At 37.9% G+C, this 144,179-nt stretch overlaps 1 protein-coding gene and 3 pseudogenes across 3 annotated transcripts; 2 read left to right on the top strand and 2 right to left on the bottom strand.

Moving 5' to 3' along the window:
* Positions 1 to 11,218: 11,218 nt before the first annotated feature.
* Positions 11,219 to 11,747, bottom strand: LOC144300854 (large ribosomal subunit protein uL15 pseudogene; annotated as a pseudogene).
* A 12,034-nt stretch (positions 11,748 to 23,781) lies between these two features.
* Positions 23,782 to 26,041, top strand: LOC144300831 (elongation factor 1-alpha 1 pseudogene; annotated as a pseudogene).
* A 17,602-nt stretch (positions 26,042 to 43,643) lies between these two features.
* Positions 43,644 to 73,732, bottom strand: LOC144300852 (E3 ubiquitin-protein ligase makorin-1-like; annotated as a pseudogene).
* An 839-nt stretch (positions 73,733 to 74,571) lies between these two features.
* Positions 74,572 to 142,638, top strand: TNKS2 (tankyrase 2). 3 transcript variants are annotated; one of them, XM_077878415.1, is made up of 27 exons: positions 74,572 to 74,785; positions 88,249 to 88,473; positions 90,606 to 90,701; positions 95,269 to 95,305; positions 95,473 to 95,548; positions 95,936 to 96,030; positions 99,200 to 99,266; positions 102,150 to 102,336; positions 103,572 to 103,693; positions 106,245 to 106,336; positions 106,418 to 106,496; positions 109,133 to 109,304; positions 111,796 to 111,875; positions 114,991 to 115,136; positions 115,903 to 116,068; positions 117,025 to 117,244; positions 119,669 to 119,778; positions 120,664 to 120,852; positions 122,847 to 123,099; positions 124,001 to 124,083; positions 125,446 to 125,566; positions 128,845 to 128,942; positions 129,851 to 129,925; positions 132,963 to 133,068; positions 136,198 to 136,384; positions 139,336 to 139,492; positions 140,352 to 142,638. In XM_077878415.1, exons 1-27 carry the CDS (start codon positions 74,587 to 74,589, stop codon positions 140,412 to 140,414), a joined length of 3,501 nt encoding a protein of 1,166 aa, XP_077734541.1. In that variant the 5' UTR covers positions 74,572 to 74,586; the 3' UTR covers positions 140,415 to 142,638. The 3 variants fall into 3 exon arrangements, with proteins under 3 accessions (XP_077734541.1, XP_077734542.1, XP_077734543.1); XM_077878416.1 differs by lacking the exon at positions 139,336 to 139,492; XM_077878417.1 differs by lacking the exon at positions 140,352 to 142,638 and having other exon boundaries at positions 138,359 to 139,400.
* Positions 142,639 to 144,179: the final 1,541 nt, after the last annotated feature.

The raw sequence follows: 144,179 nt of genomic DNA, 5'->3' as shown, positions 1-144,179 counted from the left end.
GCAACAACCCAAATGAGTTTCCTGAGGATGGAGGTTATGCTGTCTTGATCACTGCCGAACTACCATCTCTTATCTCTTTACCTGGAATCTAGCAGGTCTGAGGTAACTTCTTGTTGAATGAATAAATATCAGATACTTATTAGTGCCATTTCACATTCTATCAGCCTCACCTGTCTCTTGTTCCAGCCTCTGTACAGGCCAGCAGTACAGTGACCTCTGAGCAGCTTCACACAGGTACAAAAGACATGACTGACCTGTACTCCATACTTCCTGCTTCTTGCCTTGGGGCTGCCCTTTGACACAGAGGTCTGTGTGCCATGAAACCCCACCATGTATGTGCACTGTGAAAATGTGGGGGAGTTATTATCTAAAGAGACATACCTTTAACCAGTGAGAGGCAAGAGTCAATGAATGAATACACTCTTTCTGTTCTCTCCAATGCACCATTTGGATACAGAATTTCTTTGGCTTTTGGAGGTCCATCATAATGGTCCCTTGGGATAAACAGTAGCAACAACTCAGTAACCTACCCTCCTGTATCTTGTCACATTCCCTCTCCCTGTCTTCCTGCCTTTCTTTGTCTCTCCATCTTGCCCCCTGGGCTCACCATCCCTAGTAAAGAAATAGCACATAAATCCTTTATCTCAGGCCCTTCTTTCTAGAGATCCCAGTGTAAATGAATCTACTTTTGAATACTTTGTCTAAAAACATTACCCAGATGAATTAGTGTACACTGGACCATCTATTTTAATTACTGAATTCCAATCAAAAGGAATGAAGAATGCCTTCTCCCAGAACCACATAGCCCACCACCCTGGATACCAATGGTAGCTATTTATGTAAGCCATAAGAGCATGGCCCCAAGGCAGTAGGACCCCATTCCAACTCCTGTAACTCTTATTTCTCCCCAAGAAGCCTAGCCTCCACAGGACTCTTTGAGGACAGGAGGATGTAATATTGCTGTGTCAGGGTTCATCTCAGAATGCTTAAAACAAATGTTTACAATAAATAGTGGCACAGTGATACCTTCCAGGAAAATTATACAAATTCTAGAAATTTATCAATTCTACTAAAAAGCAGAAAACTTAAAAAGGAGCTGATAGGGGAAACAAGTAGCAGTAATTAATAAAATAATAGATGTGATTTTTTTTTCCTAACATTTATTGACTGCCAGGCCAGGCACATTAGATCTTTACAAAAGCCCTTTTGATAACATTAATCTTAATTTACAGGTATCTGGAGGGTTCAGACATTCTCACTGCTATAAACAGATGCCAGCCAACTTCCAGACTCCTTTTATATGAGAGAGGAATACAACTCTCTGTTTAAGCCAGCGTTGTGTTGATAATTTCTGTTATATGTAGTTAAGGTTAATTATAAATGTTATATTTACCTAATTACAAGGGATTTCTTTTTTTTTTTAATTACAAGGGATTTCTGATACAACTTTTGGTTCAAGCCTCAGTTCAAAAACTAGGGAAATATACTCTAGTAGATATTCTAAAAAAATTGTAGTCATAAGATACTCTTTCAGTGTGCATCAGAGAAAAGAAAATCAGGAATTATCTGATATAGGGAAAGTATATCATAGGAAAAAAGTCCCACAAGACGGCTTCTCAGTGGTCTTTCATAGGCATAAGGACTGTATTTTTTACCCCCTACCACAAAATTGATACACAGAAAGTGGTAAATAGGAACATACCTACAGAGATTTTCAGTAGGACCATAGGAAATAATTAAATTTCCTTCATTTATTTATTTAAAACTATTTATTAAGGGGGTGCCTGAGTGGCTCAAGCAGTTGAAGGTTGGACTCTTGGTTTCAGCTCAGATCATGATCTCGGGGGTCATGAGATCAACCCCCATATCAGGCCCCATGCTCAGCATGGAGCCTGCTTAAGAATCTCTTTCCTCCCCTGTCTCTCCCCACTTGTGTTGGTGCTCTTTCCCTCCCCTTTCTCTCTCGCCTAAAATAAAAAACAAAAACAAACAACCACTTATTAAGCCTCAGGAAGCTACAGAGATGAAATTCTAAGACCTGCTGGGTCTAGGAGGCTGGGTTTGTGAAAGATATGCACAAGGAGACAGCCTCCACACTCTCGTGAGTCACAGAGGAGGTTCTAATCCAATGTTGGGGGAAGAAGGAAGGCTTTCTAGAGGAGGTGATGCCCGAGTGAGTCCTAAGAAGTGGGTGTCCCAGGAAAATAAATCCAGGTAAGGGTTAGCAAGAAAGGCAGGGAGAGAGCCCAGAGTGTGCTGGGAGAACGTGGAACAGCGTGGTATAACAGGAAACATGGGATGGAGTGAGAAAAGATGAGGCCGCTGCTGCATCAAGGGGCCATGTCATGAAGTCCTGGCACCAAGGTGTTTAGATCTCATGGAAAACTATACTGAGCATAGAATGCTTTTAAAAGAGAAGTACCTTTAGAACTCTTGTAGTTTAGAAAAATACTTTGCTCTGGGTGAGCTACTGACCCTTCCTGCTCTAATACTATTAATCAAGGAATTGGTGCAATTTTTAAAAATTAAAATTTGATAGGAACCTGCAAATAACTCTTGTCCTCATTTGGGACTGTAATTTGGCTCCTTGAATGTTCATGTTTGATTCTTTCCTCTTGGGATGTGCCTAGTGGATGTACCAAGGTCAGGCAGGAAAGGAGATACATACCATTTGTTTGATATACCAATTCAAGCAAAAGCCAGGAGCAGGGACTGGAGCTGAGAAAAGGTAAGACTCAGGATTCAGGACTAGGGCTCAGTGACAATGATATCAGCTAGATGGCTGCAGGGATCGAGGACCCAATAGGTACCTGTGCTTACCCCATCTGATGGTTCTGTTAAGGGAATTGTCTTCATATTTGAACATTCTCTGCAGAGTCTAGGGGCTTTCTAGGTAGGATGGGCCCTGGATTGAACCCCTGATGACTCCTGCAGCTTTCCCTACCACCCTCCACCTGCATTGGCCATCAGTGGTGAGTCACTCCTCAACAATTCCATACCTTCTTTTACATGGTAAGGAACAGGAAGCCAGGTGCTGAGCAGGGACTGAGTCTACTTCATTCATAATTGTATCCTCAGTACCTAGTATAGTACTGAGCATATGGTAGGCACCTCAAAAATATTTATGAAATAAACAAGTATCAAATATATTAATTTGCCTTTGTGCATAAAGTAAAAATAACAAACACATACCATATTTACCATGTATTCTAAGCCTTTTACAGATCTTTTACTCTCAAACCAACTTTATAAGGGAAATAATATTATACTATTATTCCCTTTTTACAGATGAGAAAAATTAAAAACAGAGAGGTCAAGTACTTGCCTAAGGTCACATAGCTATAAGTATAAATTCTGCAAAAGGTATAAATTTCCAATTATAAAATAAATAAGTACTAGGGATGTAATGTACATAATGATTCTAGTTAACACTCCGCTGTTAAAAGGAATTTGGACTTATTACATGAGTGCTAGCATTTCTAGTTCCTTCAAGACTCCACTATTTTTCCAATTTGGGATACTTGAAGGCTAAGTTGTTAATTAAGAAGCATTATTAACACATAAAGATAAATTTGTTCATCTTCTGGATATAAATGGCAGTCCAAACACTTGAAGAAGGGAGTGAGGCTTGAGGAGAAAACCCTCCACTGCAGTCCCATTAATCTTCAAACCCAAACACCCAACCTTGGTTTATCTTATTAGGCTCCCAAATCTTATTCCCCCCTGTCACATTGGCTAGCTCTCAGCTCTTCAGACAAGCCAAGCACGCCTCTCCTCAAGGGCTGTGCATATGCTGTTCCCTCTGCTGCAAATACTCTTCCACCAGGTTTTCTCCTGGCAGGAAATGTCTCACTATTCATGTCTCGGCTTAAATGTCATTCCTTTTTGAAGTCTTCCTCAAGTATCCAGTCTACAGAACGACCCTCCAACCCTTACCTCCCATCTCATTGACCTGCTTTCTTTTCTTCAAAGCGGTTACCAGTAACAGAAATAGTCCTTTTTGTTTGCTTGGTATTTCCTTATTTCTTTCATTTTCCCACTTTGGAATATCAAATTCTTGAGGCAGATCGAGGAGGCTGGCGGCAAAAAGGAGTGTAATTCATATTTGCCCAATGACAAATGATTCAGCAAGTTACAAATATTTGCCAGGCACTGGCCAACAGCAAGCCAAATGAAGAGAGGAACCTCTAATCTCCACGTACCTGTCTCAGTGCCTGAATTGTGCGGGAATAAAATGCCCAGGGCCAGGAGATTCTGCATCAGAGGCCCACTAGTGACACTCAGTTGCCTGCAGAGGTCCCCTTGCCAGTCTGAGAAATCAAACTGGCAGCTTTGGGTATGAAGCAGATGCCTGTGAAATCAAACTAAGAGGAGGCTTAGCAGCACCCAGGATGTTGGAAATCTGAGTGACTGCTCCTAGGCCTGCGGCAGGGAGAAAGTTGGTCCTGCCTCTAGATACCAACGGGGAGGATTCCTGTTGTTTTTCCAGTTTTGTGTACTGGAGTGTAGCATGAGATTTCACTTGGAAAAAAAAAAATGTTTCTTTGATTTCAAAACAAATATAGTTTGGAAACTGTTTCCTTAGAGAATTTCTCCTCATTGTATACTAAGTGCTAAAGGAATTTTTTTTTTAACTGAAGTCTTTCTCAATATTCAGAGTAAATATTTTAATGATTGTCCTTCCCAGGTAGAAACTTGAAGACTTCAAGGCCAAGCACCCAGCTTGCAGACCCAAGTAGCTGAACCCATTCACCCCTCTCTGCCCACCCTTGTCTCCTCACCAGGTGATAGGTAGCACACATTGCCTGCTCAAGGCAAAACATGTTAGAAATGTAGAGCACTCAAACATGCCACTGACCTATACCTATACTTCATATGAGAAAGTAGGAAGAGAAGCCAGGGAAGTAATTGAGCTAGAAATAACTCAATTGATGGGCATCCTACACCCAAAGCCCACCAGGTGCCCACGCCTGCTAGGGTAAGGTAATGGAGGCTTGCTGGCAACTAATGATGCATGTCAACATCTCAGAAAGTTTTGGCAGAAGGCTGCTTACAGGCTTTGAAATGATTGGGAATGTTTAGCTGAAAATAAATGACTTTCTCTCACTTGCACTCCATGCCTTTAAGCTCCCAAGGTATGGCTGTGCTGCTGCTCAGAGTAGTGAAGGTTTTGCAGTGCTCCCCAGCCGCCCATGCCTGGAAACACAGAGCAGCCACCCCCACACCTCTGCAAAAGATAATCAGTAGCACTGGAACCTGGCTAAGATTTGACAGAATGAAGATCTGGCATCTAAACACAGGGCATTCATTGGCTCCAGCACCTGAGCTCTGTCTGTGAGGTGGGTTTCAAGGTCACAATAAATTCAGAATGACCTCAGAGATCAGGACACCCTGCCTGTGACCCAACTCCCATTTACTCAGCTTCCATGCCACTTTTATGCTACTCTTCCTACAGACCAGCCTCTTGCTGGGACAGCAACACAAAGGTGTGAGGTGACATTTGAATCCTCTAAGTGCACAGGTGGTGACCGCACACCACCCTCAAGCTAGATAGTAACAGTCGCGACTATATTTAGGGACAGAAATTAGCACAGGCTTCTGTAGGGACTCCAAGTACTGGCACAGGGGCTCTTTGCATTGCACCAGGAGCCTATTAGCAAAATAGAAGTTGCTCCTGGCCAACTGGCAACACAATCACTTGGAACTTCAGCCTGGGAGAGAGCAGCCTCTGATCATGAAAGAGCCACACCCTTGCGGTCAGCCAAAGGATGGACTGAATCCAACTGCCTGTGCGTCTATATCTTTGCTGGGGGTCAGTTACTAAATTGCTATCATGGATAACCAGCCACAGCCCTAGTCTGAGACCGAAAGTGTGCCACTGGGGGCAGGTGGGGAAGTGGAGTATCTATCACTCACAGGAGCTGGGCAGGCATCCTAGTTCACAAGAGGTGCTAAGAGACCATGTGGCCCAGGTCTCAGTTCCCAAACGGCCTCAAGTTTCAAATTTTGAAATTATCTGCAAAAGAATTATATACACAGTCACCAAGATACCCTGATAAGGGCAAAGGAAAGTGACATTCAAGGTGAAACTTGAAAATAGCTGCTTCTTACTGGACGACACTGATGGGAGTAAATTAAAATAATAATGACAGACACTTCTGTAGTGTATACAGTTCTAAGAGTTGAGGGCCCCTTCTAAGACTTGCATTTAACTCTCACAAAAACCCTAAGTCCATTTGATAGATTAAGTAACTTAGGTACAGAAAGCAAAGACCAAATAACATGCCCCAAATCACACAGCTTATAAGATCACACAGCTAATGAAGTGTTGGATTAGGATTTGAACTCAAGTTGTCTGGGTTCCAGAGTCACTATACTTACCTACTATGAGCTACTATGAAGTACTTACCTACTATTTAAAAAATAAATCCTCGGTAACAGCACAATCAAACTGTAATTTTATAGGTTAAAGTAGTCACCTCTTAGCATGGAAACACTTAGCATTTCACCATTTTTTAATATCCCAGGAGTCTCTAAAAATGGAAGAAACTCAGGCTCTCTAAAAGGTCTCAGGCCAGTCTAGCAACAACTGGGCTTCTTCATGAGGATTGCGCCTACTCTAGAGAGTTCTCTAGAATACTCTAGTAATTCAAGTTCTGGTCGAGGCTGCTAGAGACCCCATCAGTGGGCCTCCTCCTGTGCTATGGTCAGCCTTCATTTGGTCATGGCCACTTCTCAACCCAAAGCTCTCAAACTAAGAATCTAGGGAGTTTGTCTCTAAAACTGGTAATGCCAAGGCCCCCAAGGGCTTTCATTTTGTCCCAGCCCCTCCGAGAGAGTAGCAGCATCGGGGGGCAGTGCCAGGCACCCAGCCCAGATACTGGGAGGCTCGGATACCTGAGCTAAGAAAGAAAAAGGTAGTTCTTTAAAGCTGGCAGTTGAGTTGTGATATTTAATAGAGTCCTAGATATGCTAGAGAAGAACAGTGTGTACAATTCGTAATTGATAGATTGACAGTAGGGTTTATTGACTCAAAAACCTATCTACTGACCCTCCCTGAGAAGGCACTGTGCTAGGCACTATGGGAATGGAGATAATTGAGACATGAGAGCCCAGAACAGGGGCACAAACACACTAACACATCACTCTATCACAGTGTGGTTGGCAGAGTAGATCATGGCAGGGCTGAGTGCTATGAGACCCCACTTCGTTCTGGAGAGGGAATGTGTGGAAGCCTCCTTAGGGAGCTGACATTTGCAGGCAGCCTCTAAAGATGAGCAGACATTGACTTAGCCAAGCAGAGAGCTGAGAGAATGACAAAGAGAATCCCCAAATACCATTGGACCCAAGCTTCCTGTTAAGTAGTTAATTTAATTAATATTTACTGAGCACTATTATATGACTAATGCTTGACTAGAATTCCTTTTTCTTGTTGTTTTATTTAAATTCAAGTTAGTTAACATATAGTGTATTATTAGTTTCAGGGGTAGAATTTAGTGATTCATCAGTTGCATTTAATACCCAGTGTTCATCACTTTAAGTGCTCTCCTTAATGCCCATCACCCAGTTAGCCCATCCCCCAACCCACTTCCCCTACACCAACCCTCAGTTTGTTTCCTAGGGTTTAGCCTCTCTTACGGTTTGTCTCCCTTTCTGTTTTCATCTTATTTTATTTTTCCTTCCCTTCCCCTATTTTCATTATATATATATATATATATATATATATATATATATATATATATCATATCTTCTTATCCATTCTTCTATTGATGGTATCTGGGCTCTTATAGTGGCCATTGTGGACATTACTGTTACAAATATTGGGGTGCGGTGCCCCTTCAAATCACTGTGTTTGTATCCTTTGGATGAATACCTAGTAGTGCAATTGCTGAGTCATAGGATAGTTCCATTTTTAATTTTTTGAGGGATTTCCATACGATTTTCCAGAGTGGCTGCACCAGCTTGCATTCCCACCAGCAGTGTAAAAGGGTTCCCCCTTCTCTGCATCCCTGACAACATCTGTTGTTTCCTGACTTAATTTTAGCCATTCTGACCAGCATGAGGTGGTATCTCATAGTGGTTTTGATTTGTATTTCCCTGATGCCGAGTGATTGAGCATTTTTTCATGTGTCTGTTGGCCATTTGTATGTCTTCTATGGAGAAATGTCTGTTCATGTCTTCTGCCTGTTTCTTGACTGGATTTTTGTTTTTTAGGTGTTGTTTGATATGTTCTTTATAAATTTTGGATACTAGTCCTTTATCTGATATGTCATTTGTGAATATCTTCTCCCATTCCATTTAGTCCTTTGCTGTGCAAAAGCTTTTTACCCTGATGAAATCCCAATGGCTCAGTTTTGCTTTTGTTTCCCTTGCCTTTGGAGATGTGTCTAGCAAAAAGTTGCTGCAGCAGAGGTCAAAGAGGTTACTGCTTATGTTCTCCTCTAGGAGTTTGATGAATTCCTATCGTATATGTAGGTCTTTGATCCATTTTGAGTTTATTTTTGTGTAAGGTATAAGAAAGGGGTCCAGTTTCATTCTTCTGCATGTGGCTGTCCAATTTTCCCAATGCCATTTGTTAAAGAGACTGTCTTTTTTCCATTGGGTATTCTTTCCTGCTTTAACAAAGATTAGTTGACCATAGAGTTGAGGGTCCATTTCTGTATTCTCTATTCTCTTCCATTGATCTATGTGTCTGTTTTTGTGCCAGTACCACACTGTCTTGATTACAGCTTTGTAATAGAGCTTGAAGTCTGGAATTGCTTGGATGCTTGGATGCCTCCAGCTTTGGTTTTCTTTTTCAATATTCCTTGGGCTATTCAAGGTCTTTTCTGCTTCCATACAAATTTTGGGATTGTTTGTTCCAGCTCTGTGAAAAATGTTGATGATATTTTGGGCACCTAGGTGGTTCAGTTGGTTAAGCATCTGCCTTCGGCTCAGGGCCTGATCCCAGGCTCCTGGCATCCTGGCATCAAGTCCAGCATTGGGCTCCCTGCTCAGTAGGAAGTTTGTGTCTCCCTCTCCCTCTGCCCCTCCCCTCTGTTTATACTGTCTCTCAAATAAATTAGTGAAATCTTTTTTTAATGTTGATGGTATTTTGAGAGGGATTGCATTAAATGTTTACATGTTTAAATGTTTACATTGCTTTGGATAGTATAGATTTATTTATTTATTTATTTATTTATTTATTTATTTATTTATGAGACAGAGCACAAGGGGGGGAGGGGCAGAGGGAGAAGCAGATTCTCCACTGAACAGGGAGCGTGATGTGAGACTTGATCCCAGGACCCTAAGATCATGAGATCATAACCTGAGCTGAAGGCAAACACTTAACATCCTGAGCCACCCAGATGCCCTTAGTATGGACATTTTTACAATATTTGTTCTTCCAGTCCATGAACATAGAACGTTTTTTAATTTCTTTGTGTCTTCCTCAATTTTTTTTACAAGTACTCTATAGTTTTCAGAGTACAGGTTTTTTACCTCTTTGGTTAGGTTTATTCCTAGGTATCTTAAGGTTTTTGGTACAGTTGTGAGCAAGATTAATTGATTTCTCTTTCTGCTGCTTCATTGTTGGTATACACAAATGCAACAGACTTTTGTGTGCCAATTTTATATCCTGCGACTTTACTGAATTCCTGTTATCAGCTCTAGCAATTTTGGGGGGTTTTCTGCATAGAGTATCGTGTCATCTGCAAAGAGTGAAGGTTTGACTTCTTCTTTGCCAATCTGGACGCCCTTTATTTCTTTTTATTGTCTGATTGCTGAGGCTAGGGCTTCCAGTACTATGTTGAACAACGGTGGTGAGAGTGGACATCCCTATCATGTTCCTGACCTTAGGGGAAAAGCTCTCAGTTTTTCCCCATTGAGGATGATATTAGCTATAGGTCTTTCATATATGGCCTTTAAGGTGTTGAGTGTGTTCCCTCTATACCTACTTTGTTGAGGGTTTTTATCAAGAAAGGATGGTGTATTTTGTCAAGTGCTTTTTCTGCATCTATTGAGAAGACCATGTGATTCTTGTCCATTCTTGTATTAATGTGGTATATCACAGTAATTGATTTGTGGATGTTGAACCACACCTGCAGCCCAGGAATAAATCCTACTTGATCATGCTGAGTAATCCTTTTAATGTACTATTGGGTCCTGTTCAGCTAGTATCTTGTAGAGAATTTTTACACTTATGTTCATCAGGGATATTGGTGTGTATTCTCATTTGTAGTGGGGTCTTTGTCTAGTTTGGGATCAAGGTAATGCTGGCCTCTTAGAATGAGTTTGGAAGTTTTCCTTCCACTTGTATTTTTTTGAACAGTTTCAGAAGAATAGGTATTAATTCTTCTTTAAATGGTTGGTAGAATTCCCCTGGGAGGGGCCATATGGCCCTGGACTCTGGTTTGTTGGGAGATGTTTGATGACTGATTATATTTCTTTGCTGGTTATGGGTCTGTTCAGGTTTTCTATTTCTTCCTGTTTAATTTTGGTCATTTATATTTTTCTAGGAATTAATCCATTTCTTCCAGATTGCCTAATTTATTGGCATATAATTGCTCATAATATTCTCTTATAATTGTTTGTGTTTCTTTGGTGTTGGTTGTGATCTCTCCTCTTTCATTCATGATTTTATTTGTTTGGGTCCTTTTTCTTTTCTTTTTGATAAGTCTGGCTAGGGGGTTTTCAATCTTGTTAATTCTTTCAAAGAACCAGCTCCTAGTTTTGTTGATCTATTCTACGTTTTTTTTTTTTTTTAATTTTTATTTATTTATGATAGTCACACAGAGAGAGAGAGAGAGGCAGAGACATAGGCAGAGGGAGAAGCAGGCTCCATGCACCGGGAGCCCGATGTGGGATTCAATCCCGGGTCTCCAGGATCGCGCCCCGGGCCAAAGGCAGGCGCTAAACCGCTGCGCCACCCAGGGATCCCTATTCTACGTTTTTATTTCTATATCATTGATTTCTGCTCCAATCTTTACAATTTCTCTTCTACTGAATTTAGGCTTTATTTGCTGTTCTTTTTCCAGTTCCTTTAGGTGTAGGGTTATCTGTGTATTTGTGATGTTTCTTGCTTCTTGAGGAAGGCCTATATTGCTATATACTTTCCTCTTAGGACCATCTTTGCTACATCCCAAAGGTTTTTTTTTTTTTTTTCATCCCAAAAGTTTTGAACTGTTGTATTTTCATTTTCATTTGCTTCCATGTATTTTTTTTTTTTTTTTTTTTGAAAAGCACTTGTTAGCTTTTAATGAACCTCCCCCTATGTGGCTTCAAGCTACTAGAACGCAGGCGCCCCCCACACCCTTTATCTTCTCCTCAGCTCTTCTACTGAAGAATTTGGCCTTCACGATGACAGGCTGTTTTGGGAGCTTTCCCTTTCCCAAAACTTTGTAGTAGCCCGATCGCACCACATCGATAATAGGAGCAGCTCCAGTCTTGTTTTTGGCAGCATTTACCCGTGTCTGCTCACTGACTAAGGTCCACAGTTTATCAAGGTTGACAGTTGGGCAGAAGCTCTGGTTCCTCTTTAAGTGGTAATGTCTCATACCGACTTTTCCGAAGTAACCTGGGTGATATTTGTCGAAGTTGATCCTGTGATGATGCATGCCACCAGCATTACCCCGGCCTCCTGGGTGCTTCCGGTGTTTGCCGATGCGGCCGTGGCCATGGCTCACGTGGCCCCGAAGTTTCCGGGTCTTCCTCAGTCTGGATCTGCTTCCATGTATTTTTTTAAGTTCTTTAATTTCCAGTTGACCCATTCATTCTTTAGTAGGATATTCTTTAACCTCTATGTATTGTGGTCCTTCCAAACTTTTTCTTGTGGTCGACTTCATTTCATAACATTTGGTCTGAAAATATACATGATATGATCTCAATCTTTTTGTACCACTTGAGTCCTGATTTATGACCAAGTATGTGATCTATTCTGGAGAATTTTTTATGTGCACTCAAAAATAATATGTATTCTGCTGCTTTAGAATAAGATACTCTGAATATATCTGTTAGGTCTATCTGGCCCAGTGTGTCATTCAAAGCCCTGGTTTCTTTGTTGATTATCTGCTTGGATTATCTGTCCATTGCTATGAGAGGGGTGTTAAAGTCCCCTACTGTTATTGTATTATTATCAATGAGTTTCTTTAAATTTATTGTTAATTGATTTATATATTTGGCTTCTCCCAAGGTAGGGGCACAAATATTTGTAACTGTTAGATTTTCTTTTTTTTTTTTTTTTTTTTTTTACTGTTAGATTTTCTTGTTGCGTAGACCCCTTTATTATGATATAGTGTCCTTTCTCATCTCTTATTACAGTCTTTGGTTTAAAATTTAGTTTGTCTGATATAAAGATGGCTATTCCAACTTTCTTTTGTTTTTGTTTTTGTTTTTGTTTTTGTTTTCCAACTTTCTTTTGACATCCAGTAGCATGATAAATGGTTCTCCACTCCCTCACTTTCAATCTGGAGGTGTCTTTGGGTCTAAAATGAGTCTCTTGTAGGCAATATATCAATGTCTTGTTTTTTTAAACCATTCTGACCCCCTGTGTCTTTTGATTGGAGCATTTAGTCTGTTTACATTCAGAGTAGTTATTGAGTGCTATGAATTTAGTGCCTTTGTATTACTTGTAAAGTCACTCTGCCTGTAGATTGTTCCTTTATAGTCCTTGTTACTTTTGGTCTCTCTTTCCCACTCAAAGGGACCCCTTTTGTATTTATTATGGGGCTGGCTTGGTGTTCATGAACTCTGTTAGGTTTTGTCTTGGAAACTCTTTATCTCTCCTATTCTGAATGACAGCTTTCCTGGATAAAGTATTCTTGGCTGCATATTTTTCCCATTTAGCACATGAATATATCTTGCCAATCCTTTGTGGCCTGCCTGGTCTCTGTGTATATGTCTGCTGCCAGCCTTGTGTCTTCTACCCTTGTAGGTTAAGGACTTTTTATCCCGAGCAGTTCTCAGGATTCTCTCTTTATATTTGTACTTTAGAAGTTTCACTATAATATGTCTGGTGTTGACCTGTTTTTGTTGATTTTGAGGAAGGCCTATATTGCTATATACTTTCCTCTTAGGACCATCTTTGCTACATCCCAAAGGTTTTCAACTCTTGTGTTTTCATTTTCACTTGCTTCCATGTATTTTTTAAGTTCTCTGTGCCTCTTGGACTTGAATAGGGAAAGTTAGGGAAATTCTGAGGTATAATTTGTTCAAATAAACCATCTCCCCTTTTCCCCCACTTTTCCTCTTCTGGGACTCCTGTGATTCAGATATTATTTTGCTTTATGGAATCACTGAGTTCCCTAAGTCTACCTTCATTATCTAAGAGTTTCATTTCCCTCTTCTTTTCATCTTCATTATTTTCCATAATTTTATCTTCTATATCACCTATCCTTTCCTCTGCTTCTTCAGGTCTTGTAGTGATTACATCTAGTCAGTTTTTCACCTCAATTATAGCATTTTTTATTTCAGCCTGACTAGTTTTTAGGCCTTTTATTATCTCTGCAGCAGGGGTTTTTCTGCTGTCTTCTCTGCTTTTTTCAAGTCCAGCTAGTGGTCTTGTAACCATCAATCTAAATTCTTGTTCAGATATTTTGCTTATATCTGCTTTGAGCAAGTCCCCAGCTGTGATATCTTCCTCACCTTTCTTTTGGGGAGAATTTCTCTGTCTTGTCATTTTGGCTAAGTTTCTATATTTTATGTATTAGAAAAGCTTGTTTGTTTCCTGCATTTCAGAGTAATGCTATATTAAAAGAGATCATATACTGTTCAGGGCCTGGCAGTTCAGGAAATGTTTCTGCTGGTATATGCTGTGTACACTCTGCTGTTGCATTTTGGCTATTCTTTCCCACTGGACTGTCCTCTACAGAAGTCCTCCTGCTTGTGGTGGGGGGTGTTTGGACCTTTAAGTAGGTGTGTTTTGATTTATTTAAGATAAGCCTCACATCTGCTACATTCTCTCCCTTAAATTGCGCAGATTGTTTTCTTAATCCTCAGATCATATTCCTAGTTGTTCAAATATTTCGATGTTGATCTACCTGTGTTCAAGGGATGAGGCAAGTTCCCCCTACTACTCTGCCATCTTAACTCCTCCCCTTCTTGACTGTAATTCTTAAAAATGGGAGAGACCTACCTGGAATTCTTCATAAATATTTTAAAATGATAAAGAATTAGGTATTTCTCAACTCTAATGCATGATTATCTTCAGAATCTAAACTCAGCAGAGGCCATAGGGCAAATGCAGAATTGTGCACATGTGCACACACACACAACCTCCTTGAAGATGGGGACAATAGAGATCTTTCAGAGCATTTCCATCTTTGAACTTGATTCTCTTCCTACTCTGACTCCTTGGATTATATCTGTTGGGTTGGCATCCTTTTGAAGGATTGTTAGCAACAGATTCATATTCCCATTGGGGCCTTAGGATATGCCTGATCCCCCTCAGGGTGGCTGTGATCAGAAACAGATGCCTACCAAATGCAATCACGGTGAGGCTACCATGCCATCTTTAGGGATGTTGAATGCCGGTCTCACTCTTGTTTTCTATCCCTTTATTGCCCTCAAATACTATAGAAAAAAATCTGCTTATAAGAGGAGGCCAACCAGGCACTACACTTCACTAAAGCTTCCAAGCCTAGAGCAGGCTGGAGCTGCCAGAAATACCCTTAAATGAAATGTAGAGTTTTAACTAACACCTATAATTGGATACTTTTATTACTGAGTTGACATCATGTTTATGACAATAACTAACTGGAAAATCTTTAATTATCTACACATGACTAGAAAATTCTGGGGACCTGCTCTAAACATACTTGAAGGCAGAAGGGAACTAGCTCTACAAAATAGATTAAAGCAGGTTGTGGGGGAAAGAATTAAGTTGGTTTGTCCTTGTGTTCTCCAAAGTTCTGCCCTTACAATGTAATGTTTACCTAGTTTCCCCAAGAATTCTCAATATTTTACTAGCCCAGCAGGTTGAAAGATGTCATCAGCACAGTGTCTAGCTGGACTCAAATCCTGTTTCTGTACTATAGATTTGTATAAAATTAGGCAGGGTCTTTACCCTCTGTGTGCCTTGATTCACTTATTGGTAAAATATGAGTAATCCTAGAATGGATCTCATGAAGCTGTTATGAAGACTCAATATCTTCAAAGAGTTTAGAACAGGGTCTGGCATATAGTATATGTCAATCATTGATAGCTAATATCATCATCCTAACCAATAGAGACCTTGAAATTAATCAAGGTCATCAACCTCTAAAGAAAAAGAGAAAAAGGTTGGTAAGCATTTGGAATCTTGCTGTAGTTAGAACAAGATCGTTGCCACTATAAGTGAGTCCCTTCCAGGGGCAGCAAAATCTTCTTTTACAGATTTCTGCCTGGAGGACCCAGTTCAATGCCTGATCATAGTCATTGCCAAGAAAGGCTTGTTAATCAAATGAATGAAGGAGTGAATAAATGAATGCCTCCTCTGCCTATGCCCTGGCCACTTTGATCTGGCCCCAAAGCAGGGGCCAGGTAAATGGTAACAGTCTTTCATCTCTCTTTACTCTCAAGCAAGGAGCCTCCTGAATCTCCTGGGCTCTTCAGAAAACTCTTCCCAGCATGAGTTTCTCACTCTAACCTCTGATGACTGAGAGTAGACTGATTGCCCTGAGCAGTGAATCTCAAACTTCAGTGGGGATCAGAATTGCCTAGAGTGCTTTTCAAAACACAGATTATTGGGCCAACCCCAGAGTTTCTTATTTCATGTATCTGGGCCAAGAATTTACATTTCCAATAATTTCCAGATGATGCTGATGTTGCTGGTCCTGGAACCACACCTTAAGAAACATTGTTCTAAAGCATGGATTTGATTCTATTATCACTGCTTAAAAATCTCAGAGTTCCCTTAAGTCCATGAACTAAAACTACTAAATAAAGTCCATACTCGGGATCCCTGGGTGGCGTAGCGGTTTGGTGCCTGCCTTTGGCCCAGGGCGCGATCCTGGAGACCCGGGATCGAGTCCCAAGTCGGGCTCCCGGTGCATGGAGCCTGCTTCTCCCTCTGCCTGTGTCTCTGCCTCTCTCTCTCTCTCTCTCTCTCTCTCTCTCTATCTCTCTGTGACTATCATAAATAAAATAAAAATTAAAAAAATAATAATAAAGTCCATACTCCTTAGTCATGAGCTTTCTAACTGAGCTCCAATCCATTTCCTGCCACTCCCTTCTATTCTCTAACATACTGAGCTACTCTTTATTTTGTGAACACTCCAATGGCCTTGCCTCTGCACTGTTTGTTCCCTCTGCCTGCGGTGCCTTTCTCTCTGCTGACAAAGTCCTACTTGAAGACCTGATCCAAATGACAGCCTCTGTATCATTTTCTCTGAGTCCCTCCAGGCATGTTGTGTGACGACAGCCCACTGTACATGCCCCCACTATTGCCCTTGTGTACCATCTTTTAGGCCTGTTATGTTATCTATTATGTTACTGGACTGTCATTGCCCTATAGTCATGGCAATGTATTATTTCTATTTGATGCTCAAAGCCCAGCACAGTGCTTGCCAAAAGGGCAACTTTAGTATTCATTCACATATGACAAATAAGTAAATTCCAGACTGCAGTTGCCCCAATTGATATCTGTAGCCTGATCCACAGATATTTAATATGTTATTCAGCTATCATAGTAGTAATGTTGCATAACACTCTCTCCCTCTCTTATGCTTGCTCTAACAACAGGTATTCCTTTTTCTTGCTCAGCTAGGGCAGCTGTGCTTCAGGCAGCAGTTTGGCTGGGCGGGGCTGCAAGCTGCAGATTAGGTTCAGATTTTCTCTACACATTTCCTCATTCTGGGACCAGGAGCTACATGAGACATGTTCTTCTCATAATAAATCACAAGACATAAGAGGTCAAGCCAAATCATGCAAGCACATTTATAGACTCTGGTCATATCATGTCTGTTAATATTACTTTGGCCAAACAAGTCACATCATCAAGACCAACATCAATAGTGGGGGAATATACTCTACCTTCACCATGTCAACAAAGCCAATGGCAAGGTATATGGAAGTATAATTTCATAACAGGGAGCCAACTGGGAATTGGGAAAGAAGAACTAGGAATAATAATCCACCCTACCAAATGTACTTTTTCCCATTTTGGGGCCTCAGCCATCCATTTATCTATTCAGATAATACCATTGCATCCCAGATACCAAGTACATCTCTCTTGCTAACCCTGGACATTGGGTAAGTTATTTCTGGAGCTCAACTTCTGCATCCACAAGATAGAGCAAGCCAAGCAATGGTCCAGAAAACCAGTGGTATCTGCCCTCTTGATAAGAAACAGAAAAATTGCATCCCAGATATTTCTATTACATTTCTTAAGAAAATGATTGGCACTGCTTATTCTAAATTGTTTTGGAGATGGGGTTTTGGGTTTATTTTTTTTTTAATTTGTGTTTTTATTGCATTGTGTTTAAGAGGTGTCTAATTATTTTTAAATCTCACTTGAACTTCAGCCATGCCTGCAGTCGTTCAAGTACTTAAAAAGTCATCTGAAATAATAGATTATCCAAAATAACGTGCCATGTTATGGCTTAAGGGTGATTCTAGGTGGTCCGATGATTTACAGACTGTGGTATGGTCAAGCCCAGCGGGAAGTGTCCATTAGGATGGCAGAGAGAATTAAGAAATCAAAGGCCTCAGACAAAGATGTGTTCTTGTATCCAGGGCCATGAGATAGAAACTCTCCTGTTACAGTACTATATATAGTGCTTGTGTCCTCTGAAAGTAAGAATTTTTTTTACAGAGTGTTAGGGATTTCATCTGGGCAGAGGGCATTATGACCTGTTCTCTGATGGTTAGAGCAGACCAACCCACTTCCTAGAGTGGTAACTGGAGCTGATGAATTTATTCTTGCCTCACTGCTTCATCCTTGAACTCTTGTGTGCTATAGACCTGGAAACCCCAGAAGAGCTGGACTCAGCCACTGAATTCTTTTAAATTATCATTTGCAAAGTCATTATATTTATTAGTGGAAGCCCCCATAGTTAGAGAAATACCACTCCAACCTGTTGTGTTAGAAAATACGATTTCCATCTTTCATTAATAAAAATGTTACAGACCATGACATTTCTCTTTATCAGTCTAGTTTTTCCATTCATTATGGTACTTTCCTTGAGATAGAAGCCACATTCACTGTGATTTTACCTACTACCTAATCTAGAGGGCAAAAAGCAGTCCTGCCTAAACCAGCAGAAGGGAGCCCTTAAGAAGACAGTTACCATGGAAATGGGAGAAAAGGCAGGAAGCCCCCATTCCACTCTCTACACACCCATACATATGTTCTATTGCTAAGAATTACATTACATGATAGGTCTTTGACAGGGCAATGACCTCTCAAAGTTTGCCGTGTCCCTTCTCTCTGAGCTTTTCAGAGACATGTAGCAGCACGTAGCACACCCCCAGTCAGTGAACCTTGCCTCTCTCCACTACACAGCCTCCCACCTGCTTTTGAAAGCCAGCCAAGAAATCATCCAGTATCCACATAGATTGCCAAAGAACAGAGGCAGATGCTCTATGAGAGCAGGCAACAGAGTCCAAAGAACCCCAGAGTTAGGAAACAGGGGTTGTGGCCCTACCGCATTCTGCTGCACTCAGCCCCCTTTCTGATCTCCTCCTCAACGTAAGTTTTTCCACATTCTACTCTAGGTGAACCCATTGTTTGATTCTTTCCAAATTTAACACAATTTGTAATTATTTTCGTTTTATGTGCTCTTAGTCTGTGCTGCCCACCAGAATATAAACTTATTTTGGCCATTGTATTCCTAGCACCAGGTATGCAATGATAATGATATATTATCAGCACTCAGTAAATAGCCATTTAGTGAATGAATGATATCCAATCATCTAGTTTCTAGTTTTAACATTCTATGACTTTTCATTTAGCCAAAACAAAAATAAAAAAACAAATAACAATTATATGCAAGAAAAATCAGCATTTTTGCTGTAGTTCTCAGGGAAGAAATGGGGAGATGGATGATTAAGTAGAAAATCCCCTGTTCATCAGCTGCTCCTTCTTATAATGTCTTTTCTAACCTCATAGAGAGCAATTTATTGTTTTATATATTTGTAATTTTTAAATACTCTGGGAAATTATTGTGAGCACAGAAATTGGAGAGTCTTTCTTATCTTTTGGGCACTTTCTTATCTTCTGAGTATCTCTTACCTGATCTGATAAATCATTTTAATTAACTTTTAGGTACATAGTTTAGCTTACTAACCAAGTCTAGATTAGTTTTCCACTTTTATTATGTCAGCAGAGTTTTTGCCTGATTTCTGCCCAGTCTGTCGACCCCAGAGAGGTCTCTGAATGAGAGATCAAATGAAACCTAGAAGCATAAAAATAATTAAAATATCCCTACAGACTGAAGTAGTTTAATTTTTCTTGTGTTAGCAGAAACCATCTGGGCAAAGCCACTATAACTGACTGCCATTAGCCACTTTTTTTCACTATCATATTTAAGTAAGATGGTGCTGATGGTTGGTCAGTGGTCCTAGTGTCCATCCTTATGTCACATCATAGCCCTTCAATTGGCATCATACTGAGCCATCCCAAGCTAATGGACAAACACAGATAACTGCAGGTTATGTTTCCTCACCCCCACACTCTTATCTCTTCTGTTATTTGGTGGCTTTGCCAGAGTTTTTATCTGCTCTTTGCTTATTTGTTTTCCAAATAGATAAGCTTATGTATATGGCACTTGCTCCTTATAGTTGCTCCTGACGCAGAAGTGGAAAGCCCAGTCTCCTGGAAATATCTCCTCCAAAAACATATAGATTTGATCCTCTGTGCTGGCCTCCAGATAACTTCTAGCCGGAGCAAATATATCCACATAGCATCAGATGTTTATGGCCAAATTTAAGGCAAATCCTGGTGGTTTTGTTTAGAGCTTTTTCCTAAACTGCCCTCTTTCCAGGCATATTTTCCATCTTCCTTCATTCTAATCAGATCTAATTTTGCCTTGTTCCCCATGCAAGATTTGTGCTTTTTTGGATCCTTGCCTCCTGAATGTTCATCCCTTGTGGCTTTTTGAAGCCCGGGGCCATGAAGTTTCCCTAGGGCTGTAGGAATCCCGGTGAACAACTTGGGCCCCAGATTTTGGGTGGGGCCTGGTTATAGAGTAAGTATTTGTGTCCCCCCAAAATTCCTATATTGAAATCCTAACCCCTAATGTGAATGGTATTAGGAGATGGGACCTTTGGGAAGTAATTAGTTCATGAAAGTAGAGTCTTCATGAATGGGATTAGTGCCTTCCTAAGAAGACACAGGAGAGTTTTTTGCTCCCCATTTGCAGATACAACAAGAAGATAACCATCTGCAGACCAGGAAGCAGCCCCTTGCCGACACTAAATCTGCCAGCACATTGATCTTGGACCTCCCAGCCTCCAGAACTGTGACCAATAAATGTATATTGTTTAAGCCACCAAATTTGCAGGATTTGTTACAGCAGCCCAAACTGACTACAACAAGGTGGCTTAGAGCACTAGTGGAAGCAGTGTTGTTGTGAGAACAGATGAGTAAATGCAGACAGTAGCCAGCCTCCTTTCCCACCAGAAACCCTGGAATCCATGCCTGCTCATCCCATAGAGCCTCTGCCAGGCCTTCATGGAACCAGGCCAAGTCGTCAGCAATGGGCCAGGCCCAGCTACCTTGAGTCAGTTGGATCACAGCAAGGCCCTGCCCAAATCTGTGCCCCCTCCCACACTCTTTGTCCGGGCAGACTTTTGTGGGGGTATGTTGGCCAGCAGCCTGGTATAGCTTTCACATGTGGGTCTCCCTGTAGGAATCAACAATCACCAACCTCTTGGCTCTGTGGATGGGGACACTAAGAAGCTCTGCTCTCAGCCTCCCCAGGACAATCATGGCCCAAAGACCAATACAATCTCTAGCTCTTGCAGGGATCCAGACAAATTGGGCTGGTGACTGTATGAGAGGGGAAAGCTGTGTTTTCACTGTGGCAATGTGAGGAAGGGCAGAGCTTAACCCAGGACAAGGTAAGTTCTCTGCCCCCTCTGCCTCAGGAAGTAAGTATGATCTGCCCTCAAGGCAACTCCTTCTTCAGACAAAGAGGCAGAACTGACCTGGGTTCTGCTCATTCTCCTCTCCTTGATAACCTGCTGCCCCTGTAGATCCTCAGGATAATGTCCAGCCCCAGCCACTATTCCTCAAAGCCAATGGGAAAGCAGCATCCCCAAACCTGCGCTTGGGACTGAAACCAGTAGGGCTACCCAAGGGACAAATTTGCAAATGGCCAGGCCTAAGGAGTCAGATGACTCAGAAAGGAATCCAGGGAGACAGGCCGTCAACTTAGAGATTTACCTGTGCTCACAAACAGAAAACAGAGGCTGCGTAACCACAAACAGGGCAAAAGAAAGCAAAAACTTGTAGGACAATGAAAGTCAGGCATGGAGCAAACAGAGGCAAGGCTGTCCCAAATGGGTAGTGTGGGTGGCTCATAACAAACCCTAGAGAGACCTAACATCTCTCTCTCTGAAATTCTGGAATGCTTCCATTGGCTTAGGTCAGGGTCCTAAAGGGGTAGCTTCCCTGGACAGAAGGACCCCATCAGCCCACTCTTGAGAAAACAACATTCAATTTCAAATACTGATTGAGCACCACCGTATACTGGGAGCTGTGCCAGGCACTGGGATATAGCTGTGAATATGACTGACCTACTCCTGTCCTCATAGCTTCCACATGGTAGAAAGTATAGACACGGTGCTAGTAGTTATAGGTGCAGTGAGCATTGCAAACAAGTTCAGTTAGCAAAGAAAATAACATTTTTCAACACTTCTTCACTGAATTCCTTAATGAAGAGAATTTAAAAATAGGTATCAGACTTAGGAACTATCCATCCTTAGTCCCATGAGAAGTTTAAAAAAAAAAAAGTTATTTTAAGGGGAGTACTGACTTCATGGTGGTTTGCCCTGAACATTTATCCTAACATTTCCTAGCTGCTCAATAACTCATTTCAGTTTTATCATCTAGAAATACCTAAATCCTTCTTGAACTACTTGATTCTGTTATAGCATTGCTAGGTTCAATATTTCTTATTAATTTATTCCAATCCTGGGATGCCTGGGTAGCTCAGTGGTTGAGCATCTGCCTTAGGCTCAGGGTGTGATCCCTGGTTGGAGGATGGAGTCCCACATTGGGCTCCCTGTGACAAGTCTGCTTCTCCCTCTGCCTATGTCTCTGCCTCTCTCTGTGTGTCTCTCACAAATAAATAATCTTTTAAAAAAATTTACTCCTAGTCTCTCAGTCTTTATCTTTCTGTTTGGGAGACCCCTTATCTCCTTACTGGATCTTCTAGAAACTCCTCTCTTTCCTTCACAACTTACTCTCCTCCCCTGGGTTTTTGCCATCCCCATTAGGTCATGCCTGAGTGGGGTGGTCAGAAATGGTAGAAAACCTAGTTTTGCTGCCAATGCCCTTTGCCAGAATCTGCCCACATCCTCCCCTGGCCAAGAGCAGCCCCTTCCCTGCTTGCTCCTACAGGCCTAAGAAGGACACAGCCAGTGCCTGCCCCTGCAGGCTGAAAGTCCTCATTAATAATATCTTTCTTGGGCCTAGGTTTCCTAGTTTCCAGAGCTCTTTCACAGACATTTTCTCATATAATACAACAGTATTGAGAAGTAGACAAGAGAGATGCTAGCATCCCTATGCCAAGTTTCACAAAGCTTAAATTAATCGCCCAGCATCATAAAACTACCAGTGACAGATGCAGAAATTGAACTCAGGTCTCCTGGTTCAATGCTGGAGGCTAGAATTCCAAGATCAAGGTGTCCACAGATTTGGTTTCCTCTGAAGCCTCTCTCCTTGGTTTGCAGATGGCTATCTTCTTGCTGTGTCCTCACATGGTCATCCCTCTGTGTTTGACCTGTGTCCTAATGTCATCCTCTTATATAGACACCAGTCATAATGAATTACAGCTTACATTAATGTATCTATTTTAACTTAAATACCACTTTTTAAAACGATTTTATTTGTTTGTTTGTTTGTTTGTTTGTTTATGAGAGACGCAGAGAGAGAGGCAGGGACACAGGCAGAGGGAGAAGCAGGCTCCCCACGGGGAGCTTGATGTGCGACTCAATCCCAGGACCCTGGAATCAAGACCTGAACCAAGGGCAGATGCTCAACCACTGAGCCACCCAGGTATCCCTAAATACAACTTTAAAGGCCCTATTTTCAAATACAGTAACATAAGGTACTAGGGGTTAGGGCTTCAACATATAAACTGAGAGGATAAGGATACAACTCAGCCATAACAATGAGTGACAGAAGAATGTATTCATAGATGCATAGGGAAAGGAATGTTATGACAATTATCTGGATGTTAAAGGATGAATTCACAACACAAATAGGGAGAAAAGGCAAACCAAAAGGAAGGAATAAATGAGCATCATTCCTTCCAGAATGTCAATCATGACAAAGTTCCGTGGGTCACAGACCCTACATCATGAGCAGAGTCTCATGTCCATTCTTTTTTTTTTAACTGAAGTTCGATTTGCCAACATATGGTATAGTACCCATTGCTCATCCCATCAAGTATCCTCCTCAGTGCCCATCACCCAGTCACCCCATCCCCCTGCCCGCCTCCCCTTCCACTATCCTTTTTCGTTTCCCAGAGTCATGTCCATTCTGATGCTCACTCACCATGCTCCTGCCCAGGCACACAGTTTGCTAGATACCTCTTCAATGGGTCACCTCTAGCTTGTTATTCCTACATCCTGTACAGTCAGTGAAAACAGAAGTGAGAGTCTCTTCCAGATCACTGAGGAATGTGTTTAGTTGTCTCATCATTTTAGCACTGGTCCATAAAAGAATCCCAACACTAAATTGATACTCTGCAGCTATCCTCATGGTGGAATACTATGCAGTTGTTATATTGTGATATTCCCAATGACAGTGGGGAAATGCTTGCAATATAGTATTAAGTGAAGAGACACAACACAAAGTTGCATTATAACTTTCATGCTGTTAAAAAAAATAATAAGCCTAGAAGATATTTCAAGAAGATGACAATACCTTTTTTGCAATGGGTTTGCCACCATAACACAGGTGTGGTGAAAAACATCGCTAAACCTAAACCAAAATGGGAAAGGAAAAGACTCACATCAACATCATCGTCATTGGACATGTAGAATCGGGCAAGTCTACCACTACTGGCCATCTGATCTACAAATGTGGTGGGATCAACCAAAGAACTATTGAAAAATTTGAGGAGGAATCTGCTGAGATGTGAAAAGGCTCCTTCAAGTATGCCTGGGTCTTGGATAAATTGAAGGCTGAACATGAACGTGGTATCACCACTGATATCTCCCTGTGGAAATTTGAGACCGGCAAGTATTATGTGACCATCATTGATGCCCCAGGACACAGAGACTTTATCAAAAACATGATTACAGGCACATCTCAGGCTGACTGTGCTGTCCTGATTGTTGCTGTTGGTGTTGGTGAATTTGAAGCAGCTATCTCCAAGAATGGGAGACCCATGAGCATGTCCTTCTGGCTTATACACTGGTGTAAAGCAACTAATTGTTAGCGTTAACAAGATGGATTCCACTGAACCACCCTACAGCCAGAAGAGAAACGAAGAAATTGTTAAGGAAGTCAGCACCTACATTAAGAAAATTGTCTACAACCCTGACACAGTAGCATTTGTGCCAATTTCTGGTTGGAATGGTGACAACATGCTGGAGCCAAGTGCTAACATGCCTTGGTTCAAGGGATGGAAAGTCACCCGTAAAGATGGGAATGCCAGTGGAACCACACTGCTTGAAGCTCTAGACTGCATTCTACCACCAACTTGTCCAACTGATAAGCCCTTGCGTTTGCCTCTCCAGGATGCCTACAAAAATGGTGGTATTGGTACTGTCCCAGTGGGCCGAGTGGAGACCTGGTGTTCTTCAGCCAAGCATGGTGGTCACCTTGGCTCCGGTCAATGTTACAACTAAAGTAAAGTCTGTTGAAATGCACCATGAAGCTCTGAGTGAGGCTCTTCCTGGGGACAATGTGGGCTTCAATGTCGAGAACGTATCTGTCAAAGATGTTCGTCGTGGCAATGTGACTGGTGACAGCAAAAATGACCCACCAATGGAAGCAGCTGGCTTCACGGCTCAAGTGATCATCCTGAACCATCCAGGCCAAATCAGTGCTGGGTATGCACCTGTCCTGGATTGCCACACAGTTCACATTGCTTGCAAGTTCGCTGAGCTGAAGGAAAAGATAGATCATCGTTCTGGAAAAAAGCTGGAAGATGGTCCCAAGTTCTTGATATCTGGGGATGCTGCCATTGTTGATATGGTTCCTGGCAAACCTATGTGTGTTGAGAGCTTCTCTGACTATCCTCCTCTGGGCTGTTTTGCTGTTCGTGACATGAGACAGACAGTTGCTGTGGGTGTCATCAAAGCACTGGACAAGAAGGCAGCTGGAGTTGGCAAAGTCACCAAGTCTGCCCAGAAGGCTAAATGAATACTATCCCCAATACCTGCCACCCCAGTCCCCATCTCTGGTGGAAGAATGGTCTCAGAACTGTTTGTGTCAATTGGCCATTTAAGTCTAATAGTAAAAGGTTGGTTAATGATAACAATGCATCGTAAAACCTTCAGAAGGAAAGGAGAATGTTTTGTGGACCATTTGTGGGGGGTTTTTGTGCGTGTGTGGCAGTTTTAGGTTATTAGTTTTTAAAATCAGTACTTTTTAATGGAAACAACTTGACCAAAAATCTGTCATAGAATTTGAGACCCATTAAAACAAAAGTTGAATGAGGAAAAAAAAGATGACAATAACAATGATCTATGACAGTAATGGGACTGACATATCTAGTTTTCCAAATTTTCTATAAAATTATGTGAAAAAATACATTTAATGAAGTTTAAACTTCATTCCACAATAGTCACTTTTTTACATACCCTTTGTTTCCTAGTACAGTATAATGAAATACTCTAGGTGCTTTAAGTCTCCAATGAAGTTCACTACCAGACAAAACATGTCCACTTCCATAATTATCAGTTTCCAAAAATCAATTGCTGAGTTTTTTTTTAAGATTTATTTATTTATTTATTTATTTATTTATTTATTTATTTATTTATGATAGAGAGAGAGGCAGAGACACAGGAGGAAGGAGAAGCAGGCTCCATGCCAGGATCGCGCCCTGGACCAAAGGCAGGTGCTAAACCGCTGAGCCACCCAGGGATCCCCAATTGCTGTGTTTTTAAAAATAAAACTTTAGGGATCCCTGGGTGGCTCAGCGGTTTAGCGCCTGCCTTTGGCCTAGGGCATGGTCCTGGGGTCTCAGGATCGAGTCCCACATCAGGCTCCCTGAGTAGAGCCTGCTTCTCCCTCTGCCTGTGTCTCTTCCTCTCTCTCTCTCTCTGTGTCTCTCATGAATAAATAAATAAAATCTTTTTTAAAAACTTATCAAATGTTATAATATTTATTTATATTCACCCATTTATAAAGTTATTCTAGAACACTTGCAAAACAGACAAGTACTTAGGGGAAAAAAACATGGCCTAATCTGACTTTGTGAACATATTGGTGACTAACTTTTTTATGTACATATGTATGTGTTTAATGGAACCAAACTATTTTATAACCTGCTTTTATTAATAAATCATAGACATTTTCCGCATATATCTGTTATTCTTACACATCATTTTTATGACTGCCTACTTTACTATTATGTGGATATGTCTTACCTTACTTAACCAAGTCCCCTTTGATAGAGAGGTAGGTGGGGGGTTTTTTCCTTCAGTCATAAATAAGACTATAATGAACTCTAATGATAAATCAAAGTGTATGTCCATTCAGATTTAACTCCTCAAAAAACACATTTCTCCAACATTCCATATGTGTTGGCTTAGTGTCTATTACATCTTAAGCTCTGTACTAAGCACCTTTTCATAATGGATTGTATTTATTTTATGTTTACTGACCCCTATACTTTATCTTTGATTTTTCCATGTTGCCAAGAATTATAGTGAAAATAACTTAACAGCTCATAATTTTCTCATGAGCACCCCTGGAACTTCCTAATAGCTTAATGTTTCTCATCCACCAGTTATGTGATAACTCTTAGTAATCTTAAGGTTTATATTTTAGCCAATGGTTCCAGTTTTACCTCTAGAAACAGCTGGGTGGATGACATATGCTCAAATGGTTTATTTACATCTAAATTGTCATTCTGTTCTAGAACATTTTGTGCATGATTCATCATTTGGCATATACCGTCTGGCGTGGCAACTATCAAAAATAATAGCCAGGTATGAATATGAATGTGCCAGTAAAGGAAGGAAAATCAAATTTAAGGTTAAAAAAAAAAAAGGTAGGGACGTCTGGATAGCTAGCTCAGCAGTTGAGCTCTGATTTTGGCTTAGGGCATGATCCTGGAGTTCAGGGATCAAGTCCCACATCCGGCTCCCTGAGGGACTGTGTGTGTGTGTGTGTGTGTGTGTGTGTGTGTAACTGCCTGTGTCTTTGCCTTTCTCTGTGTGTCTCTCATGAATAAATAAAATTAAAAAAAAAAAAAAAGTAGTAACAGGGCAGCCCTGGTGGCGCAGCGATTTAGCGCCGCCTGCAGCCGGAGGTGTGATTCTGGGGACCCGGATCGAGTCCCAGGTCGGGTTAGGGAAGCATGGAGCCTGCTTCGCCCTCTGCCTGTGTCTCTGCCTCTCTCTCTCTCTCTGTGTCTCTATGAATAAATAAATAAATAAAATCTTAAAAAAAAAAAAGTAGTAACAATAATATAAAATCTTCTTAAAATGCAGTGCTGTCTTCACTTACTAGCCAGGAGTCAATGGATTTAATTCAGTAATAGGAGGGTGTTTTCAGTATTTAGAGCATATATTACTCAGAGTTCTCTCAGGAAAATAGAGCTCTTGCCAGTTGGTTCAATGAAGATAAGTTAATACAGGGAACCCATTATAAAGGTGTTAGAACAATTGAGAGGCTGAATAAAGAACAATGGGATAACCCAGAGATTCAAAACAGTGGAAAGTTGCTACATCATATTATCAAAACCCAAAAGCCAGAACAACAGGGCAGAAACTAGAAGTTCAAGACTCCCCCTGAAACAGAGAAAGGGGAAATGAAGGACCCTGGATTCTCCCTTTCTTTTCTCTCCAATCTCTCTTCTGAGTTCCCCACAGGTGAAATGTAGACAGAAGCGAGTTGGCAAAGAAACTTGGGAAAAGGCAGTCTACTGGGAGGGAGACGGCCCTGCTGGGATTTAGAAAAAAGTGGAGGAAGTAGATGTGGGATCTCAGATCAGATAAGCAAATGAGCAGTACAGCACACTAGCAACGAGCTAGAATTTTGCCATAAAGAGGGTACTTCTCTCTCATTGAAGAGAGAGCCCAATTTCTCAGTTTCCCAGAAGTCCAAATTTCTTGCCTTTAAACTCCAGTCTCCCATGTATAGGTCCCTCCCTACTTCCCACTTTTAATCTATTTGCACTTTGACCAGTGCTACTCACATTTCATCATCTTTGTCCATGGAGGCTGACCTAGACTTTGACCAGCTTTGCACTCTGTGTCTCTTTAACAGTTCTGGACTTGGGACCATATCCACACTTCTGACCTTTGCCCAACCCCATGGATCTGTCTGCACTTCCCAATTCCAGTTGTTCTTTCTCCAAATCACAATGAAGCCATAAATAGAGGCTTGTTTGTATTAAAATTACAATGGGAATTCATGTCATGACTAAAAAATCATGTATATCTATCAGACTGGCACTATTGACTGTATGAATAAATTGTGTGTGTGTGTGTGTGTGTGTGTGTGTTACTAGGTAGAAAAAAAAATTTTAACGACCAGTAAGTATTTTAGAGAAATCCTCCCCTTTCTTTTTCTTGTCTGATTTTTTGTTGTTTCTCACATTGAGATAGTTCTTGGAGGGTTAACTATACCTGAAGTTTTCCAAGTGGATTACTCCTTTGTACACTTGTCCTTCAAAGATGCCTTTAGATTCAGTTGAACAAAGCTTGAGGCTGGTCCAAGTGCAGGGAACTGGCATCACTGGGAAAAAGGAAGAGAGATTCCTTGGCAGAACACTTCCTTCCGCGTGAGAATACAGGTTCCCCAGGGTGTCACCCAAGAAAAGAACCTTTAAAATGAGGGCAAGCTCTATTGAGAAATGACATAGCCAAAAGAACACATGTCTTAATGAGTAGTTTGTTTTGTTTGTTTGTTTTCTTAAAATCAAATTTTCAATTATTTAAATCTTATGAGCTAAAGAAACAGAAGTTAGCATTATTAATGTATAAGTTTTTAGATACCAGGAGCCTAAAAACTGTCCCTATGGAGGACTTTGAATTTATTGTAGTCATTGTACTCTTATCCAATTCCTTCTGAAAGACAAGAAATTTCTCCCAAAGGAATCCACCAATATTAACATCAGAAACACTCAACCTCTTCAGGCCCCTCAAAGGACTCCACTTTGAACTTTGCTGATGAGTCTTCCCACTAATGTGACTGAATCACTGATACAGCCAAGCAGAGAAGACCCAGAATGCAGAGTAAGACATCTCAGTGTGGTTCAAGACCCAAGCCTATCACTTGCAATGGTGTAACTGTGGAAGAACATCCCTGTTCTGAGGATTGGCCCCTTCAGGCCTCCATTTCCTCATCTCTGGCGGGAGTAATGGAACCCACTTCACAGGGCTATAAGTACTAGATGGAATAAGGCACATAAAATGCTTCCCACAATGCCTACAGCATAGTAAGTATTCAATAAGAAATGGGTATTTTTATGATTGTTATCATTATTGGGTAGCTATGATATTTTGTAAAGTTAGGAGATGTCTCTCAAAAACAAATAAATATTAGACTTTAAATGTGATGTTATTCCCATCACCTCACCAATACATTCCTTGCACATTGCCAGTCCTTAGGTCCTATTGAGTAAATGTATTTAAACTTTAATCACATGTCTCTTCTGGAATAGATTATACCTTTACCTTTGACTCAAAACAATTTTACCCAGTGTTAGTAGACATGCTTTGTGGGAAAAGCAAATGTTACAGTCCCATATGTTCTGCTGCTAGTTCCCATAAAATGTTATACTTTAGGATAATTGACAGATCTCCGTCTGTTGACTATTAATTTTTGGGCAGTGGCTAGATTTTTTTTTAAGATTTTATTTATTTATTCATGAGAGAGAGAGAGAGACAGGCAGAGGGAGAAGCAGGCTCCATGCAGGGAGCCTGACGCAGGACTTGATCCCGGGACTCCAGGACCGTGCCCCAGGCCAAAGGCAGGCACTAAACCGCTGAGCCACCCAGGGATCCCCAGCAGTGGCTAGATTTTAAGATGACCAACATCTATGTTGATTTCATCAGGCAGAGCATACATAATTCAGGAGCTTGATTTGATCAGAATTTTCTTTTTTTTTTAAGATTTTATTTATTTATTTATTCATAGAGACACAGAGAGAGAATGAGAGGCAGAGACACAGGCAGAGGGAGAAGCAGGCCCCATCCAGAGAGCCCGATGTGGGACTCGATCCAGGGTCTCCAGGATCACACCCTGGGCTACAGGCGGCACTAAACCACTGCACCACCGGGGCTGCCCTGATCAGAAATTTCTAAGAGGAAAAGGCTACTACCTTTTTCCTTTCTGGGGGGAAATATGAATAGATTACCAGTCAAGTCCCTGACTCAGCAGAAGCCGGGGTTCTCTAGAATTAGAGTTGCCAGATAAAATAAGAATGCCCAATAAAGTCTGAATTTCAGATAAACAATAAATCATTTTTAATACTATAATTATGTCCCAACTATTACATCATTATCTGAAAGGCAAATATAACAGTCATCCTGTATTTTTCTTTGCTGGATCTGGCAATCCTATCCAGAGTATAGAGATAACCACTAACTTCCCCCATTGCCTATTCTCCATGATATTATCTTTCTTACTAAATTTTTAGTTTCTTGAAGTGGGCCGTTCATCTTTTGGTTCCCATGCTGGAACAGCTTAGTTATTCAGTGAATGTATCTCAAATTAATGAATGAATGAAACATCTTTGAGGACACAGTGAGGGTCAGACTGTCAAATTGCAGCACAAGGGCTGCTTCCCTGAGCCCAACAGGAGCTTGACCTCAGCTCCTAATCATGTAACTTATCCTGACCACAAGTATCCCTTGGACAAGACAAAGAAAGGCAAGTGATCTGAACTGCACATCTAACTCATACACTTCAAGGGCATTAATAAATAGTACTGACACTGATCCACAGTGCTGGAGACTCAATAAGGAATAGAAGGGTCTGGATAGAACTGGAGAAGGAGTCAACACTTTATAGTTCAGTCCATTGTTGCCAACCAGAAGTACCCATTCTTGGCATAGCCAAATAATCCAGCTTTTCAAGTGAAGCCAGAAACCCATGCATTTATGTGAAATCCCCAGTTTCTAATTATATACACTAATTCAAAAATTATTTTATTAACTCTCTGGCCAAATAATAAACATCTGCAGGCTGAATTTGGCCCCAGCCCACAGTTTACATCTCTGGACTTGGTAACTCAAATTTTCTCTCTGCAAAGTTGCTGATCAGTTCATGAACTATTTTGATTGAAATTACTGCTGTACTAAATAAATAACTTGAAGGCATCACACCACTTTTATGACTGTTTAGTTCAACTGGTTTTAAAGTTAGTACTGAGGAGATCAAGGGCAAAGTAGCAACTATCCTATTTTTACAACATCACATTTCATTCTCAATCTTGATCGGTCCTCCCACCTACTTGGTTACATAAAGACAAGAAAAGAAAAGAAGAGAGAATATGGATGGTGCAACATAAATCTAACCCAACCAGAATGCAGACTTTGGACATCAGGAATTCATCTATGTCATTACCTTTAAAGATCGTAAAGTTTTTAAATATTTAAACTCCCACAAACTATTCACAGGTCCAAACAGAAGTAATAAAAACTTCTGTTACCTATTTTATAATTTTAAACATACTTATTTATGGTATCTTTCAGCTGGTTGATCTCAAATATGTGGGTTACCAATTCTCTTATTTATTAGGTCTGTTGACTCTCCCTCCTTATAAATTTGGACTGTGAACACATTTTCAACATGGATACCTATGGAAATTCCATGTGTCCTGTTACAGAAATGTTGCTACAGAGAGGTGTGGTATTTGCTTCTACAAATTTCACAGAGTTGTTACCTTTTTTGTGTTCCCTCTTGGATTGAAGATTCTGGGACTACTGGAGTAAATGTAAATCTGAATTCCACCAACACAAGTCACAAGCCTGAGTCTCTGATTTCTCAAGGACAGGGTAATGTTTCAAATCACTTCCCTAGGTGGGAGACAAACTGTTTCTAATCCCATTTCACTAAGGATACAGCCCTCTAAGTGTTTTAGCTCTATGAATATGTCTCAGATCTAATTTCCTATTGAACAAGAGTCCAAGACCACATCTCTGTGCTCAAATGATTAACATAAATAGTAAATCCCCAGGTCTCTTTGGTCTATTTCCAGACCAATATCTTCCTGAACTATTGTGGCATCAGATCATGAAGTTACACATCTAGTGTCATAGTCCCTCATAGTTTTTGGCTCCCAGGGAATGCTCTCTCTTTATTTTGAGCTCAGCCTTTGTATTCAGACTTTTTGTTGCAAGAGTTTGTCCTGCATTTATAGGTGCTTAGAGTGAAGAAAGAAGATAATATGGGTTATCCAAGCCGAGCCAAGTTACCAGAACCCAGGAAAAAAATAATTTTATAAATTTTCCTATTAAATAGAAAGCATGCATTGTCTTAGCAAAATTATTATCAGAAAATGGTGTTTCTGAGGCACCTGGCTGGCTCAGTCAGAGGAGCATGTGACTCTTGATCTCAAGGTTCTGAGTTCAAGCCCCACGTTGGCTGTAAAGATTACATAAGAAGTAAATAAACTTTAAAGAAAACAGTGTTTCCATTCCCCAAATCACTTTGGCTCATTTCTTCAGCCTAAATTACTTTGCTAAAAGTAAATAGTTGATCCAAAATTGGATACATGTTGTATGTGAGATTTTATGAACTGCCTTTTTTGTATGATTTTAATCTTGAAATATTAGATAATTACCATTTCCTGTATGATTAAAAGTTCATTTTAAAGAACTAATTTTTAGGACCTGGATATTATAAAATGAAATAAAAGTTCATTTTAAAGAACTAATTTTTAGGACCTGGATTTAAAAGTTCATTTTAAAGAACTAATTTTTAGGACCTGGATATTATAATTTTTAGGACCCTGCAGTACTATAATTTATTTAACAATTACTCTATATTGAATATTTAATTATGCTTTATACTGGACATTTCCCCAATGTTTTATATAAATAATACTATGATTATCATCACATTTAAGTATTTGTCCATGTTTTTTTATTATTTTCTTAAGATATATTCATAGAAATGTCTTGACTGGGAAGTTGCATTAATTCATCTAAGCCCATGTATTACGTGGGAAATGATTGTTTAAATTGTATCATCGCCAAAAACCTAGCTGACTAATTTGCTAACAAAAAGAGAATGATTAGCAACTATCCTCTAGTAAACCACAATTTCATAAGATTATTGCTTGTTTTACTAAAAGTTGGCCATTGATTGCAAATCATTAGGAGCCAATGATAATGAAAACCCTGTATGGGTTCACAAGTGTATCTAAATTTCACAAGCTTTGTATATCCCATCAGAAGCTGAATTCAGTTTGGTGCTTTCATACAATCTCTCAACCTTGCCTTTCAGAGAGTGCCCTTCTCTACACATCCAAATGTCATCAGTCGATAAAGGTCCAAATCAAATGCTCTTTCCTTTAGGATTCCACCTTATCAAAAGAAACATCTGCCAAATCTTGCCCTCCTCTGTTCAGTACTCTTATAACATCAAACATTCTCCGTTCCATCTTATAATAGTTGTGCCCATATCCTGTCTCCTATACTCAGCCATATGCTTTGAGGACACAATATTTTATTTCCAGCTTTATTGAGAAATGATTGTCATACATTGGCATACTGTGTAAGTTTCAGATGTGCCACATAGTGGTTTGACACACATATGTTGTGAAATGATTACCACAATAGGCTTAGTTAACATCCATTTTCTCATATAAATACAATAAAGAGAAAAGAAAAATATTTCTCCTTGTGACAAGAACTCTTAGGATCTACTCTCTTAACTTCTTTCCTATATATCATCCAGTACAGTTGACTGTAGTCATCATGTTGTTCATGATATCCCTAGTACTATTTATCTTGTGGCTGGAAGTTGGTACCTTTTGATCACCTTCCTCCAATTGTCCCATCACTCACCCCCCTGCCTCTAGTAACCACAAATCTGATCTCTTTTTCTATATGATTTTGGTCTTTTTTGGTTTGGAGGCAGGGAGGTTTAGATTCCACGTATAAGTGAGAATCATACAGTATTTGTCTTTCTTTGTCTAACCTATTTCACTTAACATAATATCCTCCATCCATCTTGCCACAAATAGTAGGATTTCCTTGTTTTTTATGGCTGAATAATATTACATTATATAAATATATACACTACATTTTTAAATTTTTTAAAAGATTTTATTTATTTATTTGAGAGAGAGAGAGCACGCATGGAGAAGAGCAGGGGAGAAGGGCAGAGGCAAAGGAGGAAGAAGCAGACTCCTTATCGAGCAGGGAGCCAGATGTAGGACTCCATCCCAGGACCCTGGGATCATGACCTGAGCTGAAGGCAGATGCTTAACCGACTGAGCCACCCAGGTACCCTACACCACAATTTCTTTCTTCATTTATCCATCAGTGGACATTTAGGTTATTTCTATGTCTTGGCTGTTGTAAATAAGACTACTATGAACATGGGGATGCAGATGTCTTTTTGAGTTATTGAGGACAGAATCTTTGATACATCTTCACATCCCACAAAGTACCTAGAACTCTAAGGTACAGAAAAGACTCAATAAGTAATTCTTATAGACTTTAATGAACAAATGGTAACAACCCTAACCACGCACAATTTCGTTAACAACTAACTACAAATATATATTTCTACTATTAAAGAGTGAAAAATTAGCTTTTACTCAATTGTATTGAAGAAGTTTGTCTCTAAGAATATAAAGACTACCTTGATAAAAGCTGCCTACTACTAGATTTGGACACATCAAAACCTAGGTAAGTCAATATGATTAAGCAGAAATAAAGTATAATTCATAAGTTCACTTAATCTTATTTTTGTATCTAACATTGTAACAAACTTTATCTACCTAAGGGCTTATAATAAGCCTAATTATAATTCTAAATAGTGAAGTTAAGTGATTTTTTTCCTTTTTAAATTACTTTTTTTCCCTTTGGAAATTTTAATACTAATCCTTAACTGATTAATAAATGAATCTGACCACCAGTGACTATTTTGGTTTTCTTTTTCCTCCTGTGAACAGTAAGTTTATAATGGATTGATATATGACAATGCAAATACAGCAGCCTATTACATCGATATCATTTAAATCAAAGGTTCACAAACTTTTTCTGTAAAGGGTCATGTAGTAAATACTCTAGGCTTTGTGATCTCCCTTGCAGCTACTCAGCTCTTATAATATAGTGCAAAAACAGTCAGAAACAGTTCATAGACTAATGGGCATCACTGTGTTCCAATGAAACTTTATTTACAAAAACAGGCAAGCAACTGGATTTGGCCCAAGGTCTATAGTTTGCTGACCCTTGATCAAGATGGTGGGTATATGCATGTTCACTATAGAGTTCTTTTGACTTTTCCGTATGTTTTAAAGCTTTCATAATAAACCATGGGGGAAAAGATATGTCTATGAATTATCCAAAGGTGTTTTTGTTTTTTTTTTTTATCCAAAGGTTTAAACTATTTTGCAAAGGCTTTAATATGAAAAGCTTATAACTGTCCACAAGTTTTTGTTTTTATATATGCTCTTTGATAAAGCCTTCAGATGGTAAAAACTCTATACAAAATTTTCTCAAGTGTCTTTAGGTCTGGAGGGTGAAAGCATCCTAAACAGGAATGATTGATCCAAAATGACAAGAGAAAGAAGAAAAATTTCCTCCCTGCTTTTCTCCCTCAGTGCTGCAATCGTGACTTCCCACTCAATGGGGACTTTTCCATTCCTGTTGGGGGGCAGGGAGTGTTTTTGTGGCACTATTATTTTATATGCAGTGTATATGCCTTTTTTGGGCTTTATTTTTTTTAACGTTCCATGATTTAAAGTTGACATTATCTGAGGTTGACAACAGTGACTTTTCAAGTTGTGGCATTTCCCTTTGAATACTTCTGTCTACATAGTGCTTAAATAATTTGAAATATTTTCACTTTCTTCACAATGTGGAATTTTTTTCAACAGTTTATCTGGTAGTTGCGACATTGATGACTTTAAAACATTCAAAAGAACCTCAATTTGTGGGTGTTTATAATGTCAGCCTGCTGGATAGAGCAAGATGACAAGCAAGCCATAAGACACCATTTAGGATATATGGAGCCTTCTTCGATTCAAGCAGAAAAAATTCTGTTTCAGGGTCATTGGCTTAATTCATAGTCAGAACCAGGCCTTGGGAAAGAATCATAATGCCTTTGTTCCCAACAGAATTTTTCTTCAGGCCTACAAAGTCCTTCTGGCCTTAGGGCCAAAACAGTTCCCTGTAGAAAACAAAAAATAGGAACACAGAAAAAATCATCAGTGTTATCACTCCCAGCATAATCACAGGTGCTTCTCTTGGTCCTCCCAGTCCTCCAGGATGCTAAATGCTGCCTCTCTGCTGAAAGTAAGAGTCCCATCCAGCTTTCCTAACTCTTGGCTCCTTCGTGGAGACCCTTCTCTAAGGTCTTCTCACAGGGCCTGGCCCTCTTCCTGTGCTGCAGTCATCTGTACTAAAACCGTGGTCCCCCACCTTGTTCTGAAAAGGCACCATTTTATTTTATTATTTCATTTATTTATATTTTTGAAGATTTATTTATTTTATTTTTTATTTTTTTAAGATTTATTTATTTTTATCTATTCATGATAGAGAGAGAGAGACTCGATCCCGGGACTCCAGGATCGCGCCCTAGGCCAAAGGCAGGCGCTAAACCTCTGAGCCACCCAGGGATCCCCCTATTTGTTTATTTTAGAAAGAGAGCAAGCATGCATGAGTGGGAGGAGGGCAGAGAGAGAGAGGGAGAATCTCCAGCAGGCTAAGCATGAAGCCCCATGGAGGGCTTAATCCCACCACCCTGAGATCACGACCTGAGCTGAAATCAAGAGCCAGAGGCTCAACCAACTGAGGCATCCAGGTGCTCTGGCACCATTTTAAATAAAGAAACTGGAGCTGAGAGAGGTTAGATTACTATACTGCCTTCCTGCCTGCTAGGGTGAATCCTCACTTCTGGAATCCTTCTATCTGCCAGCTCACTGAAGTTTCCTGACAAGACCACTATCTTTGTGGGATAGTGCAGAGTACAAATTCTGAAGTCAGAGAGATCAGGGTTCAGCTCACACAACTGCCACTTACTAGTTATAGATTTTGGTCAAGTTATTTAACCCTACTGTGATGGGCTGATAATGGCTCCGAAGGCATTAGGCTTCCTAATCCTGGAACCCATGAATGTTAACTTATTATACAGCAAACTTTTTGCAGGTATGATTAATTAAGGATCTTGAAGTGAGATTATCCTGATTATCCAGGTGGGTCCTGAATGCCATCACAAATGTCCTTATAAAAAAGAGTCAGGGAAAAAAAAAAAAAAGAGTCAGGGAATGTAGATACCACACACACTGAGGAGAAAGCTATATGAAGATGGAGGAGGGGATTGGAGTGATAGGACCACAGGACAAAGAATACAATGGCCACCAGAAGCTGAAGAGGCAAGGAATGGATGCTCCCCTGAAGGCTCTGAAGGAACCAGCTCTACTGACATCTAGATTGCAGGCTTCTGGCTTCCAGAACTGTGAGAGAATAAATCTTTGTCGTATTAAGCCACAACTTTATGGTAGTTTGTTACAGCAGCCACAAGAAATTAATATACCTGCTCAGCCTCCATTCCCTTCTCTGTTAAACAGAAATAAAATATGTGCCTTTCTGGGCTGTTTTGATAAGATTAACAAATGTAAAATACTAGCTAAATCTCTTGACATGTAGTAGCATTTGGTCCACAGCAGCTATTGTTCCTATTATAATTATCTTCATTATTTTGAATATGGATATAAGAGTATAGGCAACTTATCCTAAACCCATCACCACCATTTTAAAAATCAGTGAAACTAAATTGCCAGTGGTTTATCTTTGTATAGGAGGAACTGCATATTTACTTACAGTTTTTATCAAAATACCACTTTTCATCAAAAAGCTCTTTTCTCTACTATTGATATATTATTATGAAGTGCCAGATTTATTCATGCCAATAGCTAAATAAGCCATGTTGCATTTCTCCAAGTATTTAATTGTGTGTTTTATCATAAATTACATGTTTAAAACGGAAAATAAACATTTCCAGCTGTTTTGAGGACAGCAAATCTAAATTCAAACTGCTAAATTCCGGGAAAACTACAGATCTTTTAAAGTATACTGCAATTTAAAAAAAAAAAAAAACAATGTCAACTCTTACTTATTCAAGACTTGAACATTCACTGAGGTGTAATTAGGGGAGTTTTATGTGGTAAAAGATTGCTTCCCCACACACAGAACTGTAGTATGTAGGGGAGTACTCATTCATTTAACCAATGATTATTATTATGGCACAGTGCCAGACAGTGGAGGATGCAAAGATAAGACAGAGCCTCTTTACCATGGAGGGACTCATAGGACAATGAAGGACATAAAAATATAAGCAGATAGATTAAAATTCAGAATAAGTGAAGCTAACATTTACTATGTATCTACTATGTGCCAGATAATGTATGACCCTTTACATGTATTCAATTCATTTAATCCTTATTACATGCATTTAATTAATTTAATCCTTATAACCCTATGAAGTGGGGTTTTGACAAGGTTAACTCCCCCAAAGGTCATATTACTGGTTTAAGAAGAATTTAATTCATGAGCCCTCTCTCTTAACCATTACTGCAGAGGCAAAAGCTACATAATATGAGAACACAGAAAAGGAAGAAACTTACTATGCCAGAGGGAAGTGAGGGGGTTTCATCTCACAGATATATTTAAGCTGGACCAAGGATGGATGGGAGTTAAGACTTCATTTTTTAAGCTGGAGAAAAGGTCATAAGGCACTCCAGCAGAGAGGAGGCTGTGCGAATGGTAGGCATCAGGAAAGGATTATGTATTCAAGATGGCTAGAATGTCATTGAGCTTAGTGACCAAGAGTAGTACACTGTATACAAAGAAGGACATTGAATGATTAAACGCTGTAGGGAGAGACTGGATCATATTTGCATTTTAGAAAGATGCCTAAGGATCCGTGTGGAGGATGAGCTGCACAAAAAGAAGTCAATCCTGGAAGCTGGAACTTCTAGTCCAAGATGGGAATCAGAGCACCACCCACTTACCAATTCCTGTTGGATAATCAAGAAAATGCAAAAGGGAACATTTTATATTATTGTTTGAAATCAAGGAAGAGTGCCATGCACAGACCAGAAGACATTGTGGCAGAATAAATGGCACTGGTTAGTCACACTCATCTAAAAATGTCTGAAACAAATTTGAAGCTCAGCTGAGAAACTGCCTCCATACAGAATACATTAATATTAGGCGAAATAGAATTCAATGGAAAAAAATAACTTTTAAAAAACAGAAAGGAGTAACATTAGATGGATAGAAAAGAAAATTCAACCAAGAATACAGTCATGAGTAATCATGTACCATATAACATAGCATCAAAATAGATAAAACCAAAGCTGCTAGAAATAGAGAAAAGCCAAAAATTGCAACCGTAATAGGAGGCTTTGACATACCTCTCTTCTTAGTAGATTTAGTTAACAAAATCAAACATGGTTAATGTATAAAAGCATAATTGAAAACTTGTGTTAATTATATATATATCACACTTTGTATCCCATAAATTTTCAATTGTATCACATCCTAGTCAAGAAACTCTCCACACATTCCAAAAACCAAAAGATTGTGCAGGCTACATTTCCTAACCACAATATAAGTAACAAAGGGAAAAAACCCAAAAAGATAAATCATTTATCTTAAATAGTGTGAGCCACAAAAGAATGTAAAATTGCAGTTATAGACTCTAAGAAATAAATAGAACACTACATATCTAAATGTGGAGAAAAGTACTCAGAGAAAAATATGAAGTTGCGTATTCATATTAAACAAACAAATAAATAAATATACTTTATTTGAGGAGCTATAAAAAGCACCAAGAAATAAATTAAAGGAAAATGTGAGGAAAGACACAATGTAGCAGCTCACAGCATAAATTAATCAATTCAAAGTATTTATTTTAAGAAATGGTTCATTTTTAAAGATCAATAAAACTTAATTCTGGAAAGTTTAATTAAGGGAAGAAGAAAAATACACCATAAAGAATGAGAAATGGGACACAAACAAATCTTTTAAATTTCTGTTAAATAGACCATTTTCTGGAAATATGTATGGATATATTGTATAAAATCTTTGATGAAAAGATGAAAATCAGGAGGGAAAATTAGTGGGAAAAATTAGAGTGACAAAACATGAGAGACTCCTAACTGGGAAACAAACAAGGGGTAGTAGAAGGGGAGGCAGGTGGGGGGATGGAGTGCCAGGGTGACAGGCACTAAGGGGGGCACTTGACAGAATGAGAACTGGGTGTTGTTATACTATATGTTGGCGAATCGAACTTCAATTAAATATATATATAAAATATAAAAACAGAAAAGATGATAAATCTAGCAGGATAGCAATCACAGGGGAAACTTTTTGGTTTTTTTTTTTTTAAGATTTTATGTATTATTTGAGATAGAGAACAGAAAGCAACTGAGCACATAGGTAGGAAGAGGAGCAGAGGAACAGGGAGAAACAGGCTCCCCACTAAGCAGGGAGCCTGAAGTGGGGCTCAATCCCAGAATCCTGGGATCATGACCTGAGCTGAAGACCGACGCTTAACTGACTGAGCCACCCAGGTGCCCCAGGGGGAAACTTTTTAATGTGTCAAAAAATAACCCCTCAAAGATATCAAGAGTCCCATGTTGTTTTACAGATTGTTTCTTGCAATCTTAAAGAGGAATACATAATTTATATGCTCAAGGACATAGAAAAAGAAGGAATGTTGCCCAATTCATTTTACCAGATGATATAACTTTGATATTTAAACCTGAAAAAAATATGCAAAAAATACAATTATCTAACATATAGATTTAAAATCCTAAATAAAATATTGAAATTGTAATCTAGCAGTATACTTTTAGAATAATTTAATTGAGAATTCAATTAATATAATTCACCATGTTAACAAACTAAAAATGTAAAAGCTGTGTGATCATCTCAATAGACATAGAGAAAGCATTTGACATCCATTCTCAGCAAACTAGGAATACAAGGGAACTTTCTCAACACATTAAAAAGTAGCTGTGAAAAAGTACAGCTAATATCAAACTCGGTGGTGAAGGTCAGAATGTTTGCCACCCAAGATCAGAAACAAGACACTCTTAGCACTTCTAGTTACCATTGTACTGGAGATTCTAGCCAGTGTAGTAGCTAATAAAAAAAAAAAAAATTAAAAGCATCCAGATTGTTAAGAAAGAAGTAAAAACTAGCGTTAATCAAAGATGGCATTTTTGTCTATGTAAAAACCTGACAGAATCTACAAAAACGTTACTAGAAACTAGTAAGTGAGTCTAGCAGCATTGCAGGATACAAGATCGATACAAAAAAATCAATTGTATTTCTATACATGTTGCAATGAACAATGAAAATTTAAAATTTTAGGGCACTGGGTGGCTTCCTGTTCAGAGGGTTCCTGCTTCTCCCTCTGCCCTTCCCTCTGTTCGTGATCTCTCAAATAAATAAATTAAATACTTTAAATTTTTTAAAAAAATATTTAGGGATAAGTCTGACAAAAGATGTAGAGTGCCTGTACTCTGAAAATTATAAAACATTGAGAAAAAAATTAAAGAAGAACTAAATACATGGAGAGACATACCATGTTCCTAAGTTTGAAAATTTAATATTGTTAAGATGTTGATTTTAATAAAAATACTGTGGTATTGGCTTAAAGACAGATAAATTGATCAATGGAACAGAACAGAGAATTTAAGAAAAAAATGCATACATTAGTTTTTGGCAAGTGCAGAGGGGTGAAAAAAATTCTTCAAAGACTAGTCTTTCCAACAAAGGATGTTGGAAAACTTAAATAACTATGCAAAAAATGGCAACATCTGATCCATACCTTGCCCCATATACAAAGATTAACTCAAAATGGATCATAGACCTAAATGTGAGATGTGAAAGTATAAAACTTTTAGAAGAAAATATATTTGTGACCTTGAGTTGGGCAAAGATACCTTAAATATGACAACAAAAGCACAATCCATAAAAGAAAAAATGATAAATTGGACTTTATCAGAATTAAAAATGGTTATTCTGCAAAAGACACTGTTAAGAAATTAAAAAGATAAGAACAGACAGGGAGAAAATACTTGCAAAGCATGTACCTGAGAAAAGATTTATATGCTGAATATATAAAGAACTCTCAAAATTCAACAGTAAGAAAACAAAGAACCCACTTTTTAAAAATAGGCAAGGGATCCCTGGGTGGCGCAGCGGTTTGGCGCCTGCCTTTGGCCCAGGGCACGATCCTGGAGACCCGGGATCGAATCCCACGTTGGGCTCCCGGTGCATGGAGCCTGCTTCTCCCTCTGCCTATGTCTCTGCCTCCATCTCTCTCTGTGTGACTATCATAAATAAAATAAACTGAAACTTTAAAAAATAAAATAAAATAAAAATAGGCAAAATATTTAGAGACCTCACCAGCAAAGATGGATGGCACATAAGCACATACATAAATGCTCAACATCACTAGTGATTATGGAAATGCAAATTAACACCACAATGAAATACCACTATATACCTATTAAAATAGCTTAAATTTAAAAGACTGACCATACCAAGTGTTGACAAAGACGTGATGGAACTGGAACTCTCATGCAATGCTGAAGGTTGTGGTAAATGATACAACAATTTTGGCAAATAAGTTGGCTGTTTGTTTTAAAAAATTAAACTCTCTTCTCAGGTTTCCCATCACAGATTCTTTTGCCTGTTCCAGAATTTCAGCTAAACAGAATCACACAGTATTACTTATATCATTTTGTGTAAAGCTTTCTTTCATTCATCACAATGCCTTTTGAGTTTACTTGTATTGTTACATGTATCAGTAGTTCTCTTGACTGCTGAGCAGTATTCAACAGTATGAATAAACTGTAGCGACTTTATTCTCTTATTAATGGACATCTGGGCTGTTTCCAACTTGGGGTTATTCTGATTAGAGCTATGAATGTTCTTGTACAAGTTTTTCTGTGGACCACGTTTTCATTTCTCTTGGGCAAATGCCTAGGAATTAAATACCAGGATCATAAAATTGAGTGCATGTTTCCTCTCATAAGGTACTACCAGAACTTTTTCCAGAGTGGTTGCAGTACTTTATTTTTTATTTTTATTTTTTTTTTACAAAAACAACTAGCTTTAAGGTTTATTTTTGTAACTTTTTTTAAACAGAGAAAAACAACACACTCCTTGGGGGAAGGTGAGGGATTGAGAAGACAGGCCCTGGGTAAAAATAATCACAACAGCACCTGGAGTTGATAGGCCTGCCTAGGAGAGACACGGGCACTGCCACACCAGCACAGGGGACAGCTACTGTCTGAGGCTCAGCAGACCAGTTCACACACCACGCAAAGCTGCTATAGATCCAAGTCATAAAAATCTTCCAGCTCATCATGAAACAAGTCCCACTCGTCTTCAGAGTCTGTCAGGTCGTCGTCCCCACTTGCAGCCAAAAGCATAAGCAACATCTCGCCCAGCTCAAAGGTGACAACCTCCTCTTCTTCGTTGTCAAAGGGGTTGCTGTTCTCTCTTTCCTCAATGAGCTCCCAGAAGTGGTTCCTTCGTTGGGCCCGGTATCTGCTTGATGTTCCCACTTTCTGTCTCTGTGGCTCCTCTCTAGGGCCATCAGGGTACGCATGCTTGTAAAAACAGTTCCCTCCAAATGGGCAGCTCCCACGTCCTTCATCAAAATACCTGCACGCCTTGTTGCTCATTGCCTCCTTGTATTTCTGAATGAGTTTCTGCTTCTCTTCTTTCTCCACCCAGTACTCACTTGGAATGACAAAGTTAGATGTGATCCGGCATTCGGGGCAGGACTTTATGATTTTGCTCTCAAATTGCTTAGCACTCCTCCACTTGTGAATGCACTAAGTAAGTGTGGTTGCAGTAAGTGTGGACAGTAAGTGTGGTTGCAGTTGGAGAGAATCCCAAAGCGACGCTCACTGGAGTTGGCTTTCTCATAGACCACCTCCATGCAGATCCCACACACCATGTCCTTACTGCGCTGGACAGCAAATGAGAGCTCCGTGTCCTTCTCATGGGCCTCAATGCAAGATTGTATATGTTGTGATCTCTGGGCGGCATCCATTGGATGGAGGACCTGCAGCCCACACATGTCACACGAGTCTCCGTGGAGATATACACAGTTCTCCCCATACCGGCACTCTCCCACTGCAGCATAGGGGCAAAGCTGCTTCTTGGTTTCCACTGCTGTCTGTTCTTTCTCGGATTCTTCCTTGGTCACAGAGCCCTGTGGGGGTGCTTCAGAGCAGGAAGGGGCAGTACGGCCACAGTAGGGCTGTCCGGGAACAAACTCAATGGCATTCACCCAGTCTTCTGAACCTGCGCCGACAGTAGCAAAGTTTGAATTTCTGGACTCTATTCGCCAATATTCATTTCAACAACTGGTCCAACTCCCGATGAGAGACTTGAGGAAGCAGCAAGAGATGATTTTGCAGTTAGATCTGCAGCAGTCACTTCTTCCTGTTTCAATGGCTTGCTATGTTCATATCTGCAGGGGTCTCCGTAAATACAGTATCCTCGCTGAAAATACTTGCACACTACACCATAAGGACTGTCAGAGAGGTCATGCGAATAGCGACAGTTATCTCCTTCTTTACAAACCCCGTGTATGAAATACCTTAGCCCCTAGTTTTTCTTCTTGCTTTTGGTATGGGTTGAAGTGGTGGACTCGGAGCTGATGGCCAAGAAAGAATTCTTAAGAGGTCTTCAGTTCAAAAAAGGTGGTTTTACCAAAACAAAGGGACTGGGTTCCTGGGCTGAATGAGCTGCAGCCGGTTGCAGTACTTTAAATCTTCATCGACAATGTACAAAAGTCTCAGTTCTTAGTGGATGCTGACTAATCATTGGTCACAATCGTAAGCAACTTTCTGGGATGCTGGAAATGTTCTCTTCTTTATATGGGTTCTTGGTGGCACATATGCATATATTTGTCAAAACTCAGCAAAGATACATTTCTGTGTACATTTCATTTGACGTAAACTTTGTATCACAAGAAAAAACTGCAAACAAATACTGAATACTGGCTAATGATTTGCTAACTGAAATATTTAGGGTGAATTGTACTGGTGTTTGTGATTTACTTTGTAACACATCCAAAAAAAATTAGAAAGGAGATTGGACAGAGGGAGGTGGACAGAGTGATGATTGCATTTGTCTCATCAAGCAAGTACATAAAATGTTGATGACAAAATTTTATAGTTGGTGTAAATGAGGTCACTGTAAAAATCTTTTCAACTTCACTATAGGTTTAAAAAAAATTTTTTAATGCTAAAACTGAAATACACCTACCACAGGAGCCAACTATTTCACTCCACTCCTGGTATGTACCCAAGAGAAATTAAAGCATATGTCCATACAAAGACTTGTATGTTCAAAGCTAACCTCCCCCCAAAAAAGTTCGTACTGTATGATTTCACTTACATAAAATTCTAGAAAATGAAAACTAATCTATGGTGACAGAAAACAGAACAGTAACTGCCTGGGGATAGGGTGTAGGGTGGAGTGTGGAGATGGGCAGGGATGGAGAGAGGGAAAGATTACAAATGGGAATGAGGAAGTATTTGAGCTGATGTGGTAATGGTTTCACAGTTATGTACATCTGTCAAAACTTATCAGATTTTACACTTTACTTAGGCACACTTTAGGCACACTTTTACACTTTATTTAGGCATACCAATTGTACCTCAATAAAGCTAGGGGTTTTTTTGCTTATTTGTTTTTTAAATCCTAAAGAAAATACTAAAGATTTTAATCCAGCAGTATGTTCTAGAATATTTTAATAATGTAAGATTAGGCAATGAATGCAAAGAATACATAATATTGGAAAATTATTATTTGAGAAATTATAATTGAAATTTGACATTTTAAAGATTTATTTATTTACTTATTTGAGATAGAGAGAGAGAGAGTGAGTGAGTGAGCATGAGCGGAGGGGCAGAGGGAGAGGGAGAAGCAGGCTCCCCACTGAGCTAGGAGCCCAAGTCAGGGCTTGATCCCAGGATCCTGGGATCATGACCTGAGGGGAAGGCAAAGACTAAACTGAGCCACTCAGGTGCCCTGAAATTTTAATTTTTTAAAAAATTTTTATTTACTTATGATAGTCACAGAGAGAGAGAGAGGCAGAGACACAGGCAGAGGGAGAAGCAGGCTCCATGCACCAGGAGCCCAATGTGGGATTCGATCCCGGGTCTCCAGGATCGTGCCCTGGGCCAAAGGCAGGCGCCAAACCGCTGCGCCACCCAGGGATCCCTGAAATTTTAATTTTTAATTAACATTTTAAAATTCTGTATTTTTAATTCTAAAATAATTCATAAATATTTTGTAAAATTATTTTTAAAAGTCTCTCAAGCTGATACCCAAAATAGTATAATGATAAAATCCTATATGGTTTCCCATAAAACCAAGAATGCCCACTGTTGCTTTTATTGTTTTTTTTATTAATCTGGCATTTATAGCTAATAGAATTAAATAAGTAAATTGAATAGGAGATATAAATATTGGAAAAGTGATAGAAATGTCATTATTTGTACATAAACTGGTTTTCTACCAAAATTGTAAAAATAAATCAAACAGAAGACTAGTTGAAGATATTCCATTAGGTAGGTGGTTTGTTACAAAGCATGTAAAAATAATCATTTTCCTGTTTACTAATAACAACAAATACAAACTATGCCAAAATACCTTTAAAATAAATATACAGACCTGGACGCCTAGGTGGCTCATTCCGCCAAGTGTCTGACTCTCAGGTCAGGTCATGATCCCATGGGTCATGAGATTAAGCCTGGTGTCAGGCTCTGTGCTGGGCATGGAGCCTGCTTGGGATTCTCTCTCTCCTTCTCCCTCTGTCCCATCTACCACCATCCACTCAACCTCCCTCTCTCAAATAGATAGATGATAGGTAGGTAGGTAGGTAGGTAGGTAGATAGATAGATAGATAGATAGATAGATAGATATGCAGACTTAATATGGAAAAAATTGCAAGCCATGAATGGAACTTAGCAAACTAAAGAGATATTTTATGATCCTAGAATAGGAAGGTTCAGTGGTAAGAGGTAAATTCTGTAGAATTTAATCCAAAATAACACTATGACAGTAAAAATGTCAACAGAATTTCTTTTCAGTTTGACGTGATTCAAAATTTTACCTGCAAGAGTAAACATACAAGAACAAAAAAAACAACAATATTGAGAAGGAATATCAAAGCCTGGAAACCTGTCAAACAAGTTAATAAAATGTACTAAGAAAGCACAATAACTTAAACATTAGGCTAGAATTTGGAGAATTGTAGACAGATCAGTGGAACAGAGTTTAACATCCAGAAAAAGACCAGGATATGATAACAGTAGCACCTCAGATCAACTCAACAGGTATTCTAAGCACAAACCAAAAGAGGTCAAAATATAAAGTATAAAAACTGACAAAAACTGTAAACTCCTCTCTAACAAAAAATACCACAAAAATGAAAAGGGAAATTGTGAGGAGAAAAATACGAAAAGAAAATCAAGTTAGTTATTCACATATGAAAGGATCTCTAACTAAACAATGCACCTCATTAGAAAAACATGCAAAATGCTAAACTGAATTTTTAAGAAATAGTAATGATGAATCAACAAAGAATGAATATAATCATTACTCTAAATCTGAGAAGTGCAGAATAAAATTATGAGATAAAGATTTTCATCCGTCAAATGGGCAAAGATAAAAAAGCATAATAATGAAAGAATATTTGCAAAAGTGACTTTTGCATTTGGCCAGTGGGAGTCACCAGAAAGATAGGAAGCAGGGGAGAAAAATTGGAATCTTTATTTCCCATATTAGGGCTGTGGTTTGCCATGCTAGTCCTCTGCCTGTATCCAGTACCCATTTGATGGTCCCCCAAAAAGCTACAGTTCGCATCAGCTTCTAATAACAGCTTCTTCCCCATACCTTTCAGACCCACAGGCCTCAGATAGAAAAGATATATTGCAATACTTGTCCCTGGATGTTCCAGCCTGCTGGTTCCCCTAATCCTGTCCCCACCCCTCTGTAAATGCTCCCTTTATTAAATTCCCTTTAACAACCCCCTTGAGTGTGGTTTCCTGGCAGGACTCTAACTGATACATAACACCACAGTATGAATTTATTGTTTAATTTAGTGTGTGTGTGTGTGTGCATGTGTGTGTAGATGCAAATGTGAACTTAAACTTAAGTAGAGGGCAGCCCGGGGGGGCTCAGCGGTTTTAGCGCCGCCTTCAGCCCAGGGAGTGATCCTGGAGACACGGGATCGAGTCCTACCTTGGGCTCCCTGCATGGAGCCTGCTTTTCCCTCTGCCGTCTCTGCCTCTCTCTCTCTCTGTGTCTCTCATGAATAAATAAATAAAATCTTAAAAAAGAAAAAAACTTAAGTAGAGACACTCAGAAAAATATCAGGATGTTAAACTCTAAAATATGTGTGTTAGGACAGATGACTTAGAAACATACACACATACGCATATAAATTCAATAAATGATAAAAGAATGTAGGAAAGAATTAGTCCAAAAAATGCCATTGTACTTTTTGTAGAAAAAAATCCATTTACACCTGAACTCTAAAAAGACTATTGTGGGGGCACCTGGCTGGTTCAGTTGGTAGATCATGCAACTCAGTCTTGGGGTTCTGAATTCAAGCCCCACGTTGGCAGTAATACATCTTAAAGCATTGTCTACAGACTGGATCCACTTCCTTATCTCTCCTTCACTTTCAGTCTCCTCCCCCCGCCCCCATCTATCCCCTTCACTGACAATTCTCATAAAATGTTTCTTAATCAGGTTGCCAAATCCATCGACACTTTTCCATCTTCATCCTATTAGACCTCTCAACTGACCACATCCTCCACATTCCATTCTCTTTTGATTCCATGAAACTTCACTTTGCTTTGTTTCTTCTTTACCTTCCCGCTTGCTCTTTCTCAGTCTCATTTTCCAGCTTCCCTTCTCCTGCTAGTGTCTAAAGAGTACAGCATTCCAGATCTTCTCTTCTCATTTTTATATTGGATGACCTCATCCATTCACTTTCATTCTAACATCAGTTCTGTACTACCAACTTCCAGAGTTTTATTCCAAACCACGTTTCTCTCCTGACCTCAAGACCCATATCACCAGTACATTCTTAACATCTCACTTGGATGTCTTGGAAACTTCTCACAGCTGATGTGTTCAAAGCAGAACTCTTTCCTTTCTATACTCTCTCCCATCTAAGCCTGTTGCTCCACAATGTCAGTAAATGACACCTCCATCAAACCAACTGCTTAACTCAAAAACCTGGAAGTCTTCATTGATATTTCCCTCTTCCTTACTTCTCAGATCTAAATCCATTACCAGGGCAGCCCGGGTGGCTCAGCGGTTTAGTGCCGCCTTTGGCCCAGGGCCTGATCCTGGGGACCTGGGATGGAGACCCGCATCTGGCTCCCTGCATGGAGCCTGCTTCTCCCTCTGCCTGTGTCTCTGCCTCTTTCTCTCTCTCTCTCTCTCTCTGTCTGTCTCTCATAAATAAATAAATAAAATCTTTAAAAATAATAATAATAAATAAATAAATAAATCCATTACCAGTTCTTCTCGTTCTACCTCCAAAATATATCTCAAACCCATTCTCCTGAGTATTTGGCCCCAATCAAATCACCTTCATTGCCCTTCTTTAGACTACTTTCAGAGCCTTTTGACACCTCTCACTTCCACTCTTCTTCTCTGATCCATTCATCACATAATGGCCAGAAAAATACCCTTGAAATGAAAATCTGATCAAAACTCTGCAGTGGTTTTCTATTAAAATTAGGATAAAAATCCAGAATCTCACCATGACTCTACAATACCTGGCTCCTTGTGATTTTTACTTCATTTTGTATCCTTTCTGAATTCTCATTCTACTCCAGCCATACTGCTCTGCTCTCAAGCCCTCAAACATATCAAACTCTTCCCACTTCAGGGAGTTCACATGTGCTTTTCTGTCAAACCATTTCCCAGAACTCTTTGCCTGTCTAACCTTATTCATCCTTCTGGTCTCAGCTTAAATATCATTCCTTCCAAGAGGCTTTTCCCAACCACCATAACCTGCTCAGCCCCCAATCTAAGTAGGGTCTCTCTGTTGTACCATCTTGTACTTTTCCTTCATAGAATTTACTTTAGTTTGTATTATATACTTATTTATGCAATTAATTCTAGTATGTTTTCCCACTAGAGCTAGATCGTATACTGCATGAAAACAGGTGCCAGAAAATATTTGTTTGGCTCATCATTTTTATAACCACCACTCTGCCAGCACCTGGCACATGGTCTTAGGGTTTTTTTTTTTTCCAACAATCGGATTAATGAATACATGAAGATTCAGCTCAAGCCTTACTTCTTCTATAATTTATTTCTCAATCACCCTCCTGTTCCCCCACACTGGTGGATTTCAGCACTTGTTTTCTTGTTCTCCAGTGAGTCTTATACACATAACTCACACTTGACAAATAGTCTCACTGAACTTCTTTTAGGTTCTTAGATGAGCCATTTCTCTATGTTGTTTCCAGTCTTCACATATGCTGTTCCCTCTACCTGCGACACTGCTTTGCTCATATAGCCAGATAATCCTATTCACATGGTCAGGATCAATTAATGTTAAAGAATGAATTGTGAACCTGCTTGAACAGTTCCCTCCCTGGGAAGACAAGAATACCTACCTTCTTACACCAAAATTTCCAATGTGAAAACCACATTAGAAATAAGAAATTCTAGAGGCCACTTGGCTCAGTTGGTTGGCATTTGGTTCTTGATTTCAACTCAGGTCATGATCTCCCGGTAGTGTTTAGCCCCGAGTCAAGCTTTGTGCTGGGTGTGGAGTCTGCTTGAGATTCTCTGTCTCCTTCTCCTTCTATTCCTCCATGCCAACTCTCTCTCTCCCTCAAAAAAGAAAGAAGGAAGGAAGGAAGGAAGGAAGGAAGGAAGGAAGGAAGGAAGAAAGAAAGAAAGAAAGAAAGAAAGAAAGAAAGAAAGAAAGAAGAAAGAAATTCTAAAATGACCCACTACTGTTCCCCAGACTCACAATTTGCTGCTGAAAATATTAGACTTAACTCCATCTCCCACCAATGGAGAGAAAATAAATAAACCAGTTTCTCTGAATTGGCCTCAAGGACAATGTCACTGCTATCTGAGTTAACAAAATTTCAGGCAAAAAAGCAGTGGTTACATAAGAGGAGAGTGCCTAATTTTCTACACAATTGATCGGCTTTTTCAGAAGAACAGCCTTGAAAGTATCCAGAAATCAATTCATTGGGTAATGCACACTCAGCAGCCCCAAAGTTGACATAGGATTAAAACCAGGGAGATCTTAATAGGCACTGTCCAAGTAAAGATGTGCCCTGAGAACAGAGAGGGAGCAAATGACTGGCATGTACTGACACAAAGTCAATCATCAATGATATGGCATGCACTATTTTTTATAATAACTATGTTGCAGGCACCATAGATTGGCTTACTTGGCATTCATTCATCCCTACCTTTTGTTCCTTGGCTTCTTCTACTATAGAAGCTAGGAAAACTAAATAGTCACTTTCCCAGCCTTTCTCAAAACTAAGGATGACTAGAAAAAAGGTTTTGGCTGAATAAGATACCTCTATTCTCCCATCCACTTAAATCAAAAACTTGGAGTTATCCCTGATTTCTCTATCCCACACCCCACATCTGATACATTAGCAAATTGTTTGCTCCACTTTTGTGATAAGCAAATTGTTTGCTCCTCACATGTCCACCACTACTATCTTGCTCTAAGTCAGCATTATCTGTTGCCTGAGCTACGGCAATAATCTCCTATTTGGTCTCTCCACTTCCATCCTGCTCCCTTCAACCTAGTTTCCAAAGAACAACTGAAAATATCTTTTTTTTTTAATGATTTCATTTATTTATTTATTCATGAGAGACACAGAGAGAGAGAGGCAGAGACACAAGCAGAGGGAGAAGCAGGCTCCATTCAGGGAGCCCGATACAGGACTCGATCCCGGGACTCCAGGACCATGCCCTGGGCCGAAGGCAGGTGCTAAACTGCTGAGCCACCCAGGGATCCCCTGAAAATATCTTTTTAAAAATGCAAACTTCATCATATTACTCCTTTTTTTTTTCATCATATTACTCCTTTGCTCAGAACTTTCCAATGTCTTTAAAGACAAGAAAATATAAACTCCTTACCAAAATCTACAAGGCCTTGGGGAGCCTGGGTGTCTCAGTGGTTGAGTGTCTGCCTTCAGCTCAGGTCGTGATCCCCGCAGCCTTCTTCTTCCTCTGTCTCTCTCTCTGTGTCTCTCATGAGTAACTAAATAAAATCTTTAAGAAAAACTACAAGGCCTTGCATGATCTGACTTTCAGCTATCTCACCAATGTCTGTAGCTACCACTCTGCTGCTTGCTCACTTTGTCCAGCATTGGCAGCCTCCTTGCTGTTACTCAAACAATGCAAGCACATTCCTCATCAGAGCCTTTTTTTTTTTTGCTGTTCTGTCTGCCTGGAACACTCTTCCTCCAGACACATTCACCCCTCATTTATTCAGACCTTCACTCAACCATCACCCTATCAGAGGCAACTTCCCCAAACAATATTGTCTAAATAGCATGCTCATCATTCTCTACCTTTTACCTTCCCTAATTTCATTGCACACATTGCTACTTGGCTTTATATTTACTATGTATTGATTTATTTCTTTATTGTTTCTCTAACACATACATGCACACATATACACATATGTACATGCACACTATTTTATTTACCACTGTATCCCCAGCATCTAAAAAAAAGTGCTTCAGTAGTAGGAGTTCAATAGTTATATTTGTTAAGTTAGTAAACTTTCCACAGACTTCTGCCTAAACTTGAGTCATACCATATCACCATTCTTTATCATTTCTTTTACTTTTCTAAATTAATAATTATGGCAGACATTGTTCATTGTCCACTCATCACTGAAGCCCCATCCCCTACCTCTATGACAATAAAACTTTGATCCATTTGGGTAACCATAGAGCCATTGATCTATCCCAATCCTAAATGATGAATCATGATGTTCCTAGACTAGTCATGGTAATCCTATTCCACTGTGCCTCAGATTATTATACAATAAATATGTGATCTAATTTTGTCAAAGGGAAAGTTAACTGAAAGGTTTCCTTTCTCAAAAAAAGAGTCTTAGAAGTAACTAATCTTGTGTGCCTATCTCTTTCTTCCTTCTTGAAATAGGGGTGTGAAGATAAAATGTTCAGAACTGTAGCTGTTATCATGCAGCCATGGTGACACACATGAAGACTAAAAGTCACTCAGTGAGGATAGTAAAATGGAAAAGTAGAAAGACAATAGGTCCTTGATGACATCATTGAGTCAGTGACTAAACCTGAAACTGCCTACTTCCAAAGTTCTTATTAAGCGAACAATAAATGTCCTTACTTAAGCTATTGTTAGTTAGGTTTTCCTTTATTAACTACCAAATAAGTCCTAACTGATTCAATTATTTTATTTATAAACGTGTTTGTGAGAACAAATGTATTTTTCCTTTACATAGAACATTCTGGAAAGAAAAGAGAAGGAAGAAGGGAGAGAGGAAAGGGAGAAATAAATTCAACTAACTTGTGGATGACATAATCCTGAAAGTGGAGTAAATTACATAAAGGATAAGTATCTGTGTGTTTGAGCATGCACCATATACATATATATATGTATGTATATATTCAATATCTCCCTCATTCATCACCTATCATCCTCATTCTCCCTCATTCATCACCTAGTCTCAACCTCCTCCACTCTGTCTTTATCTAATCTTTCCACTGATATTGAAGGATCATAAACTAAGCCACTGTTCTCATACATCTACCATCACACTATAAAACCTTTAATGGCTTCTCATAATTTATCAGAAAATATTCATCTATTTAGTATTCAAAGATTTTGAACTCCAATCACACCTATTTATTGAATTTACCTCCCACTGTCTCCTAATCTAAACCTTCCTGCTCAAATAAACAAATGAAAACAAACTCTCCTTATTGCATTCTTATTCCTTATTACAGCTAACTAATTGATCTTGACATTCCCAGTTGCTGGATGACCCAATAGACAAAAGGAGTAGATATTTAAAACACTAGTAAAGCAGAGAGAGAGAGATGACTATGATGGAGTTACCTAGAATTTTGCAACCAGAAAATATGAAATAAACCACTTTAATTTCATCATATATGTAGGTTTTGTGCTTTACAGTTTTAGAATTGTTTATTTTGAATTATAGCTGGTATATGAACATCATAAATTTTCTTCTAAAGGTTAAATTAAGCACTGACCATTTAGAACACATCTTCTCTCTTCCTATCTAATGCCTGTTTCATCCCTTGAATGCAAGTCAAAATCCAATCTTCTCCAAATAATCTAAGACCACAATAGGATCTTCTTAAATTGAATTTTTTGTTTTTACTAAAAATAAAGTTTATTAAAAATATTAAAAACTGGACTCAATTTTTCACTTAAATACATACATTTGTATTTTAAACTGTTTCATGTGAGTTATACCTCCTTTCATTAGACTCAAAATTTCCTACTCACCAAAAAACCCTCTAGAATGTATCATACTCTTGTTTTAATCTCCCACATTGCAACTAGAACAGTAAGAGTACAAAAAATACCTTTTGAACCCCTGACCTGCCAGTTTACATGACCAGTGTGCAAGTGAATGTTTGAATAAAAATATTTTACTTTTCAAGAATTATCAGCAAACGATTAGGATAAAGATAAATCTTAAAGTAAGTTGTAAAATAGAATACTATAATAGGCCTCAATAAATGAAGAACCAAATCCTCCTTTATGAAGTTCTGCAGTTCACCAATTTTAATCAGTTGTTCCGTGCAAAGTCTCTCCTAACAGGCAAGGGAAGAGCCACCCAGGAACTCATTTGGTCAGACATTGACCATCCCAAGCCAGTCCCACTCCTACCCCTCTCACCCAGCACTAATATTACCCTCATCATCAAAAATGTCTGTTTTAAATCAGAACATGGATTGGCAACCAGTAGCATCTATGCCTTATCAAAATTGATTGCCAACACATGCCCACTTCCCTGTTGCCTATAACTGTCGGCTACCTGCCTCATGACAAAAATTGGCAGCCAGCATGCTTCTTCCTCCACTTCATTGTTAGTGGACTATCCTGCTCCTTCCGTTTGGAAATCATGTCCAAAGACACTCTCCATGAGCTGCCTCCAACATGCCAAAGGGAAGGGAGGAAGAACTTTGGCACCCTAACTTTAAAAGGGTGCCAGTCCGTGATGTAAAAAGAAGACAATATTCTTCTACAAATGTGGACACTGCCTATTTCCGTTATTCCAGTCATTAGCTGATGTCTTTGGCAGAGAACATATCGAGTAAGCTTTTCCAAAATGGGCCTGTAGCCTTGGAAATATATCATCCAAAACAAAAAGCCAAACTTCTGATTGTTTCTCAACTTGCACCCACACATTCGCCAAGACACCTCATTTTAAAACAAATGTTTTAACAAAGCAAGAGCCAAATTCTTATTCCCTCTATCCTCATGCCAATGACAAGTCATTCTGATTTTTACTTTTCTTTTTGGCCTATTTTCTTTACCTTCTCAATTAACAGAAACACTTTTATCATCAGTAACTAATGAATTTCCCATTTGCCCTTTTTTGGTCCCTGGCTTCACGTTTCCTATCCTCTACCTGAACAATAGAAATTTTAAAAACTAAACTGAATTTTGGGTAATCTATAATTAAGATTTTTAAGGTCAATATTTTAAAAACTGGGTATGAATAGGACTTGACTCAATGTATCACTTATTTCCTTATAAATCTGAATACAGATGTATCTAAGAAGCATTATAAAGTAGTTCTAAAGAGAAATGTAAAATTTTTCTCAGAAATTTTATTTTGGAAAGTTGGATACTCACATTATGCCAATATCACACTATGAAAAGATAATAAAATCAATCTATTATAAACTCTTTTCTACTGGATTCAATGACATGAGTTTAATAGGCAATCCAGAGCTCCAACTTCAATTTTAGCCAATTCCAGTGTCAAATATCTGATTATCATATGCTCTACTTAATGAGTAACTAGCTGGCGAGTGAGATCTCTTTGATTGCAGCATGATATGTACATACCAGACCACTGGTTTTTTCTATTTTTAACACAGTTAAAGAATAACAAGTATGTTTTTAAAGGTCATGGAAAAATACCACATAGCTAGGAAAATCGAAAAAATAAAAGCTTCTAATTACAGGTTAAGTTACTCTCATTCTGGGCTTTGTTTTTCTCTAGGGTCTTAGACGGATATAATTTGATATATCAAGCCAAATAAACAGTAAATAACTTCTACCAACATCCTATTATTTAAGGCTTGGTTGTCTAGTGTGAAGACTAGGTCAAACAAATTCAAGCATATCCATAATTTTTATTAACCTTCTCCTAAAAATTTCCTAAACCGTTTTATTAACCTTTCCTTGGATTGAGTCCCAATCCTACCACTCAGTTGCTGTGATATTACCTTTTCTGGGTTTCAGTTTTCTTCATTTGTAAAATAAAGATAATAACCCACTTCACAGAACTATTGTGAGGATTAAATGAGAAAATACATATGAAATACCTAGTTCAGTGCCTAGAATCTAATCAATTTCCTTCAAATCCTTATTCATCTTCAAACTTCTATGCTTACTATTATGAGCCAGTAGGGATGTATGTAAGCATCCCTTCCACTCCTCTATGGTCATAAGTTAAATGAATATCTTTGTTTACAGGTGTTATTGCAAAAGATATTGTTTTGTGTGCACATAATTTTAATTTATATAAACAGTATGATGTAATATATCTCATTCTATTCCTTATCCTGTTTATTTTTGGGGCTTGGAGGAGTTTTTTGTTATTATTATAGTTTGGGAAAAATGTAAAACTTCTGTGAACTAGTCTCTCACAGGTCCTTTTCAAAAGTGAGGCTTTTTAAATCAGGTATGCCCAAACTTGCTTGGAACAATTTTATCTGAAGAGATTAGATATATGTGCAAAGCAAATACATGATGAAAGGGTGCAGTTTTGTTTGTTTGTTTGTTTGTTTTATCTGTGGAGATGGGAGGGTGCGGTGGATGCTCCATGGTTAAATTAATCATATTCTTAAAAAAAAGTTAATCATACTCTTCACAGTCCATTATCATCATTGGTCTCTGCAAGGCCTCACTCTTATTTAATTTATTTATTCCCTTTCATTCCCATTCTTCATGCCTTTCTCTTTCATCTCCGGAGAGGCCTCCATGCCAATGAGTTGAATGGGTATCTTTTTGTTCGTTAAGTGTACTTGCAAAATATATTGTTTTGTAGAAAGATAATTTTATTTAAATAGTGTCACTCTGTATCTTTTCATTTCTTATTTTTGTCACTCTGCACTATGCTTTTAAGTTCATCTCTACTACCATGTGTAAATCTAGAATCTCCTTAGGGGGTACATGGATGGCTCAGTGGTCAAGCATCTGCCTTTGGCTCAGGTGGTTATCCTGGGGTCCTGGGATCAAGTCCTGCATTCGGCTCCTCACAGAGAGCCTGCTTCTCCCTCTGCCTATGTCTCTGCTTTTCTCTGTGTGTCTCTCATGAATAAATGAGTAAAATCCTAAAAAAATAAAATATATAAAATCCCCTTAGCCATTTCTAATTATTGCCTGTTTCCATGGTGTGCAACTGCCATATTTTACCTAACCACTTTCCCAGCAGTGGACACTCAAGACAGCATCCAACTGCCTACCACCACAATAATGCTGAGGTGAACATTTTTATATGAGTTCCCACATTTACCTGTGTGAGATTTCTTTGAGGTATATACCCAAGAGCAGAACTGCTATATACTAGCAATATAACTATATGCTATGTACTAGTATACAAATATATTATACTTGCTATTAACCTCTAATCTTATCAAGTACTGCTGGGTAACACCTGTCTAACAGTACCAGCAGTACCTGGGAATTTCTGTAACATTCAACTGGCATGACATAGCTTTTTAAGAGATGAAAACTGATTATCTCATTGTTTTAATTTGCATTTCTCGGTTACTGATCCATTTCTTCATGTACTTGTTGGAGTTTTCTATACTGTAAATTAGGCAATTTGTGTCCATATCCTTTGCACATTTTCCTATTAGAATTATTATCTTTTGCTTGTTGATTGTAGGAGTTCTTTGGATTTAAATATTAATTCATGGGGCAGCCCGGATGTCTCAGCGGTTTAGCACTGCCTTTGGCCCAGGGCGTGATCCTGGAGACCCAGGATCAAGTCCCACATCAGGCTCCCTTCATGGAGCCTGCTTCTCCCTATGCCTGTGTCTGTGCCTCTCTCTCTCTCTGTGTATGTCTCCCATGAATAAATAAAATCTTTTTTAAAAAATAAATAAATATTAATTCCTTGTCAGTTTTAAAATTTGAAAATATATTCTCATTATGTCATAGATTAATTTTGTCCACAATATCCTTTGTGGTGATTGTTAATTTTGATGTAATATCTTTGTCTTATGATCTCTGCTTTTGGATTTTTGTTAAGTCTTCCCTTGACCCTGGGATATAAATAACACTCTCTTAAGTGTTCTTCTATTAGCTTTGTAACTTACCTTCCTCATTTCAGTCTTTCAGCCATCCAGAATCTAACTTTGTATGTGACCTTAGGTAGGAATCCAGTTTTATTTTTCTTCATGTACTGAGCCAATTTTCCCAACGCCACTGCTAATAAAATCTTTTTTTCACATTGATTTATGGCATCACCTTCATTACATATTTAATTCTCAGTATACATGTGTCTATGATCTCTCAGTTATGTTCTTTTGGTCTGTTTATTCTTGTGCCAATACTACACTGTTGTTATTATTAAAGTTTGTAATGTGTCCTTGTATCTCAAAGGAAGAGTCTGTTTTTTACTCTCCTTTTTTATTCTTGTCTTAGCTACTTTTACAGATCTTTATTCTCCCCTATAATTTAAAACATTTATTAAATTCCTCTGAAAAAATATCCAACTGAAATTTTCATTGAGATTACATTGAATTTATGTATCAAGTTGTAGATTATTGACATCATTATCATATTAAATCATCCAGTCGAGGAAACATACCCAGGGCAAGTTTACCTAAAGAAGATTATAGATGCTCATGGAAGGGAATAGTCAGAAGTAGAAGTAGAGTTGTTTTTTTTTTTAATCCTAGTTTTCGCTAAAGGTTGAAAAACCATTTCCTGATTTTTAAAAGAAAAAAAAAATACTGTAGAAATGTTTTATAGACCCATGAGCTCTTTTTTAGTTTCTGCCTCAAGAGGGAAGCTAAGATCTTGGTCTTTGAGAATGAGACTAATAGAAAAATCCCTTTATAGTTGCAAAAAAGAAGAGCTATTCTGATGTATATTACAAGCAAAGCATTGTGAGGAAAGATAGGTATGCACAGGGCTATGATATGAGACTGCTGACACAGCCATGAGCAAACCTAAAGACCCTAGAGTAGCTAGGTAATTGAACCAGTTAGGGAAACGAACCTAGGAACATAATAAATTCGTTTCTTTATTTATTTTAAGAATAGAAATGTAAAGATTTTAAATGTTACTCTAAAAAGTCATTTGGCTGCATCATAATAAAATGGTGTATAGAAAGATTTCCACCCACCTGTTTTAATAAGGCTATCTCTTGTTTTTTTAAGCAAAAACTACTACTACATTAAAAGTCAGCTTTAGTGAAAAATTAACAAACCAAAATTTAGTGATTTGGAATAAAAGTTTTTAAAAATTAATTCTTGGAAAGTAGAAGTTACCCTGAAAAAGTACTAATGCTTTATATTTTTGCCATTTACAGTTTGCCCAGTGAAAAGAGAATTCATTTTCAAAATAAATATGGAGTAAATGATCTCTTAGACTCATTCCTAAGTAAATATTGGAGGTTCTATCAAAATCCATAATCTTATAAAAGCAACTGAAAGTAATAGAAATCATGTGCTATTAAAAATAACTATTTCTGGGATCCCTGGGTGGCTTAGCAGTTGAGCATCTGCCTTTGTCCAGGGCGTGATCCTGGAGTCCTAAGATCGAGTCCCAAATCAGGCTTCCTGTATGGAGCCTGCTTCTCCCTCTGCCTGTGTCTCTGCCTCTCTCGCTCTGCCATGAATAAATAAATAAAATCTTAAAAAAAAAAAAAAAGCTATTTCTTGGGATGCCTGGGTGGCTCAGCGATTGAGTATCTGCCTTTGGCTCAGGGCGTGATCCCGTTATCTCGGATAGGGATTGAGTCCCTCCCTCTGCCTATGTCTCTGCCTCTCTGTCTCTCATGAATAAACAAATAAATAAAATCTTAAAAAAAAAAAAAAAACTATTTCTTGCAAACTGGTATGGCCATTGTGGAAAACAGTATGGAGTTTCCTCAAAAAGGTAAAAATAGAACTACCCTATGATCCAGTAACTGAACTACCCTATGATCCCTATTCAGCAATTGTACTACTAGGTATTTTCCCAAAGAATACAAAATTAGTAATTCAATTCAAAGGGTTACATGCATCCTGATGTTTGTAGCAGTATTATCTACAATAGCCAAACTGTGGAAATAGCCCAAGTGCCTATCAACTGAATAATGAATAAAGAAGGTGTTTTATATATATATAAAATTCTACCTCTGAAGCTAAATAAGATATGGTGTATATATATATATATCATATATATATGTATATACACATATATATCAATTGAATAATGGATAAAGATGCTAATAATACAGTTTATCTTAATTAAATTGAATTTAAATTAAAAATTTTTTTCAAAGATTTCAAATGGCTTCCTTAACCTGCAGATCTTAGAAACATACCTATATCTTGACTATCCGGAACCTCTTATTTTAAGGTTAAAAATTCCATGATTTTTTTTTTATTTAAATGCAATTAGCCAACATATAGTACATCATTACTTCCAGATGTAGAGGTCAGTGATTCATCAGTCTTATATAACACCCAGTGCTCATCACATCACTTTCCCCCATAATGCCTATCACCCAGTTACCTCAACCCCCCACCCCCTTCTCTCCTCCATCCACCCTCAGTTTGTTTCCCATATTTAAGAGTCTCTCATGGTTTGTCTTCTTCTCTGATTTCTTCCCATTCAGTTTTCCCTCCTGTCCCCTATGAGCCTATGCAGTGTTTCTTATATTCCACATACCATGATGTTTATAATGCTGAGGTTAAAATACTGATATTTCATAAGAAAAGTGAGTTGTAGTGAAATGATTCAATAATCAAGAATTTCACTCTGCCAAGACTTGATTCTCTTCACTCTTCAAAGAAAGAAATCTATGGTATATAAAGGGTATATTTTAAAACTGCAACCAGATGCTGCAACAAGATATCAAGAAATATTTCTTAGAGCCACATACAACCAAGGAGCGGATTATTAGATATTCAAATGTTTGAAACACTTGAAACATTAGCATCTGACTGAGAACCAAATGTGCTGTTCAGAGAAAAATCTCCCCACACTTTTGATTCTGTATTCAATCCAAAAATCCAAAGCTATCTGACGAAGTGTGCAAACATTTGTTTCCATTTCTAATGACTTATTATTGTGAATTAGCATTTTCTAATTTAGAAGAAAATAAAGAGTAAGAAAACATCTACATAAAACCTGAACTACAGTTCAAGTCATCCATGATCAAACCTGTCAGAGTATTATTATTAATTTTAATATGCTTTACCTTTTTTTTTTTTTTTTATGATAGTCATACAGAGAGAGAGAGAGAGAGGCAGAGACACAACAGGCAGAGGGAGAAGCAGGCTCCATGCACCGGGAGCCCGATGTGGGATTCGATCCCGGGTCTCCAGGATCGCGCCCTGGGCCAAAGGCAGGCGCCAAACCGCTGCGCCACCCAGGGATCCCCATGCTTTACCTTTTTTAAGTGCTAATAGATTTTAAACCTAAAACTGATGATTTATATATGCTCTAAAAATCCATCAAGTGGTCCATGGACATCAAAATTAGAGAAATACAGATTGATAAGTTATGATGAGAGAGTGTTTTACTCTGTGCTTCTGCATACCACTGATTCACAGCTAGCATCCAAGGTTTCCAGCAAGAACCAGAAGGAGAGAGTCATTCTCTTCATAGATATGTGTTGTTACAATACCATGCTATTTTTAAAAACAAGAAAACTGTAATTTGAATAAGTAAAATGAACAGGGTCATATAGATTGTACGCACCAGAAGCAGATCTAACTCAGGTCTTCTCACCCCTAAATCAGATCCTGCTTTGCACCATTCCTTCTCAGAGTTGGAGCCTTTGGGTGCATTTGGTTTTGCTTTTTTGGTTTGCTTGGGGTTTTTTTCTTATTTCTTCTTGTCTCCTTATCTTCCTTCTTCTTCTTTAGTATAGGTGACATATTGCTTTAGCTATTTAAACCATCAGTTTAAAGGAATACTTATCCTTGGGGTTCCTGGGTGGCTCAGTTGGTTAAACATCTGCCTTCAGCTCAGGTCATGATCTCAGGGTCCTGGGATTGAACCCCATGTTGGGCTCCCTGCTCAGCAAGGAATCTACTTCTCCCTCTCCCTTTGTGTTCCCTCTCTCTCTCTCAAATAATTTTTTTTAAAAAAGGAATACTTATCCTAGAACTCTAATTAGGTCGATGGTTACCAGCTAACTGAAGTTCCTACATTACAGCTGGCTGTAAAGCACTTATTCTCTCTTTTCCATCTATTAATGCAAAGCACCAGTTTCTTTCCCTATCCACAACCTGCCTCTCACTTCACTTTGAGACCTGCACATAAAATCTGAAAGCAAACAAATACTGTATTTTTAAAAATTTCTTTTTAATGCCTTGAACCAACATTGTGGTTTGCAGTTGGACTAAAGGCTCATCATATTCATCCTCTCTGCCAGTCTTTAAAACTCAGTAGAACTATTTCCACTAGATGGCTGTCTTTACCAAGAACTGGAAGAGCTATGCCAGCTGGTGGCAATTTCAAGTTTTAAAGCCTACATTTCACAGAGGTAGGTATACATGCAGCCATTTAGTAGACTTACTCAAAGCTTCTATCTATGATTCCACTTTTTTTTTAAAGATCTTATTTATTTATTCATGAGAGACACACAGAGAGAGGCAGAGACATAGCAGAGGGAGAAGCAGGCTCCCTGCGGGGAGCCCCATGAGGGACTGGATCCCAGGACCGCAGGATCATGACCTGAGCTAAAGGCAGATGCTCAACCACTGAGCCACCCAGGCACCCTGATTCCACTTTTTAGTCCCCACTTTGGGAAAAGTCAATAAATGTTTAAAAATGTAATGTGCTATTGGGCAGCTGGTTGGTTCAGTCAGTTAAGCACCTGACTTGATTTTGGCTCAGGTTGTGGTCTCAGGGTCGTGAGATGGAGCCCTGCATTGAGCTCTGTGCTCAGCCCAAAGTCTGCTTGAGATTCTCTTTTGCCCCCTCTCCTTCTGCCCCTCCCCTGGCTAGCACACTCTCTAAATGAATAAATAAATAAAATCTTTTAAAAATGTAATGTGCTTTTTGAAAATAGAAGATAAACTGTTTTAAGTTGAAATTTTTTCTTGTTTTTTCCTTTTTTGGTTGAAATATATTTGACCTATAACTGTGTCAATTTAAGGCATCAACAAGTTAATCTGTTACATTCATATATTGTAATATGATTGTAGCAATAATTAGCACCTCTATCATGTTACATATTCATTTCTTTTTAGTAATTGGAATAATTAAGTTCTAGTCTCTAAGCAAATTTGATAATGATTAAACAATATAGTTGTTTATATTCATTGTGTTGTGCATTAGATCTCTAGGACTTATTTACTATTCATTGCAAGTTTGTTGCCTTAAACAATATCTGAAAAATTTTGTAAAGAAATAAGGAGTTTCACTCCAAAGAAAGACTGAAAGACATATATAAAAATTATATCTTGGGTGCCTGGGTGGCTCAATCAATTAAGTGTCTGCCTTTGGCCCAGGTCATTATCCCAGGGTCCTGGGATCGAGACCTCATATTGGGCTCCCTGCTCAGCGGGGAACCTGCTCCTTCCTCTCTCTCTGCCTCTGCTGCTCCCCCTGCTTGTGTGCTTTTTCTCTCTCTCTCATTCTCTGTCAAATAAATAAAATCTTTTTTTTAATTATCTCTTGTAATTGTTCATATTCTCAAATCAAAAGGTACTGTTAATTATAAAAGTTGCATACAGTATTTGGGGAAAGCGACTGACTATTGCTATTAATAGTTGGCATTTGTTTTGCATCTTTTCACCAGGTGATAAAAGTATTTTTAAGTTAAAATATAATCTGTTGAGGGGCTCCTGGGTGGTTCAGTTGGTTAAGCATCTAACTTTTTTTTTTTTTTTTTTTTTTTAGCATCTAACTTTTGATTTTGGCTCAGGTCATGATCTCAAGGGTGATGGGATCAAGCCTCCTCCCTGCCCGGCCCCCCCCCCACACACACACTCAATAGGGAGTCTCCTTGAAGATTCTCTCCTCTGCCCCTTCCCACACACATGCTTTTGAATTGAAAAAAAAATTGAGCACCTTGTTTAAGGGAGGATTGGTTGGTTGATAGTTTCTCAGTAAACTTTTTATTGAAGTATAACATAACCAAAGAAAAGTACACAAATCACAAGCATATAGTTAAATTTTCACAAAGTAAAATGAATGTAAATTTTTTTGTACAGTTGGATATTTTAGCTTTTTAAATTTCATTTGCTATTTGTTTGGTTACACCCAAGTAATCAGCACCTAGATCAAGAATTAGAACACGACCAGCCACTCAGAAGCCTATTTGTGCTCCTTCCTGGTCACTTCCCCACAATGGTGACCATTATCCTGACTTCTAATAGCATACATGATTTTTGCCTCTTTTTTTTTTTAAGATTTTATTTATTTATTCATGAGAGACACAGAGAGAGAAAGGCAGAGACACAGGCAGAGACAACACAGGCAGAGGGAGAAGCAGGCTCCATGCAGGGAGCCAGACATGGGACTCCATCCAGATCCGAGTCTCCACGATCACACCCTGGGCTCAAGGTGGCGCTAAGCCACTGAGCCACCCAGGCTGCCCAACTTTTGCCTCTTTTTGAAGCTCATATGAATCTTCTTGCTTCTGTTGCTTCCCATGGTGTTTGTGAGACTCATTCATGCTGTTTTCACTGATGCATATCACAACTTTTTATTCATTCTATTATTAATGGATGCTTGTGTTATTTCCAGGTTGGAACTATTATGAATACTGCTTCTATGAAATTCATAAATATACCTTGGATCAAAGTGTGTATGCATTTCTTGGGGTGGGTATATACCTAGAATGGGTGAGATTGCTGCTTCATGGGATTCTCATATGTTCAGCTTTGATAAACAAAGCCAGTTTTCTGAAATGGTTGTACTTATCTACACTCCTACCAGCAAGACATGAGTTCTATTGTTCTATTTCCTCCCCAGCATTTGGTATTGTCAGTCTTTTATATTTTAGCCTTTCTGATGGATAAGTAGTGATATATCACAGTGGTTTTAAATTGCATTTCCTTGAAAACTAATGAAATTGTCTATATGCTTATTAAGAATGTTCCAGTCTTTTGGTCATTTCTTATCACCTGTTGTATCTTTTTAAAATTAATTTATAGGACTTCTTTATGTATCTGAGGCTTTTCAAGTCAGTGGTCAGACATTACTATCATTTCCCACTCTGTGGCTTGACTTTTTACTCTCTTAATGGTATTTTTGATGAGCAAAGTCTAATTTACCAATTTTTTCCTTTATGTTAGCACATTCTTTTTTTTTAATTTTTTTTTCGTTCTTTGGGTTCTGTTTTTAAATTTTTGCTTATTCCAGGGGTGCCTGGGTGGCTCAGTTAGTTGAGTATCTGACTCTTGATTTTGGTTCAGGTCATGATCTCAGGGTCATGGGATCGAGCCCCACATTGGGCTCTGCATTCAGTGTGGAATCCACTTGAGATTCTTTCTCTCCCTCTCCCTTTGCCCCTCCTCCACTCACATGTGCTTTCTAAATAAATAAAATATTTTTTTAAAAACGTTTGTTTATTCTAAGTTCATGAATATATTACTCTATGCTTTCTTCTTAGAGTTTTATTATTTAACCATTTGTATTTAAATCCAGTGCACCTGCAGTTGCATTTTGTGTGAGGTGTGAGACAAGGGCAACACCTCCCCCCCCCTTTTCTTTAAGTGACAACAGCATCATTTATTAAAAAGAACATCATGGTGCCCCTGGATGGCTCAGCTGGTAGAGCATGTGACTCTTGATCTCAGGGCTGTAAGTTCTAGTGCTATGTTGGGTGTAGAGATTACTTAAAAATAATTTAAGGGATCCCTGGGTGGCGCAGCGGTTTGGCGCCTGCCTTTGGCCCAGGGCGCGATCCTGGAGACCCGGGATCGAATCCCACCCACATCGGGCTCCCGGTGCATGGAGCCTGCTTCTCCCTCTGCCTGTGTCTCTGCTTCTCTCTCTCTGTGTGACTATCACAAAAAAAAAAAAAAAAAAAAAAAAAATTTAAAATCTTTTGGACCACTTGCCTGGCTCAGTTGGAGGAGCATGCAACTCTCGATCTTGAGGTCATGAGTTCAAGTCCCACGTGGGGTGTAGAGATTACTTAAATAAATTTTAAAAACCTTAAAAAAATAATAAGTTTTCTAAAAAGTAAATTAAAAAGCCATCATTAAAAATAAATAAATAAATAAAATAAAAAGCCATCATTTCAGTACTGTATTGTAGTTTTATCTTTGTCATAAAAGAGGTAACTATATATATATAGATATATATACCTCTTTTATATATATAAAATATTATATAAATATATAAAATACATAATATATACAAAATATATATAAAATATATAAAAAATATATAATATATAAAAAATATATATAATATATATATATTTCCTCCTGGAATTTCTGTTCTCTTTCATTGGTCTATTTGTCTTTCCTTGGGTCTTCATTATTATAACAACATAACAAGTCTCAACAACTGGTATGCTAAATCTCTAGCCTTGCTCATTTCTTCAAGATTGTATTGACTATCCTTGGTACTTTGCATCTTCAAATAAATTTTAGAATCAACTTATCAATTTCTATAGGGGAATAAAAACAACTGCTAGGATTGTTACTGGAATTCAGTTAAGTCAGTAGGTTAACTTGGGAAAAATCAATACCTGTGGTAGCTTTATGATGTGTCAATTTAGGTAGGCAAAACTATGTCTTCCAGAATTCCCTTCCCTGATGGTTTTGGGTTAGAGTGGGCAACAGGAGACTTCCTCCCACCCTATGAGATTTGAATGGCAGGGTGATACAGTCATAATTTTTATGTTTATGTTCCAGAGCAGGCACTGTTATAGCTCGTGCACATTGTCACTTATCTCGTGGCTCATCTTGTTGGTGTGGTAATAGCAATGAGGCCTGCAATTCCTCCAACTTTCTGTGATGCTCTTTCAGCTTCTCTGACTTCTATTAATTTGATCATCTTTAATTTATCTCAATAACTATTTGTAGTTTTTTGGTGTGATAGTCTTGGCCACCTTTTATTATATTTATTGCTAGATATTTGATGGGTTTTTTAAAAAAGATTTTATTTATTTATTCATGAGAGACACAGAGAGAGAGAGGCAGAGACACAGGCAGAGAGAGAAGCAGGATCCGTGCGGGAAGCCTGATGTGGGACTCGATCCCAGGACTCCAGGATCAGGTCCTGGGCCGAAAGCAGGCACCAAACTGCTGAGCCACCCAAGCGTCCCAGTATTTGATGTTTTAATGCAATTGTAGATTTTCTCTTTTTAAATTTTATTTGCTATTGTTTGTGGCTGGTAGATAAAAATATAAGTTGATTTTTACATTTTGATTATGTATCCTACAGCCTTGCTTAAATTTAGTTTTAACAGTTCATAAACTCTTATGGATTTTATACATACACAGTCATGTTACCTGAGATTAATGTTTCTTCCTTTTCTTGCATTTTTTGGACTGTCCAGGACCTCCATTATAGTCTCAAATAGAAGAGATGAGGGATCCCTGGGTGGCACAGCGGTTTGGCGCCTGCCTTTGGCCCAGGGCATGATCCTGGAGACCCGGGATCGAATCCCACGTCGGGCTCCCGGTGCATGGAGCCTGCTTCTTCCTCTGCCTGTGTCTCTGCCTCTCTCTCTCTCTCTCTGTGACTATCATAAATAAATAAAAATAAAAAAAAAAAATAGAAGAGATGATAAAAGGTAACCTTTTCTTATTGCCCATTTCAAGAGGGTGGGGTTTGTTTTGTTTTGTTTTGTTTTGCTCAAAGTGAGATAATTTTGAAAGGTTGTCCCAGATCCAGAGTTTGTCATCAGGTTAGTTAATTGGGACTGCATTTCAGTTCAACTTTCTCCCTCTAACCAATCCTGTTTCCTTCACCTCTTTTCTCATGACCACTCATGAGAGTGGTCCTGCACAGTAATCTCAGACTCAGCTTCCCAAGGAACTCAAGTTGTGACACAAACATTAACACAAATACGTGTTTACCTCTGTTAACACATTTTTCCCTTTTGCTGACCTCTATTTTTCAAATGTTCAACAACAAACATTTTGGGAAAAGAAAAAATATGAAAGATTCTTTTTTCTTTTTCTTTTTCTTTTTTTTTTTTACAAAATAAGATAGGGATGTATTTCTATCAGCTTTAGTAATAACAAAACAATTTTTTTGTCTTGAACATAAAATAGCTGAAACTACCATAGAAATTGAAAAGCCAAAATACCATCCCTATTTATCTAGAGAAATTCAGATGAAAAGTAAATAGGCATATAATCAGTTCCCATTAGGTAGCAAGTTAAATACCAAGCCAAATTTTCCTCACTAAATCATTTTGCAGTAGGTGTCTCATTCCCAAGCTCCTGCAACATAACACTTCAAGCTTCCATATATTCCATATTCTATTGCTGGACTGTATGTCATTCCATTGATTGATTTAGATAGTCCTCCTCCAATACATTTTAACACATCCTCTAATACTATAATACAACTTGGTAATAAGTCTTAATTTCACGTAGGGCAAATCTCTTCCTTGCTTTTTTTTAAGATTTGGTCTCCCATATAAATTTTGGCATCAGGATGCCTGGGTGGCTAAGTGGTTGAGCGTCTGTCTTTGGCTCAGGGCGTGATTCCAAGTCCGGGGATCCAGTTCCACATCAGGCTCTCAGCAAGGAGCCTCCTTCTCCCTCTGTCTGTATCTCTGCCTTTCTCTCTGTGTCTCTCATGAATAAATTTTTAAAATCTTTAAAAAATTTTTTTTGGCATAGGGAGTTCCTTCAAAACCCTATTGGGAATTTGCTGAGACTTGCATTGAATTTATAGGTCAATTTGGGAAGAATTGCTATTTAAGAGTATTTAGTCCCTCCCCCCCCTCCATCCTTGGACGTGGCATATCTTTCTGTTTATTTAGGTCTTCTTTAATGAATTTCAATAAAGTTTTATTGTTTCCTTCATATAAGACTTGTACATCCTACTTTTACTGCAATCATAAGTGGGGTTTTTTTAAGTATGGCTTAACAAACTACTGTAAAAAGACATTTTTGAAATACTTGTAGACATTTTAATATGGACCGGATATTAGATGATGTTAAGGTGTTGATATTAATTTGGTTAGGTTAATATGTTTATCTTTTTTTTTTTTTTAATTTATGATAGTTACAGAGAGAGAGGGAGGCAGAGACACAGGCAGAGGGAGAAGCAGGCTCCATGCACCGGGAGCCCGATGTGGGATTCGATCCCGGATCTCCAGGATTATGCCCTGGGCCAAAGGCAGGCGCCAAACCGCTCTGCCACCCAGGGATCCCGGTTAATATGTTTAAATGGTATTAATTATAGTTAAAAAAAACAAGATCTTTTTTTTTAAGATTTTATCTATTTATTCATAAGAGGCACAGAGAGAGAGGCAGAGACACAGGCAGAGGGAGAAGCAGGCTCCATGCAGGGAGCCTGATGTGGGACTTGATCCTGGGTCTCCAGGATCACACCCGGGCTGAAGGCGGCGCTAAACCCCTGAGCCACCGGGGCTGCCCAAAAACAAGATCTTTAATTAGTGGAAACTTATACCTAAATATTTACTGGTAAAGTCACATGATATTTTGTTTTTTTAAAGTTAATAAAAATCATTTTAAATAGTTTATTTTACAATTAAAGGAAGAGATAAAAGAAGACTGACAAAATAGTGACAATCGTTGAAGCTGGGTAATGGTTCCAGGGGAGTTCATTATACTATTCTCCTTATTTTTGTGTATGTTTGAAATTGTCCAGAGTAGACCAAAATATAAATAGAAAATTATATTTTCTACTTATTTTTTGTTAAGGTATAGAAGTATATATACCCATTCTGTGGTATTTTATTAGGGCAGTCTTTTTTTTTTTTTTTTTTTTTTCCTTTATTTTTTTTATATTTTATTTATTTATGATAGTCACAGAGAGAGAGAGAGAGAGGCAGAGACACAGGCAGAGGGAGAAGCAGGCTCCATGCACCGGGAGCCTGACGTGGGATTCGATCCTGGGTCTCCAGGATCGCGCCCTGGGCCAAAGGCAGGCGCCAAACCGCTGCGCCACCCAGGGATCCCTATTAGGGCAGTCTTAACAAACTAATACACTTTATTTAAGTGGAATTATACAGTATTTGTCCTTTTTGCAATTGGCTTATTTCACTTAGCATCTTGTCCTCAAGCTTCATCTATGTTGCAGCATATGACAGGAATTCCTTCCTTTTTAAAAAGTGGAATGATATTCCTTTTTTTTAAGATTTTATTTATTTATTTGAGAGATAGAAAGCACAAGCTGGGAAGTGAGTGGCAGAGGGAGAGGGAGAAGCAGGCTCCCCACTGAGCAGGGAGCCCAGTGTGGGGCTTGCTCCCAGAATCCCAGGATCAAGACCTAAGCTGAAGCCAGACACCCAACTGAACCACCCAGGTGCCCCTAAAAGTGGAATAATATTCTATTGTATATGTCTACCAGATTTCATTTATCCATTCATCTGCTTGTGGACATTTAATTTGTATCCGCCTGACTATTGTGAATAAAGCTGCTATGAACATGGCTGTGCAAATATTTCTTAGAGATCCTGCTTTCAATCCTTTTGTATATGTGCAAGAGGGATTACTGGATCATGTGGTAGTCTGATTTTAAATATTTTTAGGAAATGCCATACTGTTTTCCATGGCAGCTGCACCGTTTTATAGACCCACCAACTGTACACAAGTATTCCAGAATTTCTCCACATCCTTACCAGCACTTTTTATTTTCTGTTCTTTTGATAGTAGTCATCCTAATAGATGTGTAGTAGTATCACATTTTGGTTTAGGATTTGCATTGTCCTAATGATCATTCAGTATTTTTAAAAGTGCAAACTAAGACCTTTTTGAAATACCATTTACATCCACTATATTTGTTGGAAAAATTCATCTGGCAATACCAAGAATTAACAAGGACAGAGATTTTTTAAAAAATACATGCTGCTGATTATTATTAAAATACATGCTGCACGTAAAAAATACATGCGTGTGCATCATTAACAATGTTTTTGAAAAACAATTTGGCATTATCTTGTAAAATGAACATTCATTTTCCCTGAGACTCAGTAATTCTATTCCTAGGTAGTCCATTCCTCTGGTGCATTTCGAACCCTGAGTCAGCACTCATTTGTGAGTTCTGTAATCCATTTAGTGAGAGTCACAAGTAGCATTTTTTAAGCATTGGAGAAGTGAATATTGTTTTATTATAGTGTGAAACTTTTGTTTTATATATATGAGTGTGTTTACTGAAGACACTAATTGCATTTCTTACACTATGGATAATGGTTAAAAGGTTTGAGGGATCCCTGGGTGGCGCAGCGGTTTGGCGCCTGCTTTTGGCCCAGGGCGCGATCCTGGAGACCTGGGATCGAATCCCATGTCGGGCTCCCGGTGCATGGAGCCTGCTTCTCCCTCTGCCTGTGTCTCTGCCTCTCTCTTTCTCTCTCTGTGACTATCATAAATAAATAAAAATTAAAAAAAAAAAAAGGTTTGAAAGTGTGTCGTTAAATTCTTGCACATGTGTACCAGGAGAATGTATAGAATGATCATAATAGAGGCACCTGGGTGGTTCCATGGGTTAAGCATCTGACTTTTGCTCAGGTCATGATCTTAAAAGTCCTGGGATAAGCCCCATGTTGGGCTCTGTGCTCAGTGGGAGTCTGCTTGTTCCTGTCCTCTCCTCTGCTCTACCTCCCACTCATGCTGTCTCTCTCTCAAATAAATAGATAAAATCTTTAAAAAAAAACAGAATGATCATAATGACAAAAATTGGAAGCAAACCAAGTGGCCAGTAAAAAAATTTGTGATGTATTCATACAAGGCGACTCTATAAAGCAATGAAAACGAATTCATGAGACTTACAAATATCTACTTAAGTGAAAAAAGACTACAAAGACTGACAGTTTTATAAAGCTCCAAAACAAGTAAAACCAAACAGTAGAAAGGATTTAACAAGGGCAAATTGGTATACAGGGAATAATAAAATTGGAAATACATTTGGCAAATGGATGAAATGGAAAAGAAAAAGATAGATGTAATAGTATTGGTGCTTTAGTTCTTAGTTAGATGCACCCATGGATATTCAGTTTATGCAATATAATTTAAATTTACACGACATATATAATTATGTATGTATAATTATATAACTTATATATGTACAAAAATGTTCCTAAAAGCATACATCCTCTATCTTCTTGCACAGTAGTGAGTCAACATTCCCAAACAGAAACTGAATTTCCTGAAAAACAGGTTAAGAAGTTAAAGACAACAAGGGAAAAATGCTTGTCAGCATGCCAAAGGTCAACATGTGTCATTTCATGTAACCATACCTCACCTTCACGCAGTTTCCTGAGGCCAGGGCCTGGAGTAGGGAATAGCTGGATCACTACATTAAGCGTGACAATTAACTGTGTGCTTTTCTTTGATGGTCTATATACGTATGCAGACCTATATATGTGTATATGTGTACATATATTAATATGTAATTATATATAATTCGTATATTATATGTAAGTATTATATAAATTAATATATATCAATGCAAACTATTAACCTTTGTCTGCGATGCGTATGCCCACTGTGTCCACACCTCAGCCAAGTCAGTACAATGTTGATACACTCGTGGGCCCGTTCGTAAGTTCTGAGCTAATGACTGTGGAAGAGTAACGTATCAGAACCATCGCTCTCAATTAATTTAGAATCGGAACACACTTTCATCACTTTCCTAACTTACTTTAAAGGAACTTGGGGCAGCTCATCCAAACTTCCCACGAAGTGGGAAACAACCCATTCGTTTTCCATATGTGACTCACAAGAAACAACAGAATAGCAGTTGCAAGGGAAGGGAAAAGACAGGAAAGAAAACGGGAAAGAAATCCACCCCCCCACCCCCCCCCAGGAAAGGGATTGTGAAAGTTGAAAAATGGATTTCCACACTAAGAATTCCAAAGCAATACGCCAGATCGCGGGGACACTTCCAAAGGCTCTTTTCAGGGTAATAACAGTAAGGAATTTCAGCTCGGGAAATCCATGCCTTAACAAAGCGAAACAAAACCACCCGGCTTCAGCCTGACCCACTGCAAAGATGGCGGTGGGACGAAGCCCCTTCTCCTCCAGCCGCCGAAGAGCCTCGCCTCACATTACCCACAAACCCCTCCGCGCGGCCTCGGCGCGGAAATCGGTCGGGCCGGTCTCCGATCGCTGCGCACGCGCGGCACCACGTCACCGGCCCTCCCAGGGCTCCGCGGACCTGGCAGGAGGGGCCTTGCCAGCTTCCGCTGCCGCGTCGCTTCAGGGCTGGAACGGCGGGGTCGCGCTGCCTCCGCCACCGAGGGGCAGCCGGGGGTCGCGGGGCCGAGCGAGGGCCGGGCGGTGGCGCGGCCATGGGACTGCGCCGAGCCCGGTGACAGCAGGGAGCCGAGCGGCCCGGGCCCTGTGCGCGTCTCCTTCAGGGGGCCTCGCCCTCTTGCTCGCAGGGCCGGGGCTCCTGCTGCGGTTGCTCGCGCTGCTGCTGGCGGCGGCGGCGGCCAGGATCATGTCGGGCCGCCGCTGCGCCGGCGGGGGCGCGGCCTGCGCTGGCGCGGCGGCCGAGGCCGTGGAGCCAGGCGCCCGCGAGCTGTTCGAGGCGTGCCGCAACGGGGACGTGGAGCGAGTCAAGAGACTAGTGACCCCGGAGAAGGTGAACAGCCGCGACACGGCTGGCAGGAAATCCACCCCGCTCCACTTCGCCGCAGGTAACCGGGACCCACGCCGGCCTCGCCTCGCCTCGCCCTGCACCCCACCTGCCCGTCCCGGCTCTCGGGCCTGAAACCAAACACTCTGCCCCTCTGCCCCCGTCTGTCCGCCTCGGACTCCGCTGCTGGTCACCCCGCTCTCGTTGGTTGGGGACTGAGCGAGGACATGGGGCTAGGGGGCGAGCGTGCCCCACTCAACTGGAATTTTTTTTTTTTTTGCTTTGTTTAGTATCAACAATACCTGTACCAACTTCCGGTCTTGCTACTCTAGAAAGGCTTCCATACACAAGAAAGAGTAGGGAACTTAGACCTTGTGATTTGAAAGGCCAATTATCTCCAAAATCTGTCTTTCTTGCAAGTTCCACTATGACTGTTGTCAGTCCTTTGGGTTAAGGGCTTAAAGGCCTTTGTAAAATGCAAGGATGTAATTTACGGGGTCGCTTAATTAGCCATTGACACATTATTGTTAACGGGTTTAGCGGGGTAGTCAGTCATTAGCAAGATTTAGAGAGTCTAGAACTGCAAGTAGTCGTTTGGGCGAACTGAGATCTCACTTAAGGTGGGTGTGGGTGGGTCGTGGCTGCTACATATACTAGTGGAGGATGAGAGGAAAAGGTAGTGCAGGTACTTTAGCTTAGACCTAGAATTAAAGTTGGGGCCAACCTCGCCTTATTCTGAGATTTAGATCGTTTGAATTACTTTTCCTTTAATATTTACTAGATTGACTTTGTGATATAAAGGTATTAAGTTTAATTGAAGAATCTAGAAGAACTGGGGTGAGACCGTATATTTCCATAAAGCATTTATACTTCTCACTTGGAGAAGAGATTCTAACTATATCCTGATTGAAAATGGGAGTAGGTTCTCATGCTTGTAATAATCTTGTTTTTTTCATTTTGTATTACATGATTATTTAAAATAGTTTTTCGAAAATGTAAAATTTCGAAATGTAAAATGATACCCGTCTTTTGGAGTAGGCACAATGAGAGAAAGTGTAAGAAAAATTTCCTTGTTCACAGACATTGCTTTTACTTGATTTGTTTGCTTTAATTTGTCCTTATTTTAAAATCTGAATACTAGAAGGTATGCTTTATCAGTTACAATTTTGTCAGGTTCCTGTTGGGGAGCCTTTTTAAGAGGGAAGTTGGGTGAGATAGCTAGAAACAGCCTGTGGGTAGCAGAAAGGGAAAGGAGAAAAACACTGAAGTCAAATCTCACCTGTTTGCCATTTTGCTTAAAATTTTGGTGATCAGTGCTGTCTTTTCTCAGCTGTTTTGGATTGTCCTGTTTAGCCGTGTAATCAACATTTAAACAACTGATTTGGCAAACTATCATAACTGATAAGTAATCCAAAGGGTAGTGTTACTTAGATTCTGTTCACTTGATCTGTGGGATAAAAATAGCTAAGCAAGATCTTAGTTGCTACCTTTCAAGAATTTGGTGTATTAATGAGTTCACATCTGAAAATAGTAATATTTAGAGGTTATGGGATTAGCTTTTTATTGACTTTGTTCCTCCTCCACCGTCCTACCCTTAGTTCTGTCCCAACATTTCAAAGCACTTTTTTACATAGATTTGATGTGGCTCAGACTGAAATGGAAAATTTGTTTTGGGAACTAACCTATCTCACTATTTACCCAAATTATCTGGTACAGGTTATACAACCAATAATTCAAGGTGTAAAAGCAGAGTAATAAAAATGTCTAATGGCGTACAGTAAACGAGCATTAAAAGCCCTGCATTTAAACCCAAGCATATAAGAAACTTAAAAAAATTAGCTTTGTAAATTCAGTCTGAGTTATTCATTAATGAGAGAACCTATTTTAATTTTTAAATAAATTCATCCAGCTGCATTTTCTCCTATATGTGGAAAATGTATTTTATAATCTTCTGTAGATAGTGTCAGTCATATTAACGTGCATGTAAACATGCCATTGGAAACTCAGTGTAGGTGTGGGGACTGTGAAACTGCCTGACCAAGCAGTTTCTTGTGTTTGTACATTGTAGGATAAGCTTGGGGGGTGGGTGTTTGTTTTAAACCAATTAACATTTGGAGGTTTTTTGGGAGCAGGAGACACATTTTTGTCTTTCTGTTTTGATTTCCAAGGAATAAGAATGAGAGATCTGTGCAGCAAGGAAATGAATCATGATAAGAGAACAGTTTAGAAAAAATTTAGTCTGTCTTTTCATCTAAAATGTTTAAATTAAAAGAATAGTCATTTGCTCCCAGTAGTCTACTCCCAAGGAGTTAAGTTCTGTTAATGAAAAATAACATAAATAGGAACATTTCTTCAACTTGGTGTTTTTTATTATTAAAATAGATTGCATTTCTTCTAGCTAAATGATTTGAGAAGCCATTTTTAACATTTATTTATTTATTTATTTATTTATTTATTTATTTATTTATTTATTTATTTATTTATTTATTTATTTTAGAGAGCAGGGAGAGAGCACAGAGTGTGGGGGGAGGCAGAGGAAGAGAGAGAATCTCAAGCAGACTCTGCCCTGAGCTTGACCCCAATGTGGGGCTTGAACTCATGACTCTGAGATCATGACCTGAGCCAAAATCAAGAGTTGGACACCTAACAGACTGAGCCACCCAGGTGCCCCTTCAGAAGCCATTTCTTATGAGAAAAATTGTTTTCTGTTCAATCCCCCACCACACACAGAGGATATAATTTTTTTTGTAATATATCACAAAACTTTTAGAGGCAGGTTGATGGATAGGGAGGCTGCAGCTCTAATTTTGCTAAAAGCAATAGCATCTGAAATTCTTAACAGTAAAATCCCTTAGAAAACAGCAGGTTTCATAAAGGAGATTGGTTATCTGAATTTATTTCTGAAAAATAAAGAGAAACTTTGGGAGAAAGTCATGTTGTCTGTCATAGCCAAAAAAAGAAATACATAGCATTCTCTAGAATCTTCCATTGGGGTTTGGGGTAGTGATAGAATTCCATGGCCTCAGTCTTTGGGGTGTGCAGAGAAGTATCATTCAGTAGAGAAATAGGTAAAACATTTATTGGGTTTAAGGAATTCACATATAGAGATGGTGGAAAGAGATGGGGTACATATTTATATGTTATTGGAGAATGACAAGGTGAAAAGAGCTTGCATTGTACAGTTCTAGCTAAAGAAGGTAACATTTTTGTATTTATATGCTATTCAGACATCTGCATGGTATTAGACTGAATTTCAGTTATATTCAGTTGTATAAATTACATATAAGAGGGTTTTGGGATGGTTGGTGTTTGTTTTGTTTTTAAGATTGTTTATTTATTCATGAGAGACATGGAGGGAAGACAGAGACACAGGCAGAGGGAGAAGCAGGCTCCCTCTGGGGAGCCTGATGCAGGACCCGACACCAAGATTATGACCTGATCCAAAGGCAGACGCTCAGCCACCCAGGCGTCTCCTGTTTTTGTTTTTAAATGTATTTATTTGAGAGAGAGGGAAAAGCATGTGAGCCAGGAGAGGGGCAAGAGGCAGAGGGAAAGGGAGAATCTCAAGCACACTCCCCACCAAGTGTGGGGCTCAATCTAATGACCCTGTGCTGAAATGAAGAGTCTGGCAGCTCAACCAACTGAGCTACCCAGGTGCTCCTGGTTTTGTTTTTTATTTAGAGGAGGGAAGTGGAATTAAAACATCTGGAATTTATTATAAAAGCAACAGATAAGAAAAGTAGTTACTTAAGAAATGAAAGAAGACTAAGGTTAGATAATGCCACTGTCTTTACATGTGTAGAAGATGAGTAGAAAAGTGAAGTGGAAAATGGATATGATTTGTGTGGCTTGGCTTGGGCAATCAAAACCAAGGCCAGTAGGTGAAAGGTTACAAGAAGTCACACTGCCTTTAACGTCTGTTCAACTGTGGAATTGGCTGGAAGTGTCCAAACAGTGGTTGGATTGACATCTTTTGGAGATGTTGTAGAAAGGGTGGGCAATTGGACCAAAAGGGCAGAATCTTGGGCTGGTCTAAGAAAGTAGAATGTTTACCTCAATTTGAATGTTTTAAGACTCAGCTACCAAAGATATCATAGCCTTTGTGATTGCCATTGACATCCTTTCCCAAAATGGTGCTGTCGAAGATCTCCAAAAACATTTCAATAGCATTTCCTACCTTTTGACTATAGGCCAATGCTATAATTACAGGAGATGCACAAAATGGACACATATTCCTTACCTAGGACTAGAATTATAGATTGTTTCCAGGATTTGTTTTTGTTATGGGAAATGATTAAATCCTGCATCAGTCAAAAACCCCAATACCAAGTAAAGACCAGTCTAAGAATTCAGAATCTTTCTTGATTTATCAGCTTTCCCCCTGTATTATCAAGACTTGAGCTACAACTCTTTCTTCAGATCTTGTTGGATTTAGAAATTGACCTCAATAATAACTAGTTTGGAGTACTTGTTTCAGTACTTTCCCATTCAGATTGTCAGGATTTGATCAACCCAGAGGCCATTGGCATTCTTTTCCAAGTTTCTCCTCATCTGTCCCAGTTTGAGCTGGGCAAAATCTTATTCCTTGTATTCCTCATTCTAAAGAAGTATATATGGAAGATACCTTTTCTGGATTTTTAAAAAATATTTTATTTATTTATTCATGAGATACATAGAGGCAGAGACATAAGCAGAGGGAGAAGCAGGCTCCATGCAGGGAGCCTGATGCAGGACTCTATCCCGGTACCCCAGGATCACACCCTGAGCTGAAGGCAGACACTCAACCGCTGAGCTACCCAGGGGTCCCCCTTTTCTGGATCTTAGTAAACTAAGGTTAATAGTAAATGAGAGGTTTAAAATGACATCCCTTAGAAAAATCTGATGAGTCCTAGCTGTGTAAGTTAAAGCTGAAGACTGCTTGATTATATATTCCCAATTCCCAGACTGCAAGACCCTTCTCTGTCTCATGGCATTTGTTTACATTTTCTGTTTCTGAACTTTTCCTTTTGGCAAAGCCCTGTGTGACACCAGCCTAGACATCACTGTTATTTCTGTTGGATGAGTTATATCAATGGCCCATCCCATTTTTGGACTGTAAAAAAGGGGGGAAGTGGTCACAGCTCTCTGGTGAAAAGAGTCCAAATTGGTTTTTCTATTGTGACGTCTACTGCTTTTTGGAAGCCATTCAGATGAAAACATGTTTTAGTAATAGTAGCAAAATAAGATATTGTTAACAATAGTCATGGTTGGCAATAGTCCTGAAACTGACGGCACCTAGATTGTAGTGAAATTTGATGAGAAAAAAATTATATAGACTCTATAATGGTAGCAAATCATCAACTGCATATTCTCTTGTGAGGGTCATTTGCTTACTGTTTCAACAAAGTATTAGACTGTACTAAACAAATATTGATCAAGTCCTGATATATGCCAGATACTGGCTTTGGCCAGTGAACAGAAATGAGCAGGACATAATATCTACTGTTAAGTGACACAGTTTATTGATCAGCAAATTTACTTTCCAAGTAAGCCTGTTTTGTTTCCCTGTTGGTGCTTTTTAGTGAATTCAAACTCAATGTATAATTTCATCAGTATTTTCAAATGTGGAGCAGTATTTGAAGATGAGTGCTGTTCCATAATTATAAAATAGGCTGCAGTGTATCCTGAGCATCTATGACTAACTTTAGGCTTCTGATACCTTTGTAAAGAGATCCTTAGGATTTGGAGATTGGCATTAACTCTTATAAGGATATGCCTTCTCATGTTTTTACCTGGCTAGTGAGAACATAATCAAAATATACCTGCAGGGATCCCTGGGTGGCACAGCGGTTTAGCCCCTGCCTTTGGCCCAGGGCGCGCGATCCTGGAGACCCGGGATCGAATCCCACGCCAGGCCCCCGGTGCATGGAGCCTGCTTCTCCCTCTGCCTGTGTCTGTGCCTCTCTCTTTCTCACTGTGTGCCTATCATAAATAAATAAAAATTAAAAAAATATATATATATATATACCTGTAAAGAATTTTTTTTTTTTTAAAAGACTACTTACCAGAAGACTTTGAACTGTTCTTGAGACCGTAAGAATGAGGATTTCATCAAAGATTAGACTTTAGAGTTTGGGAAGCATTTTAAATCTAAAAGTTTTACCAAACTCCCAACAATAAATTTTGGGAGTTTGGCAAAAACTACCTACTGATCCCCTCTAAATAATTTTGTTTTTCAAGCCAAAGTGTACCTTTAGACTCTTCATCTCTCTGAGGATAGCAACATTGACCTCCACTCACATAGTTATTACGATGTAACTTTAAAAATGTGCTCATTTGTGCTGTCAGTTTCCAGACAGGTTTCAATGATCTAATGGCCAGGGAATCATGTTGGTGCAGAGTTATTGAACTTGTCACCTATGTCTTGGACTGTTGGTAACTATGTAGATACAATAACTTGACCATTTCCACCCATATCTTCTCCCCAGCTAAAACTTCAGTTTTAGTATTCAGTGTAGTATTCATTCACGTGTCAATATTGAATCCTTTAACTCTGGTTTTAAGCAACCCTCTTCTCTTCCCAAATGATATTTTAACAAAAGGCTACTATTTGACCTTTCTTCAGCTAGATCACCCAATTCTTTAGGACAGATATCTTCCTAATTGACACTATCTATTGCAACAACTACATGTTCAACTAAAGTTATGTCTGTGTCCATCTCGTCTTTTTTGAGAAGTTAGCCTGTGAGTCACCATTTTGATTACTTCAGATGTGTTGATTAACCACCAAAGAAATAGTGATCCTTCTAAAAGTGCTTGGGCACATCGAGTAACTTTCCAAAAGAAGAGGTACTTTTTCTAATTTTTCTTTGTTCTGATTACTTTTCTCTTACTCTCCAGTTTAAGAGTTCTTTTCCAAAAGTATTTCCTCCAGTGAGTGCTGAATGACTGGGATAGCAGAACCATTAATTGGGGCAACTGTGGATGGCTTAACTTGGAGAGGACAGTAAAATCAATGATGCCCAAGCAGAGATAAGGAAGACTCAAGTCAGAGCATAGTGGCAAGAGATTTTGGCCTTTTTCTCCTTAAAATTTTCCCTCTTGGCTTCTGCAGTCTCATTCTTTCTTAATTTTACTTCTCAGTCTCCTTTTCTCCTACTATGATATATTAATTCAATAAATATCAATAAATTGCTATGTGCCACACAGTGTGAAGGACACTGAGAAAGTAATGATAAACTAAGACATGGTTCCTGCCTTTTATGGAACTTAACAATCCAGGCTTGATAAGTAAATAGTAAATTCGAATTTTAGTGCCAGGGAACATTGCCATGAACAACAAAGACAAAAATCCCCATTTTTCTGCATTTTGCATGCTAGCAGAGAAGAGAAGGAGATAGGAAGTAATACCAGTGGGTAGAATGGACTGCTTTAGGTAGGATGGTCAGGAATGGCCTCCTTAAGGTGGTGACATTTAAACAGATTAGACAATAAGTGGAAGGAATGAATAGTGAGAGACGACTACAGTGAGTAGTAAGAAATGCAGAGAACAGGGGAGGAGCAGTCCAAGCAGAAAGGCAGCATGTACCAAGTTCCTGAAGTAACGTTGGCATACTTGAAAATCTGAAAGAAAGCTAGATCATAGTTCGGAAAGTGAAGAGTGATATGAAATAAAGTTAGAGAAGTAGATAAGAGCCAGTTCATGCAGCAGGCCTTGTAGGACACAGTAGAGTGATTGAATTTAATTCTGTGAGCATTACTGGGAAGCCAATGAAGTATTTAAAGAAATATCATTGATAATATGTTGATTACATATATCATTGTATCATGGTTTAATTTAAATAACTTGATTTGGTTTTTGTTTTTTGTTTGTTTGTTTTTTTAATTTTTATTTATTTATGATAGAGAGAGAGAGAGGCAGAGACACAGGCAGAGGGAGAAGCAGGCTCCATGCACCGGGAGCCCAACATGGGATTCGATCCCGGGTCTCCAGGATCGCGCCCTGGGCCAAAGGCAGGCGCCAAACCACTGCGCCACCCAGGGATCCCTGTAGTTGTTGTTTTGTAATGTAGGCTCCACACAGTGTAGAGCCCAATGTGGGGCCTGAACTCACAATCCTGAGATTGAGACCGGAGCTGACATCAAAAATTGGATGCTTAACTGACTGAACTACCCAGGCGCCCCCAGATTATTGTTTTTAAAAGGTCACTGGGGACAAAAATGGAGAGGCCCAATTAGGAGACTGTTGCAATAGTTCAGAGACAATAGTGTTTGGGTCAGAGCAAGGGTCATTGGAAATAAAGAGTAATTTGGGAACATACTGAGTTTGCGGTGCCTTTGAATTATCCAGGTGGAGATATGTCCAGTAAACCGTCTGGAATTCAGGTGAGAAATCTAACTAGATGGGAGGTTTAAATTTGGAGGTTGTGTATCTAAATGGTACTTAATGCCAGGGGAGTAGATGAGATCATTTAAAAAGGGAAGAAGGGATAGAGAACTGAGTCTTGAGGAATGCTGATGTTTAGAAATTGGGTAGGGAAGGCAAGAAGGCCTCATCAGATAGATAAGAACTGTCCAAGGTTTGAACAGCTCCTCTTCTGCCACTAACCTCTTTTGTCTGTAGCCTTCCCCTCTAAGTTGATGCCAGCTCCACTCCTGTTTCTCAGTCCAAAAATCATCCATGACTTCTCTCTCACACTCTCACCTTTTCACCCATACCCTCATCCCAAATCTAATCCATGAGAAACTATACTGGCTCTACCTTCGAGTATCTGGAATCTGCCACTAATTATTCTGACAATTGCCACCAGATTCTTAGAGTGGTCCTCGAGCCTCTAGATCTGGCCCCCATTACTTCTAACCTCCTCTCCTACTTTGCTGCTGCTTTCTCACTCCACTTTGGTCACTCTGGCCTTCCTGTTGGCTAATAATTGGTAAGGCTAACTTTCTGTCTTTCAAGTCTTTGATCAAATGTTACCATTTCAGCAACACCTGTGATGACCTCCCTATTCAGCTTTATAACTCACCTGCATACACACACCCTGATCACTCCTTATTCTGCTTTTTCCTGTTACCTTCTGACATTTATTTTTTGTATTTATTGCTCATCTCCCCCACCCCCACCCCCCATCTCCCTAGAATAGAAGTTCCTTAAAGGCAGGGATTTGGTCTCTTGTTCACTAGCATGTCCCAGCACCAAAAAATGTCTGTCACATAGTACATATTCCCTGATCATTTGGTAAATGAATGGATGAAACAGAAGGAAAACCAGGAGCATATGATGAAATGGAAATTTTAGAGAGGCTGTTTCAGCAAAGGAGGGAGTACTTAGTTGCCAGATGTTGTTAAGAGGTCTAGTCAAATGAAGACAGACGTGTCCTTTGGATTTGGCAACATGGAGATTTTAAATGACCTTGATGAAAGCAGTTGTAAGGGAAAAAGCAGAAGCCAGATTAGATTTAGAAGAACAGTGAATAGGAGATAGAATTGGTGACAGCTTTTAGAGATTTGATTATGCAGGGGAGCAGTGAAATGGAAATTTGAATTTACGGAGAATATTTTTTATAAAATGGAAGATGTAGAACATGTTTACTGACTGTCAGGAATGATCTAGTAGAAAGGGAGAGATTGTTGGGAGTAGGGAGAGAAAAAAGACCTTGAGAAAGTGTGAAGGGACTAAAGTGCAAGATGAGAAAGGATAGATTTTTGATAGAAAGTCCACTTCTTTCAACACAACAGGAAGAAAACTAGTGCTTTATAGTCAGCCTCATTTATTTTCATGCATGGCTTCAAATGCCATCTTGATGGTCACAGCTCTGGTTAATACTGGTTTCATGAGTCTGGATCTGCAGAACTTTCTCCATGGTATTTGATCCACAAGCACCTTACTAAGCATTTCCAAAACCAAATCATCTTTACCCACAAAACCTATTTTGTTTTGTTTCTCAGAGATTTGGTAGTTACCCCCATTCCTTCTCTGTCCCCAAATTAAAGAAGTTACCAGATACTGTCAGTTTTCTGTTCTCTCTTTAGTTACTTCTGGCAACATTGTGTACAGTAGCAAAAAATTGGTAACAACTATCCATGAGAGAGGAAGATAGATCTACAGCTGATGATGGTTTGACTTATGATTGTATGATTTTACAATGGTGCAAAAGTGGTATGCATTCAGTAGAATCCATACTTCAGATTTTGAATATTGATCTTTTCCCGGGCTGGCACTATGCAGTACAGTACTCATGATGCTAGACGAGGGCATTGAGCTGCAACCCCAGTCAGCCTTGCAATCAGGAGGGTGAACAACCATTTCATTTAAAGCCATGCTGTACTTACACATACAACATTATGTTACTCTTTCAGTATAGTATCCAATAAATTACATGAGATACCCAACACTGTAATATAAAATAGGCTTTGTGTTAGATGGTTTAGAACTGAGGACTAAGTGTTCTTGAGCTCATTTAAGGTGGGCTAGTTTAAGCTATGATTGATGTTCAGTGGGTTAGGTGTATTAAGTGCATTTTTTTACTTGAAAGAAATATTGTATGATTTCACTATTTGTGGTATCTTACAAAATAAAACAAACACAAACTCATAGAACAGATTGGTGGTTGCCAGAAGTGGGAAATGAGGGGTGGGTACATGGGTGAAGGTGGTCCAAAGATACAAGTTTCCAGTTACAAAATAAGTAAGTCCTGAGGATGTATTGTACAGTATGGTGACTATAGTTAATCACTATATATTTGAAAGTTGCTAAGAGAGATCTTAAAAGTTCTCATCACAAGAAAACGTGCAATTTTGTGTGGTGATGGATGTTAACTAGACTTAATGTGATGATCACTTGACAGTATATATAAGTATTTAATTATGTTGTGTGCCTGAAACTAATAATGTTTTGTGTCAATTATATCTCAATTTTTTTCTAAGATTGTATATTCATGAGAGAGAGAGAGGCAGAGACACAGGCAGAGGGAGAGGGAGAAGCAGGCTCCATGCAGGGAGCCCGATGTGGGACTTGATCCCTGGCCCCAGGATCACGCCGTGAGCTGAAGGTAGATGCTCAACCACTGAGTCACTCAGGTGTCCTTATCTCAAATTTTTTAAAGACAAAATATGATTCCATTAAAATCTGCCTGAAAACAGTTTTAAAAACACAATTCACGGGCAGCCTGGGTGGCTCAGCGATTTAGCGCCGCCTTCAGCCCAGAGCGTGATCCTGGAGACCCAGGATCGAGTCCCGTGTCGGGGTCCCTGCATGGAGCCTGCTTCTCCCTCTGCTTCTCTCTCTCTCTGTCTCTCTTTCTCATGAATAAATAAATAAAATCTGTAAAAAAAAAAAAAAAAAAAACAAAAAAAACAATACACAATTCACTATTCGATAAGACAAAATTCAGATGCTACCTTAGCGTAACATATAAAAGGTTCTTCTATATCTAGCATCTGCCTAATTGGCATTCTGTGTCCTTTTATGAATGTTTACTCTTTCATTCTTCCACACTTGTGTACATTGTTTCTTCTGCTTAGACTCCAGTTCTCTTCCCTTGCTCTGATCTTCCCCTCACCTTTCCTTTCCTCATTCTAATGACCCCTTAATTTTTCTATAAGCCTTCAGCTCAGATGTCATTCCTGGAATCTCCTTAGATAGTCCTTCTTATTCTCTGCTTTCTCCCAATTAAGGCATTCCCTTCTTTGGACTCTAGTAGCATTTTATAGATACCTCTATTATTGTAGTCATATTGTATTGAAATTATTGGCTCTTTTGTTTCTCCACATCTTAATTGTGAGCTAAGAATAGGAAGAATAGAATCAGAGATACAAAGATGTATGTACATGGACATACATGTACTTTGTGACATAGAGCCTGGCAATATTAAAACAAAACAAAGAATCCAGTTAATGTTTCCACCCATCTGATTCTTCCCTCAGTTGCAAGTAGGCCTGTCCTGGACATACACCTTAAAAAATTCTGCTTTCTCATTCAGCTTCTACTCCAGTCAGAAAAACAGTATTCAGCCTTGGTGGTTTTAAGAATATTGGGGTAAAACTTTAGATGAGTGAGAAAGGCCTCTCTCTCCTAACACACACAAATACTTCCCCATCTGCTTTAAGATATTCCTGAAATTCTTTTTTTTTTTTTTTTTTTTAGTGGTAAAAAGGTTTTAAGTGCTGTTGGAATGATAAAAGGTTGAAATTCATTGGTACTAAATCTGTAAACCAGTATAAGTGAGTTGTAGGACTTTTTCATTTTGTTTGATATGGGGGCAGTTACAGCAGAACTGCAGGACATGGCTTTCTAAAGGAGGCTTCCTACCTAGAAAAAAGTTGCTTGTGTTGTGCATGTGATAAAGTTGGGGTTCCTCTGAAGACACCAGACATCACACTTTTTCCTAGGATCACTTTTATCTTCACTGCATAGACAAATATAAACTGTAAGCAGGTTTCTTTTGTTGCTCTCTCATAGTCCCCCAATTTACTGGAACTATTTTATGGGATAGATGTATAATTCTAGCAAGAGTTATACTTAGAACATCTGAAAATGTATGTACACTAAATATGCAGAACTCTATATATCCAATTAGAAATGCTATTATAGTGGGATGCCTGGATGACTCAGTGGTTGAGTGTCTGCCTTTGGCTTGAGGTGTGATTCCCCCAAGGTCCCGGGATCAGGTCCCACAGCAGGCTCCCCATAGGGAGCCTGCTTCTTCCTCTGCCTGTGTCTCTGCCTCTCTCTCTGTCTCTCTGTCTCTCCTGAATAAATAAAATCTTTTAAAAAAATGCTATTATAGAGTGGGAAACATTTGAACTTTGGGCTTTTAGTCATCTACTTCATAACCTTTCCCTGAAGTTAGTAGTACAGTTGACCCTTGAACAATGTGAGGATTGGAGTGTTGACCCCTGTGCAGTCAGAAATCCGCATATAACTTTTGACTCCCCAAAAACTTAGCTACTAATAGTCCAGCAGTCTGAGTGGCTCAGCGGTTTAGTGCTGCCTTCAGCCCAGGGCGTGATCCTGGAGACCCAGGATTGAGTCCCATGTCTGGCTCCCTGCATGGAGCCTGCTTCTCCCTCTGCCTGTCTCTGCCTCTCTCTCTTTCTCTCCCTGGGTCTCTCATTAATAAATAAATAAAATCTTAAAAAAAAAAAAAAAACTGCTAAAAGTCTCCTGGTGACCACAGAAGCCTTACTGATAATAGTCAAGTAATACATATTTTGTGTATGTACTATATACTATATTCTTACAATAATAATGAAAAATACATTTATAGTACCATAAAACATCTGCTTATTAGTGGACCCATGCAGTTCAAACTCATGTTGTTCAAGGATCAGCTGTATTACCTAATCATGGGAGGGACCTTTGGCTTTCTCACTAAGATTAGTTAGTGATATATTTCAGAGCCTCTTTTCATCAGTTATTTTTTGAATTGTTGAGTCTTTTCTTCAGCCAAAGACATTTTAATTTTAGCATGGCTAATACTTATAAATACTGATTGATATATTTTCTTTGGCAACCTAAAATGTGGATAATTTGTTTTCTTCTAGGTTTTGGGAGGAAAGATGTAGTTGAATATTTACTTCAGAATGGTGCAAATGTCCAAGCACGTGATGATGGAGGGCTTATTCCTCTTCATAATGCATGTTCTTTTGGTCATGCTGAAGTAGTCAGTCTCCTTTTGCGACATGGTGCAGACCCAAATGCTCGTGATAATTGGAATTATACCCCCCTCCATGAAGCTGCAATTAAAGGAAAAATTGATGTTTGCATTGGTAAGACTATTTACTTTCCAGAATTTTCCTGCAACAGTTTGTAACTATTCTTAATCTAAATTGGACTCGTTTGTTAATATGATCAAATTCTGCCAGGCTGAATTTAAATACTAAAGAACACTGTGATTTAATCTAACCTTTACTTACTGGATGTCTGTTTTTATATGATATTAAGCTCAAGTTCTTTAAAGAAGAGAATACAAAATTCCTGTTCTCTAGAAATTTAATTCTCTTGGGAGATAAGATACACTACCAGATAAAGTCATGGTGGAAGTGAACAGAAGTGTTAGAGGGAACTGAATACTGTGACTTGGTTGGAGTCAAATTGCTCCTTCCTGAAATCTTTCTAGGAAGTAGTGGGAGAAAGATTGAAAAGGTAGGTAGACTTCTTTATAAAGAGCTTTGAATTGTGGGCTAGAGAGCTTGATAGTGTTATGTAGGTGTGGAATTACTGAAGACTTCTAAGGAAACAATCTGATGAGAGTAGTATATTTTCAAAAGAATGATCTGATAGGGGGCTAGGTTGAAGGGCATCAGGGGGACCAGCTAGGAAACTAGAATAACCCAGATGAGAAATGATGAGGGTATGAAGTAAGGTTGTTGTAGAATAGAAATGGTAGAGTAAGTATAGAAGCATTTGAAGGACAAATTATCAGTCATTTAGAATGAATGCTTTAACAAATGATAAAGAATTTGCCTGACAGGTTGATCACTGACAGAAAATTATCACTGAAAAGATTGCTTGTTTGAGAGTTTTTATTAATCTGGTATTGACTTTTCTGAGCCTACCAGTCAGGGATTTTAGACTCTCTGTACCTTAGCTCTGTTTCCTGATGCAAAACGGAGACAGTTGAAATCCTTGAAACAGATAAAAAAATCAGCTCATTGCACTACAAAAAGTCTAGGTGCTCTAAGCTGAACTTAAAAATTGTTCTCTCACCCCAGAGCCCCAGATCACTATTTATACTGGCCCCTAGCTTAGTTCAAGTTAGATCATTTATAAAGATACAAAACACATTACCTAGTAACTTCTGCCCAATTCTCCTTTCATATGTATCACCTAAGTTGCTACTCCCTCATATTCCTTTTCTAGTTCCCGAGTCTCAGACATATAAATGATCAGTTTTAATAATGTAAGATTTTCCAAATATAGGTCTGTGCTGTCCAGTATGGTAGCTGAGGACTTGTAATATGGTTAATTGCTTGAGATAAACTTTTTACATACCAGATTTATATACCATACTTTGAAAAAAAGGTGTGTAAAAATCTCAATTTTATATTGATCACAATATAAATAGATTATTGAAATGATAATACTTTGGGTGTATTGGGTTGAATAATAGGTGTTTAAAATAATTTAATATGTTTTTATTTTTTTTAATGTAGCTACTAGAAAAATTTAAATTACATATGCGGCTCACATTTTTATTTCTATTAGCACTATTACAGGTAGTAGTAGAGTGGAAGGAATATAACCCTGTCAAAGAACAGGAGGTAGGCTTCCCTTTCTGCATGTATTTGCCAGTCTTTCCCCAGCACCTTACTTAGTGTGGTAGAATATCTTTATATAACAATTAACAGTACAGAATATAGCACAAGTCTTCTTTTTTTTATGTGCTCTAGGATGTAATATAATGGTTTTGATTTGGGGTTTCTTAACCCTAACCCTAAGAGTATTTTTCTTTTCTTTTTTAAAGAATTTACCTGTGTGATTTTTTTTCTTCCTTTTTTAATTTCACAGATCCCTATTCCTGGGCTATAGCTTTAGAAATTCCATTTTTGTTATGATCGGACTTTTTTTTTTTAACATAGGAAGTGTACATTTGGAATGAGAGAACAAGCTTTCAAGCAAAGTAGCCTTTTATTTCCTTACATACTCTTATCTGTCCTTAGTCACAAAGCAAAGGAAACCTGACATTGAGCTTAGGGGACATTTATTTAATGTGTCTTATACATTAAATAATGCAATATTTTATATATTCTTATCTTTAAAATATAACATTTACCATACTATCAGGATATGAAAGGCTTTTATATAACTCGATGACTCCTGGACCAGAATTTTTGAGATGATTTACTAAAATCAGATTGTCATGATTACCATTTTGAAAGGTAGTATTGCTATGTTGCAGTGCTCTTACAGCATGGAGCTGAGCCAACCATCCGAAATACAGATGGAAGGACAGCATTGGATTTAGCAGACCCGTCTGCCAAAGCAGTGCTGACCGGTAAGTCTGTGTACTCACTTTGGGTATTCTAGGAAGACTGTAAAGAATTGAGCTTGCTAGGTAGACAGGTTGCTTCCTGTAAGTTAATGACTTCAATTAGATTTTCAAAATACTGTCAGTTCAGTTGTTAGATTTTTTACATTTGGACAATTGGTATTTGATTCTTATCTGAGAAAAGTAAAGCTTTTCTTTTCTCTTTTTAAATTGGTGTTTGAATTTGTGATTCCTGCCTTATATCGGTCAGAGGTAATAGATAATTATGTGTTACTATCTAGTATTCAGGATGTTTTTTTAAATGTTCCTGACTTTTCCAAGCAAAAGTAAATAGTTGAGACTATATCAAAAAGCTTTTCCACAGAGAAGGAAACAGTCCACAAAACTAAAAGGCACCCTACAGAATGGGAAGATGTTTATAAATGAAATATCTAATAAAGGGTTAGCATCCAAACTGTATGAAGAATTTAGAAAACTCACCACCCAAAAAACCAAATAATCCAATTGAAAAATGAGCAGAAGACATGCACAGTTGTTTCTCTAAAGAAGACATTCTGGGGATCCCTGGGTGGCGCAGCGGTTTGGCGCCTGCCTTTGGCCCAGGGCGCGATCCTGGAGACCCGGGATCGAATCCCACGTTCGGGCTCCCGGTGCATGGAGCCTGCTTCTCCCTCTGCCTGTGTCTCTGCCTCTCTCTCTCTCTCTCTGTGTGACTATCATAAATAAATTAAAAAAAAAAAAAAAAAGAAGACATTCTGGGCAGCCCGGGTGGCTCAGCAGTTCAGCACCGCCTTTGGCCCAGGGCCGGGTCCTGGAGACCAGGATTCAGGCCCATGTTGGGCTCCCTGCATGGAGCCTGCTTCTCCCTCTGCCTGTGTCTCTGCCTCTCTCTCTCTCTGTGAGTCTCTCATAAATAAATAAATAAAATCTTAAAAAAAAAAAAAAAAAAGACATTCAGGCAGCCAACAGACCATGAAAAGATGCTCATCATTGGGGAGCCTGGGTGACTCAGTCAGCTAGCATCCAACTCTTGATTTTGGCCCTGGTCATGATCTCAGTGTCGTGAATCGAGCCCTGGATCAGGCGCCATGCCCAGCATGGATTTTCTTTCTCTCCTTTTCCTCTGCCCCCCACCCTCCTGCACATTCCTTCTCTGGCTCACTCAAAAAAGAAAGAAAAAGATGCTCAACATCACTTATCATGAGGGAAATGCAAATCAAAACTACAAGGAGATATCCTCTCACAGCTGTCAGAATGGCTAAAATCAATAACAAAAGAAACAACAGGTATTGAGATACCTAGGTGGCTCAATTGGTTAAGCATCTGCCTTCGGCTCAGGTCATGTTTCCAGGGTCTTGGGAGGGTGTCCCAAGTTAGGTTCCTTGCTGCATCTGCCTGCTGATCCCCCTGCTTATGCTCTCTTTCCCTGACAAATAAATACATAAAACTTAAAAAAAAAAAAAGAAAAAGAAAAAGAAAGAAAGAAACAAACAAACAAACAACAGGTGTTGGTGGGGATGTAAAGAAACATGATCCCTTGTGCACTATTGGTGGGAATACAAGCTGGTGCAGCCACTCTGGAAAGCATTGTGGAGTTTCCTCAAAAAGTGAAAAAGTAGGGCAGCCTGGGTGGCTCATTTTAGACGTTTAGCGGTTTAGCGCAGCTTTCAGCCCAGGGCCTGATCCTGGAGACCCGGATCAAGTCCCACATCAGACTCCCTGCATGGGGCCTGCTTCTCCCTCTGCCCGTGTTTCTCTCTCTCTCTCTCTCTCTCTCTCTCTCTCTGTGTGTGTGTGTGTGTCTCTCATGAATAAATAAAATCTTAAAAAAAAAAAAAAAAGTGAAAAGTAGAAATTCAATAAATAAATAAAATCTTTTAAAAAAATAAAAAGTGAAAGGTAGAACTATCCTACAATCCAGCAATTGCACTACTGGGTATTCACCCAAAGAATACAGAAATACTAATCCAAAAGGATACATGTATTCTGATGTTTATAGCAACATTATTTACAATAGCCAATATACAGAAGCAGCCCAAGAGTCCATTCATAGATAATTGGATAAAGAAGATGTGGTATATATATATATATATATATATACACACACACACACACACACACACATTATATATATTACATTATATATATATGTATATATATATAATGTAATAATACTCAGCCATAAAACAGAATGAATTCTTACCATTTGCAGCAACATGGATGGAGCTAGAGAGTATAATGCTAAGTGAGGTTTAAGTCAGTCAAAGACCAATACCGGAAAAAAAAAAAAAAGACCAATACCGTATGATTTCATTCACTCTTGTGAGGAATTTAAGAAACAAACAAACAAAAAAAAAAAAAACAAGCAAAGGGCGGGGAAGAGAGAAACCAAGAAATAAACTGTTAATTATAGAGAACAAACTGATGGTTTACCAGAGGGGAAGGTGGGTTGGGGAATGGGTGAAATAGGTGATGGGAATTAAGGCACTTTTTGTGATAAGCACCCAGTGATTAAAATAAAAACTTTAAAAAAAAAGAAAGTAGCTAAAATATTTGAAATCTCAGAAAGTAACTTTTATTGACCAGTGAATAGGTTTATGAAACATCTTTTGAAATCAGAGTTTAGGGCAGCCCTGGTGGCTCAGCTGTTTAGCGCCGCCTGCAGCTCAGGGCGTGATTCTGGGGACCCGGGATCGAGTCCCACGTCGGGCTCCCTGCATGGAGCCTGCTTCTCCCTCTGCCTGTGTCTCTGCCTCTCTCTCTCTCCTCTCTGTGTATTCTCATGAATAAATAAATAAAATCTTTAAAAAAAAAATGAAATCAGAGTTTATATTTCCAAGCTGGTACTGCCTAAAAATACTACTTTTCTAGGCATTGCAGTTCTGATAAAAAAATTAAAAAAAAAATTTTTGTAATATGATGGTTTATGATGAGGTTCTATATAGGCTGTCGGTTTTAAGAAATATTATTTTAAAATCTAAAAAAATAAAAATAGATTTCCATGACTTTCCAGATAATATATGTTTTACCCCTTTATATACTATATTTTAAATGTACTTTAATCTTTTTTTTTTTTTTTTTTTTTTTTTTTTAATGAAACCCTTTCAAAAAGCTCTAACCATTCTCTTTTCTAAACAGAAGATTCTGGGCATACCAATTTCAGTACCATGAAGAGTGTCAGTTATTGTTCTCATAACATATTCATGTCCTTGGAACCTATTAATATGTATAAGGCTTAGTCTCTAGGTTCATTTTAGACTGTCAGGCCTTTTTAGAGTGATAGTATCAACTTCACATGTTTTCCCTCATTGGAGTGTTTCCTCTTAAAAAGTTCTCTGCCATATTATTTTCTGGATTCTTAACCACTGTGTGACCACCATTAGAATCATGTCTAATTTAATAGTCAAGAGCGTGAGGGGTTCTGCTGTGAACTGTTGTGCTTGGACTTTGTAATATTTCTTCTGATATTACTAGAAAAATTTAGACCAGTCCCCCAAAAGGGTTCTAGAAAAGTAAGCTGTTATTGTAACTATCACTTCAGTGTTCATTTCCCCCTTCACTATTCTGTGCTATTCCCTGCTTTTTTTAAAAAAATCTTGGGGCTCAAAGAATCCTTGCATTCGCAGTCCGTGTATAATTTGTATTGTGGGCAGCAGTTTGAATTTTATTTTGGCAAATCAATAAACATTGTCCATTGTATTAAATTATGTTAATTTAAGTTATATTTGTTTTGTTTGTGTTCATTTGTAAATATGAAACCCATAGGCATAAAGAGCTTATATTCACAAACACAAAAACCCAAAAAAAGAGTTTATATTCAATCTTGTTTTTATTTGAATATAAAGTAGCACTATAATATAACTTAGTGTTGGAAAATCTTTTGCTTTCATAAAATATTAATGATTATCTCCAATTGGTAGTGCCATAGATTATCTTTTGTTATTTCTATAATGTTGGCGTATTGGATTTTGTTTTGTGTTGAGAATAAAGTTGTGGGTGTATTTTGTCTGTTGCACAAATAACATTGGTTTTAAGAAATTTGAGGAGTAAAAAGAAAAGCTCATCAATAACCTACCACCTAAGATAAACTTTGTTGAAATTTTGGTATATTCTTGGCTTTCCTTTTTTGGTGCATATTGTTTTCGAATAGCTTTATTATATAATATCAGATTTTTTTTACTTCCATAACAAATGTATTTCATGTTCTTTCTATAAATAATTTTAAACTGCACAATATTCTGTTAATCATTTCTATTTATTAGATTTTTTTTTTAATTTTTGTGTTTTAGATTTTTATTTACTTATTTATTTGAGAGACAGAGCATGAGCAAGGGGAGGGATAGAGGGAGAAGCAGATTCCTCGCTGAGCAGGGAGCCCAGTGCAGGACTTGATCCCAGGACTCCCAAGATCATGATCCAAGCCAAAGGCAGATGCTTAACTGAGCCACCCAGACACGCTATTTATTGGAAATTATATTTCCAAATTTATCTACTTTAAATATAGTTCATAGGGATCTTTATGCATAAAACTGTTACTACTTTTATGATTAATTTTTATCCCCCCAATTCACAGGTGAATATAAGAAAGATGAACTTTTGGAAAGTGCCCGGTATGTACTGGTGTTATAAATATGTATTTTGAATAACTTCACCATTAATTTTTTTTTAATAATCGGACTTTAAAAGAGAATGAATTTTTGTTTGATGATCACATATATGTCTCCAGATAGGATCCGATGAAGAATACAAATTGCTAATACATTTCTTTGTGTGCTAGGAATGGCAATGAAGAAAAAATGATGGCTCTACTGACACCATTAAATGTCAACTGCCATGCAAGTGATGGTAGAAAGGTAATTCCTTTTGCAACTAAGTTTGTGTACATCTTCCTGGTAATAGGAAAATGCATTTGTCTTACTAAAAATTGAAACATTTGATGAGAATGCTGATACTTTCTTTTAAGCAGTAATTTGAATTCTTAAACTTAGTAAAACTTTATTGGTAATAAACATTTGTTTGCTTACTGTTAATGAACTTATAAACTTTTATGCTATGCCTTCGGTATATATGTTAGATTTTGTAAAACTAAATTGATAACTATTGAAGTTAGAAAGTTATAAAGCTTTATGAAACTTCATAAAGTCCAAATATAATACTTTTGGATTATATTTGGATTTTTACCTTTTTGCACATTTTTTTAGCTATTGTAATTTCATTAATTTGTCTGATTAATATTTCAGTCAACTCCATTGCATTTGGCAGCAGGATACAACAGAGTAAAAATTGTACAGCTGTTACTGCAACATGGAGCTGATGTCCATGCTAAAGATAAAGGGTAAGTAAGCATTTGAAAAAATGAGGATTTCTTAAATGTTACCATCTTTATAATAATCTCTGTAATCTTTTGAAAATCTTTTTGCTAAACAGCATAAACATTACAATAAGCAGATTGCTCTGAGGACACAGGGAATTATAAAACCTTAAAGCTACCACTCATAAGGCTTACACTACACTTTAGGGAGCATGAAAAGATACCTAACAATATAAGTTCTCTACTAAGTTGTGAGGTGATGGTAGGGATAGTACCATAGGAATTCGCAGGAGGGAAGTCTCAGTGGTGGCTGTACTGGATGGAAAATCCTTCAGGAGTAGGTGATTCTTGACCTGGACTCAGTTCAAGAAAGCAGAGTGTTTAGGAAACATCATTGAGCAAGAGAATTTGTGTGGAATCGTGTTCTAAGGCAGGTATTAGGGACGCCCGGTGGCTCAGCAGTTGAGCATCTGCCTTTGGCCCAGGGTGTGGTCCTGGAGACCTGGGATCAAGTCCCACATCGGGCTCCCTGCATGGAGCCTGCTTCTCCCTATGTCTGTTTCTCTGCCTCTGTGTGTGTGTGTGTGTGTGTGTGTCTCATGAATAAATAAATGAAATCTTAAAAAAAAAATAAACCAGATATTATAGCATATTTAAGAAACAATGACTAGGGGCATGTGGGTGCCTCAATGGTTGAATGTCTGCCTTTGGCTCAGGTCATAATCCTGGGGTCCTGGGATCAAGTCCCGCATTGGGGCCCCTGGGGGCCTGCTTCTCCCTCTGCCTATGTCTCTGCCTCTTTGTGTCTCTCATGAATAAATAAATAAAAATCTTTTAAAGGGATCCCTGGGTGGCGCAGTGGTTTGGTGCCTGCCTTTGGCCCAGGGCACGATCCTGGAGACCCGGGATCGAGTCCCACATTGGGCTCCCGGTGCATAGAGCCTGCTTCTCCCTCTGCCTGTGTGTCTCTGCCTCTCTCTCTCTCTCTCTCTGTGACTATCATAAATAAATAAATAAATTAGTTTTAAAAAAAAAGCTTTAAAAAAAATCTTTTAAAAAAGAAAAAGAGAAAGAAAGAAACAATGACAAGACCAGTGTGGCTGAAGCAGATGATTTACACAGGGGAGAAATGAAGGCTAGGGCTGGAGAAGTAGTAAGAACCAGGTTTTAAAGGACTTGGTATTCTAGTTTAAGGATTTCAGATTGTGAGCCATGATAGCCATTGAAGGATCTTTTTTTTTTTTAAGATTTTATTTATTTATTCATAAATAGACATAGAGAGAGAGGGGGCAGAGACACGGGCAGAGGAAGAAGCAGGCTCCGTGCAGGAGGCCGGATGCAGGACTCGACCCCAGGACTCCAGGATCACGCCCTGGGCCGAGGGCAGGTGCTAAACCACTGAGCCACCTAGGGATCCCGCCGTGAAGGATCTTAAGCAAGGGGAAAGATTTTTTCTAAAAGAGGAGTTTTAGGGGACACATTCTGGCAGCAATGTGTAAGGTAGTTTGAAGAGAGAGCCCAGAGGTCCACGAGCAGTAAGAATAAATATTGTAGCATATTGTAGCATATTGTAGAATATTGTAGAATATTGTAGCAGTTCAGGCATAATAAGGATCTATAATAATGTTGCAGAGGAATGGAAATGAAGACACAGTGGCAAGAGATATTATAGTGTAAAAATGGGTAAGATTTGTTGACTGGCTGTGAGGAGAGAGAAAGGAATAAAAAAAGATAAGTACATTTCAAATTCTGAAGCTGAATGAGAGACTCAGTGATACACCTACTAAAATCCAGGAGGAAAATTATTTTAAAAATAAACATTGAGTTCACTTTCAGAACTCTTGGTTTTATGAGATGATGAGGGTAACTCAAGTAGAGGTAGCTAGTAGATAGTTGGGAATGAAATTGGCACTCAGGAAGGAAATCATACAATGGAAAATGGTGAGGGGCACCTGGGTGGCTGAGTTCTTTGGGCATCTAACTCTTAATTTTGGCTCAGGTCGTGATCTTGGGGCTGTGAGATTGAGCCCCAAGTTGAGCTCCACACTCACTGAGGAGTCTGTTTCTGCTTGCTCTCTCTCTCTAAAACAAATAAATCTTTTTTTAAAAAAAAAAAAAGGTAAAGAAAGCCATGAGCCTTGAAGGAGAGGGTGGGTAGAATTAAAGACTAAACCATGAGTGTCCATTACTCACCAGAGGCCATCATCATCATGGCAGTGTCTGTGCTAATTAGTAACTGATCCCCCAAGGAAGAAGAGCATAAAGATACATGTCAGGATTTTAAGGTTCCATTGTACCTTCCTATAAAGATTCTTTTTTCATTGCCATCATGAAGGAATTGGGTTTAGTTTATTAAGTAATTTTCCCTACAGAGTCTGGAAAAAAGTTTCAAACAAGAGCCAGTGTTTGAGCTCTGAGTTTGGAAAAGATTGTAGAAGTAAGCCAGAAGGGAGGGAAATCTGTTCTTACACCAAGGGAATAGTATGACCAGAGGCATGGAGGGAACTGCATGTAGTTGAGCATACACCATTAATGAAAGGGTAGGCTCCAGAGAGTCAGACCATTGCATGCCAGGCTAAACAGTTGGTACCAGCTTTCAAAAGCAAGGAAGAGCCAATGAAGGACATTAAACAAAGGAGTCACTACATCAGGGGCACGTGGGTGGCTCAGTCAGTTAAGCATCTGACTCTTGATTTCAGCTCAGGTCACAGTCTCAGAGTCATGGGATCAGGCCCTGCACCGAGCTCCACACTGGGCGTGGAACCTGGTTAAGATTCTTTCTCTGCCCCCTGCCATGTCTCTACGTCTCTCTCTCCCCCTCTAAGAAAAAAAAAAAAAAAGAGTAGCTACATGAGATTTCCGTAGAAAAATCTGGTTACAGTTTGGAGGAAAAATTGAAATAGGGGCTGTTTGGGTAGTACGGGAAGAAATAATAAAGGTAGTGGTGGTAACCATGGAGAAGAAAAAGATGAATTTGGAAGAGACTTGGGAATTAGAATTATTAGAGCTTAGTGTTCAGATGTTATATTCTGTGTATTTAAATGTTAAATTCTGTGCATTTCTATTAGAAGATCACAAAAGCAGTTAACTATTTAAATCTAAGTGTAAACTTAAGTTAATTAAAATTAAGTGAACTAAGTCTAGGGAATCTGTAATAACACAGGCTTCTTTTCACCCCCCTCTCATATTGTAGTGATCTGGTGCCCTTACACAATGCCTGTTCTTACGGTCATTATGAAGTAACTGAACTTCTGGTCAAGGTTAGTTATCTTATGTTTTTCTTAGACTTGTATAAAATCACTTCAAGTACATCATATACCTGTTTACTATGTGTTTTTAGTGCTTGGTGGATATAGAAGGAATATGTATAATCATTATAAGAAGTAGATGATTGATAGGTCAACATTTGACTGCTTGGAGATTTTTGAGATACCTTAAGATTTTAAATATAAAATAGCACTGTCATCTTGGAATAGCATCTTAAGTAATTCTGTAATTTGTGGCTAATGGTGAAGTTTCAGAATCCTTGAAAATATCAGAAAGCAATTTTTAGTGATTCATATATTACTAAAACCACCGGTTACATTTGCAGGATTTTCCCAGTTATACTTTGGATTGCAGCAGGCTCATTTGGAAAGCTGCACATCTTCCAACATGCCAGGAGGCTCTTGTTTAACGAGCAGCTTCCCAGAACTGAAATGTATTCTGCTCCCTGTTGGATGAAAATAGAAGATACTCTCTTTCGGAGTGGGTGAATACAAGGATGTTACCCACACCTATTTCCTTTTGCCCCCCAGTCTCTACACGTATATTTGACCACATTCTTTAGGATTCTCTTAACTCTGCACCATTCTCCCCCTTTTAATAGTTTTCTCATTCTAGCAGCAGCCATCATGGGAAGGATATGTATTTTCAATGCCTTCATGCTTTCTTTTCTGTATGTGCTACAAGATATTTTCCCACAAAAACAACTTTAATGATTATAGATACTCTGAGTAGCTCTTAAGCCTTTTTAAATGTATAAGGTGGCTGCAACATTATACGTTTGTAGCAGTAATGCTTTTCTTATTGTAAGACTGAATCTTGACTTCAACAGGACATCTGGAATATTATTGTGGATAAAAGTGAAACAGATAGATAGCATTGAGACCTACAGACAACTGAATGGTGTTTTCCTAAGACCTCATGCTCAGTAAATAAGAATGATGGGCTGACTAGAGGTCACATGTATAAAGGAGGTGAGCTGATGTGATGGTGCAGTTACCAGAGCAGACAGACTCAGGAGAGTCTGGATTAGGCAAGTAGATAGAGACAGGGAATACAGGCAGAAGGTGTAAGCAATACTGAGTCAATTGGCACTAGCAGAAGCTGGCATTTAACAGCAAACATTCATTTACTGCATTTCATGACCTGGGCACTGTAGAAATTGTGATGTGATTGCTTAAGAAGCCAAACAATTTTCTGCCAATAGTTGCGAAGTATAGTGTCAAAAGCAAATGGAACAATAGATGCAATGCATTTTTCTTAGACCACACTGAGTCTCTGTTGTTGTTCTAGGTTCTTAAGAATTTCTTTAATGAACTTTTTAAACTGAAGTATATTGAGCCAAGAGCCACTAGGGTAAAAAGAAGTCTAGAAACCATCTGATAAGAAAGATGAGTGAAGGAGCTGAAGGTGTTTAAACCCAAAAAGAAAAACATAACCATTGTTTTCAAATATTGCAAAGAATATTGATCTCTTTTGCTCCAAAGAAGACCAGTAGATCAAAGTTTAAAATACACATTTAATTTAATATAGAAGAAAACTTAATAAGACGAGTTGTCTAGTAATTATGAAAAGTCATGTTAGTTGAGAATTAGTTTCCCATCATTGGAACTACTGAGTGAGTAGTTCATTTGCCTTCTGCAGGAATGCTGTGGGAAGGAATTGTGAGAGATGAGAGATTGAGCTAGAATGATTTCTGTGAGCAACCCAACTCTAATACTTGGAAATGACTGAAATTAAAAAGATTAACAGTATCAAGTATTAACAACGATGGGAGAACACTGATGGCAGTACAAAAATAATACAGCCACTTTAGAAGACTATTTGGCAGTTTCTAATAAAAGTAAACCTGTATCTACCATATCATCCAGCAATTCCATTCCTAGAGACATAGCATGTGTCCATAAAGAGACTTTTAGATGAATGTTCATAATAGCTTATTTAAAATAGCCAAAACTAGAAATAGTCTAAATGCCCATCAGCAGGGTGATGGATAAGTAAATTATGGTATATCCATACAATGGAATGCTACTCAGCAATAGAAATTATTGATACAACATGAATGACTCTCAGAAACATTGTGTGTGAAGGAAGGTAGACACAAAAGGTACATACTGTATTCTATTTTTATGAAGTTTAAGCACATATAAATCTAACATATAGTGCTAACAGTCAGAATGAGAGCATGAGTGGGATCCCTGGGTGGCTCAGTGGTTTAGCGCCTGCCTTTGGCCTGGGCGTGATCCTGGAGTCCCGGGATCGAGTCCCATATCAGGCTCCCGGCATGGAGCCTGCTTCTCTCTCCTCCTGTGTCTCTGCCTCTCTCTCTCTCTCTATGTCTATCATAAATAAATAAATAAATAAATAAATAAATAAATAAATAAATAAATAAATCTTAATTCATGCCCCCATTCTTTTTTTTTTTTATCTATAAAAGGAGCATGGGGGAGCATTCTTAGGTAATGAAAGTGTCCTGTATTTTGAATTGGGTGGTGGTATCATGGAGATACATGTATTCGTCAAAACTCCTCAAACTATTCACTTAAAAACTCTGTTTTACCATATATAAATTATACCTCAAAAAAAGGAAAAAAGTAGAAATTGGAAAAGATGCAAGTAATCTAAAGCTTCATTCTTAACTGTTTTCAACAATAAGAGAGTTAAGTAAGGCCCTTGAGCATCAGCCTAGCAACCAGCTACTGGTTTTCCAGGAGTAAAAAAAAAATGTATTTCTGAAATAATAGGTTTAAAAAGTGAACTTTAAGAATATAACCCGTTTAAGCTTGCATGATGTTAAATTACACAGTACTACTGCTTCCTAAATTCTCTTAAAACTTGAACACTAAATGTATGCTTTACCTTCCCCCTCAATCCCTCAGCATGGTGCCTGTGTAAATGCAATGGACTTGTGGCAATTCACTCCCCTTCATGAAGCAGCTTCAAAGAACAGAGTTGAAGTGTGTTCTCTTCTCCTGAGTTACGGAGCAGATCCAACACTGCTAAATTGTCATAATAAAAGTGCTATAGACTTGGCTCCCACACCGCAGTTAAAAGAAAGATTAGCATGTGAGTATAAAATGATGAATGTTCAACTAGGATATTAAGATACCAACAAACTAAAAATTTGTTCTTATTTGTTTTTAGAAGTTTTTAAATTAATAGAAAGTTTTCCTTATCTGTGGGTATCTTTTGTTCATACTGGCATATCTAGTCATCTGGAGGTTTCTACTCATTCTGCTTTTAAGAGCTATGAAAAATATATATGTATTTCATTTTTCAAGTCAATGAAATGAGATAGTATGCTTTTGAAAAGAATGAATTTGGGTTTTGTTCCTATCTTTTGTGTTTCTTATTAGTCCGCCAAGAAGTTAAACTGTTATTTGTAGGATTGCTGTCTAATAAACATGGTCCCCAATCTTTTCTCTTTTTTTTTATGACTTTATTTACTTCTTTATGAGAGACACAGAGAGGAAGGCAGAGACATAGGTGGAGGAGGAAGCAGACTCCCTGCGAGGAGCCTGATACGGAACTTGATCCCAGGACCCCAGGTCAGGACCTGAGCATAAGGCAGATGCTCAGCCACTGAGCCACCCAGGCATCCGTGATCCCCAGATCTTAACTATCTAATATTCTTCAGAATCTGGTAGTTCTATGGTTTTCTGTCTGTAACTGAAGTAAATGTAGTGAGAAACAGCTGCCTAATTCAGATAGGGTATTGTTTTACATAAATAGGAAACTTGTATTAAATTTGTATTATTCTGGAACAATAAAGGATAATGGGTGGTTTCACAGATCTGATGAATAAAAGAGGAACGCTAAGAAAATACTCTTGCATTTGTTCATCAGTAAATGGCTCTTGGAAATACTCAAGTTTTTTAATCACCAGTTCTCTGATGTGTGAGCAAAATCATCTGCTACCACGATGATGTTAGTGTATGGACATAATCACTCTTTGTTTTATTTCTTTACTGAGATAAGTTCTCTGCTTTGGAAAATTCTTAGAACTCTCTGGTCTGGTAATATATTGCAGTACTCCAGATTCCTGTAGACCCTGAGCTGGCCATGTGCTAAATCTGTGTATACATTTAGGGATGAATTAATATCATATCTGTGGGAAACTGGTATAGCACTGTCTCCCTTTTGGGGGGTTGTATTTGGAGAGTATCTTTAGAACTTCTATCTGACTATTTTGGTAGATAATTTTGAAAATAATTTCAAGAAAAATACTAAGTGTCTACTAGGTAGGTCTCATCAGTTTGATAATTCTCATGCAGATTTACATGCTTTTTTTCTTCCTCTAGATGAGTTTAAAGGCCACTCATTGCTGCAGGCTGCACGGGAAGCTGATGTAACACGAATCAAAAAACATCTCTCTTTGGAAATGGTGAATTTTAAGCATCCTCAGACACATGAAACAGCATTGGTAATGTTTCAGATTAAAGTTTTTAAGATGCAATAACCAAAAACATGTTGAACTAATCATAATGTGCTACTTCTTTTGATGATACAGAATAACATAATGTCCTACTTCTAGTATTAGAATTGGTTTTAAAAATCTGTTTTGTTTTTTAATTCTTGGACATATATAAAGAAAAAATTTCAAACAGTACGGAAAAATAGACAACCTCACACCCCCCAAAAGGCAATGCTATTACTCATTTGAGTATCCTTCCAGGAAAAAACTTTATAAATATACTGACATATGTTATATGTAGCTTTTTCATTATTGTAATAGTATATATCACTTATTTATCTTGTTATAAAAATTAAACAATGCTTGTAATAAAAATTATAAATGCTTGTGGTTGAAAAATTTGAACCTGCTGAAAGTAATGAAAAAGAAAATAATTCTGCCATCCATAAGAAAACCACTTGGTTTTCCTTCTAGTATTATAATTTTTTTCAAAATTAGGTCTGAGGTCTGTATATATTCCCTGTATACTATGTGAATAAAGTGTCTGTGAATAGAGGCTGCTTATCTCATAGAGGTAATAAAACGTCTGTGGAACTGTAACAAGGTAGATGAAAATAGGGCAGTGTGTGGAAAGGCAGAAAAGAGTATGAGTAGGGATAAAGGGATAGAAAATGGGAAAGCAGAGACTACCTTAGAAATAGCAATTTTTTCTTAAAGATTTTTATTTATGTGAGAGAGAGGAAAGCACGTGAGCATGGGGAGGGGCAGAGGGAAAAGGAGAAGCAGGCTCCCCACTGAGCAGGGAGCCCAAGGCAGAGCTGACCTGTTGATCCCCAGGACCCCGGGATCATGACCTGAGCCAAAGGTAGGTGCTTAACCAAGTGAGCCACCCAGGTGCCCCAAAGACCAATTTAAAAGGAACAAAATCAGTCCTGCTGTATGAATTCCACAGTGTGCTTTGAGTGAGGGAATAGGACCCTGTGTAAACAAATGTGTTTCAGGGCAAATTTAACACATAGTCTTACTTACCTAATATTTTGTAGATAATTAATTTTCTTGGTTATTGGTTAATTTTCTTCCTTATGCCATAATGTAAACTATGTGAAGTTTATATAGAATCCTATCTATAAAAATATATTAGGCTTTTTTGCTACTTAAGTTGTAAAAAATATCCAAGTAAAAAAAGAGCAAAGCTGCAGACTAATAAATACTATTGCAAATTCAAAATCTTAACATTAGCAGGATGATGCAGGGAAATTTAGAAAGACAGGAAATTTTTTTGGTCTGAAAAGCTACATATTATTTCCCCCTAAATATTCTGCTGTTAAAACAATTTATTTTTGTTATTAACCTTAAAACATACTAAGAGTTAAGTATCAGTGGATAGTTGTGGTGCAGGGGCAGTGACTTCCAGGTTTTCAGAGATTATAGGCTCTGCCCCAAATGGGGCAGAGGAGTAGGAGTGCAGTTTTGAAATGGATGTGCTCAAGAATTCTTGAAAATAAACTATTTCTATTCTGTGTGCTATCTTGGTAGATGTCCTGGATGATTACTCACAACATACCACAGTAGCTATGTTTACCGGTTAGAAATGGTTTTATTGAGGGCAAAGGAATGATTTTGATGGCAGCAGCCACAACATAGAACGAATCTGAAGCAAAGTCAGGAAGATCAGATAAGCTTTATAATTAACAAGTTAAAATAAGAACAAATTTCATACGTACTATGTATTTAGATGTATAGAACACAAGTTAGCAATTATCCAGAACTTTGATTCCATGGATTCTCAAGCTTCAATTTAACTTAATATTTTTACATTGATCTAGTCATGTCATGCATCCAGACATTTATTAAGCACCTATAGTAAATGAATATCATCCTTGAAATTAGGGATACAAAGATTTGGGACAGGACCGTGAGATGCATACTAGGTTTATAACCAGCAAATCCCTACCTTCTGTTTCTTTTCTCTTTGATATATCATGGATATAGATGCTACAGCCTTTAACTTAGAGTGTATCATCTTCCATTGATTTTTGACAAGTAATCCAACCTCCTTATTCTGTTTGACCAACTGGTTGAGAAAGAAGTAAATACTAATCTTGTCAGCTTATTTGATCTGTGCTGTTAGCAGGCAGCATCCAGACCTGTTGAATGTCTCTTATTACTTCATGTAAGGGAACTCCAATCTTTGGGGTGTTTTATTAATTAGACTTTTAAAAATAACATAGATACCATGCTGTGTGGGAATAGCTTTGAAAGGAGTATTGGTGACATTAAATTTTCATTCCATCAGTAGTGGCTTTTTCAAAGATGTAGGGCAACTATAAAACTTGATCAGACTATTTAGTAACATATCATCTGATAAATAGGATTTGTGGGCTCTGCCAGAATTTGGTAATTATTGTTCATTCTATCCAACTCTGAGTAGCAAAGTTAGGTCAAAAATAAAACAAAGAAGTTAAATAACTTCTTAGTTGTTCTTGATTGGAAACACAAATGTTAAGTAAAAATCAGTTATGTATAGTCCTTGATTAATGCTGCAATTTAAATTATCTAGCATTGTGCTGCTGCATCTCCATACCCCAAAAGAAAGCAAATATGTGAGCTGCTGCTAAGAAAAGGAGCAAACATCAATGAAAAGACTAAAGAGTAAGTTTACTTTTAGTAATTAAAAATTAATGATTTTTTTTTAAAATACATTCATTGTCTGGCTGACTTTTTCTTTTTAAGATTCTTGACTCCTCTACACGTGGCATCTGAGAAAGCTCATAATGACGTTGTCGAAGTAGTGGTGAAACATGAAGCAAAGGTATACTTCCTTTGTGGTAAATCTTTAGTAATCAAATGAGTTATTTTCTGTTTAGCAGATGAAACTCCTGGCTCCCTAAACTCTTTACTCTCTCATAAGTATTAATTTTTCCTCTTAATCTGTATTTTAAAATAGTCTAGCAAATACTTTTCTGTATCTGATTTTTTGCTAAAAAGCCTAAGGATTTATTCAAAAATGCATACTCCCTATATATCCTTCCTTCTCCATTCCTTTTACCCACACTCCACTGGTCAAATTATCCTTAAGGTTTTTTCTAGCAGAATACTCTTCAGAATATCCTCAGCTAGAGACATAACTGATTATGACCAGTCATCTTCAGTCTTCTCTCAATCGTATCTTCTGTTCCTTGGCTACCATAAGAACCCTTGTTTACCCCAGCACAGTCTTTCTTTTACGCTCTGTTATTTCTTTGACTAAGTCAAAGGACTTGGAACAGAAGGAAATAAATTACTTAAATAATTTGACTGAAAACAGTTACCCATGTTGGGAAGTCCGTGTTCTTTAGTTGGCATTTGTGTACAAAGCATTTTATTCTTGGAATAATTATATTTTCATCAGGCTAGAAATCATCATTTCCTACACAGGAACTTTTAAGAATACTATTCAGTAAAAGATACACATGACAGCCCAGATTGGAAGAGATGACAGTCACCTAATTCAACGGTTTTCACAGTTTTTAGTTATGGATCCTTGCCTCTTCCAAACAACATCTTTCATAGAAATTCATTATGTAACAATGGAGCTGCTCTAAATGAAGAGTAAAGAAAGGAATAGAGACCCTTAGCCCTTGGGTGACCCCCAGGCTCTTCCCTAAATGTGCTTTGCAGAATAGTTTTCTGATTTGTTCTTCCTTGGGTTCCCACTCAAGGAACCACTTTGAATCCTTTCTGCAGCTTCTTGTTTGTGTTTCCTCTCAGTGTCCTAACTTCTCTTTGATTTGGGGGAATTCTTGATAATGTATAATCTCATCTTTCCTATTGTAAATTACTGAATAAAATAAAGTTTATTCTGCTTACTGCTTGGCATATCTTGTCTCTCTGTTCTATAACTTTTCATTGACTGCTTTTTTTATACATGTGCTACATTACTAAAATATCTGGATGCATATTAAATTTGAGTTGTAAAACTCAGTGAAATAGTCCTGACTCGTCAAACCAACCATCCAGGTTTGTCCAGGATCTGAGGGATTTCCAGAAACACAGGATTGTCAGTACTAAAACTAGGGAAGTCCCAGGCAAATCACGACAAGTTTGTCACCCTGATCTTAACATAAGTGGTATCCAAATGAAGTTTTCATGTGAATGTATTTCACATTTCAGTGAGTTTTGGTATGCGAATAAATAGGTTAATTGTCCTGAGCATTTTAAATCAGTTTTCAAGTTCTATTAGCATAGAGACTAGCTGTTTATAATCCAGTATTGGATTCATTGAGAAAGTCTTACTGTATTCCTGTTCAGATATTCTCCAATCCCATGAATATGAATTGTGCTGTGTCTCAGGTCACACTAGTGGCAACAGCATTGATTACTGAGAAACTTAATTTCTCACTTATGTTTTAAAAAATTATTTCTGTGGTGGGAAGGGTGCAGGCGGAAAGGAGATGGGGGAATTAACATTTTTCTATATTGTCTGATTACATACCAGTCAATTTCTCCCTTTACCCATAAACGTATATATACGTATTACACATTTCAAAGTAATTTTCAAATTGCTATACACTTCTCCTTAAATATTTCCATGTAGGCATCATCTAGAGGTCAGTTTTTATTTACAGGTTTTTGGGGGGTATAAAACTTACATGCAATGAATTATGCAAATCTTGAATGTACATTTGCTGAATTTTGACTAATGTATACACCTGTGTAACCAAAACCCTTCCAAGTATAGAACATTATTTCATGGCAGAGGCAGGACCCCCATCCAGGGCGATCTCCACCCCTAGATGCAACAACAATTGTATTTCTTTCCTATGGAGATTAGATTTGCCTGTTCTAGGCTTTCATGCCTGTGGAATCATACAATGCATACTCTTGTGTAAGGCTTTCTCCTTCATATATTTTGGAGATTCATCCATGTACCAATTATTTGTTACTTTTTATTACTTAGAAGTACTTTCTGTTGTGTGAACATACCATAATGTATTTATCTATACAGATTATATTTTACATGATAAAAAAGGTAGAAGATTGAGCCAGTAGGAATAAATGATGTAATGTTATTTAGTCTCTGGCTTTGTTACTGTTGTCTATCTTGGGGTTAGTCTCCACATTTCTGGACCTCAAAGATTCATAAAAATATGTGGATTAAACTTTTTTAGGCAATGTCTACCTCTAAATGCAGTAAAGACACTAATACTTTAATGCCAAATACAGCTGTTATTCAACATTTCCTACTTTTAACCCAAAAAAGGGTCTTTTCTGATAACAGCCTTCATAAACTGGTGAAATCCCAATTATTCTCTCATAAAGCATATTATCCAGCATTTTGTTTTGACACTAGATAATAGGCTTCAAGAGAGAATAATTGGGATTTTTAAATTAGTAGCAAATGTTAAATACAGGATGCCTTTAAATTTTATGTTACAGGCTAATTTTAGCTTTTTCTGCATTGTTAAGGTTAATGCTCTGGATAATCTCGGTCAGACTTCTCTGCACAGAGCTGCACATTGTGGTCATCTGCAGACCTGCCGCCTACTCCTGAGCTATGGGTGTGATCCTAACATCATATCCCTTCAGGGCTTTACTGCCTTACAGATGGGAAATGAAAACGTGCAGCAACTTCTTCAAGGTATTAAATGCTCTCATGAAATCAACTTTTTAAAATGAGGCTTTAAATTTTCTCACAGAGGGGTGCGTAGCTGGCTCAGCCAGTAAAGCATGCAACTCTTGATCTCAGGGTCATGAATCTGAGACCCACTTTGGTTTTAGAGATTACCTAAATAAAACGTTAAAAATAAATTTTTTTGTATATTACATAGAAGTTGGTAGTAAAAAGAAAATGTAGAATATTTGGCCGTTATTTCTTAACTCGTTATACTGGTATTCCAAATATCATTAAATCTTAATTGTGATTTTGTTCCAATAGCATTTTCTGCCTGATGTCTCCAAGTAAATAACTGGCTCTTAAGTTTTTACCTAGAGAGTGTTTAGGAGTAAGATAGAATAGTTGCTTGGGACGTCTGGGTGGCTCAGCGGTTGAGCATCTGCCTTTGGCTCAGGGCATGGTCCCTGAATGAGTCCCACTTCGGACTCCCTGCGGGAGGGCCTGCTTCTCCCTCTGCCTATGTCTCTGCCTTCTCTGTGTCATGAATAAATAAATAAAATCTTAAAATAAAAAGATATAATAGTTCCTATTTTTTTTAAAGACAGGAAAACATAAAAAGATCGATGTCTCTCAGTTGAGCATCCATGATGATAAATGATACTCTAAAGACTGGCCCTGCCTCTTTACTCTATTTTTAGGTCCTTTATATGTAACACATATAGAATTTGTAAACGGTAACCAACTATTTCACTTATTAAAACATTTAACTATTGAATATGTGCGTATTCATTATGTTTTTAAATATTTAAATCAAATATCTATACATTTTGTGTAGGTTTTACATTTTACCCTAGAAACTTGGCCCAGTAAATTTTAAAATGACTCTGATGTCTCAAAGTTCAAATGAGAAGAAATACAACAAATCAAGTCTCTTGTATCTTTTTTTTTTTTTTTTTTTAAGATTTTATTTATTCATGAGAGACAGAGAGAGAGAGAGAGGCAGAGACACAGGCAGAGGAAGAAGCAAGCTCCATGCAGGGAGCCCAATGTGGGACTCAGTCCCGGGACTCCAGGATCACACCCTGAGCTGAAGGCAGAAGCTCAACCACTGAGCCACCCAGGCATCCCCTCTTGTATCTTTAATACCTTTGATGTTCCTTATGTCTGTGATCTGGAAACCACCTTTTGAGAAAAACACTGAATAGATGAAGGCAGGCTGATAAAACCTTCTGGAAATGGCTAAAACTGAAGTAACTACAAGACTCTTTCAGGATTCCCTTTAGTTCCTCATATACTGCATATTTGTTTCAGTGTCAGTTTGGGGGTTTAACACCAGTCCTAATCAGTTGCCTGGTGATGGACATTTACAGTCTTAATAGTTTTGTGCTCAGTGCTGTGTCTTACCTTTATAAAGTAGATTGTCAAAGTAGAATTTCCAGGTCAAAAGATAACATGTAATTGTTAAGTCATCTTCTAGAAAGGTGGTTAAGTACTATTTTATACTCCTGCTAACAGCATATGATGAGACCTGTTTGTCAGCACTAGGTATTATGATTCCTAACCTTTTGGTTGGGTGAGTGTGTGTATGAACTTCAGAAGTAATAGATGATTTTTTTTAATGCAATATACAGAAATATTGTCAGTGTAGCTCCCCCATTTCCTCCTTGCCCACTAATGGATGAAAAAGAAAAACCCAGGATCTCACTTTAATTTGCATTTTTTAATATATATGTTGTAATATTTTTTCCACTTTTTAGTTGCCTTATAACTTTGTTTAATGTTAATGTTACTGCCTGACATATTTTTCCAAATTAATATTGGTTCTGCCCTCAATGTCCTACTGTAAGATGTTTTACTCCAAGTATAAAAATACTCACTTATATTTTCTTTTTAGTATTTTTAAGGTATGATTTTTTTTAGCCCTAAATCTTTAACCCATTAGAGATTATTTTGTTCTAAGATACAAAAGTATGTGTTTTCTTCCTTTCCTGTGATAATTTAAATGATCTATAAAATAGAATTTCAGACTGGAAAATTACTTTAGTTATCTTCTAGTCCATCTTTTTTCTCTTTAGAACTGAAAAAAAAATCTGAGGTCCCTTGCCCCCCACTTTAGATAACTAGTTAAGGGCAGAACCATGGTTAGGTCTCTGACCTTTATTTTCCTAATCTAAAGCCTTTCCACTATCCTGTGGCCTTGGTTGTAGAACATGCCATCTTTCATCTATTTTGTATACCATTATATTGTTTAAATCATATTTATTCACATTTATATACATTTTGCCTATTTATATGAATATGTGTGTGTGTATAAAATGTTCCCTCCACCTCAAATTTTTTTTTGTCTCACAAAAATTTTTAACAAAGTCCTTCTGGTTTTCTTTACTACCATGGAGATTTACTCTATAATCTACCAAACTATAAAAGAACTTTACTTTGAGGTAAGATGCCTCTCTTAAAGCTTGGTCCTGCCTTCTCAATAGGAGTTAATCACTCTTTCCTTCTCTCTTTTTAGAGGGTATCCCATTAGGTAATTCAGAGGCAGACAGACAGTTGCTGGAAGCTGCAAAGGCTGGCGATGTAGAAACTGTAAAAGTAAGATACGATCTTATGCTTCCCTTAACTTTGGGTTTTTATTTTCCGTGTTTAATGAATCTGTACTGTTGTAATGAAGAACCTACTTATATTTTGTGCCTTGTTTTAAAAGATAAATAATGATCATCTAGTTCTTTGCAAGTAAGAATCATTGTTCGGTGAAAGAAACTTTTTAGTTTCACATGCATCTCAGTAAATACCTCACAATCACAAATTTAAGTAAAGTGCATGTTTATGGAAATTTTGTTTAAAGAACCTGTTCATTTGTCCCTTTGAAAGAATAAGATATCAAACTATTGCCTATTGTTTGCATATGACACATAACAACAGGAAGGGGAAACAGAACTAAACAGTGTGCCACTTTGTCAATGTCATTCTTCTGGTTTCATTTCTTTACCCTCTACCACTGTGATGCCACTTTTCAGAGCCACTGTTACCTAATAATCTTCAGTTCATTTAGCCAACTTCATTTCTTATATGGCCCATCTCCTGTGGTTGGCCTCCATAGAATAACCCTTCCTCAGATTTTGCTTTACTTTTTGCCATAGAGTCATATGTAATGTCTTAATGCCTATACCAGATAGTTCTTTTACAAAACTCCAGTTGTATATCCCAGTAAATAACTCAGAAGCCTAACACTTTGAAAGAACAAGACTACTTTTCATCTAATATAGATTAAAATTAATTCAGCATGTTTTATGAATGAAATAATTCTTCAGTAATGCAATGGGTTTGGGAGTTTTTCCCCACTTTAGAAAGAAAAAAAAATTGACGATAATATTATTTTTATTCCCAAAGCTAGCAGGGAGAAAAAAGCTTTGTTATATTCCCCCACCCCTCCCATTCTTGCCCCTAGACTTTTCAAAAACAATGCTGGTCCTCTTTGAGGGAACGATGACATGTAGTAAGTTTTATAAAAATATAAATTTATTGATATTGTGTTGGAAGTAGCTACATGAAGCAGTTTCATTGTGTTTCTATTTGGTGTCTCAATCCTGAACATACCCACCACACAAAGTCAATTTTAGATTTTCTGCGAACAAAATATGTTGGTCTCATCTGAACTTGAGCTCTGTGGAAACTTACTCATTGTCATTTTAAATAAGGAGATTTCTGGAAATTGATTTAAAAATCCATCTGGGGGATCCCTGGGTGGCTCAGCAGTTTGGCACCTGCCTTTGGCCCAGGGCGCGATCCTGGAGTCCCGGGATTGAGTCCCGCGTCGGGCTCCAAGCGTGGAGCCTGCTTCTCCCTCTGCCTGTGTCTCTGTGCCTCTCTCTCTCTCTATCATGAATTAAAAAAAAAAAAATCCATCTGTACACAGGGGGCTTGGTGTGAATTATTGGGACAATAACATCTGTGTGTTACCCAATAAATATTTAATTATGTGATCATCAGACTAGATACTTCTTACTAAAGCATTAGAAAACTTGTCTCTGGGCAGCCCAGGTGGCTCAGCAGTTTGGCGCCGCCTTCAGCCCAGGGCCTGATCCTGGAAACCCGGGATCGAGTCCCAAGTCAAGCTCCCTGGGTGGGGCCTGCTTCTCCCTCTGCCTGTGTCTCTGTCTCTGTGTGTGTGTGTCTCTCTCTCTCTCTGTCTCTCATGAATAAATAAATAAATATTTTTAAAAAAACTTGTCTCAGAGTACACAAAACTAAACAGAAAGAGAATAAAGTAGCTGGTGAAAACTACCCAATGTAGCAGCACCTGGCATGTGTATTAAAAATAACTCATTGGGATCCCTGGGTGGCGCAGCGGTTTAGCGCCTGCCTTTGGCCCAGGGCGCGATCCTGGAGACCCGGGATCGAATCCCACATCAGGCTCCCGGTGCATGAGCCTGCCTCTCCCTCTGCCTATGTCTCTGCCTCTCTCCCTTTCTCTCTCTGTGACTATCATAAAAAAAAAAAAAAAAAAAAAAAAAAAAAAACTCATTCCTAGAGTCCAGCTTTAAAGCCATGAAATATGTCTCAAATGGGACCCTGAAATACTGTCTCAAGTGAAACAGCCATTTGTTTGGGGAGCATTAAAAAGCTTTATCAGTCCTGTAATTAAACCCCTAGAGGCTAAACCCAGAGATACCTCCTTCCTTTGATTTGTTAGGCTTAGATTATCCCTAAGAGATAGGATAGAATACTAAAAAGTAAGAGTTTTTACTAGAATTCATAGTCTTTTAACTTTTTTTGAGCACCATAATTTATTTGTGTTGCTTTTCTTCCCCCAAACATTTGTACTTTTCATACAAGCATGAATAAAAGTGTTATTCTTAAAGCTTTTCTCAGCTAGACTTCCTCATCTAAACCAAACAATACAAAAAAGTATTTGACTATTTTCCTAATTTTCCCAAGGATCATAAATGTAGTCCCTTAACTAGAAGCATCACCTAGAAATTCTTAGAAATGCAAGTTCTCCCAAAAAAAAAAAAAAAAAGGAAATGCAAGTTCTCAGTCCCCACCACTGCATTAGAAAATCTGGAGGTAGGACCCAGGGCACATGAAAATTTGAGAACCACTGGTCTAGGGCAGAACTTCTTAAACTTTGATATGCTTATAGATCATCTGTGTCTTGTTAAAATACAGATTCTGACTCAGGTGTGGTGGTCTGAGATTTCTGCGTTTTTAACAAACCCCAGGTGATGCCGGTGCTCCTGTGATTCTAGTGTACCTCCACAAAATGGAAGTTAGGATTGCTGATAATTGGTACTTTAGATTACCTTTATGTAAATAGTAATGATAATGATAAAATTTATCCACAAGCTTTAGCAAAAGATGATACAGGCATAGATGAGAGGACCAGAGGGATTCCCAATAAATGACAAGGTGAAATAAAAATAGTTTCTGAGAATACTGATTTAATGAGATAAGAAATTAAATCAAACATTTGAAATTTCTACTAAATGAATTTCTACTAAAGAAATCAGAATATGGGCAGCCCTGGTGGCTTAGCGGTTTAGCGCCACCTTCAGCCCAGGGTGTGATCCTGGAGACCCAGGATTGAGTCCCACATCAGGCTCCCAGCATGGAGCCTGCTTCTCTCTGTATCTCTAATAAATAAAAAATATTTTTTTAAAAAATCAGAATATGTAGCATCATGTGTATACTGTGTTCCATCCTGCAGAAACTGTGTACTGTTCAGAGTGTCAACTGCAGAGACATTGAAGGGCGTCAGTCTACGCCACTCCATTTTGCAGCTGGCTATAATAGGGTATCTGTGGTGGAGTATCTGCTGCAACATGGAGCTGACGTGCATGCTAAAGATAAAGGGCAAGTATCAACAATTGTCACGGCCTCTTTTATCTGACTTTTTTAGGAAAATCTGAAAGAAAATTTTAAAATATTTTTATGATGGTTTTAGCTCTTTTTCAGAGATGTCTGTTACCCTACACTGGCTTAAATGTAGCTTCTTAATTTCAGTTAATATTTCATGATGGTTAGCATTTATATAAAGACTTATCTGCATAATGTTTTATAATCTTACAGTGACTAAGGAGATTGATTTTTTAATATAAATTTTTCAATTTGTATTGAGGATATTTGAATTCTTCCAGTTTATCTTAAAATTCTTTTTCTTTAAAAATATACAATTTTGGGGGTGCCTGGGTGGCTTAGTTGCTTAAGCATCTGACTCTTGGTTTCAGCTCGGGTCATGATCTTGGGGTCATGGGATCAAGCCCTGCATGGAGTCTACTTGAGATTGTCTCCCTCCCCTTTGCCCCACTCTTGTGTGCAATAAATAAATAAATAAACACACAAATAAATAAATAACTTTAAAATACACACACACAGACACAATTCTCAATTCTGGATAAAGTCTATAGGTGTTTGTTATATTCTCTACAATTTAAAATACTTTTAAAATTTCCTCCCCATACCCTCTAAAAATAATTCCATTTCTGCTTTTGATAAATTTAGGTTCTACAAAATATAAGCAGTGTAGTCCCCTGTGCAGTTCAAGAAATTTATCAGCTGTATGCAATTATGTAAATTAAACATCTTTGCATTGCATTGCTTATGTAGTTTTTCATTTCAGAGGCCTTGTACCTTTGCACAATGCTTGTTCTTATGGACATTATGAAGTTGCAGAACTTCTTGTTAAGCATGGAGCAGTAGTTAATGTGGCTGATTTATGGAAATTTACACCTTTACATGAAGCTGCAGCAAAAGGAAAATATGAAATTTGCAAACTCCTGCTCCAGGTATATTTAAGTACTTATTGTGGACCTGTACATAGATGTTTACATTTCTAATAACTTTCAATAGAAACTTAAGCTAGTAAAGGAGTATGAAGTGAAGCTAATTCTCTTAGATTTCAGAATAAATGTCATGAATATTATATCTTAATCTGTGAGAATGTTTACCACACATAGATTTATTATTGTGTTGTCAGTTATCATCAAGTAACAGTCTCTAATTATTATCCTAATTTTTCCTATATAGTTCTTTAACCTCATGGATTATGGATTATCTAATTTATAAGCCAGATTTATTTGGCACTAGCAAAATTGTGATAGTTCTGGTATAATACAGGTACTAGTGTAGATATTTTACAGTAAAAACAAAAATTAGGGCACTTGACTGGCTTTGTCAATAGAAGATGTGACTCTTGATCTCAGGATTATAAATTCAAGCCCCATATTAGGTATAGTGCTTACTTAATAAGAAATACGTAAAATATATATTTTATTTCAGTGTTGGTGAAAACTACAAATAACATACATGAGAGTAAATCATTTGTGAAATACTGCCTTATTTTGGATATAGTTTAAAATTTTTACTAAATTACATTATAGGGACTCCTGGCTGGCTCAGTTGGTAGAGATGCAACTCTTTTTTTTTTTTTTTTTTAGATGCAACTCTTGATCACAGGGTCCTAAGTTCAAGTTCCATGCTGGGTTGTGGAGCCTACTTAAAAAAAAATAGCAATAATAATAATAATTAATTACAATTATAAAAGGCCAATAATATTTAACTGCCTCTGTATTCTTTTTATTATAATTTTCTGTGTACTAAATTAAACATAACAACCATGTTAACCTTTAAGGTAGAGTGTTTCTGTATAAAATAGGATTTTTGCTATAGTTTCATGGACTATTTTCTCATTTAGACTAAGGGTGAACTTAAGCCAGTTCCTCTTTGTTTTTCACATGCCCAGCATGGTGCAGACCCTACAAAGAAAAACAGGGATGGAAATACTCCTTTGGATCTTGTTAAAGATGGAGATACAGATATCCAAGATCTACTTAGGGGAGATGCAGCTTTGTTAGACGCTGCCAAGAAGGGTTGTTTAGCCAGAGTAAAGAAGCTGTCTTCTCCTGATAATGTAAATTGTCGTGATACCCAAGGCCGACATTCAACCCCTTTACATTTAGCAGGTAAGTGAATGAAGTTTAAGTTCTATTCCAATCACCATAGTTTTAAATCCTCTTTGGTGAGTGAGTTTTGGCTACAGAAACTTGAAAAACCAGTCTGTTTGAGCCAGCCTTCTTCATGGGAAGCTAAAGCTTTCCATTCTGATGATAGCCGTTAAGCACATGCAGAAAAAAAATCTTAAGATTTTCAAGAGTTACTAAACCTCTTGCCAAAGTTTTTACATTAATTCATTAGGCCTGCCATAACAAAGTACCAGAGACTGTGAGTGACTTAAACTACAGAAATTTTCTTTTCTCACAGTTCTGGAGATAAGGCATTGGCAGCATTGGTTCCTCCTGATGCCTCTCTCCTCAGCCTATAGATGGCCACCTTTTCACTGTTCCTCACATGGCCTTTTCTCTGCACTTGCCTGGTGTCTCTCACTGTATGTCCTAATCTCCTTTTATAAAAAGGACATCAGATTGGATTAAGGCCTTCCCTAGCTGCCTCATTTTAACTTAACTATCTCTTTAAAGACCTTATCTCCAAATATAGTCACATTCTAAGGTACTGACAAAGCTTCAATACATTTTTTTAAGTTTCAGTTGTGAAATTGACACAGTGCACCTTTGTTTCTAGTACAGGTGTACAACATTTCATTTCAGCTTCTTTAGCTGCATTGAAAATGCATTAAAATCACTGAGCTTTCAGCTGATACTTCAGTGGTGTTACATTGTAGGCATAATTTGACATATATAAGATTTATCTAAGTACATATAATTTAAAAAAGAAAAAATAGAGAAAAAAGTAATGGAAATGTTTCTGCCACTTTGTGTAATATGGGAGATAGAAGTGTCTACCCTTGTTTTCTCTCTCATTTTATTTGTCTCATAGTGTGAATAATTGTGTTCCTAGTATTTAAAAGATAATTTTGGTTATATGTGATTTTTCCCTTTAAATTTGCACCCCCTGTAAGTTGAGACCCCACTGTCCATGGAAAAGAATTACTCTATATGTCTTTTAGAGCCTCTTGGAAGTGATAACCACAAATGCCAACATGGTGAGAAAAGGCTTTTATACTTCCACTGGCAGTCAGGAGTTTCTTGTTCATGCAAGACAGAATGTGATCTGTGTATATTTGAATTATGCTGTGTATAGTTATTTATATAAGCTTTTCTATATCTTTAAGGTAGCTTACCTAGAACATTTGATAATTACTATTTAAGCCCATGCTGTTGGGCACCTGGGTGGCTCACTTGGTTTTAGTGTCTGCCTTCAACCTAGGTCATGGTCTCAGGGTCCTGGGATCGAGCTCACATTGGACTCACTGGTCAGTGTGGAGCCTGCTTCTCCCTCTCCCTCTGTTCCTCCTCTCCTTCCTTTCCCCCTCCCCCCTCCATGCACACTCTCGCTCTTGCTCTCTCCCTCTCTCAAATAAATAAAAATCTTTTAAAAAATAAAAATAAACCCATGTTATCTTTGTAAGTGATAAATAACTTTTATATGCAAAACATTTCTACCTGCTTGTGCAGTATTAAACCTTGAGACCTGGAAGGAGTTTTGGATTCATTGTAACACTTAGCTTATGGTAGTTCTTTGGTTTTGTTTTTCCCTCTTTGATCTTATTTAAATTTTTTGGCTTTAAATCCTTCAGTGAAAGAATAAAAAACTACAAGAAAAATAAATGTGAAAATATTTTTTAACTGTTTTAAAGTTTCAAATGATAGCTGATTTATGTTGGCAAAGTTAAGTTCCAGATTTGCTCTCAATCTATGATTATGTGTCAAATAAAACATATTTTACCATATGACTGTTACTAAGATAGCTGACCTTTCCCAAGATGACAACTAAGAGATTATGGCATACTAATAAAATACTAAGTTTTACTTCATGACTTTAGCTGATTTTAGCTGATTTCTAGATTTTGCTGCTAGACTTTCAGAGATGTATATGCCTAAGATCTCTGTCTACAAAAAGCGTGTCTTTGCAGCCTTCTTGGAAAATGGGGTCCTGAGACACATGCTGATGTGCTGTCTCCTACTCTGCCAGCCACTTTTGTTCCTAACTTGACTTTTATATGTTTGAATGCCTTCTACTTGTGGCCCTTGAGACCATGTACCTGAGTTCAGGAAGTTGCATTTAACAATCATAAGGGCAAAGACTTCGGTAGAAGATTTTAAAAGGAAAGATACAGCAAATCAGTCTACAACTTTTGAGAGTTTCTGGAATAAATGAGTATCATCACTGAAACCTTCCACCTTGAGACCAGTAGGCAATTTTTTTCCATAAAATAAAATCTTAATAGTCCAGTGGGGAATATCAGATTTCTATAAAATCTCTTTATTTTTTTAAAGAATGTCTGTGTTTCTTATACAGGTATATACAGATACATAGATGTAACTATTTTTATATTAAGTAGAAGTAATTTTACTTCTTTTCTAAATTAGCTGGTTATAATAATTTAGAAGTTGCAGAATATTTGTTACAACATGGAGCTGATGTGAATGCCCAAGACAAAGGAGGACTTATTCCTTTACATAATGCAGCATCTTATGGGGTAAGTTCTTTCCTATTACCTTTAAAATCTCTGAAATTTTCAAAGTGGAAATCAGTATTGCAATTCAAAGGGCATTTAGCGGGCAGCCCAGGTGGCTCAGCGGTTTAGCACTGCCTTCAGCCCAGGGCGTGATCCTGGAGACCTGGAATCGAGTCCCACGTCGGGCTCCCTGTATGGAGCCTGCTTGTCCCTCTGCCTGTGTCTCTGCCTCTCTTTCTCTGTGTCTCTCATGAATGAATAAATAAAATCTTAAAAGGGGGGGGGGGGGATTTAGCTTGACTTTTTCATTTTTTAGAGGAGTAAATATGAGGACTAAAGAGATTAAGTAATGTCCACGTCTCAATTCTGATTTTGTTGTAAGCTAGCTGTGTGACATGCAGCACATTTGTCATTCGTTGTATTACCTTCTTTACCATCTCTTATCTTCAGTAAGATAGTTTTGTTTATTTGTTGATGCCAGGAAGGATACCCACTAGGACTCCTAGGAGTCTGTAGAGTTTCAGATGCGTTGTTCCTGAGTTTATAATGACCCTAAAATGTTATAATCAATATTGGCCAGCTTCAGTCGTATAATTGGAATAACTGAGAAAGGTTGCTGATTTATAAATCGATGTTTAGCAGTTATAAAACTTGAATAAATGAGAAGTTATTTAAGTTGTATTCATTTATTTGGTTCCCATCCGGTATAGAATTCTTAAATTCTCAAGTTACTAAAACATCTGTAATTTTTAATCAGCTACCCATAAATTATGTTTGGGAGCAACACAGTTTTTCATTTCCAGAACAGGTTTGAAAATATGGAAAAATAGGTATATAGTAAGTTTCTTCTTGGGAACTAAAATGTGGTAATATTTCAGACTGTAACAGGAATATTTTCTTTTACAGCATGTAGATGTAGCAGCTTTACTAATAAAGTATAATGCATGTGTCAATGCCACGGACAAGTGGGCTTTTACACCTTTGCATGAAGCAGCCCAAAAGGGACGAACACAGCTTTGTGCTTTATTGCTGGCCCATGGAGCTGACCCTACTCTTAAAAATCAGGAAGGACAAACGCCTTTAGATTTAGTTTCAGTAAGTGATGGACTCTTTGAAAAATCTCATTGCTTTCTGACTTTTTAAAGTTCACTTGGTAGATATAAAATGTCTTCATGGTAAATGTGGCAAAATCTATTTTAGCCCAGTCTAAATGTAGGACATCTTTGGCGTTAAAATATAATATGTAAATAATAAGATTATCAATCAGTTATTGTATCCGGGGTGCTTTTAGAAATAGGAAAAAGAAGTGTATGGTATTGCTGCTTATGTTATTAGTTGGGAAACAAAACAGGCGCAGGCCCTCAGTGAAAGCTATTATGGTGTGTACTATGCAGAGTCATAGAGGACATATGATGAACCTTCCCAGTCAGGGACATTGCTCTCAAAGTGCAGCCATAAAACCAGCTTATAGTAGGGATTCCCTTCCCTCCCAGACTGCCTCTTCCCAAAGTTCCTGTTCCTCACTTATCTCACCGAAAGTATTTGTGAAACAAGCTTGTTCCTCCAGTTTTCTATGAAGTTTGTTTGGTTTTGGTTTTTTCCTTCTCCCAAGGGAACTCATGTAGGCATCGCCATTGTAGCCTCTGCCTTGGCCACTGTGACATAGGTGTCTCTCTTGCCTTTACGACTGTGAAATTGACCAGGGCATTGGAGGAAAAGGGAGAAGAAATTCTTGTTCAGATGGGAAGGGAAGTGTCTTCTACATATTGCTTTCTCCTGAGAGAGATTCCACTGTTACAGATTACACTGAGAAGCTGATTTAGTTCAGCTGCATTGGGGGTTAAATAGATTTTTCTCAGCAGGCTGACAACCCAACAGTATTTGCAGTATTTCTTCAGGGAAAAGTCTTTCTAGTTCCAAAATACTTTGGAAGTATACTTTTCTAATTCATTCCACCCATTTGTTCATCCACCAGACATAATTGACATGAAACAAAGGGCTCTAGAGAACAGGTGTGGACTTTAGGGTCAAACAGACCTGCCTTAGAATTCCAGCTCTGCCACTTAGAGTTGCACACTCTTTCACCTTGCCTAGTCATCTACAAATGGGGGCAAAATATGTCTGGTTAAGGGGCACCTGGCTGACTGTCAGAAAAGCATGCTACTCTTGATCTTGGGCTTGTGAGTTAGGGCTCCACACTGGGTGTAGAGATTACTTAAAAATGAAATCTTTAAGATACATACATGTGTGTATGTATATGTCTAGTTAATATGAAATTTAAATGAGGTAATGTACTTGAAGTCCCAGGTATGATAGCAAATACATAAAAAGCACCCAACAGATCGTGCTATTATTTTAAAATGTTACCTACAAACTGTGAGTGCTGTGGAAGTCCTCAGACTCTGGTAGGAAAAAGGTAAGGATTAGAAGAGACTGTATCCATGACTAGTCATGAAAACAAGTACTGATTTACTTCTTGCTATTAATTAGTTAGGGTCTTAATTGAGCATTGTGAAAAAAATAGTATATATCACTAATTAAACAAATTAATATACTAGTAAATTTGGGGATTTTTTTTTTCCATGCTAGCTGATTTTATTAAAATGATGATCTCACTCCCCCCATTCAATTTTAAGGAGCAAATATATCACTGAATATTTTCCAAGAAATATAAACAAGTCATTGTTTACTAAAGTTCCATGTAGATTGAATTACTTCTTCCAGAATAATTGCATTAGTGTTAAAATTTTCTTACCTTTTAAAATTGATATTACTATAGCTCATTTCAGTGTTTTTCAGAATATCATAGTATCAAAGTTAGGTTTTTTTATGCTTTGCTACATTTAACAGGGTTTTTTTTTTTTAATTTTCTGTGTCTTTGAACAGATTTTCTGAATTATTTTAGATTTGGTAACAGTTTGACTGGATATCACTTGTTTTACTTTTGAAAATAATCATTTTTATATAATATGCAACTCTAGTGCAAATCTGCTGAGTTTTTGTCATATTTTTAAATGCGTTCTGTTGGGTATAGGAGAATTTTAAAACTTGGCTTATCACAGATTTAATTTCTCTCTGACCCACACCAGGCAGATGATGTTAGCGCTCTCTTGACAGCAGCCATGCCCCCTTCTGCTCTGCCTTCATGTTATAAACCTCAAGTGCTCAATGGCGTGAGAAGCCCAGGAGCTACCGGCGATGCTCTGTCTTCAGGTCCATCCAGCCCATCAAGTCTTTCTGCAGCCAGCAGTCTTGACAACTTATCTGGGAGTTTTTCTGAACTGTCTTCAGTAGTTAGTTCAAGTGGAACAGAGGGTGCCTCTAGTTTGGAGAAAAAGGAGGGTGAGACATTCTGCAAAAATAACTTTCTGTCTTGTAATATAGCCACAGATTTGTCATTTAGAATTATAACAAGTCATTTTTTAACCTTAAATACAACTGTTAGTACCAGTTTAATTAGCATAGCCTTTAAGTTTTAATTTTTTTTTTTTTTTTTTTTTTTTTTTTTTTTTAGCCTTTAAGTTTTAGTCTTTTGTTGTTTTCTTTATGTTATTAGTCCCTAATGAAACTTTCTCCTTCCAAGTTGAGGCTTGATGAGTCTTACGCTGCTAACCTACTCTTTAGACGTAAATATGCTTTTTGAAGGGTTTAAAAGTCTTGTGATTGAGTAGTTATGCTTTATTTATCTCTTCTGGTGTATTTTTACAGTTATGAAATACTTTTACTCCATGTCAGAATATCCAATTATGAAGATAGGGTTTTTTTTAAGGAAAGAAAAAGATACACATACTTACAGTCTCTATAAAACTGTTCTCTCTACCTCATACCTGTCCAAATTTATCTCACCTTAAGTGGCATTGTGGAACTTGTTTACATAAACTTTTTCGTGAAGTCACTTACATTCTCAAAGATAAGGAACTTTTTTTTTTTTTTTTTTTGGTGAAAATAAAGTTGACATCTTAGTTTCAGTATGGAAACTTATTATAAACACACAGTTAAAAATAATATTTTTTTAATGCTAAGATTTTTTTTAACCTGAGAGTGCCCCCATTGGCTGTTTATTCTAATGATGTTAATTTTGTAGCTTTCTCTTTTTGCAATTTTTGTTGGTATGTTCAGTATTATATCCCAAGTGACAGTATTTTGATTCATCTTTACATTCTTCATGAGTATAGTAATTCCACAAAACTTTGTTGTTATAATGTTGATATACGTTATTCTGTTCTGGATTTCTTTTTTCCAGTTCCAGCAGTAGATTTTAGCATAACTCAGTTTGTAAGGAATCTTGGGCTTGAGCACCTGATGGATATATTTGAGAGAGAACAGGTGAGTAGATGAATTGATTTTACTTGGTTTGATTTTCTATAAGACCTCAAGGAAAAATTAATGCCTTGAACTATTCAACCTGCTTGCAGAGAGAGGAGATTTTTTTTTTTTTTTTTTTTTAAAGACTAAAAAATCAGTCACTCTCTTAGTTTGGCTTGATCTTGGAATTTCTGTTCTGTTAGCACATAAAAATCGATTCTCATGCAATAAAAAAATACATGGAAACGTGAAAATACACATTCTTTTCAAGTGCACACGAGACATTCTCTAAAATAGATGATACCGTAAATCACTGATCAGGCTTCTGCAAATACAAAAAGATTGAGATTATACCATGCATATTTTCTGACCACAATGCTATGAAACTTGAAGTCAACCACAGGAAAAAGTTTGGAAAAACCATAAATACATGGAGGTTAAATAGCTTGCTATCAAATAATGAATGGGTCAACAGGAAATCAAAGAAGAAATTTAAAAATACGTAGAACAATAGACTCTCGTGTAGTAATAGTAAAATAACTTTCTGAAATGGAAAGCTTAGCTTATTTTTATTTAGCTCGTAAAGCTCTGTTTGTTCGGGTCAGTCATGTCAATCACTACCTGCTCTAAGTCTGACACTTCACTAGCTGCTATGGGAAGATATGCCAAGCATATATCTAGGCTTTTCTAGAACAGTCCCAGTTTAAAGTATGCTGTCAGAATACATTTACTGATTTTGGGGGGACTAAGAAAATATAGTTACTGTAGACTTACATCCCTAAAGAACTTTTTGGTCTACTTGTGGAGCTCTAACAATATATAAAGAACTAGGTATTGGGTATAGATTTTAGAAATTCAAAGAAAAAAAGGTAACCTTGAGCTGGACTATTCAGGGAAAGCTTCATGGAAGATGTATAAATAAAACAGGATTTTTGAGTGTCTTCATTTTTCACAAAATGGGAATAACGTATTTGAGGGTAAAGGAATAGTTTGAATCCTGAGGCAGAAGTACCAGTTAGCATAGTCTGGAGTCTGGAGAAACCAGTGAAGCATTGTATAAATGGATTGATTACGGTAGAGTGATGGTGGATAACACAAAATAGAGTATCTGAATGTGGTTAATTTGTAAATGGATTTTTGTTTTACGGTTTAACTCAGCTCAGGTTCTTATGCTAAATGAAAGTAATTATTTTTTGTAATTCATACCTAAAATTTAATTAGCTGCAACTTTTTGGGTTCAGTTTAACAACTGGTTTGCTTTCATTTCTAAGCTGTTCAAAAAAATCTGAAGTAAATGTGTGATTCTAATACATTATAAAAACACCAGTATATGAATGTCTACCAAATGTAAGCCTTCTAAACAGTTTCATCCTTTTTTGTAAGATCACTTTGGATGTATTAGTGGAGATGGGGCACAAGGAGCTGAAGGAGATTGGAATCAACGCTTATGGACATAGACACAAACTAATTAAAGGAGTTGAGAGACTTATATCTGGACAACAAGGTACTTCATTTTAAATAAGTTGTATCATCAGTTTAACAGTTGGCATAAAGGCAACTTGCTAAATGATAATTTAAAAATCTATAAGAGCAAGTCCATTTAATGGGAAAAATGCTAATTCGGACTCAAGAAACTTGGTATCAAGTTGAAACACTGCTACTGTTAAGTTTCCTGAGCTTCTGCTGGTAATTGTGTACCTGAATAAAATTTCTGGGCCATTCAGAAGTTTGGTGATTGCTTTTGCTCTGATGTTATTTCTCTTACTTCTATTCAGTTATTTTTGAAGTTATTCTAGCTCTAAAATTTTATGATTCTAAAAGATCAGACACTTGAATATCTCCTATCTTATGGTAATATAATAGGCAATGCCTAGGCATTCAGGCCTGCCCATAAAATAATGTTGTTAACTTCTCTTTTGTTGTAAATGGCTCAACTCTAAATACTTATAATGAAAGTATTGGGAAACAGTGTTGTAACTGAGGAAATTTTGCAAAATAGCATTGAATAATATATATTTCTTCTGAATGTTAGTACTTTTTAAAAATGCAAATTGCATTTGTTCAACAGATGTTAACATTTCCTAGGTACCAAGTCCTGGGTATGAAAAGGTGAATTATTCTAAGTATCAAAACCACATTGTTAAACTGAGGACATGATTTTCCCTGCCTGGAATCAAATATGTCCTGTCATTGAAGTCCTGGCTATATATCTGGAGTTTAAGAAAAACCTAAACTAGCAAAAATGAAGACATTTTCAGAGACAGATGTATGAAGGCAGGATGGGGTCCATCTCAAAAAAGAAAAAATATCTCTAGAAATTAGGTGATTGGAGCTAAGGAATACTTTAAATGGGAATTCTGGAATGGACCAGGATCAATTAAAGGTAGATACACTTTACTTGCCTGGTAGAGTCTAGGACAAAATGTTTAAAATGTGAGGTAGTCTGGAATATGTCTTATAGATAACAAAATGTATAAGGTAAAAACGAAAGAAACCCCATTGGCTCCATGGAATGTTAGTATACAATATAAAAAGCATCAAAAATGAAGAAAAACTAGAACCTTCAGTTGTGGATCATGACTCTACTAGAATAATAGATCTGGTAGGATAGAAATGTCTTTTTTTTTTTTTTACCCTTAAGATTTTATTTATTTATGAGAGACACAGAGAGATAGAGAGAGGCAGACACAGGCAGAGGGAGAAGCAGGGTCCATGCAGGGAGCCCGATGCGGGACTTGATCCTGGGACTCCAGGATCACGCCCTAAGCCAAAGGCAGACGCTCAACCCCTGAGCCACCCAGGCATCCCTAGGATAGAAATTTCAATGGACTACTGGAATAACAAGGACCATTTAGAAAGAGGCAGGTTAAAAAGGAAATCAGGTTGGGCAGCCTGGGTGGCTCAGCGGTTTAGTGCTGCCTTCAGCCCAGGGCGTGATCCTGGAAACCCAGGAACGAGTCCTGTGTTGGGCTCCCTGCGTGGAACCTGCTTCTCCCTCTGCCTGTGACTCTGCCTCTCTCTCCCTCTCTGTGTCTCTCATGAATAAATAAAATATTTTTTAAAAAAAGGAAATCAGGCAATGTTTGTTCATTAAACATACAGTGTCTGGGATACAGTTATTAAAACTGTATTGAAAGGCTCAGGAAACATTGGCAGAAACAGATACCTTACCACCAAATGGCAGAGATACGTAACTCCATGCCACCTCTGGTCAGGAGTCATTTTGCTTATCCAGCTGCAATTGTAAAGGACCATTCATTCCTTCATGGAGGAGAATTGTTACGAGACAGAATGACTGCTATAGCACATCAGGGTCACTTGCCTACATAAAATTAACCTTTCTTGTCTTCATTTGAAGCCAGGATTCTATACCTGTGTTATACCTAATTTGTAAAGTGGATCTAGTGGAAGTCTTCTAACAGTCTCATTTTGCTGGCTTAGCCCTAGCTATCATTCAGTGCATCAAGTCAGTAGATTACTTGTCCTCCATCTTTGAGCACAGATAAAACATCTTGGGATGGTACACAGATGCTTTAGTCAAGCATGTGTTATAGTCTTTACTCTATTAAGTCTTTAGTCTCTGAAATATTCCCCTTTTTAAGTCTCCATACTTCTGTAAGTACTGTAATCGAGTCATACCTATAAGTTTGTATCAGTTAAGCATGTTGATAGCAGTCGTGTTATTCAGACCAAAACTCAGAACTAGGTTAGTGCTTTTACATTCCAGAGGCAAGCTGCCATGCACTGACCCAACAATAATGGATTTCATCCCTACCTGGAAAAATAGCAGAGACTCAGAAATCTTGTAAAGACTGAAGGAGAGGTTACAGGTATACCAAAGAAATTAGAAAATTCTGTCAAAGATTCCATTTCAAAAGCTTTTGTGAGAGTAAAGGTACAAAATATAGTTATCTTGACCATTGATATTCAGAAAACACAATATTCATTGCTGAATTAAAGACTATAATGGGTTAGAATAAGCATTCATTAGTTAGTAACTTTTATGGAATACTCATTCTGGGATGATTCAAAATACCTGAGGCGGGCAGCCCTGGTGGCTCAGCGGTTTAGCGCCGCCTTCAGCCCGGGCATGATCCTGGAGACCCCGGATCGAGTCCCGCGTCGGGCTCCCTGCATGGAGCCTGCTCCTCCCTCTGCCTGTGTCTCTGCCTCTCTCTTTGTGTCTCTCATGAGTGAATAAATAAAATCTTAAAAAAAAAAATTACCTGAGGCTACACAAGTTTCTGTCATAATCCTTCCTCATATGTACAAAAATTAAAGAGACTAGATGCTGAGAGGGCTGTATCATTAGTGAAGGAAATGTGAAGAAGAAATGTGTGACAAACTCCTTAAGGATAAGAGATAAAGAATAAAAACATCTTCTGAAATATTAGAACTTGTCAGGTTAAAATTAGTAGTCTAAATGCAGTGTGGTGTTCTGGTTTGGATCCTAAAACAGAAAAAGGACATTAGTGGGAAAAACTAGTGAAATCCAAAATAGTCTGTAATTTAATAAGTGCGATATATGTACTGTGGCTCTATATAAAATGGTAACATTGGAGGAGCATTAATGTTCTTAATGGTGATGTTAGGAGGTTGACTGAAAGGTACACAGGAACTCTCTGTATGATCTCAGCCTTCCTGAAAATCCAAATTAGTCCAAAATCAAAAGTTTTTAAAAATCAGTAGTAAGCATCAGATAAATCAAGTGGCTGTTTTTGGTTGGTGTTAATTGGAGAGGTTTTTTGGCATGTTTTTTTACCTTCAAATTTCATTTGCTAGGTCTTAACCCATACTTAACTCTGAACACCTCTGGAAGTGGAACAATTCTCATAGATCTATCTCCTGATGATAAAGAGTTTCAGTCTGTGGAGGAAGAGGTATGTTCATATACCTTAAATGAATGTTGGGTTTAGTAGCTAAACTTCCTAGACCTTTCCAGATCTTAAAAATGTAATAGGGTTTTTTAATTGTCCCTAACTCTTTACCACCTAGAAAACCTTCAAAATCAGCATTGAAGGTACACTTCCTCAATAAACTTTAATTCCAGTAACTTGGTTCAGTACTACAGTTAATACTAACCCAGAATTCTGTTGGAGAAGAAAGAGTTTACTGTCATGGGGCAGGTGGGGGGGGGGAGGGGAGTGCCAATATTTCCCTCCCTTCATGAAAGCAATTACAAAGCCCAGTACCTCACACAAGACCCAGAATATGTGGATTCTACTTATCCAGGAAAGTTTTCTTCCAGCTTGCTTTCCACAAAACTCTTGAATCCACTGAAATCTTTGAATAGTGCCTTACACTTTGAAGAACACATAACCTATATGTGTGAGGAACACAGAGATAAAAAGTTGAGTAGGACTGAGTTCTAAAATTTAAGAAACTCCAGCTCTTAATGAAATATAAATTGTGCTTTATTAGGGCAGCATGAATGGGAACAAATAAATGATTGGGTATTTTTTAGCTTTTAGGTGATTAACTTTGTATGTTTAACTCAGCTGTGCATCTGTTTCTTTCTTCCTTTAGTTTGCATTAAATAATTTTCACCTAAAAAAAAAATAATTTTCACCTATAAATATTATTTTCAGATTGCTAGCTAATTAGCTAATAGCTATCTCTAGAAAATAGTACTTGTGAACTTACAGAACTCCTATTCCTTAAACAACAAAAATATTAAAATCTCATTTTGTATTCTCAAAAATACAATCATAAGAGTCAAAAAGCATGTTCCCCATATCAGAAAAAAACAAAAGTTAATACACATATATTTGACATATTTTTCCATCAGATGCAAAGTACAGTCCGAGAGCACAGAGATGGAGGTCATGCAGGTGGAATCTTCAACAGATACAATATTCTCAAGGTAATAAGATAGTGAAAATAAAGTTTTCTGAGACCATAGTTTTTTCAAGCCTGAAACAATATTTAACTTTCATAAGAATACAATGATCTGTCTAACCTATTAAGTCTTTGACAGAGCATCAGGGGATATTTGGGGGACAATTGTATCCTTGGAAGGTTAAGATTCTCAAAATCAGGATGCCTGAGTGGCTCAGATGGTTAAGCATCTGCCTTCAGCTCAGGTCATAATCTCCAAGCCCGGGAATCAAGCCCCACATCAGGCTCCCAGCTCAGTGGGGAGTCTGCTTCTCCTCTCTCTCCTCTGCCTCTCCCCCTGCTTGTGCTCTCTCTGTCTCTCTCAAATGAATAAATAAAAATCTTTTTAAAAATTAAAAAAAAAGATTCTCAAAAATCCTTGTACTGTTTTTTTGTTTTTTGTTTTTTGTTTGGTTTTTGTTTTTGTTTTTGCTTTTGAGGGGAGGTGCTGTTTTCATAATGAATAATTCAGCCCTTGCTGAACATATTCAAGTTTAGAGGTTATGCTTTATCTTTGAATAATGATAAATGATAAATCCTGTAGGTTTAGGCCTTTAAATATATAAACTACTATTAAGGTACTCTGTTAAAGTGCTCGCTTCGACAGCACATATACTAAGGTACGCTGTTATAACAAAGTTGAATTTTTTTGTGGCTCAAGAAAGGCCTCCATCTTTATATTTACACCATGCTTTCTTTTTTCTTTTTTCTTTTTTTTTTTTTTTTGTCTTGCTCCTAACTCCAGGTTTCTGTGAGTCCCCATCCATATCATGTTTTTTTTTTAATTTTAGCAGTACTCCCTCTATATCTTCATCTTTGCCAAAAACAGTCTTTAAAAAAATATTTTTTAAGTCATTCAAATGAGAGTCCTAGGGATCCCTGGGTGGCTCAGCCGTTTAGCACCTGCCTTCGGCCCAGGGCGTGATCCTGGAGTCCCGGGATCAGGTCCTGCATCGGGCTCCCTGCGTGGAGCCTGCTTCTCACTCTGCCTGTGTCTGCTTCTCTCTCTGTGTGTCATTCATGAATAAATAAAACCTTTTAAAAAAAAAGAGAGAGAGTCCTGTTCTTTTTCTTGAACCCAGGTATTCTTTTCTGGGTCTTTTCCAACTTTGCTGTGTTTTTCTTGAGAACTACAGCAAGCAGAATGCACACTCTACTTGAGATGCATAAATATTTTTGTTAACTACATTCTTAATAATTCTAAGATAAGATGGTTAGAATTAAACTGTGGCAAGTGGGGCAGCCCAGATGGCTCAGCGGTTTAGCGCCGCCTTCGGCCCAGGGCGTGATCCTGGAGACCCAGGATCGAGTCCCACATCGGGCTCCCTGCATGGAGCCTGCTTCTCCCTCTGCTTGTGTCTCTGCCTCTCTCTCTCTCTCTCTCTCTCTCTCTCTCTCTGTATCTCATGAGTAAATAAATAAAATCGTTAAAAAAAAAAAAGTATGGCAAGTATCTTTATAATACTTGAATTTTAAACTCAAAAGTGAACAGTATCAGGGTGCCTCTGTGGCTCAGTTGGTTAAGCTTCTGCCTTGGTCTCAGATCATATCCTGGGGTCCCGGGATGGAGCCCCTCTTACTATTGCAGGGAGCCTGCTTCTTCCTCTCCCTTGCTTGTGCTATCTCTCTCTCATTCTTTCTCAAATAAATAAAATCTTTAAAAAGAAAAACAAGGAAATCCACTTAAAAAATCAACAGTATCAAATCTTTCATGTGTTTTATATTACTATTTCAGAAGAACTTATGTTTAATATTAGATCATATTTTAGACTTACTGAATACTAAAACTATTCGTCGAGATGGTTATGTTCATACTATTAGATGATTTAAAATAAAAGCACACATTATTCAGATAAAGGAATCTACTTTTGGAAGCTCCTTTTTATTTGTATCATAGTATGACAAGAATTACATCTTGAGATTTCCATTCATGAACACTTAAAATTAGAGGCAAATTTCAATCAAGTCTACATTATCTGCAAGCAGTAACAAAGTGTATAGAGGTTTGTTAAGGGTGAGGGCAGGAGAGAATGTTTTTGATTTTCAAAATAGTTTAAAATTAAGAAAAGCACTTTTTGAGCAGCCCTGGTGGCTCAGCGGTTTAGCGCTGCCGTCAACCCAGGGCATGATCCTGGAGACCCAAGATCGAGTCCCACGTCGGGTTCTCTGCATGGAGCCTGCTTCTCCCTCTGCCTGTGTCTCTGCCTCTCTGTCTCTCATGAATAAATAAATAAAATCTTAAAAAAAAAAAAAAAAAAGCACTTTTCTCTGTAAAGATTTTAATGCAATATTTAATTTTTCAATGATAAAACTTTTTTTTTTTTTTTAACATAAATGAGATCTCTGTCAGTTGAGTTCCTTGATTACATCTGTGGCAGTATTTTCAGTTTTTTTCAGGCAAGACTAAAACCACTCCCTCCGATGTGCTCTGGGACCAGCAGGGGGCTGTAACACCTTTAAACACAGCCAAGAAACAGCTCTAGGATTGTGAATTTTGATCCTAGGAATACTCCAAATGATACCAACATCCATCTTTAACTCTTCTCAAGACAAAAACTTTAGGAATTGGAGGCTTAGGGAAGGGTAGAGGGAGTAGTAGTGTGTCTCTTTGTGTATGTGTTAGAATGGTGTTTTTTGGTGTGCCAGATAAAGCAGTGTGAGGTGAATGATATTGTTCTCTTCTAAATACTTACATACAGAACTTAACATACTGATTTGGAGATGTTTTAGTAATAATTCTAAATTAGAATGGGAGTATTTTAGTCAATTAATGGTACTCTTGACCTTCACTTAAGGCAATAAGTAGCTTTTTTTCTCATGGACATTTTTGACTTCCACATGTAGCTATATTTCTAACTTTATATTTGAGACCAAGTATTTTTAGTTGACTAAAATAAAACATAGTTTACATTTCAGAAAAAAGTTTTGCCTCTCTACAGGCTATGTGGCCCATTTTGGCTAAGATGAACAAATAGGTAAGTAATTATGACATAAAGATTTTGATTATTCTGATCTCTTTATAGATTCAGAAAGTTTGTAACAAGAAATTATGGGAAAGATATACACACAGGAGAAAAGAAGTTTCTGAAGAAAACCACAACCATGCAAATGAAAGAATGCTATTTCATGGTAAGATTCCTTTTCCCCAGGACACATGCTAGCTCAGTAGGTAGAGCATGCCACTCTTCGTCTCAGGGTTCTGAGTTCAAATCATACATTAGGTATGGAGCCTACTTTAAAAAAAAAAAAAAAAGATTCTTACCCTACCCTACCACCATCCTCTTCTACATAATTTTTTTGTCACATATGAAATAATGAGTCTGTATATTTCTCATGCCATTTTTTAAAAAAATAAATATTTCTATAAATGTTACATTTATATTTGTATTTCCAACCTCTTTTGAATTTGTATATTTTACAAATGTAATGGATTGTTTATAAATGGGATTACAATAAGGGCAAAGTACAGAAATGGGAATGTTGACTTAATATTTTCCTTTTTTCTTTATATAGATTTTGCATATGATCACTCTGAAAAATGGTGTGCTTTACTTTTAACTAATTGATTGAATTGAAATTAAGGTCTGAGGGGTGCCTGGGTGGCTCAGTCAGTTAAGCATCTGACTCTTGATTTTTGGCTCAGGTCAGGATCTTAGGAGATCAAGCTCTGCGTTGGGCTCTGCCTGCACTGAGTGTGGAGTCTGCTTAAGATTCTCTCTTTCTAAAAAAAAAAAGATTCTCTCTCCAAAAAAAAAATTAATAAATAAAGTAAGATGAAATGAGGTCTGAAAATCACCTCAGAAGACCATACACATCCTATTCTGCCTTTAATTCTGAGTGTCAAAACTACATTTAACGTCATTCTGTTAAAAGAGCCATTGTCAGAAGTGCCTGGCTGACTCAGGTGATTGAGCGTGCCATTGTACATCTTGGTTTTATGAGTTCAAGCCCCATTTTAGGGGTGGAGATTACTTTTAAAAAATTTAAAAATAAATTCTTTTTTTAAAAAAAGAGCCATTGTCATTGACCTAGGGAACTTTCTGAGAACTTCTGTAGAATTGAGAGCACCATTATTTATTCTTGAAATTTTCTGATTTTTTATATATATATATATTGCAAACTAATATATGTTGATTGGTCTGTCTGCCTTTTTTTTTTCTAAGTAGTCTCCATGCCCATCGGAAGCTCACTGTGGACCCTCAACCCACAACCCCAAGACCCAAGATCTGAGTTAAGATCAAGAGTTGGATGTGTAACTGATTGAGCCACCCAGGCACCCCTCATCTTTGAAATTTATAGCAAAGATGAATATAGATATTAATAGAGTGTTCATCAAGTCTTCAAGCACATAGTCGCTTCCATCTGTTTTTCCAGTTGGCCTTGATTGCAGAAAACTTTAGAGACCTGTACACTTCTATAAAACACAGCATTTAGGGGTACCTGGGTGGCTCAGTGGTTGAGCGTCTGCCTTTGGCTCAGGTCATGATCCCAAAGTCCTAGGATTGAGTCCCACATCAGGCTCCCTGCAGGGAACCTGCTTCTCCCTCTGCGTCTCTGTGTCTCTCGTGAATAAATAAATAAAATATTAAAAAAAAAAAAAGGCTAAAAACACAGCATTTAAATTTCACAATCCCCTGAAAGAATGGCTTATAGCAGACTGAATTGGTGCATAATATCTAAATGGTATTTCTCATTCTGAAACTTAAAAAATCATTTTGAGGGATCCCTGGGTGGCGCAGCGGTTTGGCGCCTGCCTTTGGCCCAGGGCGTGATCCTGGAGACCCGGGATCGAATCCCACATCAGGCTCCCGGTGCATGGAGCCTGCTTCTCCCTCTGCCTGTGTCTCTGCCTCTCTCTCTCTCTCTCTCTGTGACTATCATAAATAAATAAAAATTTAAAAAAAAATCATTTTGATAATCCCTTGGCCCAGAGTATATTATTTATGTACTGACTTGATGGCTATAGTGAATTTTTCTATTTTATAGTAGAAGTTATTTTGTTTTTTCCAAATTAATTCAAAGAAATTATTCTATTCAGTATTTCTGTAAAGTGGAATTCAGTGCATTTTCCTGTCCCTTTATGAATAGGGACACTGGGCTTGATGGCTCAGTTAACTATGATACTGGCTTTTCCCAGAGCCATCACCCTACTCTCTGGCCTGGTTCCCTTGGCTACCTCCTACCCATTGGCTAAGCTCTCCTTGTCACACATGCAAGGAAGAGGGGAGAAAGTAGTCAGTGTGCAGAGAATGGAAGAATGCACTTTTTCAGATAGAATCTGGTGTGATGCGATGAAAAGCAGAGAAGTGGAAGGAAGGGAGAAGAGAGGTATAAAAAAGAGAATGAACAAGGGTACCTTGGTGGCACAGTGAGTTAAGTATTCCACTCTTGGTTTTGGCTCAGTTTGTGACCTCAGGGTGGTGAAATCAAGCCCCGTGTAGGGCTCTGTGCAGAGTCTGCTTAAGACTCACTCTCCCCCCCCCCCCCAAAAAAAAGACTCCCTCTCCCCCTGCCCATCTCATGCCCCCACTACCACCACACACACCTGCTCCCACACTGACATTCCTGCTTTCCCCACCCCCCTCAAATAAATAAATCTTAAAAAGAGAGAGAGAAAGTATGAACATGAAAAGACCACTTTGGCCACTTTTAATATCTAGAAAATGTACACAGACATGAGTGTCATTTTAAGACTTAATTGCATTCAGCCTTGCTATATGAGGTGTATTATGAGACTCTTGGTTCTGGATTTGTATGGATTTGGGGTCTAGAATTTGGTAACTTTGGCATTGATATTTCAAATGATCTTTTTTTCTAGTTGGATTTGTATGTGTCTTCCTTTTTGGCATCTGATCCACCACCTTATTAGAAATAGTGCTTCTAAAGTAGTTATTCTAAAAGCTTAAGCTAGCTGACAGTTAACTTGTTATCCTTGTTTTTTTTTATATTCTTTATTGTGGTGGTCGTGTGTGTATGTTTAAGAATTGCACTTCAAAAAGGATTTCATTTATTTTTCTTCTAAAATAATTTTAGGGGCTCCTTGGGTGGCTCAGTGGTTTGGCACCTGCCTTTGGCCCAGGGCATGATCCTGTAGTCCCGGGATTGAGTCCCACATCGGGCTCCCAGCTTGGAGCTTGCTTCTCCCTCTGCCTGTGTCTCTGCCTCTCTCTCTCTCTCTCTCTCTCTCTCTCATATACATAAGTAAAATCTTTAAAAAAAAATTTTTTTTAAATTGTTACCCATCTACATGTATTTTAGGATCTCCCTTTGTGAATGCAATTATCCACAAAGGCTTCGATGAAAGACATGCCTACATAGGTGGCATGTTTGGAGCTGGGATTTATTTTGCTGAAAACTCTTCCAAAAGCAATCAGTATGTCTATGGAATTGGAGGAGGTACTGGGTGTCCAGTTCACAAAGACAGATCTTGTTATGTTTGCCACAGGTAAGAGATTACTTGTTCTTACTTATTTTGATAAGAATTTTATTTTATAGGAACTGGTTTTATATTTGAAGAGAAAGGCATCATCTTGGACAATTTTAGGGATCCAAGCTAGGCATGTTTCAGCTTGCTTTTGGCCTTTCACCAGTTGTAATAATAGCTAGTATTTATTAAATAATCTCTATGGGCCAAGCACAGTTCTGAGCACTTGACCTATATAACATTTAAGCATTAGAACACCTGCTGCTTTAAAGAATATGTATGTAGTAAAAAATATCATTAGGCATGAGAGATTTTATCATGGGCCTTAAATATTATAGGACTGTGGACTCTTTAAAAATGTCGTATTCAAGGGGCACCTACGTGGCTCAGTTGGTTAAGCATCTGACTCTTGATTTTGGCTTAAGTCATGATTTCAGGGTTGTGAGATCAAGCCCCGGGTCAGGCTCCATGCTGTGGAGCCTGCTTAAGATTCTCTGTCTCCCTCGCCCTCTACCTACCCCCATTATTCAAAAAAAAAAAAAAAGTGTTTATATATATATTATATATAAAGTGTTTATATATAATATATATATGAATGTACAACAGCATTACTTGACAAGCCTAATTATTTCGTAGCAATGCATGCAGGAGTCTCTCTCTCTTTTTTTTTTTTCTAAGATTTTATTTATTTATTCATGAGAGACATAGGCAGAGGGAGACGCAGGCTCCATGCAGGGAGCCTGATGTGGGACTCGATCCCTGGTCTCCAGGATCACGCCCTGAGCTGAAGGCAGACGTTCAACCCCTGAGCCACCCAGGCGTCCCAGGAGTCTCTCTTCCATTGTGATATGATCCTAATCCTCAATTTGTGATATTACCACTTGAAAAGTTTAATGAAACACATCAATCCCTTTTAAAAAGCATGTTTTTCCCCACTTTTAGTTACCCTGATCTAATAACCCCGTTGTTAAAATCATTCAGGTAATTTGCCCCTAATTAATAAACTCCTCATAGGTAAATATAAATTATCTTTTGCCATTTAAAAAATTGAGTAAAATTAATATTGAGATTTATTCTATAGTTAGGGCACTGCTAATAAAAATCTAGAGCAGTCTTCATCAAACATTAGCAAAGATGAGAATCACTAAGAGGGCTTGCTAAAACAGATTCCTAAGCCCTACCTACTCGATTGCTGATTTAGTAGGTCTGAGATGAAGCCCCAGAACTTGAATTTCTACCAAGTTCTCAGGTGATACTGATATTTCTGATCACTGATCTGGAAGAAAGCCCTAGAGCCGTAGTCTCAGCCTTAGTGACACATTGGAATTACCTGGGGAGCTTTGAAAACTGCTGCCCTATGTCCCACCCTCAGAGATTCTCTTATAATTGATCTGGATATTAGGATTTTTTAAGTCTTCCCAGCTGATTTTGAAAGGTTACCAAGGTAAAGAACTGTAGCCCTGGAGAAAAACAAGGTCTGTTTGTATATTACTCTTGTTGTTTTCCCCTTTAACTTAGACTTGTGCAGGTGCCTAAAGTCAGCCTTTTTGAACATGAACTCCCGTCTACTTCTGTTTTAGATCATAAATTAATTGGACAGGTTAAAAGCTTATAATTTCTTGAGATTCTATAAATTGAACTCTGCTGCTTTAGTATCTGTAGGTAAAAGTTCCGAGCACTTGACCTCTTTAACTCTTAGTTAAAATAGTTGTGATTATAATAAGCAGTATTTTAGTACCTCTTATAAACTGTCTTTAGAACAGAATGGTTGATTTTCTGGAAATAAGCTTATTAACTTAAGACCTTTGTATTTGGATTATCACAGCACTGATTGTGACTATAATAGAAATCTATTAGAAATGCTAAGGTTTCCAGCAGGCATATTAAGAATAAAAAAAGTTAAAAAAAATAAGAATAAAAAAGTTTAGATGACCTTTCTTCTTTGGAGAACAGAATCAACTGGTTCACCAAAATCTCCTTTTCTCCTCTAAAAAGCAAAAAAGAGAAACCATGAAGTAATTTAAAAAAAAAAAAAGTTTCATTGGAAATAAGGAAGGACAGCCATAGGCCAAAGGAGATTGGGAGAGTATTCTACTTAAACTTCTGGGAAGGGAAGTTCTTCAAATAGAACCAACATGTCAGCTGAAACCTAAAGAAATGAGTGTTAACCAGTTGAAGAATGACAATGAATACCATTCTCTATGGTAAAGGAAACAGTGTTTATGAGGGCTATGGGGTTAAGAAAGTTGGCCTGTGTGAAGAAAGAAAATTAATGTTCCTGATGCACGATGAACACAAGGTAAGATTAGAGAATTTGGAACCATTGTAAGGAATTTGGGTTTTATGTGGGTTTTCTTCCACATACAAGCCTTTACAAGGTTTTAAGCAGAAAAGTGACGTGATTTGATTAATGTTTTATGTGTTGGGTTGTTTTTTTCTAAATAACTGTTGCTTGGATGGAAAACAATTTAGCTAGGAATTAGAGGAGAAATAGGAAGAGAAGTTTGGAGGCCATTGTTCCCATCCAAGTGAAAATTTTGGTGATTTGAACCAAAGGTAGCAATAGAATTAAGAGAATGAATTTCAAATATATTTTGAAGGTGGAATCAACTAGATTTATCCATTTAGTTGAATAAATGTCCAGCTTTGCAAGCTACTTTATGGGAGCCCCTTAAAATTCCTTCTTCCCACTTGGGCTGTGGTTTGTGCTTTTGCTGGGTACAAACAAGATAGCAGAGCATCCATCTCTATAAGGTAGTTAATTTTCAGTTTATATAGTTAAAATAAGAATTAAAGTGGCAAATTCATTAGAGTAGTACAAGACATTCTTACAAAGTTCTTTTAAGGATGAAATGACAAAAATAATTGTGTTTATGTATAAATAGATTTTTAAAAACTTACACAGTGTACAGAAATAAAACTGCCATGTACTGCCTTGTCATTAGGGAGATCTTTTCCTTTTCACGTTATAGGCAGCTGCTCTTTTGCCGGGTAACCTTAGGAAAGTCTTTCCTGCAGTTCAGTGCAATGAAAATGGCACATTCTCCGCCAGGACATCACTCAGTCACTGGTCGACCCAGCGTAAATGGTCTAGCATTAGCTGAATATGTTATTTACAGAGGAGAACAGGTAATTTAGTTTTTATTTGTTCATCTTCAGAAATTATGTAGAGCCCTATTTTAACCCCTTCTTACTCATCTCTTAAATTGACAACACATACTGCCTTTTTTTTTTTTTTTTTTTTTACATACTGCCTTAATAACTAAGTTGTGGGGTTTTTTTTTTTTTTACTTATATTTGGAAATAATTTTAGATTTACAGAAAAGTACAAAAATAATAGCGAATTCCCTTATACTCTTTATGCAAATTTTCCTCATGTTCACATCTTCTCACTCTCTCTTGTGTGTGTGAATACGGATTTTTTTTTTCCTTAACTGCTTGGGAGGAAGTTGTAGGCTTGTGTAGCCTTAAATGCTTCAGTGTGTATTTCCCAAAAACAAGGACATTCTCTTAAAATTATCAAAACTGGGAAAATATCACTGATAGAATATTATATCTTACAGCCTTTAATCAGATTTTGCCAATTATAGTTGACCTTTTTTCTGCTTTTTACCTTCTGTAAAATATAATTAATCAGAATCCTTTATTTAATAGCCTGTAACAGAGAAGCATACAGAAATTCCCTCTTGCTCTTAGTGACACAGAGCCAGTCAAAAGCATCTCTAGAGCAGTGTTCTGAACTGATGATATGTAGCAGGATCACCTCAGTTATTCAAAACAAACACATGTTTAGTAACCATCCTAGACCTGCTGATTTAGAGCCAAAGGGATTGGAGTACAAGGTAAGGCTATTTTGAGAAAATGCCCTTAGTTGATTCTGATCCACACGCCAATTTAGAACCTCTTCTGTAAAGATTAGGAATCTTTGTGGTAAAATCACCTTCCAAAAATTTGTTTACCAATATTTAAATTAATCTTTCTCTTCCAGGCTTATCCTGAATATTTAATTACTTACCAGATTATGAGGCCTGAAGGTATGGTTGATGGATAAATAGTTGTTTTAGGAAGCTAAGTCCACTGAACCTAAAATCATCTAAGCAGTTGGTGGCCTCTTAAGTTTTACTCCTTTGCTGAGAAATATCATCTTGTCCACAAGCCTGTGACAAAAGGATAAAAAATGTGAAAGAAGTTTAACATTCTGACTTGATAAAGCTTTAATAGTGTACAGTGTTTGTTTTCTAAATATTTCCTGTTTTTCAGCACTTTAACAGATGCCATTCCAGGTTAAACTGGGTTTGTCTGTACTAAATTATAAACAAAGTTAACTTGAATCTTTTATGTGTTATGCATTGATTCTAACAGAAACTGTAATCCCCTCAACCGAACTCATTTTACTAATACAGTACTGTGTTCTTTAAAACACAGCATTTACACTGAATACAATTTCATTTGTAAAACTGTAAATAAGAGCTTTTGTACTAGCCCAATATTTATTTACATTGCTTTGTAATATAAATCTACTGTTTTAGAACTGTAGCAGTTTACACATTTTTTCATATGTACTGCACATCTGTACTTCATCTTGCATCATCATGGTTGAGTGATCTTTACATTTGATTCCAGAGGCTCGTTGAGCTATTAGCAAAGACTTTGTCAGTTGGGAAAAACTGATTTATCAGATTTAATTTACTGATGGAAAAGCATTTATCTCATTAGAAATCTTTCCCACTGAAGAACTTATTTCATGAATACTCTGGGGATTCAATTTGTGATAACTTTGTATGTATAAGACACATTCCAAAGACCTCTATGAACATCCTGATTATTAAAGACACTTCTTTACTGTCCTCAAACTCTAGGTTTCACATCGGAAAATTTTCTCATTTCGTTTTGTGAAAATTAGAGCAAGTGCTTCGGTGTTTTAGAGGCTAAATCCTGCCACTGAGCAATTATGGTGTTCTTTTCATGGAGTGTAAATAGGAAGTTACATTTCAGAGGTAAAAGGGTAATACTGAATAATTTTCCAATCTGTTCTAATTACCCTAAATCTAGAGGGAGTGGGGGGAGTGAATGGGAGTGGGCCATTTTTTTGTCCTAAGTATTTTTTTCTTGTTCTTTTTCCTTGGTGTCACTGTTACAGCCAATCTATATACCATAGGTAAGCTGAACCCAGAACCATGAAATAAATGTAGGCGTCCCAGTTCTCTCCAGGTCATTTGAATGGGCAGGTGCTGTGACATGGTGCTTCCTGGTCCTGGGTAGCCTCATCGTGACATTCACAAGTCACTTGGAAATATGCTTAATGTGTGCACTACATAGTGACAGGCTTGTTGGGCAGCTGTCGAGGGGAATGCTGTCCCATAAAATACCATTCCTGTTTTTTAATGGAAAACTATCTTTTCCATGAAATAGGCTAAAGCTTCTGGGCACAGAGACATGAATTATAGCTTGGCAGCCTGTTTGTTGACTTTAACTGCCTCAGGAGGCAAGGCAAGATTTTTATTGACTTGAGTCTCTGTGAGAATGTTCCCCTTCCCTCTCTGTACCAGTTCACTTTTGTTTTACATTTTTATTCCATCTCTAAATTATCTGGCTCTTTTCAGTAACTTGTACATAAAGTGCTAGAAAATCATGTTTCACAGGTTAATTTCTGATATTGAAGTGCTTTTATACAGCTTTCTAATAATTGCAGTTTTGATCCTAAAGTAATTTCTTGGAATGCAAATGAAGTATGCCAAATTTTATATAATTTTTCAGATTCTGGAAGCTTCCAGATTTTATAATTAGAAGATAATGAGATGAGTTAATGGAGTTTACATTTACATACCTTATCTCTCAACATTGAGCCCATACCACTCCCCCTATAAGTGAATCTGGAATTGCTTATCACGTAAAGTCATTGAGATCCCTGAGTTTACTATGATACTGCAGCCTGTGTTGTTTCATCTAATCCATTGCTTAATTACTGTGTTGTTTTCCTATGAATGATTACATTGTGGTTAATATGTTAGCATGGCAACATTTTCAGATAGCTTTTTGTTTGTTGGCAATTTGGGGGGTTTGGGGGGGGTCGTTGGTAATTTTTTGGAGTTTTTGCATGAAATATCTTACTTTATAATGATGGAATTGCTTTTTTTTTTGTCTTGTGATTTTTTTTTTTTTTTGAAGTGAGATTTAACTTTGTGTGTGAATAGTACTATTATATCCATCTTGGGTGTCTTACTTGTATCACATTCCATACCCTCATTTAATTCTTAATAAAGTGTTTATTTGTTTTTCTGGGTAGCATGGTAATTACTGGAATAGTATAAATGTGTTGAATGTTCTTTGAGAAAATGGATTAAGATTACAATAAACCACAATTGCAGGAAAACAATGTAGTTCTGAGTCTAACAGTGATAGAGTGCAGTTTAAAGTTTGAAATTTTGAATGTTATCACCATAACCTACTCAGATGCTTTAAGATGGAAGTAGTTTTTTTTTTTTTTGGAAGTAGTTTTAAAATGGTTTCAGACGTTTAATCAGTCCAGTACAACTTTTGGCAAACCTTAAAGCTCATTCCTGGGAGTGGGAAATCTCTCTTCTTGAATTTTTTTTTGTTTTGTTTTGTTTCTTTTATTTGTTTGTTTTTTAAGTAAGCTCTTGATCCAACCTGGAGCTTGAACTCATGACCTCGAGATCAAGAATTGCATTCTCTACCGACTGAGCCAGCCAGGTGCCCCTGAAATAAATCTTTATAAATTTTAAAATCTTAAAGCAGTTGGTATTTGTTTCTCTTAAAAGGAAATATAGTAATGTCTGTATTTTAGATTTAAGTTTCAGTGTTTGTGTGGGTGTGTGACCAATTCTCTGCTTTCCATGATAAAATAATGGTGCAAATAACCCAGGAGTCATTTGGCTTTTTTTTTTTTTTTTTTTAAGATTTTATTTATTTATTCATGACAGACAGAGAAAGAGAGGCAGAGACACTGGCAGAGGGGAAAGCAGGCTCCATGCAGGGAGCCCGATGTGGGACTCGATCCCGGGTCTCCAGGATCACACCCCAGGCCAAAGGCGGTGCTAAACCGCTAGGCCACTGGGGCTGCCGCGTCATTTGGTTTTGAAAGACTTTTCAGCGACTTTTATCTTACTGCTTCAGTTAGGATACTATTAAAGTGTTTGCTTGCTAGTTCCTAAGCATTTCATTGTCTGATATCCAATTGTTTGCATGGTAGTGAGGAAAGAAAACATGTAAATAAATTTCCATAAACTTTTATGATTAGTATTCCTGACTGGTCCTTTACTTACTGTCCTGTCCTGTTAGAGAACTAGAGGAAGCAAGTAGTAGTAGTAGTAGTAGTACCCAATCTTCACCAGGAGAATGGTCAGATTTTTTTCAACATTTTTTTTTAAGATTTTATTTATCTGAGAGAGAGAGAGAACACAAGTGGGGGGGAAGAGGCTAGAGGGAGATACAGGCTCCCTGATGAGCAGGGAACCCAACACAGAGCTTGATCCCAGGACCTGAGATCATGACATGAACCAAAGGCAGACTCTAACTGACTAAGCCAACCAGATGTCCTGAATGGTCAGATTTTTACAAAGTTAGACTGCAATATGGCCTTTTCTATCTGCTCCATCTACACCACCACCCCTCCACCACCTCCTTTTCATAAATACTAGCTTAGGCACACTGTGACCTAAAATACTTAATTATACTTTTTTTTCCTCAAATTTTTATTTAAATTTTAGTTAACATACAGTGTAATATTGGTTTCAATGACACCCTTTTAGAAGATTCTTGCTCCCCACAAAGAAGCCATCATTGTCAGAAGTAT

The sequence above is a fragment of the Canis aureus genome, chromosome 29 (assembly GCF_053574225.1).
Source record: "Canis aureus isolate CA01 chromosome 29, VMU_Caureus_v.1.0, whole genome shotgun sequence".
In the NCBI taxonomy this organism is placed as follows: Eukaryota; Metazoa; Chordata; class Mammalia; order Carnivora; family Canidae; genus Canis; species Canis aureus.
Note: the sequence above shows the minus strand (reverse complement) of the source record. Positions and strands in the feature narration are given on the sequence as shown.

Excerpts from the sequence above, each read along its gene's own strand:
- TNKS2 (XM_077878415.1), top strand. The coding sequence starts at position 74,587 with ATGTCGGGCCGCCGCTGCGCCGGCGGGGGCGCGGCCTGCGCTGGCGCG. Across the intron at positions 109,305-111,795 it reads CGTGCAGCAACTTCTTCAAG|AGGGTATCCCATTAGGTAAT; the intron begins GTATTAAATGCT and ends CTCTCTTTTTAG. Across the intron at positions 128,943-129,850 it reads TTCAGTCTGTGGAGGAAGAG|ATGCAAAGTACAGTCCGAGA; the intron begins GTATGTTCATAT and ends TTTTTCCATCAG.